Raw genomic sequence first — 144,179 nt, forward strand, 5'->3', positions numbered from 1 at the left:
GAAGGACAGCACTTGCCTGAGGAGGAAGGAGAGGCGGTTTGTAGGATGGAAAAGAGAATTTGTTCTTGTTAGGAATTGAGATTTGAAATAAGGTATTTTGTTAAAAAAATAAACAAGCCTTTTGAACCCAGTTGTGTCTGGGGTTTCAGGCCCTAATACACTCCCTACAGGCCACAGGATAGTAAAAATGTAATACTAGGTTGTTGTAAAGAAGATTATCATAAGAAAGTAGGGTCCATTTGTTTAAAATTCACTGTCATTGCTGATCAAATAAATTCTTCACTATACCCTTTGTAGAATGCTAGCCAACTACTTTGGCTGTTAGCCAGATGTTGCACTGTATGAGTTTATTCACCTTTTCTCTCAATTGCATCCAAACATCTGCAAAGCTTACTGTACATTCAAATGGGTCTCAAATGTAGATCAGGTCATGCTCTCTTTTATTAGATGGGCCTCACTGGCGTTCTGACTCTGTTAACTGCTGACTCATGAAAAATGTCACAGTATGCTTTGGGCCTGAATTCCGGCAAACATGATTTGAATAAAACAGAGAAATGTCCTTTCATTACTGTGGTGTTGTAACGCTCTGTAGCAATTCCAGTGAGTAACTCTGCTAAATGGGAGTTTCATTGATTTTGGCTCATTGCTGTAATCCGACAAACTTGCATAGCTGACTGGCAGCCTCATACAGTCAGTATATTTAAAGTTTCAATTCTGGAAGCATTTACAATTCAAAGAACTTCAGCTTTCAGTCCCATTACACCCTTAACTATGGCTTTGAAAAGTCAGTGAGAAAAGTAAAAAATCTGTAGCTCAGTTACTTTTTTTTCTTAGTAAGCAGAGGCTTCACACAGAAAGCCTCCCATCTCAACTGTTTAGTGTAAGGAAAATAAAAAAGTACCGGGTGGACAAGTGGGCTGTAGGAATGACTACATCAAAGGACTAGCTGCCTAGCTTTGAAAACAAACATTGTATTTGCCAGTGGAGGTTCAGTGGACTGGATTCTGCCTTCATGGGTAATAATATCACACACAGACCCTCCTGCTGGAGTTAATTACCCAGCTGTGATCAGCCGAGAGGTAATGGCCATTCCGCACTTCGCTCCAGAATGGGCTTCCCACAGAAGGTGGACACAGCTGTTTGTGCTTGTCTCTTTTCTTGACCTAGATGGGGCCCTTTAGGAGCAAGCTGTCTGCATTGTGGCTTCAGAGCCAAAACAGCTGATTGATTTTTGGATTGCTGTTGCTTCATAGCCCACCTAAGATGAAGCAAAGCAAAAGACCACCATTTTGAAATAAATATCTATTTATCGTGTCAAATACAAGCCAGCAGAACTTTGGCTTAAAACAAATCAATCAATTCAATAGTCAGTGCTCATCTGATACTTTTCATTATCAGTTTACAGAGCAATTGATCCTTTACCAACAATATTTTACAGAAAGGTGGCACGTTGGTTAGTACTGCTGCCATGTTGCTCCAGCAGTCTACATTCAAATCTTGGCTTGGCCACTCTCCTTGTAGTTTAAAATGAGTGTGATCTATGGGAACTGCCATCCCATCTAGTGCCAGTCATCTACTTGTGCTGGATGCTGCCAGGTCAAGATCCAATAGAACTCTGAAGTTAAATAAGCAGGTTCAAAAAATGAATGGATAGTTTTAGAAAGCAATTATTGTTAATGTTTCTTTTATACAGTGCCTTGAATAGTGAGCACTGTCTCATAGTATTTTAATCCACAGTTAAACTCGTTCTTTTGTATTAAGAATGTTTTGACATCAGTTTATTTCCCTGACCCCTTCTCACTGACCAAAATGAGAAAATTCCCACATATGATATACCACTCAACTCGTCTTGATGAAAAGTTATGCAAGACATCAAGCTTAATGGCCCTTTAGACTAGAAAAAAAAACCTCTTTTGGCAATTTCAGCCCTTATTTTGTGCAGGAAATTACACCCTTTTGATAAGCAGTAAACCAATATGTGTCTTCTACAAAGATGATCAGAATGACTTAAAGTTGTGCGTGCAACATCTGCCGAATACTGTGCTTCTCCCCCTCGTGGGATACAAGATGTCAAATTTGCTAATTTTCATAAAACTTTGAAAAAATGTGGGTTAATGGAGTGTCGTTTTATGCTATTTCAAAGTTTCTGATCATGATATTTATGATATTTGATTCTTTACTGGTGGTCCTAGCTTTATAAGAGCCACTCTCATAAGGTTACAAATGACAGATTTCAAAGATGAGCATGTGGGGTATTGTTATAGACTATTTCACAGTCCGTGATCAAGAATATTATTTTTATTTTCAATTATAATCGAAAATATTTGAACTTTAACTTTTAAGCAGTGTTTTATTACAGTATATAGTAAATAGTTTTTTAAAGGGTCGCGGGTTGCCACCTTTTCAGTTGCACTGGGTTTGTTTCTCACCACTGTATTAAATGGGAATGGTTTGTGTATGGATTGCAAAGTGCTTCGCAATGGGTGGCCACAAGCATGCTCTGCTATGACTATGGCCGGCGAATCTCCAAGGGAAACCCAACTATGACTTTTAAAGACAAATCTCCATGTGCGACCCCCTGATCTAATGGTTGTCATAGACTGGGTTGCAAGAAAAAAAAAAGTTTAAGAAACCCTGATATAGTAGATCACCTTATTGTGCATAACATGTTGACAAGGTAACACAGTTTCACACTTATGCTTCACCAACCCAGGAGCTCATGTTTGATTTCCAGAGTGGCAACTTATTGATTAGCACAGGCAAGTAGGAATTTCCCTGTACTCTGTGCATGTAACAATAATGAACTTCGAAATTTATAAACCTATTTGTTCACAGTCCGCTGATGTGGTCTGATTGGCGTGAGTGTGTATGAGTACGTTTGCCTCATGATGCACTGACGTCCGGGGTGAGTTTCTGCCTTGCTTTATGAAAACTTTTTCATAGCACAAGACTTATCCTTGTCTGCACGTGTACATCTGTCCTTTGGTGACAAGTACATATGCACACGTGTGGCAGCGGTATGGCACAGGTAATCCACAGTGATTGAATTGCCAATTGACTGATGTGAAACGTTACAAGCAGCACAAATGTGTACAGTGCAAAACAAATCACAGCTGAACTATACTATGGATGTTGTGCCATTTAGTACATGAATTGTTCTAAGTATGTAGTGTATATACTCAAAAATATACGCCATTTTCTATATGTATAATTGATTGCTTCACTATCTCTCTCTCTCTCTCTGTAACCATCCATCCATCCATTTTCCAACCCCGCTGAATCCAAACACAGGTTCATGGGAGTCTGCTGGAGCCAATCCCAGCCAACACAGGGCACAAGGCAGGAACCAATCCCGGGCAGGGTGCCAACCCACCGCAGGGCACACACAAACGCATCCACACACCAAGCACACACTAGGGCCAATTTAGCATCACCAATCCACCTAACCTGCATGTCTTTGGACTGTGGGCGGAAACCGGAGCACCCAGAGGAAACCCACGCAGACACGGGGAGAACATGCAAACTCCACACAGGGAGGACCCGGGAAGTGAACCCAGGTCTCCTAACTGTGAGGCAGCAGTACTACCCACTGCGCCACCGTGCCGCTCCTCTCTGTAACCTTCCTTTTCAATTAATCATTGGCTGAAAAATCGGGGAAAATGTAACTTCGAGTACAGTATGGTGTAGTGTTTCCAGAGCAGCACATTGCATAGGTGCATCTCACAATGCTGAGAGAGCTTATTAGGTCATATATTTATTGTTATTCATCACAACAGCAAGTAAGAATCTCATTGTACATAACAATAACTTTGAATTTCAATTGAAATTTTCAGTAGCTCCACTGGGAACCCAAAGTGGGAAAGGTCCAGATCTAGTGCATTACTGGAATGTATGGCGTCATCACGAACACAGTACTTGGTAAGTTAGCAGAATTTTGGAACAATTGATTTATTATGAAGGTGTCTGTCTTTAATGGGAGTGTTTTTTCTGCCGGGTTTCAAGTAAAAGGAGCATAGAAACAAAAGTAAGGAGTACATCAGGTAAAACTGTTTTGTCTTTTGCTTTCAATAAAATGAAGTTTCAATAAAATGAAGTTTTTTTTTTTTTATTTTAACACAGCCTTGTTAATCATGGCAGCATTGGTCAGTTGTCCATTGGTCGGACATGCATGTAAAATTGTCATTGTATTCTGTAAATGTGACAACGCTACTAATAAGGAAAAGTAGCATTTTCATGGACACAGTTGAAATTGGTCTTTAAGAAACTTCATTTATGCAATTTTTATTTTACAGTGCAATTTACAAAATGAGCAAAGTTGAATTGTTTTTTATTTAATTGCAGGCTGCATACATTCAATGTAAACAGTATTTGTTTCAATATGCCATGTCTGACCTTTCATTATTTATAGTACAAGAGTGCTGGGAATCGGACCCTCATCCTGACAGCATCAGCAGTGTGTGTGCCACTTTGGGCTCGCCCTGGTTGAACTGAGGGACTGTGCTGTGTTTCGTGCTCGAGTTGACTTAATTAAATGTGGGTGTTTCATTTGTAAATGACTACAGGGGGCCAACTTGTTTCCTGTGCATGTATCTGTACCCAGCTGCTCCGCTGTTTATGTTGTAGAGATCGAGTGTGTTCACTCCTAGTGTTTCTTCAGTCCACAGTGTCCCTGCTGATTTGCACACATCCAAATACTGGAATACCAGAACGATAAAATGATGAAAACGAAAAGTAGGTTAAAGTTCATTCTGTTCTTGAGATGGTGTACATAAGTGCAGTTCCAAATGGTTTTCAAACAGTGTTTATTTATTCATTGATTTATTTAGTTTTATTTTCAAACATTAGAGACTGATGAATTGGTTAACATTTTATTTCACTTTTTCATGGCATTTCAGTGTGCAATACGGCAGCCTCCCCGCTGCAGTTTCTTTTGTTTGACTCTTGAATAAGTGACATGTGATAAAGACAGCAGGATATTCCTATACTTTCTTCTTTCCTTTAAAACCCAGACAATCCCAGTTATGGAAAACATGTCTTTTGGCTCTGATACAAGTAATGTTTTTTAAGCAAACACAAAGGATTGGTGTACTGCACTTTTCTTAAACTCTGGCTGTGTTCATTAGAAAAGTCTCAGCTAGGAGCAGAAACTGTAAATGAGGTTTAGTAATGGCATGGTGGCACATTGATTAACTCATTAACCTCATAGTTGCAGGAGTTTGCATTTGATCCCCAGCCTGGTCACTGTTTGTGTGGGAATTTGAATGTTCTACCCGAGTCCATGTGGATTTTTGCGCTTGTACTACATTTTTCTTCCACATCCCATAAAGGCACATGTTCGGTAATTGGTTACTCTTGTATATTCCCATTTGATCAATGTTAGTGGGACATAAGTATACCTTAAACATGAGCCTATGAAGTAATCCAGGTCTGTTGGCCTCTCATTATTTTTTAGTTTACTGTTCTAGAATTATAGCACAGCATTCCTCCTGATTTGTTTACATACTAAACCTAAATTTTGCTTAGATGGAAAATAATGAAGAATTCATTAATCCATCTCAAATGTAGCTCTGTATCATTTGTTTAATCAGTTGTACACCCTGCACTATATGCCCATCTAGCTGTTCATTTATTTGTTGAACACACAATCCATTTGTAGTATCAAAGAGCAACCCATCTGGCACAAAGCAGGAATCATCTACTGTATGAAGAGTGTACCTTAATTCCCCCCAGGCCAATGCAGAGTCACAAATCAAACTAACTTGCATGCCTTCAAGATGTCCACACAGCCACTAGTAGCTGTAGCCATGCTGAGATTTGAACCCAGCTTCTGTAGTTGTGTGGCCCAGACATATAAAAGTACGACTTAATTTTTCAAGGAACGTGAGCCGGTAATATGGGTACACATGGGGTCAGTAAAACAGGCTAACACCAAATCTTACAATGTGGGGTTTTTCTTATTGTTTTGTGATTTGACTTAAGTGCCTTCTCTCTGTTTCACTTTTTCATTTTCCGTCCGTGCTTCTTTCCTCCCAGTAAGACATCACCCCATGTCCCCTGATGAGTCTTGACTTGCTGTGTGTTTATAAGCGTGGTCTTTTATGTTTTGAGTACCCCAGTACTCCATAATAAATAAATTAGAGTCTTTCACTAGGATAGATTTACCTGATTTACATAAAATAATTTCTCAAATGAAACCATCCACCTGTGCCCTTGACCCAATACCAACAAATTTTTTCAAAGAAGTATCGGGTGTGCTTATTGATAATGTTCTTGACATAGTAAATTCGTCATTAGATACGGGGGTCTTCCCAGACTGTCTTAAGACTGCGGTAGTTAAACCCCTACTTAAGAAAAATAATCTCGACCCCTCTGCTCTTGAAAATTATAGACCCATCTCTAACCTGCCTTTCTTAAGTAAAATTCTAGAGAAGGCAGTCATTATGCAGTTAAATGAGCACCTCAATAAACATGCTATTCTTGATAAATTTCAGTCAGGTTTTAGAACAAATCACAGCACAGAAACTGCACTCGTTAAAGTAGTAAATGACTTGCGGGTAAATGCAGACAGAGGCCATTTATCTGTTCTCATCCTCTTAGATTTGAGTGCCGCATTTGACACTATTGATCATAATATTCTTAAGAATCGCCTTAGTCAATGGGTGGGCCTCTCTGGCAGTGTCTTAAACTGGTTTGAATCCTACCTGGCAGGGAGAAAATTCTTTGTTAGTTGTGGTAATTATAACTCAAAGACACATGATATTCTATATGGTGTTCCACAAGGCTCTATCCTGGGTCCGCTGCTCTTCTCAATCTACATGCTTCCATTAGGTCAGATTATCTTGGGACATAACGTGAGCTACCACAGCTATGCTGATGACACACAGCTGTATTTATCAATAGCACCTGATGACCCCAAATCTCTTGATTCGCTAACACAATGTCTAACCTGTATCTCAGAATGGATGAATAGTAACTTTCTCAAATTAAATAAAGAAAAAACCGAAATCTTAGTGATTGGCAATAATGGATACAATGAGGCTATTAGAAATAAACTGGATGCATTAGGATTAAAAGTCAAATCGGAGGTAAAAAGCTTAGGGGTAACCGTTGATTGTAATCTGAATTTTAAATCGCATATTAATAAAATCACTAGGACAGCATTTTTTCACCTAAGGAACATAGCAAAAGTTAGACCTCTTATATCATCGAAAGATGCAGAGAAATTAGTTCATGCGTTTGTCTTTAGTCGGCTAGATTACTGTAATGCACTCCTCTCAGGACTACCCAAAAAAGACATCAATCGTTTGCAGTTAGTGCAGAATGCAGCTGCTAGAATCCTTACCAGGAAAAGAAAATCCGAACACATTTCTCCAGTTTTGATGTCACTACACTGGTTACCTGTGTCATTCAGAATTGACTTTAAAATTCTGCTTATGGTTTATAAAGCTTTAAATAATCTCGCCCCGTCTTATATATCGGAATGTCTGACACCTTATATTCCAAATCGCAACCTCAGATCCTCAACTGAGTGTCTCCTTAGAATTCCAAGAGCAAAACTTAAAAGAAGTGGTGAGGCGGCCTTCTGCTGTTATGCACCTAAAATCTGGAATAGCCTGCCAGTAGGAATTCGCCAGGCTAATACAGTGGAGCACTTTAAAAAACTACTGAAAACACATTACTTTAACATGGCCTTCTCATAACTTCACTGTAATTTAATCCTGACACTCTGTATATCCAATTCATTATAATAACTATTCATTCAAAATTTGTACTAACCCCTACTCTCTCTTCTGTTTCCTTTTCCGGTGTCCTATTGGTGGTGGCTTGTGCCACCACCATCTACCCAAAGCACCATGATGTTCCAACAATGATGGATGGATTAAAAGCCAGAAGTCTGTATAACCATCAGCATCAAGTGACTCCGTGAGAACCCTAACTACAAAGAGGACTATTTCATTTATGTTAGGTAGAATGCCCAAAGGGGACTGGGCGGTCTCGTGGCCTGGAACCCCTACAGATTTTATTTTTTTCTCCAGCCTTCTGGAGTTTTTTTTTGTTTTTTCTGTCCACCCTGGCCATCGGACCTTACTCCTTTTTATGTTAACTAAGGTTGTCTTATTTTAATTTCTTATTTGTCTTTTATTCTTCTTTTCTTCATTATGTAAAGCACTTTGAGCTACTTTTTGTATGAAAATGTGCTATATAAATAAATGTTGTTGTTGTTTATCATTTGTGGTATTGGCTGGTTTTGCACAGATAACTGGAAACCATTACAGATTACATTGTTTTTCATTTTTTATTTTTTTTATATTGTGTAGTGTCTTTCACACCAAACACAATTCCATTTCACTTTAGCAAGGACACATTAATATGTACCAATCAGCAATATGGAAAATCTGGTAATTTTAATAGATTGTCAGATGACTGGGAGATGAGATCTTCAGTCTCTTGATTTAATTCTATGCCTCATTAGCACTGCCATCCTGTCTTGTCAGGCACTTTTGATGTTGTAGAGTTTGAGGACGTCATGAAGGCAGAGGTCTTGTTCTTGGAGGGCCACCGTCTGCTAGTTTTCAAGCCGGTGCCTTTCTTGATTAGAAGCTAATTATTTACTACTGCATGTGCATATTTGTTTGGGGCTTAACTATAGTTTGTTTACTGTACAAGAGCCATACATCTTTGTTGCTTATTAAAGCTAATCCATTCCCTGTTTAATTGTTTCATGTTTGCTTAACCTGCTCCGAAATAACAAAGACGCCTGCAGCTCACTAGCTAAGGTGGTCTATTTGCACCTGTGCATGTTCATCAAGAAATGGCTTTTTAATTGAAGCACTTTGAAAAAAAAACAAGAACATAAGTGAAGGACCAAGAAGTGCTAATCTGCTTTGGTACATGAAACATGTTAATGTCATCATCAGAAAAATAAAACATACAATATCAGAAAAATCTGAGCAGGAATTATGAGGATACTAACAAGGCACAGAATCAAACAACTTATTTCCCTAACAGCATGAATTTCTTATGGGGAGTTTGTTTGGATCAAAAACCTCCCTCCACTTTGGTGGTGGTTAAAAGACATAACAGAGGTGAGCAACCAAATGCATCCCAGGACATTAGGACATGTTGTACTCGGACCAACTCCAAGAGTTAAGCCTGTTCAGTCTTGAGCAGAGTGTACTTTGTGGACACCTAATCCAGGTCTTCAAAACCCTCAAAGGCATTGACAAAGTAAATCCAGCAGCATTCCTTCATCTTAAGGGTGAATCACATACTTGAGGACATCAGTGGAAATTAAGGGGAAGTGCACTCAAAACTGAAGCTAGGTAGCACTTCTTAATGCAAAGAGTTGTGGGACTCTGGAACAAACTACCGAGACTTTGACAACCTTTAAGAAAAATCTGGATGAGATATTGCGACAGCTTAGCTATTAGCTAAACAAAACAGCCTTGATGGACAAAATGGTCTCGTCTCATTTGTTAAATTTCTTATGTCTTTAAGGACCGAAATTGGGGACCAACTGCCTAAAAATCCTGGCAGCTAGTCTGAAGAAAAAGCAGGTTTAATATGTAGACAGATTGATGAATGTGCATAGGATTTTGATGGTCAGAATTTAGAGACAGCTTAGTAGAATATTCACTTTATGGATTTCTGAACTAAACTAAAAAAGAAAAATCAGTTTCCAGGTATGAACTGAATGTTATGGAAGATGTCATTTAATGATTAGTGGCACAAGTGTGAACTACAACAGCTTTGAATTTACAGCCTTTGAATAAGGGTTGAGCAGTGAAGACAATCTCAGAATTACATTAAATGATTGCACATATATAATAATATAGATAAAGACATTACACTGACAGAATGGTGCTTGTGAAAAGGCATGATAAAGCAAGCAAAGGAAGAGAGTTCCAGGTCCTGGCTGCCATGAACTAGAGATGTACTAAGCACAAATTCCTGAAATATCTCTAACTGTCAAACCCTGACTAGTCAAAATAATGGTACACTTTAAATCTTTATATATCAAAAGGTGTATTTTTCAAAAGTCTATGTTTAACAAAAAATAAGCTCAGAGGACCACAAAAGCACAGAGAGAAATGCCTTCAAAATAGACCATCCCAAAAGCAAACAAAGTCCCAATACACAAGACAAAGAATGATTGAAAAACAGAGAAAAGGGTTTAAAAAGCCTGAAATCAAAAAGTACAATAAAAACAGGAGGACTCACTGACAACTTGGCACATTCACAGTGAATCGCAAGAGACTGTGGGTTTTCCCTAGCATTTATAGGACTGAGAGCAGTTCCTTGTGGTAATGGGCAGGTGGCCCTGCTTCTTGGGGGAACCACCCACAAAACACAAGGAACATAGTAGAATACACATCGGCATGGAGAAAAAAAACGGTTAACACAATTAATATAAAAATTAATAAAATAGACAAAAATGTTACATTTAAACCCCAACTGGTGGAGAACCCTGGCTGTAACACAACACTGACCACCATGAAACTGACAGCTGACAGAAAATGGTGGTGTGTAATACTGGAGCACCTCAGGGAACTGTCCTGTTTCCCTTCCTTTTTATCTTCTACACAACAGACTTCCAACCCAATACTAACACTTGCCATTTACAGAAATTCTTAGATGACTCCATCATTATAGGCTGCATTAATAATGGAGACAAGTCAGAGTACAGGAGGGTTATGAAGGACTTTGTCTTGTGGCGCAGCAACAACAACCTGCAACTCAACATCAGCAAGACAAAAGAGCTGGTGGTGGACTTCCGGCGTGCCAAGGAGCTTATGAGACCAGTCACCATTCAGAGGGAGGATGTAGAAGTGGTGTAGAGCTACAAGTATCTGGGAGTTCGCATAAAAAAAACAAACTGGACTGGTCTGACAACACAGTGGAACTGTACAAGAAAGGCCAGAGCAGACTGTGCTTGCTAAGGAGACTCAAGTCTTTTGATGTGTGCTGCAAGCAGCTGAAAATGTTTTACCAGTCCATAGTAACCAGTGTGGTGTTCTACACAGTCTTCTGAGGAAGCAACCAGAGCTCAAACAAAGCACAATGCCTTAACAAACTTATCAGGTAAGCCTGCTCCATCACAGGGCTAACCCAGGATATACTGGAAGCTGTTATGGAAAAGCGGATAGTGGCAGAATTGAATGCCATCTTGAAAAATCCCTTCCATTACCTCCTGGAGGTGCAGTCTTGGAGCACTTTTAGCCACAGGCTCATTCCAACACGGTGTGCTAAGAAGCGTTTCTGAGGGTCTTTTCTGCCCGCTTCTATCAGGCATTTCAATGCTTCCTTCCAACAAATTCTTTAGGTTCATTTCGAAATTTCTACACAATATACATTTATTTAAATATTGATTGAATGATTGATTGGATTGACTGTATTATCTGTCATTTGAGCGTGTATCCTTGTTTTTATGTTTCTACTGCTATATGCATCTGAATTTCCCCATGGGATTAAAAACCTAACCTAAACTAATCTATTCTACTGGAAGTCATTATAGCTACATGAAGGGTCACTGGAAAGCAAATTAATCTATATGGATAAATAAATGAATGTTTTAGTGAATTTCTTACCATGTTTTTTTCTTCTTCTTCTTTTGACTGCTCCTGTTAGGGGTTGCCACAGTGGATCATCTTCTTCAATATCTTTCTGTCCTCTGTATCTCGGTCTGTCACACCCATCACTTGCATGTCTTCTCTCACCACATCCATAAACCTTCTCTTAGGCCTTTCTCTTTTTCTCTTGCCTGGCAGCTCTATCCTTAGCATCCTTCTCCCAATATACTCAGCATCTCTCCTCTGCACTTGTCCAAACCAACGCAATCTCGACTCTCTGACTTTGTCTCCCAACCGTCCAACATGAGTTGACCCTCTAATGTACTCATTTCTAATCCTGTCCATCCTCGTCACACCTAGTGCAAATCTTAGCATCTTTAACTCTGCTACCTCCAACTCCAACCCATATAACATAGCTGGTCTTACTACCGTCCTGTAGACCTTCTCTTTCACTTTTGCTGATATTCGTCTGTCACACATCACTCCTGACACTCTTCTCCACCCATTCCACCCTGCCTGCACTCTCTTTTTCACCTCTCTTCCACAATCCCCATTACTCTGTACTGTTGATCCCAAGTATTTAAACTCATCCACCTTCGCCAACTCTACTCCTTGCATCCTGACCATTCCACTGACCTCCCTCTCATTTACACACATGTATTCTGTCTTGTTCCTACTGACCTTCATTCCTCTCCTCTCTAGAGCATATCTCCACCTCTCCAGGGTTTCCTCAACCTGCTCACTACTATCGCTACAGACCACAATGTCATCAGCAAACATCATAGTCCACAGGGACTCCTGTCTAATCTCGTCTGTCAACCTGTCCATCACCATTTCAAATAAGAAAGGGCTCAGAGCCGATCCCTGATGTAATCCCACTTCCACCTTGAATTCATCCGTCACTCCTACCGCAGACCTTACCACTGTCACACTTCCCTCGTTCATATCCTTTACAACTCTTACGTACTTCTTTGCCACTCCCGACTTCCTCATAAAATACCACAACTCCTCTCGAGGCACCCTGTCATATGCTTTCTCCAGGTCCACAAAGGCGCAATGCAACTCCTTCTGGCCTTCTCTATACTTCTCCATCAACACCCTCAGAGCAAACATCGCATCTGTGGTGCTCTTTCTTGGCATGAAATCATACTGCTACTCACTAATCATCACCTCACTTCTTAACCTAGCTTCCACTACTCTTTCCCATAACTTCATGCTGTGGCTCATCAATTTTATCCCCTTGTAGTTACTACCGTTCTGCACATCCCCCTTATTCTTAAATATCGGCACCAGTACACTTCTTCTTCACCGCAAGCATCCTCTCACTTTCCAAGATTCCATTAAACAATCTGGTTAAAAACTCCACTGCCATCTCTCCTAAACACCTCCATGCTTCCACAGATATGCCACCTGGACCAATGGCTTTTTCATTCTTCATCCACTTCATAGCTGTCCTTACTTCCTCCTTGCTAATCCGTTGCACTTCCAGTTTCACTATCTCCACATCTTCCAACCTCTTCTCTCTCTCGTTCTCTTCATTCATCAGCCTCTCAAAGAACTCTTTCCATCTGCTCAACACACTTCTCCTCGCTTGTGAGTACATTTCCATCTTTATCCTTTATTACCCTAACGTGCTGCACATCTTTCCTAGCTCGGTCCCTCTGTCTAGCCAATCAGTACTGGTCCTTTTCTTCCTCCTTAGTGTCCTACCTCTCATACAACTCATCATACGCCTTTTCTTTAGCCTTTGCCATCTCTCTCTTCACCTTGCTCCTTATCTCCTTGTACTCTTGTCTACTTTCTGCATATTCCACTTCTTCTTTGCCATCCTCTACCTCTGTATACTCTCCTGTATTTCCTCATTCCACCACCAGGTTTCCTTTTCCTCCTTTCTCTGTCCAGATGTCATGCCAAACACCCTTCTTGCTGTCACCCTTACTATATCTGCTGTAGTTTCCCAACTATCTGGTAACTCTTCACTACCACCCAGTGCCTATCTAACTTCCTCCCTGAACTCAACCTTGCAGTCTTCCTTTTTCAACTTCCACCATTTGATCCTTGGCTCTGCCCTCACTCTCTTCCTCTTCTTGATCTCCAACATCATCCTATGGACCACCATCCTAAGCTGCTTAACTAAATTTTCCTCTGCCTCCACTTTGCAGTCTTCAATCTCCTTCAGATTGGTTCTTCTGCATAGGATGTAATCTACCTGTGTGCATCTTCCTCCACTCTTGTACATAACCCTATATTCCTCCCTCTTCTTAAAATAAGTTTTCACCACATCCATGTCCATCCTTTTGTCAAAATCCACTATCGTCTGATCTTCTTCATTCCTTTCCTTGACACCATACCTACCCATCACCTCCTCGTCTCCTCTGTTCCCTTCACCAACATGTCCATTGAAATCTGCTCCAATCACCACTTTCTGTCCCTAGGTACACTGTTTATCACTTCATCCAACTCACTCCAGAAATCTTCTTTCTCTTCCATTGCACACCCAACTTGCGGGGCATATTTGTATTTTTATTTGTATATTTGTGAATTTACCCTTGGGATTAATAAAGTATCTATCTATCTATCTACCTACCATATGCACTTACAACATTCATCATCACACCTCCAATTTCCAGCTTCATAATCATTACTCTGTCTGACACTCTTTTCAGCTCCAAAACACTCTTGACATAATTTCCCTTCAGAATAACCCCTACTCCATTTCTCCTCCTATCAACACCATGACAGAACAATTTGAATCCACCTCCAATCCACCTGGCCTTACTCCCCTTCCATTTAGTCTCTTGCACGCACTATATATCAACTTTCCTTCTCTCCATCATATCTGCTAACTCTCTCCCCTTACCAGTCATACTGCCAACATTCAAAGTTCCTACCCTCAGTTCCTTTCTCTTTACCTTCCTCCTCTCCTCCTGCCTCTGGACACGTCTCACCCCTCTTCTTCTCCTTCTTCTTTGGCCAGCAGTAGCTCAATTTCCGCTAGGACCCTGTTGGCTAACAGTATTGGTGGCGATTGTTGTTAACCAGGGGCTCGACCAATCCTGTATGGAAATTTGTATTGTTGTCCGCATATTGATTTGGAAAAATTTTACAGTGGATGCCCTTCCTGACGTAACCCTTCCCATTTACCTGGGCTTGGGACCGGCACGAAGAAACACACTGGTTTGTGAGTCCTCTGTGGCTGGGTTTCTTACCATGTCTTTTATAAAACTAAAAAAAGAGAAAAGTTTTGCTGTACTCCGACTATCACTTTGTCTTCCAAATCGCATCTTACTTTAAACAGATGGACAACCAATAAACCCTGTAGAAACTCTCAGAGTTTTCATAGGTGCCCTCCTGGTGCTTGAGAATGCCTTTGTGGTAGGCCCCCTGTGCCTTTTTACCTCATCCAGTAATTTTCCTGTTAAATTACTTTTGGGGCACCTGTTGTCCCTTTTGCTTTCCTTGTCTCTACAATGGAAGAACCCTTAGATGGCCTTTAACTCTGGGCTGTCCTCACCAATGTTCTGTCACCAAGTTCTACAGAATTTCTGTTTTCATTTAGGAAAAAATATGCAAAGGGAAGAACAAACATTTTTTTACTCATCTCTAAAGTGTGTGTTCAATGCAATAATCTTCTGCTTTGTACATCAAACAGCATAATGTTTTGTTTAATTTTGGGCTGTCTTGTCATAGGGCTTTACCTATAGGCCAACCTTCGTTTCCCTCATACAGCATAAAAGAAGAATAATCACCTATCCATTCATTCATTTTTCTGACGCTGATTATTCCAGTACAGGGTCACCTGGTACCAGAACCTGTTTTGGCATGAATTATCTCTGGACTTGATGCGAGCTCTCACAAAGCACAACTAGTATCCCACAAGACCAATCTAGAATTGTCAGTCAATGTAACATGCACAGTTTTGAAATTTGACTAGAAAGAGGAGCCCCTGGGGAAAACCCATGAAAATTCTGGGGGCAGTGTAAGAATAATGAAGTAGTAATAGGAAACAGGAAAGTTTAGTTGAACATCAGACACCCTGCCAAAAATAATGGAGAGTCAGATGCCACCAGAAGACTCTACATTTAGGTAAATTCAGCTTATCCAGAATCACACAAAAATACTTTAGATGTCCATTCTCCAGCACCCAGCAGCAGACAAAAATCATTTCATTTTTTAGTATTGCTTTACAAAGTTAAACAAAATAGTGCCTGACAGATTAGCTTTGATCAGATAAATACGATGCACTTGTACTGGCGCCACAACTGGATTGAAGCCACAGTAGGAGGGCACAGCAGCCATGGCTCAGATGAAGCACGTCCCGTGCCTCAGTTCAGACTGAAGTAAATCCGAGAGGAGCGATAGCTAAAGTGAGAGGCAGGCCCACTCGAGCGGCCGTAGTTTAACAGCTGGACAAATTTGAAGTGTTACAAGTGAGTTCATTGTTCACTTTGGGGGGGGACTGAGGAAATCAAAATTTGGGGTGTCTGAGGTGTATGACATTTTAAAATAATCAAGAATATGCCCCTCTTTGTTAGGTAAGATAATTCATCACTGCTAATCACTGCTAGCTTTTAGTATCTTTTACTGAGTTTCATGTCTTGGAGCAGCTGAACATGAAAGTGTTGTTTCCGGCTAGAATTTTTAACTGAAACCAGGTGCGGGTGTGTGTGTGAGTGTGTGTGTTTTCTGCCTTATTCTTTTTTCACTGGCAATAGGCAAGTCCTTTTTGGCACCCAACCAGGAATCTGGAGTCAGAGGGGGGTGTGGGGGTGGGGGGATTTGGAAGAGGGGGGGTGGACTGTTGGTATACTCCAAAGAAGAAGACAAAAAAAAAAAAAAAAAAAAAAAACCTTCACATGAGAGTACATAAACCTTACTTAGACGCCTGCAGGATTTAAGTCTGGAAGGCTCCGGCTCTTAAGAGAAGGTGCTCTGTGCAGCTGAAGTGCAACACATCTCCGTAAGTAAACTTTCCATAATAAGGTGACAGGCTGCTTTGTCTTGCAGGGTGAAATGGCAAAAGCTTGTGGGGATTTTAGAAATATGACCTTTTTTTTAAATTAAAAGGTAGTCAATTTGTACTTAAGTATATGGCAAAGAATGTTTCTATATTTAAAAAAAAAATGTGTGTCAGAGATTGCAAAGCTGCTGTGGTATTACTGAGAGAGCTGTGCCGAGCTCCCCACTTGATGGCTTTGTGCATCTTCGTGCCTCTTATACTTGGAGCTGGCACGCCAGGGCCTCATTTTACTGTAAATGCAGTAAGTGGTTGTGCAAGATTACATACGTAAAATATCAGTCGACAGCGAAATGAAGGCATGCAGACATTTAGGAGGATGTGTGATCCTGACTAACTTCTTAAACTGAATGAAAGAAATTCTTTTCCACTGGCAGTAGGTAAAGTTTCCTTTTTTATTGCCTTGTAGCCTTTCATTCATTTTGACATTTTTTACAGTGGCAGTTTTTAGGGCTTGCATGTTAAACACTGGTGCTGATTGAACAGTGTGTGGCACGGGGCTGATTTTGGGATGCAGGATAAAACAGGGGTCATGGACATGTTGGCACCCAGAAAACTCTTAATTTGTAGCTTTAGTGTGATTATTTTAACACTGTTCTGATACGTTGGTCCATCTTAATATAGTAAAAGATGATCACTCTTTTGTTTGATACAGTCTTACATGTTTTAACATTTTACTATTTGTTTTAATCATGTTGCATATTGAGCCAAATAAAGAAGGAAATACACTATGGCAACAGTAGAAAAAACTTCAGTTTTTATGTTATTTTTAGTTTACTCCCCTTTTTCTTTATATTCACTAGGTATCGCTTAGCACATACGGTACTTGTATCCTCGAATCAAATATGCTGGAATATGTTTCAAGAAGCAGAATGACAGTATCTATTTTGTATTTATTTTGAATCAGTAGTTGACAAGGTAAAATGAGCGATAAGATAAGAGATTCATTTTTTTTCTTGTACTTCACAACCACTCCTATTAGAAAGATGTCTTTATTCCAGTTGCTGCAAATGACTACATTGTTTCTGGCATTTAATATCATACATTTAACATTTCTAATGTTGTCTTTCTGAAACTCTAGTGTGTGTGCAGTCAGCCTGCTTTACTTTGCTTTGTTTGAGCTCTACCTATTGCATCGCATTACAGCCTTTTAGCCCTTTATTCATCCCTCTTAGACATAATAGGTTTATTACAATCCAACTGAGTGGTTTTGTTTCTGCCTGTTAGATCATAAAAGACTCATTAAATTACTATAGCATTCATGTGCCCATACATACGTAGTCGACAAAATAGTGGAAACACCTATTAATATGTTCCTATCAAGAATAGAGTCAGGCCAGCGTTTACCTTCACAACTTCAGTCCTTCTTGGAATGCTGTCATGCAAGTCCTAAACAGCATGTAGTGTGATACTACACTTTTGTTCAAGAAGATAAGCCAGTTAGTTATTTGAGAGATGAAGGAGATGAAAATATATTCTTCAAAACTTCTCTTAAACTCCGGTCCTGGAGTGCTACTGTGACTGCAAGTTTTCATTCTAATTTCTTAATTATTGACCAGTTTTTGCTGCTAATTAACTTCTTTTGCCTTAATTGACTTTCTTTTTTAAGACTCGGACACCATCGATTGTTTCTTTTTTCCTTAATTAGCAGCCAAACATATATATAAAAAGAGATATAAAAGGAGACACCACATGATCAGCAACATGTGTCCATCATACAATATCTAAAAAATACAGAAAGGTGAAGGTCATAGTAACTGTTGTTTCTACTCAGGTCCACAAAGATATTTGATGAGGTTCTTAGACAAAAGCAGAATCAACAGTTTTGGAAATGTCTGCTATGGAAGAATGAGAGAAGCAGGCCGGAATTAAATAATGGGTTTAATTAACAAAAAACTCAGCTTCTAAATAAAGAAACTGGTTGGAGTTTGAGGCCCCGATTTAGCTGGTCCTCTGTTGGCTCATTTCACGTCTCATTTCTGTTTGGGAAAATGAAACAATTCGGAGGACCGAGTCTTAAAAACACAAGACAATTTAAATGGAGGGGAAAGAAGTTAACTAGTAATAAAGACGTCACTATTTTTGAAACCTGCAGCTGGAGTTCAAGACCCATGCCTTAAAGGTTCAATGATGTTTAGATATGGTAATATTCATGCGTTTATGAAGCCACTCTTGAATTCATTTAGCAGTATATCATGTCTATATTATGATCCTGTAAAAGAGGAACATGATGAGAGAATAGTGTTTACACTGCAGGGAGCACCTGGTCCTGTGAAATGGCTGCATATTCCTTGGCTGTTATACCTCCATGCAGAGCAATCATTGGACCAAATAAATCCCACAAGATGGTTGCCCATACTATCATGGATCCCTGTCATGTGTAATTGCTGTAAAAGATGTTGTAGATTCAAGTCATCTTTTGGCCCTCTTCAAATGTAAACCCATCCAAATACAGGAGATGAAGTGAAAGATGAGTCATCAGACCATACAAGTTTTTGTGGTCTGTGTTCCTTAAACCAAGCTACGCATCTTTTTTTGTTGACCTAAGGTACAAGTGGTATCCAAAAATAGCTCTGTAATAAATTCCATCTTTGGAAGCCCATGATATACAGTTTTCAATGAGATGGGTCACAGAGGTGCAAAATCAATTCTGGAGTAATTCTTGAGGCTTTATCTTTGTGGCATTTGGCGACTTTCCTTTAAAAATGTTCATCTATCCACCCCTCTCCCTGAGCTTCAACTTGCAACCTATGTTTCTCTTTGCCAACGCAGCATGCCCATCATCAGCAGTCATTATTTTTGGTACTGTTCACTTGAGACATGAAAAATATTTTGTGACAGATGCACCTGCATTTTGGGCACCGACTATATGCCCACTTTGGCACTGTGTTAGTATTCTTGGCACATTTCAGCTAATTTGCAATTAGCCTGATATGGCTGACCTTTGTAACTGCATTTGTAATTGTGATTTAGTCACTTCCAAGTTACACTCCTTTTTCCATTATTTCGACCACCTTCTGTACCTGCAGTGGGAGCAATGCGATTTGTAATTTTCTTTTTCATAATCCTACCACTATGCCACAATGCTGTGATAGTCCATCCATAATTCCTTTCACAACAGATTTGTAGCTCATGATTTTAGGATGTTTGGCACTGACTGACTGACTGACTGACTGACTTGTTTTAACCTGACTTGCCCTGGGTAAATGGCAGTCTACAAGTTTTCTGATGGTTCTGCTTATGTGTTGATCCTCTTTTTCCAGGTTTGGCTGAATGTTTGCCCCACTTAATGCTGGTGACTACCCACCCCCATTTTAGACTCCACTAACTACATTCTCAGATAGGTACCCTCAATTTTGAATCCAATGTTAATTGATGTAATTTCAAATTTTAAGTTGACAACATAGTCTTAAAAGTACTGGTTGCTTAAGTGCTTTACTCCCACTAGATTAAAATGAAGTTATTATGTTTGGTATCTTTTTAGTATAAGATAATGAAGGAAGTATTGGCTTTCCATCTTTCTTGTTGTTCTGTGTGGTGCTGCTTCATGCTGTCCTTAATGTCTCTTAAGCCCAGGTGTGATTTAGTTTATGGTGGAAAGTACTATGTGCTATGTGCCGATTGACTGACTGAGCCTTGCAGTGAAAACAGTGGGAGGCCTGGAAAGACTGCAGGGTTGTGTGTTTGTAGTCTTGGAGCACCTGCATGTCATTACAGGATGTCAAGATACAAGGACTCTAAAGCAAATACAGTATGTGGCATGTTGGTCGGCATGCAAGTAAGAATTTCACTCTGTACAGTTGTCAGTAGCACTAAATATCTACCACACACTGTATGAGGGCTGACATATGCAGCGCAAATACGCAAATTGTAGAAATCAATAAACAAGCACATCATCAGACACTGCAAGACCTGCAACTGTGGCAGTCACTGTCAAGTTGCAGGAAGTTTAAGGATGTGAGTGCATGTTATTGTATGACTGTGAAGATTTGCAGTGTCCTGTTGCATCCTTTTTAACAATGGTGATGCAGTGATTTGTGTGTTGCCTGAGGCAACACCAGCAGATCAGAGTGAAAAAATGATGTCAGGGTCACTGCCGCTGTTATGAAAATAGGTGAACCACTGAGCTCAAAAACCAGCATGAAGCTCCTTAAAGTGTGCACTTCATGGTGGTCAACATACTACACCACTTAATCAAACAGCACTGCCAAAGAATTGCTTTAAACAATTAGAGGTCCTAAAAAATAATTCCAGGATCCACTTCAACAATATCTGCTGGAGTTGACCATAGAGCAAATGTTGCTGAGGGAAAAATAGAATTGGTTATGTTCTGGTCAAAATTAACCATTACTGGCTTTGAATTATACTGAAGGAAATGATCACCAAGGCACTTGAATGTTCACATTAGGGTCATTAGAACATTAGAACAATGTAGACAAGAACAGCCCATTCAGCCCAACAAAGTTTGCCAGTCCTAAACACTTATTTCTTCCAGAAAACATCAAGTCAAGTTTTGAAAGTCCCTAAAGTCTTACTGTCTATCACACTACTTGGTAGCTTATTCCAAGTGTCTATCGTTCTTTGTGTAAAGAAAAACGTCCTAATGTTTGTGCGAAATTTACCCTTAACAAGTTTCCAACTGTGTCCCCGTGTTCTTGTTGAACTCATTTTAAAATAACATTCTCGATTCACTGTACTAATTCCCTTCATAATTTTAAACACTTCAATCATGTCACCTCTTAATCTTCTTTTGCTTAAACTGTAAAGGCTCAGCTCTTTTAATCTTTCCTCATAATTCAACTCCTGTAGCCCTGGAATCAGCCTAGTCACTCTTCTCTGGACCTTTTCTAGTGCTGCTATGTCCTTTTTATAGCCTGAAGACCAAAACTGTAAGCAGTACTGCAAATGAGGCCTCACCAGTATGTTATAAAGCTTCAGCATAACCTCCTCCTAATCTCAAAACATCACTGAATGCTGTGTTTAGAATGGAAGTGGAAAAACAATTTAGAAAATGTACACATTCAATTGAGATTGGGGACTTAGTTAACAGTTTTGAAAGATTAAGTATTGTTAGTTTTTGTTTATTTACTTCATCAAAGAAATATCAATTTTTTTTATACAATATTTTTTGTAACAATGAGCTATATTCAATAACGACAGTGAGAAAAGAATGTAACCACATGTATTGCATTAGTAAATAATAATAAGAATAATAATTCATTACATTTATATAGCGCAGTAAAGGACATAAAGCACTTTTTTTCCAATATTTTACAGTGTCATGTAGTTAAAAACCAACTTCAAGTAGGCTCGTGGTGACTGGAAATAGCTTCAGAATCAGCAAAGTCAACTCAGATTGCATTGTGTCATGTAAGCTGTTGGTTGTGGAAGTCTGTGCCTAATTGTAGGTCATATTTTTTAAACATAACATTTTTCTAAGAAATACCCTGTAGAGAGTTAAACTCTGGCTATGCACACATAAGCAGCTAACTTAACAGCAAGATCCTGGCCATGCATGCAAACAACACTTTTGCCATCTCAGTAAATTATATTGGGGATGAATGGCAGTCGATATGTAAAAGAAGAAAATATTCAAACTAAAATATCCTCAAGGTTAATTTGAGTAATTTAATCAGTAAGAGAGAATGCACAGAATGTTTTTCTGTTTAAAGATTCCCAATTTCATCCATCCATCCATCCATTTTCCAACCCGCTATATCCAAACACAGGGTCACGGGGGTCTGCTGGAGCCAATCCCAGCCAATACAGGGCACAAGGCAGGAACCAATACTGGGCAGGGTGCCAACCCACTTCAGGACACACACAAGCACACCCACACACCAAGCACACATTAGGGCCAATTTAGAATCACCAATCCACCTAACCCGCATGTCTTTGGACTGTGGGAGGAAACCTACGCAGACACGGGGAGAACATGTAAACTCCATGCAGGGAGGACCCGGGAAGCGAACCCAGGTCTCCTAACTGCGAGGCAGCAGCGCTACCACTGCGCCACCGTGACGCTCTTCCCAATTTCAAAATTGCTCTAATTCTTTTTTTAATGGGAGTTTTTGAAATTTCATAAAGGTATACAGCCTGCTGTCTCTCAGATATCTCAATGAAAATGGAATTTTCTTGAGAAATGCCATTGAAGAATAAGTGAACTAAATTTCAACAAAAAATGGATTCACTGGGAGCTGAACAAACATACAGGTGCTTATGATTGTTCACCTTGTGAACGGTGCCCAATTAAATATCAGTTGAATTATGGTGAGAGGCTAATGTTACATTTCTTACCACCAAGCCACCCAAAATAATTATATTAATGTCCATCCATTTTCTATTTAGGTACAAGGGCTGTGAGACATTTAGTCTAAAGCTGATTGTTTCATCTACCCATCCACATTATGAGCTGACTTTTTCATTCTGGTCACTCTGAACAAGTATCTTGAGCACTGGGTACAAAGAGAAAACACTCCATTATTTGGTGCACACACACACACACACACTGGACCAGACTAGAGATGGCAGTTAACCTGATGCACACATCTATGGAAAGAAAGTCCAAACCTGAAAATTCAGGGAACACTCAGACTTGAGAAAGACATAAAAATTCCACATGTAGCTACCAAGCAACTGTGCTACTCCTAAATGTGATTATATTTGTAACCATACATATCATGGCTGCAGAATAACTCTGCAACACCTTTTTCAACTTGTCTTATACTTTGACTCAAATTAAGACTGTTTTTTAAAAAGTGTTTTTAAAGAATTTAGTGTGAGTGCTCTGCATACTACATCATTTCTAGTGTGATACAGCTATCCCTCGAAATGTTAACTGCATAGGAGCTGATGGCCAACACTGGGCTGAATACCCTGCTACCATCAAAACTTTTTTTTATTTTATTACAGCAGTTGCTGTCGCACCTACAAACGAATGTCCAGAAGTTTATTAGGGTTATTTAGATGATCTAGTTGAGTCACAGCACTAATGTGGCATCCTTAGGAGCTTAAATGTTTCAGACTTGAACCACATCTACCCTGTAAAATGTTTGACATTTTAGCCATTATCAACTGCTCTTTTTTAATCCTATGGCAAGAACTTTAGACAAGGGCTTACAGCGTTCTTCTGCAAATATTCTGACAGTTTTGAAATGGGACTGTCGTCATTTGCTTTGCTTCCAGATGTGCATGTGTTGAATTGAACATCAGAATTCCGGTCAGGCGAAGCACTTGTATATGAATTTACAGTATATTTATGTGACTTTTGGCCTAGGTAGAATTTAAAAGGAACTGTAGCCTAGTGTCCGCCTATCAGACCACACACAGTGTGCCGATGTTTGCTTCTAGTGTCAAAAACCTAACAAGAACTGCTTCCTGTCACCAGGCAGACACAGTAAAAAGGGGATAGCTCTGTTTGTTAGAATTACTTGAAATGCATTGCCTTCAAATAACCAGTCTCTCTTTTTTATACTGTGTAGGAGTTCTGCATATATAAGGGGGAAGGATGGGGATGATCATTTTAGATATGCCCTAGCAGTGTAAGTAATGCATACCATTTTAAAGAATAGGGTCTGTTGTAATTGAACTACATCCAGTATTGTGAAGAGAGCAAGTCTTTTTTAAAAATCCTACATGCTAGTGGCATGAATGCACAGGCAGTATTTTAGATAAAAATGCCGGCGGGTTTTATACACTGGTGGCATGAAGTAGCATAAAGCTTCAGGCTAGCCTTACTCTGCTAAGACATGTGAGTGTGCATCCCTAATGAAAGTCATGTTGTATTTTCTTATTATTTTCGAATAAAAAAGTATTTAAATTTCAGGTAGCCAACAAACTCTTTCTTTCTTTCTTTCTTTCTTTCTTTCTTTCTTTCTTTCTTTCTTTCTTTCTTTCTTTCTTTCTTTCTTTCTTTCTTTCTTTCTTTCTTTCTTTCTTTTCCCATTTATTATCCATTCTACTTCATTTTACACATTCTTCTAAAGCAAATGCAATATAAAATATAAGATGCCATACTTGCTCCAGCAGTATTGAGTTAAAAGGGCCATCTTTGTGTAATGAAGGCACTTCTTCTGAGTTCAGGTTAAATATGCAAATACCTGGCAAGTAACATATTTAGTTAATACAGCAACACCATGAATGACAGAATAAGTATTCAAGTTCCACCTTGGGTACGTTTATTTTAAAGCACCTCTCAGATGAGAGTATAACAAGAACCAGCAAAGATTTTTTGGATGGATTCATTCTGCCCTGAAACCTGCTGCAAACTAACTAAAAATTTGAAAAGGATGTGTCTTCCAGGATGACAATGGCACAAAACGGTAGAAAATGAATGTTCTAGTGTGAGTCAGTCATAGCTGAGAACACATGTCAGGATTTGTTCAGTAAAGGCCATGTGCAATGGCCAATAGAACTGCCAAATAGTGTAGTGTACCAATTTACACAGCAACTAGAAGTGTTTTTCTAAATGTTTCATGACTGAAATATCTGCCAAGAGTGCCTTTACCAAATATTGACTCAGAGAGGGGTAAGTATTTATGGAACAAGTCATTTTCTGTGTGTGTGTTTTTTTTGATCTGTATGAAATTTGGAAAGACCTGCAGGTTGTTATTTTCCCGTTGACATTTGTGTTGTAAGCACAAGTTGAATTTGTATAATTTGATATTTCAACATGACAAAATTTAGAAAAGTCCAAGTGGTTTGTATATTGGCTGCTAATACGATATGTGTTTGTAGTTCAAATGTATTTATCTGTACATTTTCTGTGTATTCTGTGTTTACATGTATGTATACACAGATAAAATGTGGTTATCATTTCATAACACAGTGCGTCATTGGAATTTGGAACAACCTTCTGTCTAATATAGTTGAAGTGGAAACCATGAAAATTAAAAAAATATCTGGTTTGAAATACAATTTTGCAATTCTATAACCAACCAGCATAGCCTGAATGGTCTTCTTTCCTTTGTAAAACACTATTTTGATATTTAGATACATGCTTTGTACTTCTACGGGGCTGGAAACGCTGCTGGTAAATGTCCACAATAACTGTTTGGCATATTTGAATCTGGACATTCTTGCCATTTCCACGTGGGCTCCCTTTGGTTGCTCTGGTTTCCTCCCACAGCCCAAAGACCTCACAACCTCAGCACTTTATTTACTTAAAATTATCATCACACTGCTTATTTATTTTTATTATTTTCACAGTTTCCAAATGTTAAACACACCTAACATATTGAATATGCTAGCAGGTATTAGTTGTGGGTGGAGCACTGCATTTCCAGATCCATGGAGGTTTGTACTATTCCATGTAATGGCAGTCCACTATAGCTGCCCTGATAGATGGCTTTTATTGGTGTGGCAGTGTCACAAAAGCATCCCAGTGAAGAAAGTCTTATAAAAAATATTTAGAATGTTACTACGGTGAAGGTGGTGTCTAGCTACCAAATTTAGTAAAAGGGATGTTGGGTGGATGTGGGTGATAGTCAAACCACCTACGCCTGAACACCAGCAAAACCAAGGAGCTGGTGGTGGATTTTAGGAGGACCAGGCCCCTCATGGACCCCGTGATCATCAGAGGAGACTGTGTGCAGAGGGTGCAGACCTATAAATACCTGGGAGTGCAGCTGGATGATATATTGGACTGGACTGTCAATATTGATGCTCTGTGCAAGAGAGGACAGAGCCGACTATACTTCCTTAGAAGGCTGGCATCCTTCAACATCTGCAATAAGATGCTACAGATGTTCTATCAGACGGTTGTGGCGAGCGCCCTCTTCTATGCGGTGGTGTGCTGGGGAGGCAGCATTAAGAAGAGGGACGCCTCACGCCTGGACAAACTGGTGACGAAGGCAGGCTCTATTGTAGGCACCAAGCTGGACAGTTTGACATCTGTGGCAGAGAGACAGGCGCTGAGCAGGCTCCTGTCAATCATGGAGAATCCACTGCATCCACTGAAAAGTATCATCTCCAGACAGAGGAGCAGCTTCAGCGACAGACTGCTGTCACTGTCCTGCTCCACTGACAGACTGAGAAGATCGTTCCTCCCCCACACTATGCGACTCTTCAATTCCACCCGGGGGGGGTAAACGTTAACATTATTCAAAGTTATTGTCTGTCTGTATACCTGCATTGTTATCACTCTTTAATTTAATATTTTCTCTATCAGTATGCTGCTGCTGGAGTATGTGAATTCCCCCTTGGGATTAATAAAGTTATCTATCTATCTATCTATCTATCTATCTATCTATCTATCTATCTATCTATCTATCTATCTATCTATCTATCTATCTATCTATCTATCTATCTATCTATCTATCTATCTATCTATCTATCTATCTATCTATACCTCATTTTAGTAGAAGCAAACATATTAGGGCAATGAGTTATGAATTGAAACACGATTTTGAACATTTTGCTTAGCAATAATTCTTTATCTCGGTATGAAGAGTGCTGGTGTTAAATTCTGCTTGCTCTAAGAACCACACTTTTAATAATCCGGACTTTTCAGTAAAGTATAACATCTTTGTGTTCAGCAAACAGGAAGGTTTGATTGATAGATGACATATCCGTTTTTAGCAAAATCAATTTATATTGAAGTTGTATGCAAACATGGTTTACAACTGGAGACCCAGCATTTAGTGTTGTTCCAATAATATGACAGAATTTGCATGGCTTCTGGACCTAAACTGGATAATGGGAATGCAGTCATTGATAAAGGTGGAAAGTGAGAATGTGTACTGTACGAGGTGAGACACAAAAATAACAGGGCAGGGCTTGGAGTGGCATGAATCATAGAACTATATCCCCTCCAACACGCCCTCTCAAACCACTGACCGGCTAGGTATATCATGTAAATAGCCCAGTCAGTATTTGCACAACAATTGCTATACAATTTGCTGCGATAATGTCGGGTGGAAAAATCGAACAGCGAATCAACATCAAATTTCTTGTGAAACTGAACAAAACGGCCACAGAAACTTATGAAATGATAAAAACAGTGTAAGGTGATAACACAAGTTTTTGAGTGGCACAAACGTTTCAAGGAAGGACAAGAAAATGTGGAAGACGTTCAATGCCCAGGTCGTCCACGCTCATCTTGGACAGATGAAAACATCAGAACGGTGAATCAGATTATTCGAAATGATCATCGCCTAGGTGTTCGAGCTATCTCAGAGTTGGTTGGTATTGACAGGGAATCAGTAACGCATTTTGCACAAATGTAGTAAAGGTAACAATGTTTAGAATGCTGTAATTCATCAATATTTTTCATTAAAAAAAATATAAAATATTTTTTTTACCAATCCGGTTATTTTTGTCTCTCGCCTCGCATACTGGTTGACAGGAGTTTTGAAATGATGATAAGACAGATGTTATATACATGGCAACATTACTGAAACAAACATAACATGGTTGGAAACCATTAACCTGAATTATGTGCAGCAGTGACAAGGCTTTAAACTTGACATTAAAACACTATTAGAGGTATACTCTGCCAACGAAGGTCAGGAAAGCTGGGGCAAATTAAGGTTATTCTGGGTATGTAGTTAGAAATGTTATCTGAATGCAGTGGTCATTTGCTGTTTTTGATAAGAACTAACAGTTCTGTACTTTTAAACGTATAGGTATAGATTGAACCGAATGGTTTGTGTAAATGAAAAGTCCAGGTAGCTTAGAGTAGGAGCCTGAGACAAAAGAAGGAATTTTCTGGTAGGAAGATGGTGGCCATGGGCAGTAGAGCACATGAAGGTGTGGGTGGAGGGAAAGCAGTTTCTCTGCTTCTTCTGCCAAAAGAGATGCCCAACCCTATGTAGTAGCTAGATTTTGTTTGTTTGTCTTCATCTCCAATGACATTCTCTGACCCTTTATTTGTGTGTGTGTTCGGGCTCTAAGTAGTTTCCTGTCAGAGTTAGGATGGACTACATACAGATAGTCAGTTTTCTCAGTGACTTCATTTAATCCATCTTCTTTGTGAAATCCTTTAATTGGAGCCAGAACTAATGACAACAACCATATCTCAATCATTTAATGGGGCTTGCATTCATCTGTCCACCCATGTTCAACCCAGCTTAATCCATTTCAGGGTCTCATGCCCCCAGAGCCTATCCCAGCATCATTGAATGCAAAGAAGGAACTGACTTTGGACATCCCCGCTTACACAAGGCCACTACGAAGCCACTAACAACCCAACATGTGGGAAGACTTCTGGAGAATTCTGAGAAAACACAAAACACAGACAGAACATGTAAACAGCGTACAGATGTGGACCTGCCCTGAAAACTCAGTTTGAGAATTTTAGGTATTTTTACATGCCTAGTGAGTTTGAACCCATGAAGGCACAATGTCAGATGTTGTGCATCCATAAGTAATGCATGGTCTCACATCTGTCTATATAAAGAACACATGTGATGGACTTTCGAATGTGCTGAATGCTGTGCATTCACATCTCAGTCTCTACATCTGAAGAAACCAAAAGCATTTCATGAGGTAAATGTAAGCCTTTGTTTTGAGTGGCTAGCTGAAATCCGTGTAGGATTCTGAGATAAAATCTCACCAAGTCAGAGTGCTAGTGGAGAACTGGGGCTTGCTTGAGGCCAGGGGGCTGCTTAAAGGCAAGTCTCATTGCTCTTATTTTCTCCTTTTAAGCTTACAGACTGATGGGAATTAACAAAACCATTTTATGAGTCACCTTATGCAAATACAAAAAAAAGACCAAATTGCAAAATAAATTCAATAATTGCAATCCTTTTTCAGCGCCTGTTTACCCAATTCAGGATAGCAGCTTCATGTAACTGGGTGCCATTCCAGTATGCAGTGTATGATTATGAACTGAAAAACCAGTAAAATGGAGCCACTGTTTTGTAAAATGAGAAAAGAGAGTGTAGTATTAAACCATTTTAAAATACAATTATGCATTGAATTATTTATTTGCCAATATATTATTTCACATACTTACTTATGAAATAATGGATTCATTTAGATAAGCACATTCACTCGGCTTTATGCTCATTAAGTTCCATAAACAGGTCCAAGTTAAGCTCTCGATTTAGCCCTCCCAAAGCTGCATTTCCTCTTGCCTGCCACCCTGTAATTTGAGGGATTCACAATATACGGAAAATTATAGTTTTATTTTCAGACAATAAACATTCTAGAAAAGAAGAGGCATATGTAGTGTTCAGGGAAATGACAGGTTTCAGCATGGGGTCATAATGTACAATCTGCCACAATTTTAGCTTTGATAAGCTCACCGATTTAATTTGGAGTATCCGCACAATATTATCATTGCTAGGTGTTTGACATTTGCAACTGTGTAATGCAAGTGTAATATATTTTCTCCCAAGTTTGGCTTGCAAAAGATAAATAGGTAACGGAAGAAGCAAAAAATAATAATTTGTCCTCTCTTTAGATCAGTTTCCTCTAACCACACCACCTGCAAAAAAAAGAAAATGCACCAAGAATGTGTAACGGTTTGTTTGGCAGGGGATTTGGCGTTCTAGTAAGCTCTCTACGCCATGATGACTATTACAGCACGTCTGTTATTTTGGTGTGCTCATAAGACCTTGAATGATACCATCCCCATTTGAATTCTTCTGACAGTCTGATCTGCAAAAATAACTATAACTTTAATAATTAGCATCAACTGTTCATTTTTACAAAGGGCTAGATCTCTTCTATTCTACAATTTATTCTCATATTGTGTTCCTTGTGCTATGAACTGGTTTAATATAATGAATGATGCCACACTCTTCACATAATTACATGGCGCAGAGGTCTGAAGAAAGTATCAGTCTGTATGAAAAGATGAGCACATTCAAAACAAGCTACTAACAGAACGCACAAAGGCTGAATGACAAGAGCAAACAAAATCTGCTCATACTTGTTTGCAAGGGAAACAATCCAATGTGCTAAGACCACCTGGTGTGCCTGGACATTTTTCGACTTTGCTCTTCAGTCCAAACTTCATTACTCTGATGAGCTGCAGTCTCATTTTTGCGATTTCCGTCAGTCACTCCATTTTACTTCCCCCCCCCCCCCCCCCCCCCAAAATGCTGGAGAGCCATGCGCTCCAGCAGCATCCTGAATTAACCAAAGAAGGCATCCCAAATGTCAAGAAAACAAATTCCATTAAATTGATTTAAGCTTCAGAGTCAAAAAATAGTTTCTGATTCCCATAATGCATACTCTCGCTCACATCCAAGGCCAGCTGCAAGTCAGCCATGCCAAGTCAGCTACGCCAAGCCACCGGTGAGTGCTTTGAGTAAAAGCCCATTTTTAAATATTACATTGCTTAACCCATTTTAAATCTTGCTTTACCTGCAAGTTATTCCCAGAACTGCCAGTTTTTTTCCAGGGCTGTGTATTTTGAGGCTCAGTTTGTAATAATAGTCTCATAATGCTGATAGAAATTGCCGGGTTGCATAGCTCCCAAGTTGCGTTTTTCCAGGTTCCGGTTCAATTTCATCCCAAACTCCAAAGGCAGGGTAGGTAGATTGGTGATGCTAAATTTGCCCGTGTGTGCGTGTTTATGCTGCAAAAGACTAATGCTCTGTACAGCAATTGTTCCTGCCTTGCCATACACCCCCATGTTTCCTTGGAGTGTGTTCCACCTACCCCTCCACCCCGACCCTGCTCAGGATGTGTGGGTTTGAACAATTAATGGATGTTATTTGTGTTAGTTAGGTGTATTATTTGGTATAAACTGAACCTTGACATCTCTGCTGCTGGGTCTTCATTTTAGTTTCATATCCTCAGCCAAAAGTGAGACCCAGCAGAGGAGCATTGAGTTTGTATTGGATTTTAACTTGAGTTAACTAGTTATTTGTTGATTTTTTTCCCCCATTTTTCATAGTTTTTGGATTCTGTACTTAGATAGCATTTTAGGAACTTCTAGGCAAATCCCTTTTTGTCCTTTTGAACATTTCTCTTATTTTCTGTTTTTTGAACAATAAATCATACATTTATAAAGATTCTTTGTGTGAACTGTCTCTGCAAGCCAGAGTGTAACGGTTTCTCACCCTTGTAATTCATTCTTGAGTTATATTGTGGAGCTCTCTTTGTATTTTAAAGTTTTAAAACTAGCTCCCCTTTTTAAGCCTGTGCAGGCTGAAGTCTGCAAATAGAAGTTGGGGACTGGCTGCCTTGGGGTGTGCCTCTCCTTGGCAGTTCACTGAAGGTTCTGCCCTACTTTTGGGCTCATTTTGGAGGCCTCTGACCCATTTTGCCACGTTCATGACTCCGAGTTACAACAGTGCCCAAGTGCTTTGATTGCAATTTAACTGCTTTTCATGCTTTTTAAACTAATAATTATTGCAGCCTTATCTTTTTGGAACAGAAAGATTCTGAGTTATGTCTCTGATGTCTTTATTAGGACTGCAACTGAAGATTATTTTGATAATCAATTAATCTGTTGTTTATTTTGTCAGTTAACTGATTAGATGGATTGTAAAAAAAAAAAAACAAATTTTAATGATTTATTTTAGTTTCAATGAAACACAAAGTGCATGAAGTTGAATTTTTCACCACTAAAAACAGGCATGTAAGAAATTTTCAGAAAGTATTTTTGAAAAATGAACTATTTGTAGATATTTTAAACAAAACAGAGATTCGTATAAAACATTTATATAACAATTTGTGTGGGCAAATTCGCACTTAACCTTAGACCTACTCAACTCATTCTAACATTATTATGTTCATTGTCCCTTTGAGCTATCATAAGATAACTGAGGAAAGTATTTTACCTCCTCTTAATACTGCATGATTCAACACAAACAAATAACAACAACCCTCTATGTAGACGCTAAAGACAGAATCACCACTGGCTAGTAAAATGTTAATGTTACTCACAAACTTTTGGCCATTACAGAGCTGGGCAATAGAAGAAAAACAAAAAAGATAAACATTTTAGCTGTATTGATTGATCTGCGTATTTATTGCAATATAGAACTTCATATTCCTGTTTCAGCTTTTAAAGATTATCTATCCCAGTGTTAAAGAGTGAATAAACAAGATGTTGGTTACACTTTAAAATATGATTTATTATTAACAGATATCACACATGCAAATTGTCAACAAAATTTCCTTAAAAAAACAAAACTTTTCAATAAATTAATTAAACTCGTAATGTGGTTTATGCATTCAGAATCACATTGAACAAAAACTTCGAAATTAAATTTTTTTTTCATGATAGCGGCAGTTTACTGGCAAAGCAACATATAAATTTCTGACAACCACAGAAGAGATTTTTTTTTTTTGCACCATCATTACTTTTTAGTCTGCAGTAATGTTTGAAGTTAGTTCAGCTCAACGAACACCATTGTCATATGTTGGGGAAACATCCAGCCTATTTTTCTTTGGCAACAAAGTATGTGGTTTAATTTGTGTGAAACTCAGTTCTTCCTTTGCTGTGTAATACGCTGTGTTTATTTTAAATGAAAGTTCATATCTTTTTGAATCATCACTCCTTTTTCTATGTGTCTGGAAAAATTTTACCACCACAGAGTCCTTGTCACATTTGCTTACAGTCTACACACTGTCACAGCCTGACGCATGTCATTGCTGTCGGGATTTGAACCTGTGTGATCCTGCCACAAAATCTATTTTATCAGCTAAGCCAGGCTTGCTGCAGCAGTACTTGCACATCATTGCGTTGTTTTTATAACTGTGTAAAAGTCAGTTGAAGTCTGATAGCCAACTAGTTTGGAACTTTTGTGTTTTCACGGCCTGCCCCTACCTTGTGACTCAGAACGCGGGATAAGCTTTTCAGTCGCAGTTGAGGGACTCACTGCTGCACTGTCTGTATGGTGCTGGAGATTTTGATTTTCTTTGCATGAGGCTGAAAAAATAAGCCGTTTTCGGCTCAGACTGAGGGATTTTCACTTCTTCACATCCATTTTTTGTAAACACTCACACGTGTTGTCAAGCGTGTATTGCAGCACCATAATTTAGCAGAGTGACCATGTCAAAAAAAGGCAAATATTATAAGTGAAAATATGAGCATTTATTGTCTAGTAGCTAATGACACACATTTTTATTCGCCTACCATAAAATTCTGTCGCATTTGCGAGAGTTTTATTCACATTATAGGGGGCTGAAGTTTGACTCTGCTGTTTCCTCCCTTCAAATCGAAAGTCATATCATTGTGCCTGGCCTAGCATTGCGTTCATATATCTGTACCACATAACGCTGAATTAACATGGGCTGACAGCGAGTCTTTCTCCTCCACGGAGCGGGCAAATCACAACTTTTATTTCTGTCTTCAGAGTGAAATTCTCCCAAACACTGGACGTCTTAGGTTGTCCTGTCTTCTGTGTGACTTGTCAATGCGTCACGACTTCATTCAGCTGTCAACGCATTTGAAAAATACCATCTGGCAGTTTTCAAATGCGTTGACAGCTGAATGAAGTCATGACGCAATCGCACACCACAATAACCGACTAATCGATGAAAGCGATTCATTGTCAGTCACTTTTAATAATTGGTGATCACCAATAATAACGGTTAGTTGTTGCAGCTTTAGCTCTAGTTTTATTAAAAGGGGTGTTTATGTAGGCTACTGTTGACAACAACAGCAGCATTTATTTATATAACACATTTCCATACAAAAAATTGCGTTAGAAGATGACAATAATAAAGTTATTTGAAACAAATAAGATTAGGCAATAATGTTAAAGAGTAAATAACAAAGAAAAAGGTAAGCTCAGATGGCCGGAAAGACAGAAAAAAACAAACAAAAAAAACTTCAGTTAGGCTGAAGTAAAAAACAAAATCTGCAGGGGTCCCAAAGCCAAAAGACCGCCCAGCCCCCACTGGGCATTCTACCTAATACATATGTTCCTAAATCAGTCCTCTCGGTTTTCAGGCTTCACATGATAGGATTTGATGAAGTTGGTCTTGTAGACAGCTGGGACACCCACCTTCATTCCATCATCACAGGGAGATGCATGGCGCCATAATCAGGTGGTGGTGGTACAAATCACCACCACAGAAGAACCGGGAAAAACAGCAGAGAATAGTAGAGATTAGTACAAATTGCGGATCCCTGAAGAATATAATTATATGCCTCTATAGTCTATTAGGAATACAACTAAAATGTAGCTACAAAAAAGCTACTAAAATAATGTCTTTTGCAGTTTTTTTTAAATATTCCACAGTATTACTCTGGTGAATTTCTTGGTAAAGTATTCCAGATTTTAGGTACGTAACAGCAAAAGGCCACATTGACACTTCTTTTAAGTTTAGCGCTTAGAATTATAAGTTAATCTCAATTAGAAGATCTAAGGTTACGACTTGGAGTTAGAGGGAATAGGAAAAAGGAGATGTGCAAACTCTGAAAAAGTTACTGAACAGTGTTTAATGTGGTGGTAAAGAAAGGCTGTGGTAACTATTGGGCACAGTCCTGCAAAAATATTCTGTAGTATTAAAACTATGGCAGTAAATAGTGATTTCAACTCATAAGGTGTGATATCAGTCTACTGTATACAGTATAACTGGAATATTCAATGAACTGAAAAAGGAAGTATCATGCTGTTGTCATGTTTAATGTGCTTTATTTTGATATCTTTTGTTGTTTTTTGCTATTAGTATTCATTTTTTATGTTTTTTTTTTAAACTACGGAGCTTTGCCCCCCTGCTTGCTTTGCTCGCCCACCCCCTAACCCCCCCCCCCCCCCCCGGGGCGCGCTACACACCAGCCACTTCGTGTTTCTGCCACCCACGTTGTGAAGAGGGGGGCTGAATGCACGCTAAGGAGATGTGGTTGCTCCTCTGAAACCCCCTCTTAAATGGTGATATAATGGGAAATAAATAGTTGTTTGTTTTTTTTTTACCTCCTCTTTGCTCGATCAGCTGTTGTCTTGTTGCTGCTGCTGCCGTGCTTCGTGATATGCTTGTCGCGCAGCGCTTCAAACATTTAAAAGCATGTACAGCAGCTGCCCTTGTGTCTCACTGTCTTGTCTCACGGGATGTTAAAGTGTCTCCGAGAAAATCACGTCTTGTCTCCTTCCAAGCCTTCCAAGATTTGTTTTTTTTTATAATAGACAGATTTGTATTGACAAAATTCTTTTTGGTTCCTGTCTATATGATGAGTGTCTATGAATGCATCAGTTAACCAGTGTTGTCATGCTGATGAATTCATGGAAGTGATAATAATAAATATGAGGGCAGATACATTATGTGTGATCTCTCGATGATACACAATATGTTGAAATTCTGTCCAGTATAGTTAACTTTAATTCTAAGTAGGCTCTCGATTGCTGTTTTGTTTTTGGTTTTGACTTTTGATTCACACCTTGTCCTTTTTATTCTTGGCTGCCTGGATCTCACAATTCTGACTTCTTTCTTGTTCTGGCCACATTGCTGCTCATGTATAGCATCTCCTGGTCTATTTTTGGAACTCATAATAATCCTCCGTCCTGCGGTGGGTTGGCGCCCTGCCCGGGATTGGTTCCTGCCTTGTGCCCTGTGTTGGCTGGGATTGGCTCCAGCAGACCCCCGTGACCCTGTGTTCGGATTCAGCGGGTTGGAAAATGGATGGATGGATAATAATCCTCCTTGGACACTTATATTTTTCACAACAGCTCTGAGTCAGGTTCAGGTCTTCATATTCCTGTGGATACTATCATTCAGGAAGGTAAATGACAGGAGCAATGACAAAAGTGATGCAAGCAGATGCTTCTTTAATTAACATTTCATTTTCAGGCTGTACTGTCTACTATACATGTCTTTCCTTCATTCAAGTTGCCTGAGAAGTGAAGAACATCTAAGGTACTTCAGTTTCAGTTTTGCTGATATTGTGGAAGCAAAAAGTACATACTGAGTGTTGAATTCATTTGAGCTGGTTGGAGGTTCAATTGGATTTGAGATTAAATTATAGCGACAAGGAAATGTAGTGGTTTGTTTTTTTTTGGCTGATCTGAAAGAGTGGTCAAGAGTCTGGCAAAGGTTAAGAGGATCTAATAACCTAAATGAGAATGTAAATCAAAATTTTTACTTTAGTTGAAAACAAAGTAAACCCATTATTACTTCATGTTTTAAAGTTCTCAACCTCTAGCCGTTTATGAGGTCATTTTCTTGTTTTTATCCAAAGTCCAGACACCACGGAGCACCCTGTATTTTATAATGGCAATGTGGCAAAGTCAACGATATAACTGTGCCCATGAAAAACAAAGTTTTAAGTGGGGCTTGATGATCTTATAACAATAACAATAGCGCTCATACAAAAAAATGAATTAAAAAGGTTTATCGCAATTAGTGAGTTCTGACACAGTTAGCCATCTGGCTGTTAAGTAAGCTCAGGATTTCATTCAAAATCACTTTTGTTTAATGTGCCTGAGGACTTTGCCCAGTATGTAATTGCATGCATTACTTGTTCAAAGACTCGCATTTCTTAACCAGATTGTCTTCTGCATCCTTAGCCATATCCACGAAAAAGTGGTCTCATTTCGATGTTTTTAACTGCAGGCTTTCTTTGCTGATGGAAGCATTTAGGTCTGGACGAACAGAGCTGTTTTTCCTAAAGTAATGCTTGTACACATTGTTCATAACATGCAAAGTGGTTGATATCAGCTGTTATGCAGTAGTCGTTTTTTGTTGTGGTCCATGTTTTTTATGCATTTTTTCAACTGAATGTTCTACCAGTCTTTTTTCAGTGTAGTACCTTCAATCTATTTAAAGAAACACTCCATCAAAAAATGATATTTTTATATGTTGCACTCTCTGTGTAGTTTGTAGTGAAGACTGAGGAAAATCTAATATTTAATCTCATGTTTTTGTGGAGAACTAACATAACAAAGTTTCTGGTAGAATGGAACCCAATTGTGATCAACACTGGACAAGGTTTGGTATAAAGGTTAAGTCAAAAAGTATTCACAATATATTTAGAAAAATGAATGGAGACTTTACTGGAGCATCACTACTTGACATACCCATGCCAGATTCATGTGACAAGCATGTGCATATTGTCAACAGTAATATTCTTTGAGAAATTACCTGATTCTTCTTCATCTGTGATGGGTGACCTAATTGTATGGTCACTCTTAAAGTTTGCAGCCTACTCAGTGACACTTCTCGGAGTCTCTTTCAGCCCACAAAAAGAGGAAAACTGCATGTTGCTCTTCAATGGTGCACATGGATAATAATAATATAGCAAGCCAAGAATTAATCAAACCAGTTGGGCCTTTTTTGCAGCAACTTAGATAAGCAAAACTCGCACTCATATGTGCAGCTACTGCTGCTGCCAACAGTATAAAAAAAATAAAACCTTACTAGAGATATATTTTGACTGACCTCCATGCATTTCCATGCATCCTCCAATATCTTATTTCATGTGTTATTGTACCTCGCAAGGCCCCTAAATATATACAGCTGTACATTGTGTCAGCTATCAGAGTTTTGGCTTAGCCTTTGTTGTTCTGTAATATTGTAACTCTCCAATATTCTCTGTTGTCTGATGGTTGGTGATGTTTGTGAAAGTGTATCTGCAGCAGTTGGCACTCACTTTTGCGCTCTGCAAATATCTCATTTTTTGCTTGTTGTATCTTTACGTATGTCTGTAATTGACTTGTGTTTGATTTAGACAAGAGTAGCACGGTGGTGCAGTGGTTAGTGCTGCTGCCTAATAGCTCTAAATTCCCGGATTTGAATTCTGAAATGCTCACTCTCTCTCTCTCTCTGTCTGTGGAGTCTGCATGTTCTCTCCACGTTTGTGGATTATTTCAGTTACTTTGATTTTCCTTCCATACTCCAAAGGTATGTGTGTTAGTTTAACATTTTAAAAAAGAGCATCCAGCTCAAAAATGTTATGCAATCCCTGACTTTAGCAAAATATCATCAAGTTGAGATTTAAAGATCTTCAAAAGTATTGTTACTTTCATGTATCAATAGTTTTCTGTGTGACAAGGAACTTTCAAACATTTGTGCAGAATTTACCTTAACCAGTTTTTGATGAATAACTCATTTTAAACTAACAACTGACATCCACCAGGCTCTGTCCTTTCATAACTTTGGATATTTCTGCCTAAGTGACACGATTCTTATATCCTATTAAAGCTCCTACTCATCAGTCCTGGAATCAGTCTAGTTACTCTACTCTAGATTTTCTGTAGTGCTCTTATGTTTATGCCTGTGTTCAGTTCCAGTAAGCTCTGGGAGATTTTTCTTTCCATGGTATTGGCCCTTAGCCCTCTTGTTTGTAGTGCTGACACTAAAAGTGCCCATCAGAGTCCAAATGAGGCCTAACATTGCATTTTATAGCCTAACTATTTGTGCTACACATCTAAGAAGGGTCGAAATGTAAGTAATCAAGACCTCAATGTTAACGTTTGCAGTGCACCATGTAATGCATATGTCTCTGTTATATGGCATTTGGTATGTGATTGTAAAAGCAATGTTAATGTTTGTGATGCGTCATCTATTGGAATGGCAGAGAGATAGCAACTGGATGGACACACAGATACACAGACACGTCCCCTTTTATTAAGGTGGATGATGACATCTACTTAACCTAGCATTTAAATCTGTTCTGTACACTGGCAGAGGACAGTAAAGAGTTCCACACAGTAATTTTGCGAATCCACCATTTCACACAGTTTACTGTAATTGGCAAATTTAAGAAAAATGTAGTTTGTTCCTTTATTGACATCATTTGGAATAAGAGTAGCAGGCCTTCGAGACCCCACTTATAAAATCGCCTAGTTTGGAAAACATTCCCTTGCACCACAAGCCATTGCTTTCTACTTTGTGGCTGATTTTGCATCTATGTACTAATTTACCCATGACCTATTGTCAAGTGCTTTCTTAATCATTCTTCAGGGCGTTTTTAGTGTAGTCTCCAAAATTAAATCAATTTCTGAATGTCACATGAGACCCAACAGGAATTATGCATAAGAACATAAAAATTTCAGCTATTGAGATGAGACCCTTAAGTCCATCAGCTAAACTAAACTGTCCCAATATCTCATCCAGATTGTTCTTAATAGTTGTCAAGGTCTCTTCTCCAACTACATGGCTTGACAGTTTATTTCAGATTCCTACAACTCTTTGTGTACAGAAGTGCTTCCTGAATTCCGGGCCTCAAATGCCTTTGAAGATTTTGGGGATTAGGTCCCTATGCAGTCTCCCCATCTCTAAAGCCTAAACAGCTTTAATTCCCTGAGTCTGTCAGAATATGACATGTCCTTAAGTCCTGGTATGAACCTGATTGTTCTCTTCTATACATCTTCAAGTGCTGCTATGTCTTTTTGGTAGCGTGGTAACTAGAATTGCACACAGTATTCCAGGCGTGGTCTCACTAGTGCATTATAAAGTCTGAGCACGAGGTCCCTCCATTTATATTCAACAGTTTTTTACAACATTTTATTTACCTTTTTAGTTCTTTCAGCAAATTGCTTAGACAATGAAAATTTTGTGTCAACATAAACCCCTAAATCATTTTCAGGAATTGCTTCCTGTAGGGCAGTGCATGTTATATTTGTAATTAAAGTTCCGCTTGCCCACATGTAGCACTCCTGTTGGTTAACCAACTTGAGATCTAGTATTGCAAATTACCTCTGATGCCTACAGCTTCTAGTTTCAGAATTATTCTTCGGTAAAGGACTGCATTAAAGGCTTTTTGAAACTCTAGGTAAATTATGTTGTATGAGGATTGATTTGACAGGATCTTCGTCTTATAAATCCATGCTGGCTGTTATTTAGAATATTATTTTCATGCAGGTACTTTTCTAATTTATTTCTTAGTACACTTTCCATAATTTTTGAATGAAACAGAGTTAAGACTTATTGTTCTGCAATTACCAAGATCTATTTTTACTCCCTTCTGTTAGATCGGAGTCACATTTGCAACTTTCCAGTCCTCCAATACTTCTCCTTTCAAAAAGTGACTGCTCAAATATGCCTAATAAGGGTTTACAAAAGACATCTTTAATTTCTTTCAATACAATTTGTAAAACCCATTAGGTACAGAAATTGCATTGCTCTTCAACCTAGCGAGGGTTTGAAGCACATCTGAGTCTTCTAGTAGAAAATCTAGGAACTCAGAGTTTGTTTGCCCTGCGGTGGTCTTTCACAGCCTCCCATTCTGTAGACACATTTCTAGTAAGTCAGTGGCTAGGACAGGTTAGGGAACTCACTGCTTGATTACTTTTCTCATAGGCCATGGACTAGAGGAGCAAGTCTTTCTGAGCTGTGCATCCCTGGGGTACAGAAGACAGCTTTTAAGGCCATGTATAATGTGGTCAGTGATGATTCCACTGCAGAGAAATAAGCAAAACAGTTTTATGGGCATCAAAGGTTCTCACAAAGACTAATAAAAAAAGAAGAGTTACTAGTAGACCTGAGGCTGGAAAACAGAAAAATAGGAGACTTTTCCAAATTTAAAACCTTCATGGTAAGAGATCAGGAATGACTTAGTCAAGCTTCATAACACTGCTATTAGAAATGATATTCCCAAACTCCACACACATTTTTGCATAATGATTGAAAACAGCAGCTCTCTGTACTTCGATATGGTGCCTTTGACAGGACGTGCTGATTAGAGACTGTGGTTTCTACTCCCACGTTCGATTCCAGTAAGATTTCCCTTTTCTTTGCTGTATGCCCTCAGGCCTTTTGCTGGGTAACCAGTGGCAGCAGATGCACTTTGTCAGCCAAAATTCCAACACATTTGGTTACAGTGATCCCCTTCCTAAAGGAACGTTTGTGGTCATGTCTAAGCAGGGCCTGATCGCCACAGAAAAAAGTTTTAAGAGAGAAAAACAACATTTATGACTTTGGGAAGGTTAAAAAAAAAGAAAACAAACAAATCAAGCATCCCATCTGTTAGTGTGTGAGTGTGAAGACTAAATGATCCAGCGCCTGGATGTTGACATTGCTTATCTGGAACGGCACACTTGTGACTCATAACTCTTCAGCTTGTCTTGACTACATGCTGTCCATCACGTTCAGGAGTTGGCTGCGATTGGTGCTTTTTTTTTTTTTTTTTAACTCTGAAGATTCACTTTTCTATTAGTCATTTTCCTTCTTGGATCAGCCAGAATTACAGGGAGTACATGTTTCATACTTATCTTTAGAACTCGTGGATTTTGAACTTTTGCAGTTGTGAGCTTCTGAGTCACAACTGGGCACTAGTTTGTAAATCTGGGAGCATGTGAAATGTGCCAGTTATTAATAGCCTTACCACTAAGAGAACTGTTCAAGATAAGCAGGATTTATACACCCGCTGTTCTCTTTAAAGCATTCATGTTACTGTTAAAAGCAATGCGGCAAATGAGGACATGGTGAATACAGTAGTTATCATTCCGAATACTGTAGAGATAATCAAGAACTAATCAGAGAACACAACTTTTTTCAGCCTTGTTTCATGAACTAATGTGGATAGGTCTTTGTATCTTCTGGCTTTCGTTCTAAAGGATTCCTCAGTCTCACATTACAATTATTTACCAAATTACAGGAATATTTTTTTGTCCATTTCCTAGCTTGAAGCCTTGGCCGAGTTGTCTGTCAAGGGATACTGGCTGATAGCGTGGCTCACTCTGTGCAGTGGTGGTTGCTAAATTTAATTCCCTGAGAGAAAAATCCATACTGCATTCTAGGAAACCCTTAACGTGAGCACACAGAGACTGCTTTATAATTCAAATATGTGTGGAGCAGCCTATGCTGCAGTAGTACCATGACATAAATTCAACCAGAAACTCTTGTGGCTGAAAAATATCAAATAAAGATGGACACTGTAGCACAAGGCCATGCAATATTGATGCTGTATAGTGCCTTTCACTCATCACAAGTTCTTCTACATGAGCACTGCAACACAAAATCAATTATTTTTTTATAGCATCTTTCAAGGGGCATATCAGTAAAAAGTTAAGTAAGATGGGTGCTGCAACTGAAGGTCAGCCAATTTTTATACTCCATAGCACCTGTCATTGTAAAATGACATCTCAAATTACATTATGTAGACACTACAGAAAAGCAGCACAGTATTTAGTGCTACTGCCTAACAAATCCTTTGTTGGAATTCAGGCATAGTGATGGTCTGCCCGAGTCTCTATGGGATCTTCTTTAGGTACTCCAGTTTTACCCCCACTTCCCAAAGACGCACTTTTAAAAGGAATCTGCGTGCCATATTGGGACAGCTTAGATATTAACTGTTAAAACAGGCCTGCCAGACTGAACGGGCTCCTCTTGTGTGTCAAACTTGTTATTATGTTGTAGATTAGGATAACTGAGGACTGTAAATTAGACCTACAGGAGAGTGATTATGGATGTGTGTCAATATACCCTATGATGATCTGGCACCAATGGGAAATCCTGAGGCCTATCTAAATCCACTGTGGGATCACCCCATCCGCCATTAAAGTAACCAAACAATCATATTTTCATTTGTGCTCACAGATAGAATAATATAATATTATATAATATAATAGAATATTAATAACATAATAATACTAGTCATTTATCCCGTTACAATAACGGGCGCTAGAACAGTAGTGCATAAACATTAGTAGGAACAGTCTATATTAAATGGCAAGGGACTTTGACCTCATTCTTTTCGTTGGTTGTTTTTTTTCTTTCTTTCAGCCTTTCTTTTGTTGATGTTTACTTGCTGAGCTGACCGTTCTTCGTGGGCTGCCGCCGTGTATTGTGTGTCTTTAATTTTCTGTGACAGTAATACTGTCTTGTACGGCTCTATTCAATAAGGGTGCACACAGGCATCCTTCAATAAGGGCGCGCACAAAAAGGCAAACTTCAAAAAGGCGACCTCAATTGAGCGCGGCGAATAAAGGCGTTCGTAGATAATTTAGTTCAAATGGCTCTGGAATATGTGAAGACCAACAAAGGTGCAGATCTTTATTTACGCGCGCCTTTATTCGCTGCGCCCAATTGAGGTCGCCCTTTTGAGGCTCGCCTTTTTGTGCGCACCCTTATTGAAGGATGCCTGTGCGCGCCCTTATTGAAGGATATCGTCTTGTACGTCTGCTGACTTGTACGTCCGTAATATACCTTTAATTTTCTCTGGCGGTAATACAGGCGTGCGCGTTGGTAATATGCCTTTAATTTTCTCTGACAGTCATACTGGCTTGTATGTGGCTGTAATATGCGTCACTGTATTGTGTACCTTTAATTTCCTCTAGCAGTAATACTGGTTTGTATTTCCGTAAAATGCCTCTAACTTTCTCTGACAGTAATATCGCGCATCGCACCGCGCCCTGCGCATGCGCACTTCACCAGAAGACACCCACACACACGGACACCTGGACACACACAGGGATTTTATTAAAGAGGATAATTATAATATAATTAATATAATATATATTAATATAATTAATAATATAATAGAAGTTACAACCATTTCATACAATGATGCATTGCACATTTTAATGCTTCACTGTTTTCCTTACTCTTCCTTTGATTTCACTTTAGTCATAATCTGTTGAAGTTGAGTTGTTAAACTCCAGTCCATCATGAAAGAATGTTGGTAGTTTCTATTTTAATCCTCTTTCCACCCGTGACCAATAGACAGCATCTACTCACTGAGTGGCACACACAACAACATAATAATGTCTTATAAAAAACATGCAGCCATGCTGGCTGACAGAACAGATCTGCTCTCCATCATAGTCCGCGGCAGCTAACAATTTTACCTTGAGACTTCAACAGGTAACTTAAGTCTTTAGGTATGTCTTTTAAAAATGACATGATTAACAAATACCACGTACAATTTTTCATAGACCTTCTACAACCAACCACTAACAGTAGTACATCAATCGATGTCAGTTTTACATCACTTGTATTAGACTCGGCTGTCTATGAAAGCCATTAAGCCGCCACAAGTGTATTTGAGCCACGTTTTTCACATATAATGTTGTGAAGTGCTGTTTTAAGGGCAGGTATTTAAGGAAGTCTACTAACACATTGATTTCATTCTCTTCTCACTGTTATTTTTGAATATGACTCACTGTTAAAAAAAATGAATAACCAAAAATGTGATTACAGGAGTAACTAGAAAAATGTAAAATGCTCCAACTTTAAAGTCAGTTAACTAAGTCCACAAATACACCTGATTGTTATGCCATGCATTCATTCTCCAACTTGTTATCCTTTAGTTTAGTTTAAGATATAATTAGCACTTACCAAAAGGTGACATCCTGCCCTCATCCAATTACACAATTACATCTTCTTATAGGCCGTGGGCCACTGCCCGATGCTGCTGGGGTGGATTCTGTGTCCCCACAACCCTGAGTTGGATTAAGTGGCTTTGAGAATGGTATATTATATTTCTTTGTAAATGTCGTTCTACGGTACTTTATATGAGCACTGCAGCACAAAGTCCAGCTTCAACTTACTGTGCACCCTTATGTTGCACTGTCACTAGTGAGAAATTCAAGTCTCTCGCACTCTAAGCTGCTGGATATAATAAATCATTGTATATATACATTGCATTCCATTTGTTTATGTGTGTGTCTTTTGTTTGTATTGTACTATTGTCAACTGCTTTGAGGAAGCATGTGATTAAGAATTTCATTGTTCTATATACACATGATATAAACTTGAACTTGAAAAGCTCTTCACCCTTACAGTGCACTACTGATGAACTGCTGGTAGAATAACTGACTCATTTAGGGCCACAGAAAGGGAAACTGGTCGTATGAGATCCCCCATAACCATTAGATCTCCTGAGTTTGCCATATATATTCAGAGATGGGAAGTTCTATGGTGGTCATTCAAGATCAGTATTTTTTCTTGTTTCATTCATAATTATATTTTCTTATATTATCTACTGTAAATTTTAAAAATTATATTAGTATCACTGTGAAATTCTGTTTTGCAGAATTCCTGCACAGGTATTGTCCGCTTCCTTATTCATCCCATCCTAAACCAAGTCAGTTTGAAATTTGGCCTGGACTGGAATTCATAGTGTACTTAAACTCACGGTGACTTGCCTGGTTTATTTGTTAAGCGAATGAATCAGAATCCAGTCAGTATTACAGTTTGTACTCCTTTGGAGTCGATAATAGACAGCTGAGACCTCCACTATTCTGAGATCAACAGATGGATAGCCTGGAACAAAGAAAAAAAAATAGCAATTATTTCTGTAGGTGACTGTAATCAAAGTTACTCCAATTAGAAGGATCCAGGGAAAACACAGAAAAGAAAAACAAAGCATGAAGATAGCCAAGCACGACAAGACCTTTGAGAAGAGCTTGCCGAGGCTGAGGATGAACAGAATCTATATTTACTTGTGTACACGCACTCTAATGAGTCAGGCTCTCCAGGTGCAGACTTTCAATATCAGAGCACGAGCGATTCAATTTTTTCCCGTGACCTCTGAATGAAGAGCATCCCAAGGGTCACCAAAGAGAAAGGGATCACTTACTGCTATTGAAACAACGATGCTTGAGAGCCTGACTCACGACAAGTGCACCTCAGTTCATCATCAGCAGTGAGGCTTGGGCTGATCCCATGTGACAATGTCACATGCTCTTTTTTTATCAGGTTGTCATTTGATTAAATCAGGCAAAAATGTAGGTTTATTACGTCCATTAACAACAGCATGGGAATCGCCCTATGTTTTATTTATAAAGACGCAGGGTTTCCCCCATAGTCCTCATATGAACAAGCTGACTGCTCATCCCCATTACAGATGTGTCAATTACATCCCTTTGGTGCAGTCATTGAGGTGCTAAGCATGAGGTTATTGTCATTTTGTAGATGCACTTAAAGTTTTAAGTCATCAGCTGCTACATCTAGTCACATAATTGTGATGGAACCAGTAACATTTTTCTGCATAAAATGAAGGGCATACTGTAAGAAATCCAATTTTTAGCAAATGCAAGTATCGCTTTTTTTTTTTTTTGTAGAGCAAATGTAAATGTAACTTTAGCCCAGTTTACAATTGCTTTTCAAAACGGATGTACAACACATGCATATGACATGCACACACTAAAATGTTTATTCACCTACAGTAATTCAGATATACTACCTCAAACATCAGCACACATCACTATGTACTTGTACTGTGTACTTCAGCATTCCAGCTTCAGTGGCATCATCGGACAAGTCAGGGTCACCTCATGTGGTGGCGGTTAGCTGCAAAGTGTTTTTTTTTACCCAGATATAGGAACTTGTTTCAAAAGAAATAAAGCAAGGAATGTCGATTCTGAGACTTGGATGGGGTTTGTTTGCTTTCTTCATGTCAGTTTTCTCTTTTTCTGGATATCTCAAAATGTGCATGTCATAATAATTAGACTCTGTCCTCTTCAAAATTATTTTATTAAGCTGGTGACTGGTTAGTAACATTTGACTTGCTAGACTTGTGGTCATTGAGCATATACTGTTACTATATAATCATTTTCCAAAATCTTCTAAATTAATATGTCTCTTAAAGGATGGTGTTATTGTAAACTGTGTTCTGAGATTTTTCTGGTGAGGACAACAGAAGTTTTGAGGTACTATTGTTATACTCATAAATTGCTAAGTTGTTATACTCACTAGTCAAGGTGGTTGAGAGTGGTGATGTGCGTGTGACATGCTGCATGCTGATGCAAGTAAGAATTTCACTGTATACAGGACATTATGTCCCTATAAACCTATAAATCGGCCTTGAGAGCATTAGTGTGTCTTACGATAGATTGATGACCTGTGATCCTGAACCGCATTAACTAATTTAATTAATAGATGGTGTGAATGCTAGGGGTCGTTGTTACCCCTTAAACCCAACAGACAGACACACAGGACACAGGTTAAAAGCACCCAGAAGTTGTTTAATTCTTTTCTTCTTCTTGGACAGTGCTCTCCAAGCATCACAACCACAATATACAATGAAATAAACACAATAAAATTCATAATTCTTTTTCTTCTTTCTCCTCCACACCTCCCAGCAAGCTTTGTCCACCTCTACCCGACTCTGGCTCGCGTGCTGGGCCTTCGGCAGTCCTTTATATACTGCAGTTCTTGACCCGGTAGTGCTTCTGCTCTTCCGTTCATGTGACTTGTCCGCACTTCTGGGTCAGATGGAGAATTAAAGTTCTTTAATCAGCCCGGAAGTACTTTGGGGCTTCCGTCCTCATAACTTCCTAGTACTTCCGGGCTACAAGGGAAGTACAACTTCCCCGGTCCTTCCACGGCACCCAGCAGGGCTGAGATGGCGAACTCCAAGTCCCTGTGAGAATCCAGGGCACTGCTATACTCCAGGGGAGCTGCCATCTAGCATCTTGTGGGAGGCAGTGTCCGAAAGTAGCTGCCTTCCCCCATCCTTCCATTCTCGGGATGTCCCTTACAATGGACAAAAAACAGAGAACGAGCCTCTCCCTTCATTTATTGGTCAATTCAATAGCTCAATCCTGTTTCGATGCATTCCCCAGTTGTCCACAATTCTGTCACTTGTACAACAGGTTAATTTGAATATATTAGTGACCAGGGAATAGATAAAAAAAGAAATAAGCCAGAAATCATACAATGGAAATCAGTCCTATAGATGTCTCTTAATGGAATCACTTCCCAGAAATCAAAGTTGAAAACAAAGAAAGGGGGTCTAGTAGAAGAAAGCTCAAAGAAAGCTCACCAGTACAATGAAGGTTTTAAAATATACACAATCTCAGATGATCAGAACGTGTGATAGGCCAGCCTTTTAAAATGTGTTGATGATGTCAAATGCTTTGCACCCTTGACAAATTCTAGAAAACCTAACCATAGCAACCTTAAACAAAGAAGTTCTCTTAATGGCAGCACCCATAATAAAATGTAAAACAATTTTAGCATCTCATCAATGTTCTCCATGTCGGAAATAGGACAGATACAGAAAGATGCTCAGACAAACCAGAAACAAATAAAAACAAATGCAAATCATTACAGCTCATTAGTGTTTTCCAGAAGTAGTTTATTTAAAAATACTATAAACAAGAATATATGTGTTTGGTATAATTTGAGCATACATATGGAAATCTGAATTATGCAAGACGAGTAGTCTGAGATTTTTTTCATGCCTGTTTTCTTTGTGTTCAGTGCTGGTCCCTGTTGAATCCTATTGTATCAGGAACTTTGTTATCTCCATTCTCCATGAAAATGTGACATTAAATTTTGTTCTTAGTAATCACTACAAAAAAATAAATATACTTTTTATGTGGAATTTTCATTTAACATCCACACCTCCAAACACACCTGAGCTGTACCTCCGAAAACAACTCATATCAGATTTTATATGGAAGAACCCTCACAGATATGGGAAGAAGGTGTAATTCCGGCCCAAGCAGTTTGTTTGCTGATCTCTAGAGCTGTGAGACAGCAGCATTAAACACTGTGCGCCCCTATCTGAGAAACATAATGAGAAACATTTGCTTTGACCATACCATTCTGGCAACAGCATGGTGGTTAGGAGAACTGCCATGTTTTTAGTTCTTATTTTGGTTGATGTCAAATTGTACTGCCATAATTGCTGTAATAATAATGGTAGTATGTAATAATTACTGAAATAGTAATGGTAATAATAATAATGAATGTTCTGAGGTCTGCTGTGGTAATAATCCATTTGAATGTACGGCTCGTTCTGCTGGTCATTCTCTAATGCTTGAAGAAAACCTGGGAATGCTCGAGTCAGGCCAGGCCGTACAGGATTTCAAAGAGAACTATGGCTTCCTTTGTGAGAGGCTGCAGCTGTTGTGCCACGGGCTGCAAGCAGATTTTTTGAGTTTACACTTCATGCCATAAAAAAAAATTCTTATGTGCAGATGTGACCCACAGACCAGGGCTGTACTCCCTGAAGTATTTCTTTATGGCTCTGGGATCTTAGAATCTGTTGGCTTTACGTGACACGCAAAACTCCTCAGAAATGGTCATCTGTTAAGCCTGCCCACACAGGACACATGGGGGCACTTGCTCCTGATTGGTCCTCTGGGCGGACTGGGTTGGGGGGCACCTCAGCAGCCAGCCAAGTGCCTCCGTTTGGCCCCTCATAGCTAATTCTGAATGGCACGGTCGATTTCACTAAAACCAGCTTCCCAAAAAATTCCTGCAGTCCTGCGCTGAGAAAGCAGTTTGGGTCTCATGTTTGTTTGTCTTCAGTCTGAAAGACTTAACTGTGTAGGGTTTTATTTTTAGCTTGATTTTTTTTTAACCCTCGTGATTCTTTTCTTTTTATTTTCAAATTCAGGACACAGCTAGTTTTAGATTAAAACATTTAGAAGGAATGTTTCTTTTTGATTAGAAAACACTATTTTGGAGGCTATGCTGTAATCCAAGCAGCTCCTAGTGTGATCTGAGAGTATTTTCAGTCAGTCATTGCTCTGCCTTTACGTGTACTTACATCCAGTAGTAATGCTTCATATTAACTGAATATAGAGCTTGGCATCTCAAACATGAATTAGCTGTTATAGTCTGAGGAGGCCCTTGTGGCAAAATGTGCAAAATACACACCTTTTAGCGTGGTGGGGTGGGGGACACAAAAATAGATAATGAATCTTCATATCCAAACTTATTCCACTTTCTGGACCAGCATTAACCATTTTTAACCCCTGTTTATCAGATAAGGCGGCTTGCCCACTTGCCTACCTCAAATTACTATAAAGAACTCCATACCCACCTCCCAACTTCATGCTCATTGCATCTGTGGCCCCCATGTGGCTTTGAAACCTTTCCAAAGACAGGGATAGCCCTACCATTGCAACAGGGCTACTGGGATGGATCTCCCTCTAGCAGACCCGGATGTCCCTGAACTCCTGCGCCATCAGTATCCTTAAGAGGTTAATGGGGCAACCTACACCCATAATCGAGACTCTGTTGGCTTGGAGGTCTCCTAGCCTTTCCCCATCCTCTATGACTTTTTTTTAGAAGAAGTATCAAGCATCCTTGGTCACCTGCCCTCTAGTATCCTAGGGTAGATGCTTCCTTCTAAGTGGTCTTTCTGTCTCCCCTTTAGTGCTCCTTCACGCCGTTGGTGCCCTTCCCTCTGCACTAGCATGATGATACACCTTGACCTGCCCGGTGCATGTTTTCCTCTCTTTTCAAAGGCCTTCCTGGGCCCTGCTCTTGCCCCGTGCCACCCTAACATGCCTGTAATTTCCCTGTTTACTGAGCCACTCATCAAACCTGTATAATCACGATGTAATTATGTAATTGGAGAGAAGTACTTATAACTTAATCACCTTCATAACTACAGCATAACAGTACAGCTTTAGGGTATGTCTATAAATAAATAATAATTGTCTCCATTGCACAACCTCAAATTGTGAAATAATTAGTTGGGAATTTAACCGTTTATGTCTACTGTTCACATGCATGATTATCTACAGGGAGCTCAGTCTTCCAGCAGTGCCAGGACAGCTGACTTTTCACAACTTTTAATTGATGTCTGAAAGGTCACCAAACAAACCATACCTTTTAATTTTATAGGCCCAGTTAACTTTTCTTTCTTTCTAGTTATAGTTTTGCGGAAGTGATATGAGACTTGTGTCACTAAAGATGTTAGGTTTAGGGCAGTAACTGTGCTGCTTGTCAAGGATTGTCAAGTCCCTTATTCCCTTCTGTTGCACATCATCCTCCACAGTGGACTTACCGTACATGTTGGCAGTCCACCTCCAATCTATCCCCGGTTCCTGAGGGTTGGCAGGTGCTTGCCTATAATAGAAGTGTAAGAGTGGAGCATCAGTTGCCATCATGAACAAACAACCTAATTTGCAAATTAAGGAGAAGCTAATACTAGCAGTAGGGTTACGTGTATAGAGTATTGTGAAATTCTTACTAGCATGTCTGACCAATATGAAACACATCACCACTCTCTAGCACCATGATGCATAAGAATGTATTAAAACACACAAAATCACTACATCCAATTTTAGACCACAAATACTGGGATGCTTCATGCAAAGTAAATTTCCAAACTGTATTATCAGAGAAAGTATTCATCTTTTACATTTCTTTCCAAATGCCATTACGACGGAATCTAGACTGCTTTGCGTGTATTTGGTTTATGTGGTAATTTATATTGTGTTACCGTGAATAACTGTACAGATAGTCGTCGACTTATGACCAATTTTGGTTCCGACAGACCAGTCGTAAGTTGATCTGGATGTAAGATGGACCGGTGTATGTATTCAAACCTGACTGTATAACTAGTACTGTATAGTAAGTCCCTTAAGTCATATTGTTTGTTTTATATCCTTTTTTTATTGTCATTCTTTACACGTTATGTAGTTTTCTTATTTTTTTTTTTGTAAATGATTTTTTTAATGTATTATTTTGTTTCATTATCACTGTTTAACAGCTTCATGAATTTTTTCTTTGTCTGTGTCATGTTATTTCGTCCGTGTGAGCCTTTCCCAGTGTTCATTGTGTTAACTGAGAGAGGAGTTGTACCGGCAGAGTTTGAGCACTTGTATGTTTTCTGTTTTAATTTTCAATCTGTTAATAATAAACAACTCTTAAAGGAGTTCACTATGGTTTCATTACCCCTTTGTGGCATTTCGCACGAATCAGCACATCGTGAGTCACAATGCAGAAGCTTCAGAGGTTAACCGTGTTCAAAGCCAGAGTGCAGCAGTACAGCGCATGTGGTGAATACCAGTTACAGTGGGATAACTTCAAGTCACATGTGATCGCATTCACTTTCTTTTCTCCCTCATACTGCTTGATCACCTTCATTTATGTGTCGAGATTGATTGCAAATGAAGACAAATGTAACTGAACTTAGTCAAAAGGTAATAAGATGATATCGCGATGAATGAGCCACGGCATACAAAACTGGCCAAGCGAAAAGTTTTGTTTGCCCTTTAGATGCAGTAGTGGTCATAAGTCGAATGGTCGTAAGATGCATAGGTCATAAGTCGATGACTACCTGTCCAGTTATGAAGTAGGGTTACTTTGCCATTTTTATTCATTCATTGTCTTAATCTGCTTATCAGCTCCCACAGCTCACTTCTGCACAGGATATTTACTGTACATCACAATTACCTTCACAGCTGTGTAGTAATTACACAGCTTTAAATTCTGCTTCCTACGTGTACCGAAGTTAAGTTTGAGCACCGTGATCCAAACAACAAAAACCAGACTGCAGTTGTTGTGATTTTGTATTTTTTTTATCAGTTTTTCCTGGGCTCGAAAATCATTTTGAGTATATTTGTTGTGGTTTTGAGTTTCACTTTTGTTTCTTGATTTTGATTTAAGACTTGCTATTTTATTCTTTTATAATGCTTTTCGTTGTTTGTTAATGTACTCCTTCATTTTGAAGGTTGGTTGAGTTATTGAAAAGCACAGTCTCAGAAGTCACGCCATATTGACTTAAGCTAACATTATGCATCCTTTGCTGTCCAAGCATGTAGATATTCTGTATACTAAAACCTTTTCAAGTGCTCTATTTAGAGTTCTAAGGTACTGACATTTGCACTTCGTTGACTTTGAGTTTCATTTCTCATTTTGGCTTTGGCACATGATCATTTTGTATTAAATTTATTTTTCTTACTTGTGATTCATCATCTGGTTCTTTTTGCTCACCCCTGCCTGCCAGTTTTTGTGCTGTATTAGCACAGAAGTTCGTACTTGTACATGCATCTCACAAACTGACTAGTATGAACCCCAGAGTGTGGCAGACATCTCCTGGTATTTTTTTAAGAGCTGAAGGGAAATGATGTAGAAACTGAAGGACAGAGCCAAAGTCAGGGCGTCACAAATCAAATAACCAAGCCATCAAAACCAACATAAACCAAACAAAACTCTCAAAATAACTGTAGATCCTTAACCTTCACAAATCCTTGTGGTTTTGTTTTGAATTTGCTCTGCACTTGCATGCATGATGCTGGGTGCCATCATCTTAAATAGGCAGATTGTGATGACACAGTGTTATATGATTTAAGGCAAGCATATCAACCACAAACAACATGCCAATAGCCATGCAAAGACAAATGCAAAAATGGTACCACCTACAGCCAACAACAGTTTCAAAATGGCAGTGATGTAACGTCACTGTCATAATGATATGAATAATAAGCAAAGATTAACTACACTGATACAGAAACCTTGCCACTATTTTAAAGAATATAACAAACATCACACTTTTTAGAGTCCAGTCATAAAATGATAAAATACTGTACATGGAATGACAAAATTAAAACAGCTTCCAAGCCCTAGCATAAAGCCCTGTATCCAGCAAGGAGCACTAGCTCCCTTGTTGGAATAAGTTCTTTTTTAATTGCAGCATGTTACATAACCCGAAACTATATAGATATAGTATAAAAAGGCGATACCTCTCCCTTAGTGATACGGCGGTAAGAAATCACATAGAATAAATAACTTAGTTTTCTTTAATGACGGTTAAAGCGGCATAACAGACAAGGAAGCCATGACAAGACCATCACCAAAGTGAGGGCCCAATGTATACAGTCTGCCATTTTCGTCGCTACGTTGGAAGGATTTTCCAGCTCGGATGACGGTCTCTCCCATCCATCCGTCGGCTTCAAAGGTGTGCCAGGCAATGTTCCAAGGTTTTATACTTTTTCTTCATGTGCAGGCCCCCACTTAGGTAAATCATGCCATTCCAAACAAGGAAATGAAGATCCAATGTCATGCTGACTCTGACACGCAGAAATAGTACAATGCCCATTTCGCAGTTGTCCCTGTCTTGTCTTCTAATGCTTGCCTAGCAGTTCTAAATGATGAACCCCTGTGTGCTAAATCTGGCTTTTGTGTTAGATGTACATGTGAGTAGCAAGAAAAGTAGATTTAAAATATTTGCACAGTGACATATTAACTTACAAGCCCCTTACCCATCATCCTTCACATCTTCTATTTACTTAAACTGCAGTCTGCCTCCACTACCCAAGACCTGTCAAGGCTACAACACACTTGATCTGTGGTGCCAGCTTGTTGTGCTTCAGCTCTGACATCTCTTCCTGTGGGCTGGTGAGACAGGAGCCTACCTCTGCTATATGATGCCCTCCACATGACTTTAATATGTGCCTCAAGATTTTTGTTTTTGACCCCCCTCATGTCTCAGCATGTCTCACAGAACCAGAAATATTTAGCTCATTATTGACACACTCTTCAACCAAAGTGAGTTTGGGAATGTTGGGATGAACGGGTGTTACGCCTCAGAGATGAAGCTGACCAATGTAAGAGTATCATTAGGCTAGAAGGTAGCACAAGGCTTAGTCCCACTTCTCCGGGGACTTGGAGTCACCTCCTGGTTCAAGACCTTTGCACTTTGTCACTTGATTCTGCTCTTTTGACAGTCTTTAAGCAGACTTTGACGTTAGGAGTCCATGCCTTCAAACATAAAAATATAGGATGAGATTTGATTTTGGACAATCAAAATAAGACATCGGTTGCTTTACAAAGAGCTGTCAGGTGTTATGTGATGTTACGGTTTTGTTTATTTTAACGTTTGAGAGATTCTATCAGTGATGTCACCACTGGTTTGATTTTATGCTTCAGCTGTTATGACGCTGCACACTGTTAAGGTTCATGGACACGCGCACAGCAAGACTGTGTGTGTCATCATGGAGACTGGACTGGATCATCTCATGTCTGCCTTTTTTTTTCCCCCCAAAGACCTCCCTCTAGTCCTCACCAGAAGAAGGTTAAATTCCTAAGCAATTTCAATTGTTTTCATCTATTCTTTTTTTTTTTTTTTTTTTTTTTTTTTTGCCTTTTTAAAGATTTACAGAGCCTGCTTTTCCGTTTTGGTACTGGCTGCTTTTGAGAATTTAGTGTGTACTGACTCTGTCAGCCTGTCTGTCTGCACACTTGGATCGCCATTTGAAAGCCTCTGGCCACTTCTAAATAAGTAATTCCATGCTTTCATAATTTGTACAAGTCCAACACTGGCTTTTCAAAGTTATGTCAGCCAGGAAAAGTCATCAGAAATGTAATAATCTTATAACTTTACAGTCTAACCCTAACCCCTGCCTAACCTTTGCTACTTTTGAAAGAGCCGCATATTTATTAAAGGCAGGTCTGTGCAAAGACAGGAAGCTGTGGGATTTAATTGTTGAATTTTATTCAAGATTTATATAAGTGCATGAGTCATTGAACTAGATTAAGTGAACTGGCTGAAAGGCGGGTATATAAGCTCAGCCTCATTTGCCAGGAGCCATTCTCCTAGGTTTTCATCGGCTATAGGTGTGTGCCCTTCATTTTTTTTTTTTAAAGGTGACTGATCGGTTGCTGTCATTTTATTTCTGATACAGTCTTATCTTCCATAATCCCAACATACATTTTTTCTGTCACAGTTGAAAACTGGCAGACTACAACTTACTTTCTTAGGCTCTTCACAACCTCCTGAAGCACAAGCCATCCATGACCATTCATCAGCGACTACTGCCACCAGCCTCCCCCATTCCAAGCTCAACTCTTTGGCATTTGCATCAAGATCTCTGCGCCAAGTGTTCCTCAGTCGTCTTCTCGTACGCTTCCCTTGAGGAAGGGCCTGTCTTGTGATGTTACTGCCTGGCTTTCTCTGGGTGTGACCAAGCCACCGTCACCTTCTCCTCAAGATATCCTTCTCTGTGGGCCACTGCTGTGTTCTCTGTCACAGCTCGAATGAATCCACAAGATGCAGTGTAGTAATTGATGAAGGTCTAGGTTTGGCCTTTGCTATTCTCCATATTTCTGCTCCATATAATAGCACAGACCTGACATTTGTGTTGAATAAATGAAGCTTGATGGCTTGGCCAAACTCTTTAGAATTCCAGATGTTCCTCAGCTGGATAAATGCCACCCTCAATTTGGTGATCCATGTCTTTACATCTGCATCTGTTGTGCATTGTTTGTCCACCACAATGCCCAGGAAACTGAAGGAGTCCACTTCTTCTAGGGGATCTCCCTCAGTCTTGACCGCCTCTTCACAATCAGCATTGATCTTCAGCAGGTTGTTGTTTCCCTTGAAGATGTTAAGCCCCACCTGGGTTGAGACAGTAAATAGAACAGAGGCTTTCTGTTGTACGTGTCAATATTATCAGCAAAGTCCACAATGTCTACTGCATTCCATTTCTTTTTTCAAAAGTCACTGTCTTCATAATCCAGTCACCGGTGAGCAAAAACAAAAAGGGTGACAGAAGGCAACCTTGTCTTACTCCAGTCCCAACCTGACAAACCATCTTTTTGACTGTCTTCCATTTAATAGTCTGCAAGTTACAAGGACAAGAAGAATAAAGTCAAAATTGTGAATTATTGCATCAAAATGATTAATGCCAATATGCAAGCCAAAAATCAAAGTCTTGAAACCTAGCCAGAAAATTTGTTGAACCAAAGCAACTAACTTGGAAATCTTGAAAGTATCCACAATCTTGAACACTGATCTTTACATGATGCTGGCTTACTGTATATGCTATTGTATTTTTGCCGTAATGTTTTGTGACTTCTGGGGCCCCCGGATGGACGATTGCATCTTGATGACAGGAACACAAAATGGCAGTGCCCCCAATCATTAACAAGAAGGCATTGCAGTAGGCAGAAAAATATAATAATAAAACAAAACCACAAAATAAAAGTAAAACACAATTCGGCAAGGTTGCAAACCTAAAAATTACGGTTCAGGAAAAAATGTATCGATTCCAGTGAAAACAATCACAAAGTACTGAAAGTCATAACAATATTGTCTAAATCCTTGAAGACGCCCACACCAAAGCTGACATTTGCTAAGACAAGAGTCCAGAAAAGGAATGAGTGTGAACAAAATCAAAGGCTATAACTATGGGACATATCTTTCCCAGCTCCAATGCTAGCCACGTTTGATGAAGGTAGCATATGGACTTGTGGGAAGACATGTAGCCAGTGGGTTATGACTTTGATTTTTACTAAGCATTTTTACAAGTGGCATGTGCTGCTAGGCATTCTGCATGGTGCACGTTGGTTATGTACTTCTAGCCCTATTCCTTAATATTGCATCCAATCGATTGTTACATTTTATTCCTAAAACTCAGTCTCGTCTTTTGAAGTAGTGGCATGTATTCCCTAAATACAAAGGAGATTAATTCCCAAAGCCACCAGATTACACACATTAGGAGGAGGAGAGCAGGTCCATCCCTAAAGGACTGATATTGCATTTCTAGCATCTGACATGTCTGCTGCTGACCATGGAGATCCAAAGTGCTTTTAAACTGCCAGTGTTTTTTCTACACCACTTAGTCAGACAGCATGCCTTTTGTTGTAACTCTTCAAACAGTCAAAGGTTCATTTGGTTTCAGCCAGTAAGTTTCACTCATGTCTGTAACATTTACAAATCGCTATTCGCACACACAGAGTGGTGCTGGACAGCACAATGCTGTCACATTAGGCCAAGTCTGATTTTGACCCTGAGCACGTCACACAACTGGCTTTATGGAAATATGGGCCTGCAAAAAGGGTACCATTGTGATTTCTTATGCACTGTGAGTAATCAAATTGTTACTTAGGCCTGTGATATGGTGCTTAATTATCTGGGAGACACTTGCCATTCACAAATAAAACTATGAAGCAAGGTGGGCATTACCTTTAATTACCTTGCACAATCCCCCTTTTTCCCTAAACTGTCAGTCTTTTATCTTTTCTGTCCCCTTCTATCTTCCAGTACCACATGCACCCTCTTGCAAGTTCTTGCATCTCTGATATGAAAACATTCATTCATTCCTGTCTGTGATTAGGATTACAGGACTCTGGGAAAAGAGAGGAGAAAATATTCTTTTCAGTGGTACATCTGGATATGTATGAAATATGTACCCCTTGTGGACTATAGGAGCACACCAGAGTCTCAACCAACAGACATGACTCAGCCGAACACAATTTCAAGGATAAAATAAAATCATGTTTATTTTATAATCATACCTTAACACAGTTAAAGGCAGTCCAATATAATATAATTGAAAGAACAAGCATCTCAGTCTCCTTCTACTACAACCCATGTGAGTCTCATGCACCTCCTCCTGATTCTAACCCTGAGGTAACTGAAGCACCCTCTTTTATGCTGGACCCAGGATTACTTCCAGGTCATGAGGAAGTTCCCCATAACATGGATATCCAGTCTTCACAGTGCCTATCCTGTGGCACCCTGAGCTTCCCTTCCACATTTCAAGTCCCACGCAACCCTGCGGTTGTCCAATCCAGTCACCGCATAATTATTAAAGGCAAGTCTGTGCAAAGACAGGAAGCTGTGGGATTTAATTGTTGAATTTTATTCAGAAATTTTATATAAGTGCATGAGTCCTTGAGCTAGATTAAGTGAATTGGCTGACAGGTGAGTATATAAGCTCAGCTGCATTTGCCGGGAGCCATTCTCCTAGGTTTTCCTCAGCTATTGGTGTATACCCTTCATTGTTTTTTAAAGGCGACTGATCGGTTGCTGTCATTTTATTTTTGATATTCTTATCTTCCATGATACCAGTATACATTTTTTCTGTCACAGTTGAAAACTGGCAGGCTACAACTTACTTTCTTAGGCTCTTCACACCACCTGGTGCACAGGCCATCCACGACCATTCATCGGTGACTTCAGTTCTGTGCATGCTGCCACCTCTTGCACTGGAGGAGGAACTGCTCGTAAAATCCCTTTGTTCCTCCTCCATTCAGTTTTAGTTCCTCATGACTGCAATAGAAATTGGGGATCATCCCGGCTTGTTGTCTTTCCATTAGCATGTTGTCCTCAGTCCCAGTCGGGATACCAGTCCATTCACTCCCACATTACACCATTTTTTATAAAGATTATCAGTAGGCATCTTCTTGTTTGTTTAAAAGTAAAACATGCTGTGTGGCATATCAGTGGTGCACACTGCCACTTTTGTACTGCCTTATTTTTGTTAAGTTTGCTTACACACTGAATTCAAATGTTATGTACAGTAAAAGCCTTTTTTTTTATTTAACTATAAGTGCACTAGTTCATTTTGATTGGGTCAAGGGATCAAGATTTTATCAAGGCTATGGTGGCTTCAATGTTTGATTCTTAAAGTATATTTCAGAATATGTCTGTTTATTGCTTGAAGATTTTACTGTTAATTAAACTATTTGCTCCATGTAGGAGTACGTAAAATACTGAACTCCTCACAGCATTTTCTTTTAGTTGCAAGCAAGGCTAAATGCTCTTTTTCCTATGCTGAACTAATAATTTACAAGTTAAAAAGTAATAAACTTGTCAACTGGGGCTTATAAGATGCCCCCTCACAGTGGATTGAGTCACCGCTTGAAGACACAGAGTTTTGCACCATTAAAGTTTTAATGACTTGTTTTAGCAGCCAGTACCCTGAAATATTTTACTGCACACATCACAGTTTGGAAACAAAAGGCAAACATCAAAGTGTTTGCTAGAAAAAAAAAACTAGTCTTGCAGTTTTGGGGAGAAAAACAACAAACTAAAAAAACCGAAATCACAGAGCAGACCCCCAGTAATTCACAAAGCAGGCACAGCTGCTCCATGCCACGCCCTCATTCCCAGCCTGTAATTAGGGCCGAGCTGGCAGGAGTCCTTCCCACCTGCGCCTCACATTCCAGAGAAAGTCGTGCGGGGAGGATGGAGGGAGGGTGGTAGGCCCACACTTTTCATACTTGCCCTCCATAAGCAGCATGCCAAAATTATCATTCCACGCATTCCCAGTGCCGCTGTCTCACATACAGAAGGCCTGCCTTGTGCTTTTCTAACCCAGCGTAGTATTGAACAGTCTCTAATGTATAACTGTGAGACGGACTTTCTGAGAGCTTTTAGGTTTAAGTTGCTGCTCTTGAGGTGAGGTCATAAATGATTATGTTTTTCCTATGAATTTAGTTTGTTTCTTTTCTCAAGTTTATTCCCATTATATTTATTATCTACTGCTTGCAAGGCCCTTAAAGGTGCGCTGTAAATTTCATGTGCCGAGAAGAGAAATGCTAATAAGGTCTCCGTTTTATATATTTTTTTAGAATTCTTTCCTAATTCTCTGTAGTGACTCATTGATTGATTATTTGTTTTTTTGACAATATGATGCTATTATCCAAGTATCACGTGAAGTTTTTGCAGTCTTCAGCACTGGTGCACAGTGGCCCTTAGCGCTTATGTCATTTACACTTATGGTGACTGGCTTTGTTAAATATCCCTCTTCATCGGTGACATTTTTGGCATAAAAACTCTGGTTGCACCATTGCATAATTTCCCTTTCTATGTGGAGATTTCTCTAGCTTTAAGATTAACAACTAATAAAATCTGTCCCTCTTTTGCTAATGATGTGCAAGTTCACATACTATTTGCGTCACAAATCAAACCATAGGATGTTGGTACCCGGTTCTGCCTCAGTTGGCGTCATATAGTTGTGATACCCTCTGACATCATCATCATCTGACAAAGTGCGGCCATATAGATTTAAAAGGTGAGAGCCTTACCACCTACTGCTCAAGAAAATGTATTGGCTTTGAATTGACTAAATTGAGTTTAGATGAAAAAAACAAGCTGCAATAACATGGAAAGAACATGCAGACTACACACACACTGCACGAACACAAGACTCCAGAGCTGTCTGGTAGCAGCGCTTAGCACTGTTTGGCCAGGTGTTTGCTAAGAATTTCCACATGTCTGTTCCTGCTGCACCAGGCCTCTGTGTTTCTTTGAAACAGGGACATCATACTGGTGGCTTCTCTTCCATAAAGTGGAAGGAGCACATGGAAAATGTCCATGGTGGCCTTTTCAGATCAACATGCTGCTTAGCTCCAATATGATCGGTGTACTGTCTTGTACTTTTTGCCTTCCTGATATTGATCTGCTTTCCGTTTTTATTTTTTTCCAGTTGCCATGAATAAATGGTACTGGACTTTTCATATATCTCACTCAGCCTTGACCGGGAAAAATCTGGACTAGAAATGCAAATGCACTACAGAAAAAAAAAAATAAGAATAAGGGGCTGTAGCCATCAAGCCCCATCTCTGAAGTGAAAAGCTCAGGTTACACACACCCACACCCAGGTGTAAACTGGAAACACTGCAGGGCCAATTGTTCAGCCTCTTGGCTGGAAACAGGCTTGCAGCACCCATTACAAAGACAATTTCATATACTACAAAAAAAGCAGATAATTTATTACATTGAGCATATGATATTGACATAAAAAAAATGCTCAAGTAAATAATAGCTGAGAATTGTTATCTATATTTTTGCAATAAGTTACATTACTAAGGGAAGCTTATTTATTATTATTGGTGGGAATTTGAACATGTTTGAGAAGCTATATTATACTAGGGGGCTTACTCCCTGCTCGCTTCGCTTGCCAACCCCCCCTTGCCTGTGCTACGCGCCAGCCACTTCGCATCTCTGCCTCTTGTGTTGTGAAGATGAGGGCTGAACGCACCCCAAGGAGATGTGGTTGCTCCTCTGAAACACCCTCTTAAACGGTGATACAATAGGAAACAAATACAGTTTTTTTACCTCCTCTTTGCTTGATCAGCTGCTGCTTCTGCCACTTGATGTACATCTCGCACGATGCTTCAAACATTTAAAAGCCTGTACAGCAGCTGTCTTTGTCATCTACTCTTTTCTTTTATTTCTGGCCCTGGATGTGGTTAAATCTGTTGGCACAAAGTTTCGTTTCGCGGAATGTGAGTTCTTGATATTTTAGTTTATAATTTAAAAACGGAATAAGAATCTCCTGCGGTGGGTTGGCACCCTGCCCAGGACTGGTTCCTGCCTTGTGCCCTGTGTTGGCTGGGATTGGCTCCAGCAGACCCCCGTGACTCTGTGTTCGGATTCAGTGGGTTGGAAAATGGATGGATGGATGGAATAAGAATCTGAAAATCTAGCAACATCACATTAAAGCTCGATAAATTCTGAAAAGAATTATATAAGCATATATATGTAGGTTTTAAAATAAGCCCAATTTAAAGCGTGACAAAACATGTCACATTAAATCGTTGCACTTTTAGGCTTAGGATTATATATATATATATATATATATATATATATATATAGAGAGAGAGAGAGAGAGAGAGAGAGAGTAGATTCTTCTCCTCAAAGACAGAGGAAACTACAGTTGAACAGCAGCCTATATGTATTAATAACAGTCGTCATATACACAACCGCACAGAATACATGTGTATAAAACCCTAAGAAATTCAACAAAAATAAAAATATTGAATATGAATGTGTTGAAACAGGGAGAGTGACTGTGTCTAGCCTCAAGTCTTCTGGAAGCAGGTGCAAAATCCCACTAGTTGCCGTCTCTGGAGCACCTTACTAGCATTGGCATTTGTGCTGAAGGTTCTCCTCAGGTCAACCAGCTTGTCATGCTGAGAGTTTTAGGTGATGTCCATGATAGCCAGCAGCGTAGCCAACATCCTTCTCTCTGTCACTGCCTCCAGAGGATCCATGCTAGTCCCTGGAACAGTGTCGGCCTTCTTGATTAGTTTGTTAAGTCTGTTGGTATCTTGTGTTTTATGCACCTGCCCCAACATACCTCTTGCAATTACAGACTGATAGAACATATGGAGAAATGTTCCAAAAGACATGAGCCCACTTTATAGACTGACTATGTCTTTAGTGTTTACAGCAAAACCCAAGTTTCGCTGTTGGTGCACCACTAGTTACTTATGCTGCAGGAACACCCTCCTGACATCCAAGTGCCTCACCTTGGTTTTGCTTAACTGATCTGCCGATGATTCAACAAGCACCACTCAATGAAGTCCTGCACCGGGTTTCTGTATTCTTAGTCCTGTTTTACTCTCCATTGTTACAGAGACAGCGGAAAACATCTAGAGGTGGCATACTTTACAATTGTACTTGAAGTTTGTTGTTCTAGGAGGAATCAGAAGAAATATTAATGTAAATGTGTAATTATATCTAATCAGTTTGAAAATAATCAAAAATCACTGAATAAATTAGCCATTTTTAATTAATGTTTCTCATATTCCCCTGTAAATCAGGTGATTTTATGTGATTTCCCTGGCACAGCTTGTTGGCTTCTGTGTTTTATTTAAATCTCTAAACTCCACACTCTGGCTGTAGTGTGAATTACCATATAAGTGATGAAATTATGGCATATAACGTCAATGACCAAAATAGATAGGGGCAGACACAAGGGTTTGAATCCCATTATGGCAAACAAGAACAACCAGATTATAATTTAAAACTTACCCTGCGGCTGTGGGATGAAAAGAGCTTACTAAAATACCTTCTGAAATGGTTTATATTTAAAAAAGTCTTTGTATTTGTATGATTAAGATGTGTATGGAATGTGTGATGCCAGCCTGAAGTCCATATCCTACCACTGAAGAGATTAGAGGACTAATCTTACTTACTGTGTCATGTCGGGAGACTTCTAGTTACCTAAAGTAACTGTCAGCTGAGCACCACAAGGGGGCACTAGCCTCACGATTTCCAGGTAGCTGGTCTTCCTACAGTATGTAGTGTCACGGAAGATCCTTGGTGTTGAGGTCTGACACAGCATATTTAACATCTTTAGAGTGTTTATTTGAGGGGCATAGGCAATTTTTCAGGGTTGTTTACTAGGAGAGCTAGTGAAGATTGGAAAATCTGTTTCTCTTAGAGTATCCTATTCCAGACTAAAGTAGATGTGCTGGAGGGTCTGATCAAGTACCAGTCAAACGATGAGGCATGAAAGCACTTTGTTAGGTAGAGGCATATTGAGCACCAGAGCTTTCACACTTAAACATCAGTGGCATGAACAATACAGGAACTTTATTCAGATTTTTATTTTCCTATATGGACTATACTGCGGTGGGTTGGCACCCTGCCCAGGATTGGTTCCTGCCTTGTGCCCTGTGTTGGCTGGGATTGGCTCCAGTAGACCCCCGTGACCCTGTGTTCAGATTCAGCAGGTTGGACAATGGATGGATGGATGGATATATGGACTTTACATTTTCTTGTTTCTCCAATTGCTTCAGTTTTCCTCCTGTGTCCCAAAGACATGCATATTAGATTAATGTGTGATTCTGAACTATCTCTGTGTGCATGAGCTTGGGTTTGTGTGTGTGGGCGTGTGTGTGTGTGAGTGAGTGAGAAAGAGTGTCTAAGTGTGCCTTAAGGTGGGCTGGGGTTCTGTCCAAGGTTCGTTTCTGCTTTGCGCCTAATGCTTCAGGGATAGAGCATGGCTTCATAGGACCTTAAACTAGAAAAGGGTGTTAGAAACTGTAAACATGAATAACCTTAGCATGTATAAACCATTTCCATTCACTGTAAAAATTGAGAACTGAGCAAACATGTTTGGAGTAATGCATTTTGTGTAAATAAAAAAAATTAAGTGACCCTGAAATAAAACCAATATAATTAATTTATTGTGAATATCTATTATTTTGTCATTAGGATAAATGACGAGTGCAGAAGAAGACAGTATAGGCATTATAATTAATAAATGCTTTCATAGTATTAGTGTAAAAAAATCAATTAAAGTAAAACACATGTTGTTTATTCACAACAATGCCAGGTAAATAGTGTGATGAACTGGTAATGCCACACAAAATAATGTGCCCACAGTTTAGTGGAAACTTGTGATCTCTTAACATTTTCTCTGCCAGAGTCTGACGGCAGTAGTCTACCCCAAGATGGTTTTTGTATTTATTGCAAGGAACAGATAATGAATTTATATGGATTTTTTAACCTTAAATACAAATAGTACTTTTTGGAAAATTTTGAAAGCGGGAAAATCCTGTGTAGTGGCGTCCTTGGTAATCTCATCAATAAAGCTGGTACAAGTGGTTCCCTTTTCTTGCTAAGCTATTTTAAAAAGATGGCTGCAGTCAACTGTGAGTCAGGGATCTTGTTCAGGGTCGATGATTAAACGGACAGACGTGTGAGTTTTTGGACTCCTCTTACAAACCTTTCCTGTGATCTCATGTGCTTAGGCCTGGGTGGCTTTTGTGAATAAGGAAGCTCTGGATGACAATCAGCATGAGTTTATCTGGGGGAGGTGATGTTTCAGTTATAAAAGTATGTTGGACTTTTATGAGTAAGTGAGAAAAAGCATTTTATTCTAGTGAAGTATATAATGTTCTTGTCCATCAGAATGCATAAATGGACCAAGTTCAATGCCTGGAAGTGCAATGTGGAAATGCCATTCTGCCCACCTACAGCATAAGCCACAAGTGATACAAAATAACCACAAAAACAACACAAATTAATCAGGCCACAAATACAAATGTATTAAAGGATCATTCAGCATAGTCTGCCCGGGAGACTCCCACTAAATAACAGCAGGGTGAATATTGTTGCAGTGCCCGGGATGCTTTCTCTCCCTTAATCAGCTTGCGTCCTCTTGATCCGAAGACCATTGTCTTTGAGATGCTCTGACCATTGACTTCTCTGTGCTCAGACTGTTGTCCTCCTGGTGCTCTGATTGTTGGTTGTCAGAGCATCTGCAGGTTTTACGAGGTTAGAAAGTAATGGAGGGTCACAATTCAAAGGACTGAAGGCTGAGCAGATCACCAGTTGTACTGTCTAGGGTGCAACAGTTATGGTATTTCCAAGTGCCAGGATGTGGTATATTTAATAATATAATATTCTTTTGGTTCAGTAAGCTAGTCAGTGTTTAACTAGGAGATTAGCTCCCCTTTTCCTTTAAATTTCCAGAAATAAACTTTCTGAACATTTCCCACAGCAGAGCCAAAGAAATATTTTCTTACAGAAAAAAAAGCAAGATTGTATAATACAAAGGGAAAGAAAGAAATGTGACAATAATAATAGAAGAAGAAATAAAATATATATTGTCCATGAAATAATATTTCATAAGCAGGTTATGTTAATGAATGTACAGCTTATTAAATACACAGACCACTGTGACGTGTTGACTGATTTTCACGCTGCCTTCAATTTTATGCTGAAGTTTCCATGAAGCCATGATTTAGCATTCATGACCAAACTGTAAAACGAACCAGTGTGCATATACTGTAGATGAAGAACTGCCTTAAGGAGACAGAGAAAAGCATCATGGGAACAGGGACATTTTTCAGACCTATGAGGGTCCAAAGTGCAGTTCCACAGGGGTGAGTGATGGGGCAATTGCTTTTTTTTAATGTATATATACTGTAGACTTAAATATAACTAACTAATTAAATACATATACAAATAACACTAAAGGATCTGCAGATATCCTAGAGTCAGTGGAAATCCTTTCAGTAGACGAGACTAAAACTCAACTTGTACAACTAGGTGGTGCTTGAAATTAAATATAAATTCATATAAAGTCTTATACGTGGAAAGTAAAAATATTAAATTTGATGCCACAGTGGGAGTTTGGAACTTCTAAGTTTTCCTAGGAAGTACAAGTAGAGCCATCACTGTCCACGTAAAGATAGTGCTCATAATTTTTATAAGTAATTTCCTATGACGTTGGGTTAAATGGCAGCCATGCTGTGTTTAGTACAAGTCAAATAAAGCTATTCTTGTGCTAAATAACACTAACAAGACTGTTTGTCTGGAATGCTGTGTGCAGCTTTGTTCTTCAAATTACAAAAAGAGTATAACAATAGTGGAAAAAGAACAGAGTAGAGATACAAGGCTAGACAAAGACTACAGACAAAGAGATACAAAGAAAGAACAACTTTGGCAAACACAGATAAAGGGTGACGTGACAGCAGTGTTTGAAATCATGAAGAGTTCTAAATGTTATTTCAAAACTCCATTCTGCATAAAGAAAAAAATGGAATAAAGAAGTTAGTTAAAGGGAATAACTTTGGAAGATTTTTTTTTCTTCACACAGAGAACTATTGAAACGTGACATAAATTACTCAACTGTGTAGTGGAAGGCAGCACCTTGGAAAAGTTTGAATTTCAAATTGAAAACATCTTGGTAACATTAAAGGATTAAGAGTATGGCACATTTTCAACAGAACTTGAAAGACTTTCAGTGTTCTGCCAAGAATTTAATCAATCAATCATTCATTCATTCTTTTTTACTTTCTTGTATACAAAGTATAGGGAAAGTATTGGAATCCTTCTAAAATTCCATTTCGAGATTTTGATGAATCTCGACGTTTTAGACCTCCCTGAGTCCAAAAATACAATTTTTGGAATTATGTCTGTGTGTCTCTCGGTGTGTGTGTGTATGTAAACACAATAGCTTGAGTACGCTTTCACTTAGGTCAACCAAATTTTGCATACAAGTTTCAGCTACAAAATGTAGATTTCTATCAGCTTTTGGGCTATTTCCGTTATTTCCCTTTTATTCATGCAACTGCAGAGTCTGATTTATTCAACTTTACTTTTATAATAATTGTTCAATATATTATTAATTTGATTTGATTTGTTGTTGATGGCTCTTTAATGTACATAACATAAAAATATAATCATTGTCTTGTGGTTTACTCCTCAAATATCCATCAGAGTATACAAGGAAGTCCAGGGGAGACCAATCCTGATTTTTATTTAGAGCCATAATGAACGGACAATATCAGAGCAAGTCGTATTAATACCAAGCGCAAGGTCAAAGCAAAATCCGCCACATTGTCCACCAGATAAGCCAGGAGCATATTGTCTGCTGTAAAGATTTCAATTACTTTCCCATGTAACTTATATAACTTGTGTTTTACTTAGTTTTGAAGCAGAATATTTAAAGAAATCATTTATTTTGATATGGAATTTGTCCATTGTGATTTGCTGCCTGGTTTACAGGCAGATGCAATATTTTGCTGTGCAGTATAAACTTAATTAGCATTTATATATCGTATTTCTGCTCTGTATATGATAGTGGCAGTAGAGATGTATGAAATCATATCTTTGCTTGTTCCTGGCTGTATGTCTGTCCATTCTCTGCATCACTCATATGCACTGTATGTCTAGAATGTTTACAGGGCGCCGTGACATACCAGACATGTGTTTCGAACTTCTGTGACACACTTGTCACCGGCACCTTCTGTGTGATCTGTCAGCCTGGCCTTGACATTGCTGTTGCTCTCTCTGTCACAGGATCATGAAGCTGGTTTCGTGTCTGCTGTTTACCCTGGTGCTGCATGCAGCTATTTCACAGGAGGCCTCTGAAAGTGACACTTACATGGTAAGGAGTTAAAATAAAGGAGAGAGGGAAGACTTTCAGGGTCTTTTGCTTGGGTGGGGAAGCTGAAGTATAGGCATGAGTTGCTGTTTTGATGTCATCACTTGGAGGGTGTTAGCCATTATTGTTTCATTGGCGTAAAAATTCATAGATAACCAGTCCACCATATTGTCAACTGTGTCATCTTACAGATGCTCATGTGCCCATCTCCTAATGTCTGCAATGACAACAGTGAATGAAAAACAAAAACAGATTTTTTTTCAGCACATTAAGAGTAATACTGCAGATCAGCAAACTCTATCCAGCTTTTCCTTGTGAAATTCTCTTTTTTTCATAGTAAAATAATACAGAATAAGCCTTAGAGCTGGTGCTAAAACATGTCTTTTGATATAGCCTTAGTAAAGTGTGTATTTTGTTGATACTTAAAAAGAAGCAATACAATTACACAAGTTACTGCTTATCTCTGCTTTCCAATAGTAAAATTAAAAATAATATGTGATGCTTACCCTAAAGGATGTGTGCATCCTGCTATAGCAGTGATTGCTTCATTTTTTAAAACAAGCACATCACGTTTATATTTCAGTGAAGCCATTGTTTAAATTCTTTCCACAGGAATGCACAGAAGGATATCACTGGGACCCTCACACACAGCACTGTAAAGGTGAGTCAAAATGGGAATGAAGTCACTTTGTCTTCCCATCAGGGACTTTCATTTGAGCGTCCGCCTACAGCAGATTTCTGAACCAAAGCTCTTTGTTGTGTTCTGCTTGACCACCATGTGGAAACCCCTAAAGCTCCACTGATGAACACCTAATGGGCAGAAGATCTGCTTAACATGGAAGGCCAAATTGAAACCTGCTGTTGTCCTTTATGTGACGCGTGCGCCATTGTTTAACTCTGCCATTTTGTATTTTCTTTTTTTTGGCTGTCTGTACCCAGTGCTGGACTGGGTTGGCTCCAGTTCCACGTTGTGTCTGAGATAGGCGCTGGCATTATTTAACTAGAGAAACACAAACTAGATACATTTTTGCAGTGTTCCTTTGATTTGTATTAATAGTAGTAACACCTTACATTCATAGCCCTGTGATAGACTGGCAGTTTAAAGCCCCTATGCCATTATTTATTATTGCATTGGTTCAATTTTATTTTTCCAAGAGAAGATACATTAAAATCAGAACTGTATTTGTTAAAAAGTGGAAAATAGAATTTGACCTGACATTGCCATTTTGTATAGATTACATTTACACATATTTGCTTAGTAGACGCTTTTATCCAAGATGACTTACAAATGAGGTCAACATAATAATAATAATAACAATAATACATTTTATTGATATAGCGCCTTTCCCATGGTCAAGGCACTTACAGAACATAATAAAGAAGAGCAGCGTATACAGTATATAGCATTAAGACAGTGAATTCTGAAAAAAAAATAGACAACATAATTGATGGTCTCGCACACACATACAGGTTACATGAGCATCTTAACAGAGAAGTAAACTGAGAGAAGGGTAATAAAGTCAAGTAGAGCTAAAAGCCTTCCTGAACAGATGAGTTTTGAGTTGTTTTTTAAAAGAATTCATGGAGTCAGCTGACCTGATTAATTTTGGTAGGTCATTCCAGAGTCTGGGCGCTATACAGCTCAAGGCCCTGTCACCCATGGAGTGTAGATTAGTGACGGGCACAACAAGATTACCAGAATCAGAGGACCTTAGTGGGCGGGCAGGCACATAGTGATGGAGGAGGTCACTGATGTAGTTTGGCACAAGGTTATTTAAGGCTTTGTAAGTTATTAGTAGGATTTTATATTCAATTCTGTAAGACACAGGGAGCCAGTGAAGACAGAGCAGGATGTGCTCGCTGCTGCTGGTTCGAGAAAGGACTCTTGCAGCTGAGTTTTGAATAAGCTGGAGCTGTGATATAAGATTAGAAGGGGCACCTGCCAGTAGGGAATTACAATAATCGATGCAGGATGTGATAAAAGCATGGACAAGTTTCTCAGCATTAGAGAAGGAGAGGAAGGAGCGAACACGGGATTCGTTAAGGAGGTGAAAGTAAGAAAGTTTCTTAATGTGATTTATGTAGGTGGAATAAGAGAGGGAGGAATCAAAAATGACACCAAGGTTTTTTACAGTAGAGGTAGGTCTGATGAGATCACTGCCAAGATGGACTGGGAAGGAGCTCATTATGTTAAGTTGCATTTTAGTCCCAATTTGCAAGAGTTCAGTTTTATTGCAATTTAATTTTAAAGAGTTCTGCTCCATCCAGGTTTTAATTTCACTAAGGCAGGTTGTGAGCTGAGAAAGCTCTGATGAGGTTCCAGTAAATGTCAGACTACGGGGAATGTTTAGGAATAACTGTTACAGGAGAAGCTGATAAAACTGACCATTGCAAGTGAAGAGCTCAGAACAAAATACAAGCGAGCTACAACTCCAAGGTTACAAAACCTAATAGCTAACATCAGTTAGACAGAAATTCACCAAACAAGAGTCTTCAAACGCTTCCTAAACACATGGAGGGAGTCAGAGGTTTGAGTGGAGTTGGACATCTCGTTCCACTAGCCCAGAGCTGCACATGACGGGACTCTGGATTGAGATTTGATACCATGCAGAGGTGGCATCAACAAACCCGAGCGGGCGAGAAGGAGCATAAGACCTCAGAAGTGTCTCCATATCTATGGATGCTAACCAATTGTCTGCCCTGTTTGAACTGAATATGTACCACTGCAAGGAGACAATGTAATAATGGCATCAATAGTGCACCATGTAGATATTTAAGTTTATCCTGAAACACTTGGCATTTGTGCCATTGAAGACTGATTTAATCAAAGCAGCAGAGCTTCCCGAGGAGCATGCTGGGGCAGTGGTCATGTTGGACTTGAACCCCAGTCACTGTCCATTTGAAGCTGCCTGTTCTCCCATTTTCTGTGTGGTATTTTTCTAGCTGCTTTGATTTTCTCCCACATCTTAGCACCATGTATGTGGTATTGCATTTGTGTTGAGCTTTCACCCCATGCAGGACTGATTACTGCATTGCACTGAATGCCACTGCTATAAACACAAGCCCTTCATTGCCTTACAGTAGACAAAAGAAGTTCTGAAAATGCCAGTCATCCATTTATTTTCTTTCATGGTTTTCCAGTTCGGGGTTGCCAGGTGCTGCTGCCTATACTGGTAGTATTGGTCACTAAGTTTGGAGACAACCTTTCACAGTGCACAGTTATACTCTTGTACACACACTAAGTCAGTTTGGAGTAGTCAGTATACCCAACATGCACGTCTTGGGGGTGTTTAATTAAAACCAGACTACCTGATAATGGAGTTTCTTATTAAGGTGGCAAACAGCATTTTTGCTCTGCATTAAATGCAACTAAACAGGATGGAAACATAAAAGCATGGACTCTGAAAACAAGCAAAATATTCCTGAGTACCCATATTGAACAATGAAATAAAAACAGAAATAAGAGGAAGAAGAAATGAAAGGAATTTTAAATCATTATTCTTAATCCAGACTTCAATGAACATGATTCTGATTGTGGGTAACCGAGTAGTAATTGATGATGCCTCGTCCCTAAAGTCACCTGCCTTGTCACCACCCATCTTTTCCCCATAATCATGTGAGTATTCTCTGCGTACGTCCCATAAATGTGCATAGCAGTTTCAAAATGTGGTCTGGCATGAGTGATTCTGAATGCAGTGTGGCCTAATGGCTATACTGGATTTTAGACCACAAGGTGGTGGACGGCTCACCTCCCACTCACTATGTGCGTCTGTGCTCCTCTTGCTTCAGTATGTATTTGAACACTTGTTCTGTATCCTGATTAAGTAAGCAGTCAGCCAAATATGGTGCATTGCATAAGTATTCAGACCATTTTCTAATTTTATTGAAAAACAAATCCTGCACCAAAATTTTGCTCTGCTTTCGTTTCAAAAGCACTGTAATTTAAAATTCATTTTTTTTATGTTAGACTTTTTAATTTAAAAGTTGCAGAAGGTAAAAATGGAATACATTGTTGTGAAAATGGAGACTAAAAGCAAACAGAAGTTAGACAGAAAACAATGCAATTGCATATATTAGCTCTTGCTTGTCCAATAGGGCACTGCTGGTCCATTTATCAGGCAGTGGGGGCTATATCAGCCCAAGCTCACTTGGGCACCATCTAGAAAAGTTAGTTTCTCCAAGCTGTCTGTGGAATGAAGGAGAAGACTTGCGAGAGAAGCCATAGAGAGGTGCGTGAGCACCTTGAAGAAGCCACAGAGTTCAGTAGTTAAGATTGGAGCAGAAAGACATCACTCAACCATATGGAAGGGTGCCACGAAGAAGCCATTACTCATAAAGAACCATATGAAAGCATATCTGGAGTTTGCTAGAAGACACAAGAGTGACTCAGCTGCATGTATGAAGAGGTTTTGCGGACAGATGAGACAAAGATAGTGTATACTGACCAATGTTTAAAGACCTATTTGTGGCACAAATGTAACAAGGTAACACATACCTTAAGAAACATCAGTGAAGTAAGGTGATGGTAGCAATATGCTGAGGGGTTACTTTCCATCACCAGGGATTGACCATCTGCTTAACCCAGAAGGAAGAACATATGATGGGAAATACAAGTAGATCTATACAAGTCTTCTGGGACAAAAGTTCATCTTTCACCCAAACAGAGAACAGCAGAACAAAGATCCCAAACACAAGGCCACAGTAGCCTTGGAGTGTCTCAAGTAGAAAGGCTGAATGTCCTACAATGGTCCAGGCAAAACCCTGATCATAGTCTGATTGAGTATCTAGGACACTATTTAATGCAGCATCCCGCTCACTTTAACATCCTGGAGTAAAACTGCCTGGAAGGTTGGCCCAAGTCACTGACAAACATTGTGCACAAAAGGGTGCAAAAGGTGGCTGTACAAAATAATAAAACGTGGGGATGAAATACTTAGACAAACCGCATATTTTTCCTCTATTTATTCTTGAGACTTTTTTGTCTTAAATAATACAATGCCAAAAAATAAATGTCAGCCCTTCTAAACGAAAATATTACAGAAAAGAAAATTTGATCATGGGACTAAATACTTTTGCATTACACTTTGTATAATCTTCAGTATCAGGGGGTGTCCAACTCCAAACCTGGAGGGCCACAGTGGCTGTAGATTCTCATCTTGACCCTTTACTTAATTAGTGACCAGTTTTTGAGGCTAATGAACTTATTTTACCATAAGTGCAATTGACTTGCAGTTTAAGACTCAGGTCCGCAATTGTTTCTATTTTCCTTAATTTGCAGCCAAACAAAAACGAGATACACAATGAGCCATCACATGACCCACTAATCTGTGTCCATCATACAATATCTGAAAGTAAAGAAAGGTGACATTCTAACTAATGTTGGTCTGGTCAGATTCACAAAAGATTTTGATGGTGGACTTACAAAAAAGAAAGTCAAGACTTTTAGAAATGTCTGCTGTGGCAGAATGAGAGCACCAACAAGCAATCAAATTAAATAAACAAGTTTAATTAACACCAAGAGTCGGCTTCTAATTAAGAAACTGGTTGGAGAAGAATTTGTTGGAGTTTGAGGACCTGACTTAGCTGGTCATCTCACATGTTGTTTTTGTTTGGCTACCATTTAAGGAAAGAAAATAAATTCAGAGGACTGAGTCTTGAAAAGCAAGATAATTAATTAACAAGTCATCAATTAAGTGCTGGGAAATTAAGTCAGTTAAGAGCAAAAGTTGGCCACTGATTAGGAAAGTCACATGAAGAAAAATCTACAGATTGTGAATTTGTAGAGAGTGAAGTTTATGCAGGTTCAAGGCAAGAACCAACTCAGGGGGCACCAGTTCATTGCTCACACTCAAACCAGACCACTTTAGAGTGGCACCAATAACTGAATACATGAGTGGAGTGTGACCCTGTGATTAAGTTGTGTCACATCCCTAAGACTAAAAGGGGCTCAATAAATTTATGGATTATTAAATTTGCACATTAAACATGAACACTAAAGCTGTGAAGCGACAGCTTGGTGTAGCTGTGTACTGCACGTCACTCATCACACTGCCTAGATGTTAAATGCTAGTGCAGCCCATCTGGCCTAGTGCCGCTCTACTCCGAGGTAGACGAAAGCTGGTTTCTGTTTTGGTTTTGGCTCTGGGTCTTAAAAGGAAAATGTGGTTGAGAGGATAAAGGTCATCCCAGGACAAAACCTTTGGGGGAGTCTCTTAGAGATCTGAGGTGGAACGTTTACTTTTCCTCATTTATTTTACTAATGTAGAGTTCAGATTTAGTTATTTAGCTAGTACTTGAGACTAATGGAAAATATTTTTAAAAGCCTTACACAAGCATCAGAGCTGAGCAGTCAGCTGAAAAATGCAATTTAATGTACTTGAAAGGCCTGTACATAAAAGCATACATTCTGAAAGAGACTCAAGGCTTTTACCTGACAGGACCTTCTCATGAAGAGCAGCAGTTAAAATGGCAAATAAAATGATAGGCTACCATGTAAAATGTCTAGGCAAGAATCAAGGAACATTACATTGAGCCTTGGTTATTTTCAGCAGAAATGGGTATATTAACAGCAAACAGTTCTTCTGCGTCATTTCTAAATCTTTAACTTCTGGCTACTTGTGGAATATAAAGGTAAGTGCTTTATTATTAACATTTAGTGGATGCCTTTATTTAAAGCAGAGGCGGCCTTAGGGGTTTATGGGGCCTATGGCTGACCAACCCCATGCAGGGTAGGTTACGTCAAACGCTGTGACCGGTATGTGTAGACTGTATAAACTTGCATGCAAATTTAATAAAAATAATGTTAACACACACCGGAATTTCTCTTTACAGTATTTAGCTAAATTTGTGCAAGATAACACGTGGACTTTATCAAAATATAACAATATAATCTAAAAAGTGCAATTCATAATTCATGACAATACCATGACAGTGCAAACTGCGATGTGGTGTCACGTGGAAATTATCAGGGCCTCTTCTAGAGAAGTACCCAAATTGCAAGTATACTCTGACTCTCGATTTGCAGGATGTCATAGTCATAACTCACATTGATGTCATGTCAGCCGGTTATCATTAGCGATACATGTTTTTGTGCATTAATATTCAGACATGTTTATGGCCTACAAATAAAATGGGAGCTTCAGTGGCTCGACAGGAAGTGTGAAATTAACGTAGAGGTATCATCATCATAAAATCTCTTACTGGTTTCCAGCTTCAGAGATGAAAATCCACTTTTCTTGCTTTCTGATTGGAAAGGTCGTTGATGACATCTTTGTAGTCTAATCTGGATGCAAAGTCTTTTTCTATAGATAGGAGAAGCCAACCCAGTGACTAATGGGCTATACCTATTTTATGAAGGGATTATACTGGTGACCCTTTTCAGGCGATGAAGGTGGACTATGGAATGTTTTCAAAGACGTACTTGTGTGGAATTTGACCTTGAAGAGGGATTTTAAAAGGGTTCCTCTTAGAAGCAACTCAAATATATATATATGCTGGAGAATATAACTTGACAAATCCACTCAAATGGGACATGTGAACCTTCAAATCGGGGCCCCCTTAGGCGCAGGGCCTGGGGCGGTCACCTTACTTGCCACCCTTAAACGCCACTCTTGATTTAAGGTGACTTGCAAAAGCAAGTTATAATACATATAAAAATGATTAGAAGATGCAAGCATCAAAAGTAACAGGTAACACAATAAAGAACTGAGCGAGAGTGAGTAGTACTAATACTGTATGATTACACCGGCAGCTAGATTAAGACAAAAATCTGTATCCTAAACTTTGTCAATACAACATTAACAAGACATAAAGCAGCTCCCAAATAGTTAATGAAAAGGTGCACTTTCACAAGACGTCTGAACTTGAGTAAATTGGGTGCAGTTTGAATAGCCAACGAGAGATCATTCCAAATCTTTGGAGCAATTGTCCAGTCTTGGCACATCTCGCAGTCAGCAGACAGGCAGAGACAGAACCGAGACTTCTTAAGGGGACATATGGAGAGACCAAAGACAGGAGATATTGTGGAGAAGAACCATTCAGAGGTGAAAAGTAGTAAAAGTGAAACGAGGAAGAGAAATACTGTCATTCATGCTGGAGTCGAACCCCAATCTCAACAACACAAACTCGCCAATTAAGCCACTATGCTATTCAGACAATGTATAACTGCTGCATTAAAATGAAAACAAGGGAGCACTTAACGAGTAGTGGGCCATATCATTTAATTCTGACCCCTCAGACTCAGACAGAATGCGAGGTAAGAATGGCACCAACACAATAGGCCATGAGAGCATAGGTAAAGGGTTATTCAAAATTATGGGCTTCATGCCCACAGAGACATATGTTGCAGCTCTGAACTTATTCTTTCTTTTCCTCCTGTTTTTTGCAGATGTCAATGAGTGTGAAACCATTCCTGATGCCTGTAAAGGAGAAATGAAATGCTTCAATCACTACGGAGGCTACTTGTGTCTGCCCCGGTCGGCCTCAGTTGTCTCTAGCAATGAAGTGATGGGTGTAGACTTTCAAGGACCAAGTTCTCGAACTGAAAGCGAGACCTACAACCCCTGTCCACATGGCTACGAGCCTGGTCTTCATGACACATGTGTGGGTGAGTCACTGGAAACACAAAAGCTATTGTTGCAATTTGATGCTTGTCTTGAGATATGGCCATTGGTCTCTTTTTTCAAACAAGAACTGTCCACAGTGTATTTGAACTGGAATTTAGTTTGCTTCAGTCAACCTGATTTTGTATAATATTCATCTTTTCATTTTAAACTTTATGCAGCACACACGTATAAACCGAGATTAGGAGGTGAAATGATTGGAGTGTTTGAAAGGAAGGGAATCCATGCTGTTATTTTAAAATGGGTCTGTGACCAAGAAAACAGGGAAACAAATGGAGACTGGTTAAGAGGAAATTTTGCACAAATGTTAATGAAGTTCATTCTCACACAGAGAACCATAGACACATGGAACAAGTTACCAAGCAATGTGGTAGATGGTAGGATTTGGGGACCTTCAAAACTTGACTATTTGATTTTAGAGAAACAGGTTGAATATGATTGCCATGTTTCTTAGGTTGAAAGGACAATCCTTGTCAAAAATTGTACTGATGTTCTACGGCAAACCTCAGAAAACATCAGTTAGCTGTCCACTGGGGTTCTATAAATGGAATGGCCTGGGGATTTTGTACGTAAATAACTTGACTTTCTGCTAAGGCACATGTAATAAAATACTACTTTGAGACTTTTGCTTATGACAGTTTAAAGTGATTAGGGCTACATGTCCTGTTGACATACACTGTCCATCCATACATCTAGTTATCCATCAACTATTGATGCCACTCATCCAAGACAGGACAACAAGGGATGATGCCTACCTCGATAGCACAGGGTGCAAGGTAGAAAGACAGTGCAAATTTAGAGACCCCGATCAACCTGACCTGCACGTCTTTGGGACTTTTGAGTAAAACTGAAGCATCTGCAGAAAACCAAGTGTGAAGGCTAGGGGGTGCAACAGAGCCCCAAGCACAAACACACAGACACAGTCCAGGATTCAAATAAAGCAGGGGGGTATTATAAATACCTTGTACAAACAAACAAACAAGTGCTGTCTCTTCTTCCTTCTTTTTCTTTCTCTCTCCCTCTCGCTCCACCACATTGCTACTCCTCAAGTGGATTATTGCCCGTCTCTGCTCCCAGCTCCAACTCATCTGGACAAGGCAGTGTGGTCTCTTTTCTTGAGGACCCAGGGATACTTCTGGTGCCAGGGCTTTGCCCTTTGCAAGCATTTCCTGGTCGTACGGAAGTCTCAAATAGTAGGGAGAGTATTCTCTGCGGCATCCTCAAGCGGGTCCAAGCAGGGCTGTGCTACCGGACTATAATTCCCTTTTGGTGTCAGCATATGTATTGATATCCAGGGCTGTAGCCATCTAGCATCCTGGAGGAATAAACATCCCCTTGAGACAGTCCTTCTCATTTATCATGGCCAGTAAAGGTGTTGTGAATACATCCAGTCGGGATGCCTGTCCACCCACCTGGGGCTTCCCATCTGGGCAATGAACCTTCCTCTCACTCAATCAGGGTGTCAGTCCATCTACCTGGGGCATCCTGTTCGGGCAAGGAACCTTTCTGTCTCTCTGTCAGGTGTCTGTCCATCCCGTATGGGACATGCACTAGGCAGAGTAGAAGGAAACATCCAGAGCCACACAGACAGTGAGTAGACTGAGATTCAAACCTGTGACTACTGAGAAGTGATGCAGCAGCACTAATATCTCCATTACCAAGTCAAATCTAATGTATGCTATATTATTATTGTTGAAGAATTTGTAATGCAAATTTGATTCATGGCTGTGTCTTCACAAGCACTTACAAGTTCAGAATGTGCTACTTTCTACTTGTCATTAACCTTTATTTGCTGTTCATCTTTGTTGTGTCATTATCTCCCTAGGTAGTTATTGGAGACTGTATTTGTCATGACAGTGCATGTAAAACAGGGGGATTCTTGCAACCTGAAAGAAACCAGAAAATGGCCATTAAAACAACAGAGTGAGAGAGAGAGAGACACACCCACATATCCCACATCCCCAAAAACAGACATGTTACATTAGTTGATGATTTCAAATTGGCCTTGTGTGGGTGTGTGTGAGTGGGCTGGCACCCCTGCTGTGGTGGATTACTGCCTTGTGACCAACACCGATAGGACAGAATGTGGCACCCCATGACCCTGAATCAGATTTCTAGGCAAGCTTAGATATGTTGTGCTATTTCTGAATTCTAATCTTAATAAAAACTGCATGTTGTGACCACTTGGATCTTCCAATAACAATAAAATGATTGTTTCAGCAAGATGCAGTGTCAGTTGCAAAGATTTCTTTAAGGAGCGAACAACAAAAATAGGGTCAGCTGGGACCACGTTTTGATTCATGGGAGTGTCAAAGGCAGATGTTAGAACAAAACACTCAAAACTAAATTCAAAAACTGACTGTCTTAAAAATAAAAAAAAACAGCTGAAGAAGAATTGTTTTCTTGTGAGGAAGTCCTCACTTTATCTATCCGACTAGTGGTTTAACTGTAACTAACATAGCTGCCTTGACATCACACTACAGGCACCTTAATATGGAGTGGCATCATAGCAGCATCCGAAACACAAAGGAGAAGCAAGTGACATGCAACAACAAGTTCTAAACATGAGAAAAACAAAACAAATTGGACTTTGAATTGAAAAACACAACGGCACAGTATAATATAATAATTTTGCTCTGATCCTGACATTTTGATATCAAGTATAGCAGCTTTTGAATGAAGGACAGATCATGGACAATTATTCTGCACAGTTTTTTTTTTATTGAACCTGAGATATAGAATTTCGTAGCCGAAAATTTGAGCAAACTTGGTAGTTTTAAGTTTGCCAGAGAGGGCAACTTAAGCTTTCTTTGCGAAAGCTCGACTAACATGCATTATTTACGTGCAGTCTGTCCTTAGGCGTGACTTCCTAGAGTACACAAAGCAGCAAGTAAAATGGTTCTGTATCTTTCCATTCCTGAAGATCTGTCTTCATGTCATTCTACTTAACAAAAACCTTTTTCACTTACTCAGTTCGTGTGCAAGCGGCACAGTGGTCTGTTTCGCAAGAGTAGATCTGTGGTTTGGCTCATCAGAACTGCATTAAGCAATTAAAGATGACCCTATGGCTCTGCACAAAGTCATTGTTTTCAAATTCCATGCTTTATTTTGATATAAAAGTCACAGGGTTGAATTACAGAGCTCCTTATCATCCATTGATGCAGTGAAAGAAAGCAAGGGAACCCCTGTACAGAGTAATATGGTTACAATTTACCACACAAAACCCAACTCCCCACTCCAAATTTTTGAAAAATACATCCCCTGACTCTCATTATGTCAAAACGCTTGATTCATTGCTCCACTATCTAAATCTCCTAAAGTTTGCACAAGAAAAAGAAATTCGGGGCCTTGTCCATATGGCTCAGGAGCATCACATAGAGTGCAGGGTGTTTGCTGCCCATTTTTAAGTTTTATGTATATTGAGCAATTTTAAACTAAATGAGGAATGATACATTGTGTTGCCATTGGTGGTGAACTGTTTTATATATAGTCATCTATTAAGAAAAATGAAAGGAATAAAAAAGAAAAGAAGAATCCTGACACACTTTTCAGGCTAGACCATGTCAGAACTCGCATACCCATGTGATCATGAAAGTTAAAGCACAATTCTGTTCTTTCATACTGATCAATGATCCCTGGTATACTTTTCAAAATACAGCAAATCGCTAACTGTGGCTAATGAAGTTTGGGTTGCTCAAATCAGATTACGTATTTACATGTTTTTCTGTTCTCAGAGTGGACAGTGTAGTGTTATTTAAAGTAAGTGGCAAGAAAATACTCACTGATTTAACAGGCATCAGTAATTGAGGCAGCAGCAGTCGTACTGACTACGGTGACATTTTACTTGCATGTCCAACCAACGTGCAACGAGTGCCATGATAAAGTAGAAAACAAAACCACAGCTGCAGACCTAGAAATAACTGCACTGACTGCTGTCTGGAACATGTCAGTAATTTTTTTTTATCTTTTTCTGCTTTTATTGTTGTAAGTTATTCAATTTTATTGATATTTTCATTGTGACAGTGATGTCATTTAATCAATATTTTCTGTTTTTCTGCGTCATTGGCACCACGATTTTATATTTGTGGATGCAGCATGCTACTGAAAACGAAATGTGCATGTAACATGACGCATTATGTCATTATGGCCACTCTATAAAAAGTAGCCTAACACAGTAAGTAATTAAGTAACTTGTATAAAGATCGGTGCCACATACTTCCTGGTCTTCCGAGACTGTGGATTTTAAAACAAGCTGAACCAATTTTTAATAGATTTTCCCTACCACTGCCACCTTCTTCCAATGACCAGTCTCCCAGCACCATCCCTACTACATAAACAACTCCCACCATGTCAACTGGCTGTGGACTGTCTATAACTGAAGAGCAAGTAAGGAGACAACTGAAGAAAGTACAGTACACATAGGAAAAGCTGCAAGACCAGATGGAGTAAGTCCTCAAGTTCTTAAGGCCTGTGCTGACCATCTTTATGGTGTCCTCTGTCACCTGCTCAGTCTGTGACTAAGCCTTCAAAAGTCCAGTCCTGTTCTAAAGAAGGCAGGCACCTCTTCACCTAATGACTATAGACCACTGGCTCTTACGGCTGAAGACTTTTCAGAGACTGATCTTGGACTATATGAGACCTCTTGTGGTAGACCTCCTGGACCCACTACAGTTTGCCTATCAGACAAAGACTGAAGTGGAGGATGCAGTTATCAATCTGCTCCACAAGGCTTATTCTCATCTGGACAAAGCCTTGAGCACTGTGAGGATTATATTTTTTGATTACTCCAGCTCCTTCAATACCATCCAGCCAGCCCTGTTAAGGGGTAGCCTCAGAGATATGCAGGTGGATGAGCCTATGCTGTCCTGGATATAGGACTATCTGTCAGGCAGACTGCAGTTTGTGAGACCCAAGGACTGTGTCTCTGATATGGATGTGAGCAACACTGGACCACAATAAGGAACTGTCCTGTGTCCTTGTCTCTTTACTCTGCACACCTCAGACTATTAATATAACACAAGGTCATGTCACTTGCAGAAATTCTCAGATGATTCTGCACATATGGGTTGTATTGATAAGGGACATGAGACAGAGTAGAGGAGTCAGGTGGGGAAGTTTGTTTCTTGGTGCAAAGAGAATTGTCTGCATCTTAACATCAGCAAAACCAAGGAATTGGTTATTGACTTTCGTTGCACCACCAAGCCTCTATGTCTGGTCACAATTCAAGGAGTAGAGGTAGAGGTGGTCCACTCCTACAAGTACTTGGACTTCCACATTGGATTGGTCTCAGAACACAAAAGAACTATATAATAAAGGGCAGAGCAGGCTCTTTTTCCGTAGGAGACTGTGTTCCTTTAATGTGGGAAGTGACATTCTTCACATCTTCTATAACTTTGTGATGGCCAGTGTGATTTCCTACGCTGTGGTGTGCTGGGCTGTAACATCACTTCAGGAAAGGTCCATCGAATCAATAAGCTAATTAGAAGGACAAGCTCAGTTATAGGATGCACTCCAGACCCTCTGAAGGTTGTAGCAAAGGAAAGAATTAAAACTGAGTGCCATTATGAACAATGCTGCACATTCGCTCTCCGACCAGAGGTGGGTGGTAACGAGATATATTTACTCCGTTACATTTACTTGAGTAACTTTTTTTTAAAAAATTGTACTTCTAAGAGTAGTTTTACTGCACCATACTTTTTACTTTTACTTGAGTACATTTGTGAAGAAGAAACACTACTCTTACTCCGCTACATTGGGCAACACTCGAATCGTTACTTTTTTACAGATACACTATATTTTTGCCAGAGAGAAGGCGCCAGTGGATCTACTGTATGACTGTTTCACCAATCAGACGTAGCAACAATAATCACATGGCTCCATTTCACCAATCAGACGTAGCCATGCAGTCACATGACCACACACAAACTGTGGCGGCATAGCGGCACAAACTCCTCACAGACAGCGGACAGAGAAAGAAAGAATACAGGTGGAACCTCGGTTTTCAAGTATAATTCGTTCCGGAAATGTGCTCACAATCCAAAGCACTCGTATATCAAAGCGAATTTCCCCATAAGAAATAATGGAAACTGAGATGATTCACACTTTACTTTTGAAAAGAATCATGGCTGGTGTGAGTGAGTTTCTAAACTCTTGTGGGATTTTACCCAACAGGACGACACGCAGAAGAGCATCCCAAAGCAACCACAGGCACCCAGAGCTGTAGCAGTTTGCCGTAAAAGCGAATCCGAAAAGATCACGGTCATGCTATAAGTGCCTGCCATTGATGGGTGATACAAGGAACATTATAAATGCGCAGGGCACAGTATTACTTGGCCACTAACCTGGGCATGACCCTGCCTGACTGCTGTGTCTGTGTATATGAGAGTGGCAGATCCCGCTACAATAAATAACCACACTGTTCCTGTTTCAAGCTGAATAAAGATGGTGTTGCTAAAGTATTGAGACTCAGCTTCGTGTTTTGGGGTGCAAGACGAGGACTCACACGTCACAGCACATACATGTGGTCACAATGCTGTAGTAAACAGTATACGCTCATACGGATGTTGACTATATGAGTGAGGCACACCGACTGACGATTGCCCACAATCACGCAGCGAGAGAGAGAAGAACCATCAGCTCAGTTGTGATCACGTGACACTCGGCAGACAAAGCGTATACGGACTACTCGTATTGCAAGACCTCGCTCGTTTATCAAGTCAAAATTTATTAAAAATTTTAGCTCATCTTGCAAAACACTCGCAAACCAAGTTACTCGCAATCCAAGGTTCCACTTGTACATGAAAAATGAGAGCTAACTCCTACTGAAGCTTAACCATCACTTCACTGAGTGAAGAACAAGCAGGTTTTAACCAAACATGCACAGACACAGACAGTCAAGGTAAAATAAGACTTCTTGTACGTGCACAAGCTGCCTTATTCTATTGTTATTGTCTATCAGCTGTGCTATTTGGAGGGCAGGTGAATATACAGTATTATACTGTCAGTGTACAGTATATCTTATCACTGTAAGTAGTTTGCACTGTTCAAACACATATGTTACCTACTGCAGGTATTGGCTTCAAAAGCTTTGTTGTAAAAAACTGAGATTTGGAACTTTGTGTTATTTGTGCATCTTTACTTTGTAAAGATGTTATTTATTTTTACTCATTTTTTTATTTTATTATTTGGAAATAGCAGAATTTGTACATTATTTTATATTTTTGTCTGTCTTACTACAACATTTCTAAAAAATAAATAATTTATTATGATCAAACAGTTACTCAATACTTGAGTAGTCTTTTCACCAAACACTTATTTACTCGTACTTGAGTAATTTTTTGGATGACTACTTCTACTTGAGTAATATTACTTTGAAGTAACGCTACTCTTACTTGAATACAATTTTTGGCTACTCTACCCACCTCTGTCTCTGACACACTAACACTGAGGACTTTCAGCCAAATTAATTATTCAGTAGAATTGTGTCAAGAAACTCTACTGCGGCTCCTTTATACCAACAGCGATAGGTCTACATAATGCCTCACTGTGATTGTGACAGCCAAGTCAGAACTTTTCTTTCTTTTGAATATTCTTCCTTTATAGTCATTCCAGTGTCTATCTATCTAAAATTGTGTTCATCGGTGCATTTTTGTCTTAAAGTATTACGGTTAGACCACTTGCTAGACCACAACCAGACTCTAGCTTGGTTATTTCCATCTTCTTTATACAAATCCATCCATCCATCCATTTTCCAACCCGCTGAATCCAAACACAGGGTCACGGGGGTCTGCTGGAGCCAATCCCAGCCAACACAGGGCACAAGGCAGGAACCAATCCTGGGCAGGGTGCCAACCCACCGCAGGACACATACAAACACACCCACACACTAGGGCCAATTTAGAATCACCAATCCACCTAACCTGCATGTCTTTGGACTGTGGGAGGAAACCAGAGCGCCCGGAGAAAACCCACACAGACACGGGGAGAACATGTAAACTCCACGCATGGAGGACCTGGGAAGCGAACCCAGGTCTCCTTACTACGAGGCAGCAGCTCTACCGCTGCACCACAATGCCGCCCATTCTTTAAACAAATATTAAACAAGTCTGCCTCCTTATGATGGCATTACATTTTTCTAAGCTCTTTTTGACTCTGTTATTGGTTAACATCTTAGTTTTGACCAGCATTCTCTTTGAGTTTGTGGTTTCAAGTCTCTTTTTTTTATTATACTCACCTCCTCTTCCTTTCCTCCTTGCCCCTGGGGTGGCCACTGTTCGATCCCTGTTAGTACAACTGAGGACAATGGCTACTGTTTATTTTGCCCTTTGTCATAAATCTATGACTCTGCAAAATAGCAAAGCCCAAAGAGCAGATCTCACCCAAGGCAAGCCTGACACAGGAAAATGTGAGGCTTAAGGCCTGCCTAGGCCTCAAAATGGAGATAGCTGTAAAGTTTAAAAAAAAAATAAAAACAGCAAATAGTCTTACTCGTGTGAATGTTTCAGCAGGGGAAGAACCGTATAACACCGACTGGAGCAGAGACAAATTCCACAAGGAATCTTTAAGATTTTATTAGCAAAAGAACAAGATACAGCAAAATGCTCAAAAGAGCTAAAAAGGAGCTGCCTGTAAAAGCTGTAAAATGCTAACCAGGTCCCAATACATGAATCAAAAGCTGAATTCCTTAAACTGAGCACAAAAAATGTTAAAAGGCCATAAAATCCAAAGAGCAACAATAAGCAATAAGAGGAGAAATTCCAACACCCAAGTGCACATAATGAATGAAGATGAACTGTATTTGCCATAAGCCTTTATAGTGCTGGGAGCAGTCCCTCAACGATGATGGGCAGGGATCAACCCACAGAATACATGGAACATCAAAGAACAAATATAAGCACATAGAAAGTAAATGAATAAAACTGACATAAAATCCATAATTGGACAAATTATAAACATAAATAACAGTATTAACATAAATGATTGCAATAAATGAGTCAAGAACAAGCAAAAAAGTCAAAAAAAAAGACAAACATAAACCAGGGAAGGAACGCTGGCTAACACATAACACCTCTAAAGAAAGACCTTTTTTGCTCTTTCCCACTTGATAATAAAATCTGTTTGACAGACCATTCACTGTTGCCTATTTCGAGCATAACTGTAACCATACAAAAGTCAGCCTTGTGGACAGAGAAGTATAAAGTAGCACATATCATGGATGGGGTGGCACGGTGGCGCAGTGAGTAGTGCTGCTGCCTCGCAGTTGTTCTCCCCGTGTCTGCGTGGGTTTCCTCTGGGTGCTCTGGTTTCCTCCCACAGTCCAAAGACATGCAGGTTAGGTGGATTGGCGATTCTAAATTGTCCCTAGTGTGTGCTTGGTGTGTGGGTGTGTTTGTGTGTGTCCTGCGGTGGGTTGGCACCCTGCCCGGGATTGGTTCCTGCCTTGTGCTCTGTGTTGGCTGGGATTGGCTCCAGCAGACCCCCGTGACCCTGTGTTAGGATTCAGCGGGTTGGAAAATAGATGGATGGATATCATGGATGGGTATGAACGGAGTTTATAACATGGTTTATAATATGGTTTGAGAACCAAACTAACAAAGCAAAATAATGTAGAATATACTGTTGCACACGAAACAAGAAGAAAAAAGCAGGTCAGAAAGGAGCAGGATGTCAAAAATAAAGGCATGAAGATTTAGAAAATATAAAAGTCACTAAAAAGATGACCCCAGAAACCAAGAAGTCACAAGCTGAGCACAAAGGGCTTTTACAGAGGCAAACGTCACAATGCTTGAGCACAGACCCACCTCGTTCTGTCAAGTTACTATTTCATGATAGGTGTTGGCATGTAACAACACCATGGAGCTTTATTGCATGTTTAAATCTTTCCACAAAACTCAACCATCTTTTTTGTGTGATCTATTTTATATTCAAGTTACAGAGATAAATTTAAATAAGTGAAATTTGTGGAGTAGTCAGTTGTGGCCCAGTTTGAAACACAAAGTAAATAAGCATTAGTATCATGATCAGAAGAACAAAACCAAAATTCAGTGTCACTAAACAGGCAAAATACAAAAAAACAGATGTTGACTAGATCAAAATATCAAAGAAATACATTTATTTTCTAAAAGCTTTCCCTTTATTTTCAACAAAGATCTGACTACAATACTGATGCTCTGTGTAAGAAAGGACAGAGCCGGTTATACTTCCTTAGAAGGCTGGCATGCTTCAACATCTGCAATAAGATGCTGCAGATGTTCTATCAGACGGTTGTGGCGAGTGCCCTCTTCTACGCGGTGGTGTGCTGGGTAGGCAGCATAAAGAAGAAGGATGCCTCACGCCTGGACAAACTGGTGAGGAAGGCAGACTCTGTAGTTGGCATGGAGCTGGACAGTTTGACATCTGTGGCAGAGCGACTGGCGCTCAGCAGGCTCCTATCAATTATGGAGAATCCACTGCATCCACTAAACAGTGTCATCTCCAGACAGAAGAGCAGCTTCAGCGACAGACTGCTATCACTGTCCTGCTCCACTGACAGACTGAGAAGATCGTTCCTCCTCCAAACTATGCGACTCTTCAATTCCACCCAGGGGGGTAAACATTAACATTATACAGTTATTGTCTGTTTTTACCTGCATTATTATCAATCTTTAATTTAATATTGTTTTTTGTATCAGTATGCTGCTGCTGGAGTATGTGAATTTCCCCTTGGGATTAATAAAGTATCTATCTATCTATCTATCTATCTATCTATCTATCTATCTATCTATCTATCTATCTATCTATCTATCTATCTATCTATCTATCTATCTATCTATCTATCTATCTATCTATCTATCTATCTATCTATCTATCTATCTATCTACTCTTTTGAGCATTAGCTATGCAGGTAGAATTAGATTTTAAAGAGGTTTGCTACTAATTGTGCTGTCAGTTATCCCATACCAACTGCCTGAACATGTGATAAGCCTAGTGGGGTTGATAATGCAGGTTTTCAATGTATAAATTACAAGCAGGCTTTTATACTTTGTATCTCAAAAGAGGAGTTCTGTGATATTGCTAGCCTCTGTGGTCACTTCTTTTATCTCAATCATGTTTCCTCAGATGTGGATGAGTGTGAACAGGACCTCCATGATTGCCAGCCCAGTCAACAGTGCATCAACACAGCTGGTTCATTCACTTGTCGATGCCCAGATGGGTACCGCAAGATAGGCACAGAGTGTGTGGGTAAGTTGGAAATTCAGTGTTCTGTCTTGTCTATGCTATAAAACACAAATGGTGATATGTACAACGAGGAGAAAAATGTAAAAGCCAGATGGATTATCTCAAGGATTTGGAGCAATTTTTCAGTTTCCACTTGTTTTCCTGGCTCTGCTGATAAAGTTACACATTTTTCTTTGAATGTTAGACCTCCTCTGTGCCCAGTTTAGGAGGCAGGTTGTACCCTTTGTTCAAATCCTCCTATTCACTTGCCTACTAGTCTCCTTTAGGGTTGTCATTTAGGTCAGAATAAATCCAGTTTTTGACCCTTATTTTTTTTTTCAACTCTTTCCCTGGTCTTCTTGAGTCCAATTGCACATTATTTATAAATATTATTATACTCTGTGTAAATGAAAATGCTCCATTAAGTAAAAATTATGTGCATTGCCTAGTCACTTTTTCCTCAACAGGAAAATAAATTTCATGCAATACAATTTTGAGTTTTTGCCAGTTAAGGCTAGACAGTGAAAGCCAGAGATAATCTGCTAGACATCCAGCACGACTTCCACTGTCACAAGTTGCCACAATAATTTGACAGAAAAGAAAGCAGATCATGTGCCAGGAATGCTCTGACCACAAGACATTACGGCAGTCAGAATGTGGCTGCAGATAACGTTTTCATTTTCACCCACCGCCTGTACATGGAAAGGATTACAATCTCTGGCCGAAGAAGCTAACTTTGAAAAAGCATTTAGGTATGTGGAAAAGGAGCCAAAATTGAACCATCCTTGCCTATAAAAGCAGGTTGGGTATGATGTCCCTGTGTTAAACAACAACAATATTTATTTCTATAGCACATTTTCATAAAAATGATGTAGCTCAAAGTGGTTTACAGGATGAGAAAGAGAAAAATGACAAAATATATAAGAAGTAAAATTAGGCAATACTAATTAACAGAATAAAAGTAAAATCTGCAGGGGTTCCGAGGCCACAAGACCTCCCAGCCCCCTCTAGGGATTCTACCTAACATTAATGATCTCGATCAGTACTCATGGTATTCAGGGTTCACATGGAAGAACTTGATGATGATGGTCATGTGAACTTCTGGCCTTTAATTCATCAATGTAGGGACATCACAGTGCTTTGATCGGATGGTGGTGGTGGTGGCGCAGATCGCCACCACAGAAAACTGGAAAAAGAACAGCAGAGAAAGTAGGGGTTAGAGGGGAATTCAGAGCTGATTTAAAGAAGCACAGGCTCCTAGTATGATAAGAAAACATAATAGATAAACCTTGCTTGATTTTTTTGCCATCCTTGCACTGTTCAACAAAAACCTGGTGGCACCCCACTAGGGCTACGATTGAGCCCTGTGTCGGAATCAACCATTTTTGGAGAGTCGAACTTCTCTTCTGCTGTTTTCAAAAACATGAGTGAATTAACTGACTAGTAAACAATAAGCAGATGAGATCACAAGCTCCATCTCTGTTCATTCTCTTATTATATGTTTTCTTATGTTTAAGGCTGTAAAATATACTGCCAGCTGCCCAGACTCACATTATGATAACAAGCATTGTGATAATCTAAATAATAAAAGCAGCTTTACATTCCACACATAACAGTGTGACTGTATGACTTTACGTGACTAGCAATGCAAGCGTACCAGGCCATTTCCCCAGCACCTGAAGAATGAGCAAGCGTCCATGTCGAGTACTGCTCATCTTTATATTTTTGATTAGCCTGTATGCCCACCTTCACAAATGCTAATTCCATGTTGGCATGCTTTGGTGCTTGTGTAGTTTCTCATTATCACTTCCTCTGTGCCAACGGATAAAACAAAGCAATTATAAAACATCCTGTTAGATCACTTATGGCCATTTGTGAGCGTTCCTCCCAGTTTGTCACCCAGTCTGAATCCAGTCGTAATGAATAAGTAGACCTGTGCTCTCTTATTGGCTGATCATTACTAATATATTGCCTTAAAGAGGAAATTCTAACATGGAAAATCATAGAGGCGTTTCTGGGAAGAGTCTGAGATTACGCATCATCTGTATAATACTCTTTCACAGATGTACCCTGATGCCTCCTTGTAGCCTTCAAAGCCACTGTGGCAGATGTTAGCTAGAAAAAGGAAAGTAGTCTGAACAGTTTGTGTTTTTATATAACAAATAAAAGAAGGATGGTGGAAAAAGGGGCATGGATGAAAAGGATGCACATCAGTCATTGCACCTACTGTGTCTAAAATAATACTGAGAAAAGATTTGCACTGATTTCAAGCAAAATGCCTGAATAGGTCAACTCTTTTTCATGATGGTGCATTTAGATAAAGTGGGCAGTACTGTGACCTGATGTTTCACACATCTCATAACTTTGCATGTTCTCCTAGTGCTTGATTGTTTTTTTTTTTTTCTCTACTACTCATCTTCCTCTCATATCCTATAAATGCGTGTGTTAGATTAACTGGCCCCATGTGGTAGTGCCCTGTGATGGTCTGGCACCTTGTCCAGACTTTTAGGCTCCAGACACCTCAACTTAAAACTGAATTGAAATGGATATTTAAATTGTTTTTTTTATTACAAGCACATTTTGTGGTATAGTAAACCCCAGCAGCTTCTTCACAACCTTGGTAGCCAGCGTGGTGACAAAGCCACTGTCTCTCTTCCTAGATATCGACGAGTGTCGCTACAGATACTGCCAGCACCGTTGTGTGAACTCCCCAGGGTCATTTTCTTGCCAGTGTGAGCCTGGCTTCCAGCTGGCTGGCAACAATCGTTCCTGTGTGGGTAAGTCAACTCTAAAAGTTACCAAACACTTAATGATCAATGGGAATTTTCTTTTTACTGCTAAATCTTAAAAAATTGTTTGCCAGCTGTACAACTTTTTACAAATTTTGTGATACATTTTGCGGCTTATCTTTCCTCCAGAGTGAGTACAACAGTAGCTAAAAATGTCATATGTAAAAGGACCGTGCAATAGGCTGAGTGCTGAAGATCTCTTAGTTTAGCATAACTGAATCAAGAAAGTGGATGGTGGGGATTCCAATCCTTGAATGTTACGGGAAGCACTTCATTTCAGTTCTCAATAAAGGGATTTGCATTTCATTTAGCTAAAAATTAACATATAGGCTGATGAAATTCTATGACTAAAACCAGGACATTAAATGTTCTAACATCCCATTCAATCAACACTTCAGTTTATATGTCCATGTACATTTGTTGGCTGACTTCAAAATGCATTATATGAGTGTTGTAATTAACAAATCTTCAGTGATTATTCAAAAATTAAACATACAAAACATGGCATAAGATTCCTATACCCTGCCATTCATAGTTTCCTCAATGGGGTCTTAAACTGTTTTTCCATCTAACCCTTCTATTGATTAACACATTTTTCCCCAAAACAAATCAATAACCTTATGTCTCTTGCACATGACCTTTTGAAAAACTAATATAGTGTGGATGTAGATCACTTTGTGCTAAATATTATTATTGTAGCTCAAGATCATCTTATTAAAATGTTTACAATTTTTGTGTTCTGTCTGCTCTGCCAGTGCCAAAACCCCTACAAGGCAGTTCAGTGTTAGGCGCGCTTCTGAAGTTGATCTCATTTTAGTTTTGAGGGTTAGAAACCACTTCAGATATTATTTCTTCAAAATTGCAGGTTTACACTGAAGACCTTTAGCCCCAGTTTGTAATACTGCAGACTAATTTCTGAGATCTGTAATAAAATCCCCAGATCAAAATTGCGCCTCATGCCCTTCACTAATTTAAGGACGTCCAGTTCAGCGTTGTTTGAAATTATGTGACACAAAATCTTGTTGAATGAACAGATGCATGACAAGTACTGAGAACTGTGATGAGCAATAGCCAGCGAGGGGACGAGGGGAGAACAACCACAAGGTGAATTTGAGGAAGAGTAGACCAGGAGACCCAAGAAACGGAGGAAAAGTGAAGGGAACTCTGGCAAGAGCACTAATATCTATTTGATGTCTCATCTGAACCACAACCAGCACTTCTGGCAACCATTTTGACAGAGTTAGTAATTTCTCACATGTTTGGCCTTAAACCCCCTTTACAACAGATGAATCCAGGACTTAGTGAACCTCATCTGTGCCGGATTGTGTAGTGTGTGCCATATTATGTGGACAAAACAACACGTTAGAAGATAAAATGTTGTGCAATGTGAGTTGTACTGCAATTTAAGGATTTTGAGTGTTAGGCAGTGGATTTTTTTTTTTTGTTCTTTATTTTGCCTTATACAATTTCTTGTATTATGAATTTGTTAGTTTTCGCATACCCCTTGGGGTCAGAGCGCAGGGTCAGCCATTGTACAGCGCCCCTGGAGCAATTGAAGGTTAAGGGCCTTGCTCAAGGGCCCAGCAGAGTAGGATCTCTTTTGGCAGTGACGGGGATTCAAACCGGCAACCTTCTGGATACCAGCACAGATCCTTAGCCTCACAGCCACCACTCCACCCCTAAATTTGCCCCAAAGTTAGAGAAAGACTGTGTTAGCACATTAGTTTAATGAAATTGTAACCTTGCTTGCTGTAGTTATATTACATATTATATTGTATGCATACAATATTATATATAATATATATTATATACCGTATATACTCACATTTAAGCTCTCCCACGGATATGTCGGGGCTTGATTTAACCGTATAATTCCCAGTATTTTATAATGTCGATCGTATAAGTCGAATGCGGAAAACTGACACTATTGGTCCAAGAGATTATGATATGCTAACGCCCACATAAGAGAGTAACCACGGAGCACACTGCCTTTTTTTTCCTATGTATTGTGCCTACATGACCACACGATAATACCCAAACTATTCTGAAGCAACGTTTGCACTGATTTGTGTTTTTTGTATCTCACACCTTCATACACCTTTATCGTAAGAGCATCCCTTATCTACGATGGAGCCTTCGATCAGAAGAAAATATGAAGCTGGTTTTAAATTAAAAGTAGTTGAAGGGTGAAAGAAATTGGTAACTGCTGCAACAAAATTCAATGCGTCTGAGAAACTGGTGCGAGATTGGAGGAAGCAAGAAGTAAAATTAAAAAAAAATAAGTGTCGTAGTTTTGAACGGGCGTATAAGTCAGGGTCTGATTTTATGATCAGTTTTTCTCGATCTTATACACAAATATATATGGTATATATTATATATATGTAATATTATATATTATATTAAGGATTACTTGTGTTCTGTTCTGTGTATTGTATTATATTGATCCCCTTTTTTTGATACCCACTGCAGACCCAACCTACCCGGAAAGGGGTCTCTCTTTGAACTGCCTTTCCCAAGGTTTCTTCCATTTTTTTTTTCCCTACAAGGGTTTTTTTGGGAGGTTTTTCTTGTTTTCTTAAAAGGCAGGGCCTGTTAAAGCCCATTGTGGCACTTCCTGTGTGATTTTGGGCTATACAAAAATAAATTGTATTGTATAGTATTGTGGGCGGCACGGTGGCGTAGTGGGTAGCGCTGCTGCCACGCAGTTAGGAGACCTGACGACCTGGGTTCGCTTCCCGGGTCCTCCCTGCGTGGAGTTTGCATGTTCTCCCCGTGTCTGCGTGGGTTTCCTCCGGGCGCTCCGGTTTCCTCCCACAGTCCAAAGACATGCAGGTTAGGTGGATTGGTGATTCTAAATTGGCCCTAGTGTGTGCTTGGTGTGTGGGTGTGTTTGTGTGTGTCCTGCGGTGGGTTGGCACCCTGCCCGGGATTGGTTCCTGCCTTGTGCCCTGTGTTGGCTGGGATTGGCTCCAGCAGACCCCCGTGACCCTGTGTTCGGATTCAGCGGGTTGGAAAATGGATGGATGTATAGTATTGTACCTGGTATTTAATATCCTTGACGATGAACAGCTGAACGTAATGTGCTTTCACACACTGCCCAGTAGAGGAGGCCAGTCCATTCACTGCCCAAGAAATGTTTCGCCTGCTCTAGACTAACCCCTCAAAATGACTGGATGCCATTTCCTTCCTTACACAAGACTGGCTAAAGTTTTGTCCACAAGGAACACGTGCTGTCATTTCATTCATTTTATCCTTATTATTGATGTGCACTGTCCACCATAAATCAAATGTCTTTGTTGAGGAACTGAAGGGTGCTTCATTCAGTGTCTACTACCATCACTAAGACTAGCTGCACATTCCAGACATTTATATTCTTCCAGGATTACTCATTATAGTATAGTGGTGCTTGCTAGTTCACTCAATATGATTTCAACGGCTTCTATCCCATCACTGTGAGCATTTCACAAGAACTGCTGGTCCCAATAATCATTTCATGGGACTAGCTGTGGTTTTAGCTCCCATGCAGGTGTGGATGTCTTGTCTTTCTTGGACTTTGACTACTGGAAGTGTGCTTTCAGTCAGGTCTAGATGCCATTCTAGTACTTGCTCATGACTAGTAAAATATTAATGCAATGGCTCTGCAACAGTGGATGCTACTTCAGTCATTCTTCACGTTAGGTTTAACTTAATATTTTCTCGGACAGGATGTACTGTGGTTGAATTTTACATTTACTGGCAGCACACAGAGTGAAGACCTTTTCAAAATGCAGTGACAACAACCAGAAAGTGATAAGTTTAAATTTGGTTTTATGTTTATTTATGTAGAGAAAAGCCAAGCAAAATGACACCTTTTATTGGCTAACTAGAAAGATTACAATATGCAAGCTTTCAAGGCAACTCAGGCCCCTTCTTCAGGCAAGATGTAATGTAATGTTTATTTATGAAACACATCCTGCATGCATTATTCTGGTTTACACATTTTTTGGAGCCTGCACAGAACGTTCTTACTACTTTTCAATAAGGACATACTTCTTTCCTAAGATGTAATATGAACCAGTACCTGTGTGGAAAGGGGGTGAGGTATATGCATTGTGAACTGCTAGTGTTGAAAGTTTGCTGGCCTCTTAAAACACTGAGAGCTGCTGTCACAATATGCAGTGTTCAGCTCCCTTAGTGTCCATGGGGTGCTGGACAGGGGCACATTGGATTATTCTCTAAAGGCATATTTTGCAGTTGCAACCCAGATGTGCCCAATTCAGAATAGTGTAACCAATGGATAATAGAACTAGATGGGGCCGTGAAAGTGGGTGGGCCACAATTACTCAAGAAGTGGAGGCAAAGCCTTCATGCAAAGAAAATGCAAGACGTATGGTCATCCACTGTGTAACTGTATACATACAGTAAGGAATAAAACACCAGCTATGTCTAGTTACATCCCTGGGGATAAATCACTGCTCTTCAGCTAACATTCAACCAGTTTTTAGAGTTTTATATTGAAAATGAATATTACATTTGAAATTTCTGACATAATTATTGTTCTCTTCTTCCTTCTGTTCCCCCCAGATGTAAATGAATGTGATATGGGAGCCCCTTGCCAACAACGTTGCTATAACACATATGGCACCTTCATATGCCGCTGTGACCAGGGGTATGAGCTGGGTCAGGATGGCTTTGCCTGCAATGGTAAGAAAGATGACATGGTGTACATCTAGATGTTGTTTGACTAATTGGTTCTTCAGAAAAGTAATTAACCGTGGCTTGAAATATTTTAAAATGTAAATTAGTAATTGAAGATTAGGTCAGATGACTTTGTACAATGTGTATGTTATTTGGCATCCACGAGAAATCTGAAATCTGCAGTGTTGGACCTTAACTATTACTGTAAGTCCATGCAGTGCACTCAAAGACTTAGTGAGACACATCTTCAACACCCTGAAAAATGGCCACTATCATTTCTTTCTAAAATAATCAAGACTAAGGAATGTGAGGCACTCCATACTAATTTCAGAACAGTGTGTGAATTTATAAATTGAATATGATTAGAGTCACAATCTTACGTACCAACTATGATGGCTGTCTTAGATATTTGCAAGACAGGAAGAAACATCCCCTGTATGGTAAGCTTTGATATCACTGCCTTCTCTTCCCGTTGTCCATTTGTATCCAACCATCAGCACCATCTTTGAACAATGACACAGTGAGGGGGTGGAAGATGTTAGTCTCATATAACATCAAGTCTCCCCTGGTTTGTCATAAATCAACTTTACCAGACAAGTTGAAAATCACAACCAGTCATCATCATAGTCAGCAATATGGTGAAATTACTGAGCAGTATCAATTGTAAGCTAATTATATTGATATGTAACAATCATGCTGATACAAATGCTTGGTGCCCATACTTCAATCTATTGGATATTTTACAAGTTAAAGTTTGTTTCTTACAATCATGGAATATGTTAAGAACACAATTTCCCAAGGCAAATTAAGTAAAGCATTTTTTCTATATATTTTAATTAATATAGGACACAGATCCAAATGTGGAAACAAAAGCTTTAAAACTTACCAAATATGTCCATTTTCCAGCCAAGAATGTTCTCAAATGTTGATCCACATCTTAGAAAATACACACATATCATAAAACAAAGTATCTGTGTCATCTTTGGAAAAACAAAATTGTGAAACTCTGCCCTTTAAAAGAAATCCAGCTATGCTCTTCACTTCATTGCCTGTCTTCTTTCATGTCAACCTTTCATCCTGAGGTGTGCTTTCCTGTACTTTGTACTGTTAATGTTGCTGTTGTTTTTTTGTTTTTTTTTCGAGAGTTATCTGAGCGCTTAAGGTAAAATACACTGCTCAAAAAATGAAAGGAACACTTTGAAAACACATCGGATCTCAATGGGAAAAAAAGTCTGCTGGATATCTCTACTCTTATGGACTGGGTAATGTGTTAGGAACGAAAGGATGCCACAAAGTTTGATGGAAATGAAAATTATCAACCTTACAGAGGGCTGAATTCAAAGACACTCCGAAAATCAAAGTGAAAAAATGATGCGGCAGGCTAGTCCATTTCACTGAAATTTCATAGTAGCAACTCCAAATCATAGTCAGTAGTTTGTATGGCTCCCATGTGCATGCCTGACAATGTCGGGAGGGCATGCTCCTAATGAGATGACGGATGTCCTAAGTCGCTAATGTCCCATGCCCCATGTCCTAAGGGATCTCCTCCGTGATCTGGACCACGGCATTACTGAGCTCCTGGACAGTCTGAGGTGCAACCTGGCGGGGTCAGATGGACCGAAACATAATGTCCCAGAGGTGTTCTATTGGATTTAGGTCAGGTGAGCATGGGGGCCAGTCAATGGTATCAATTCTTTCATTCTCCAGGAACTGCCTGAATACTCTCACCACATGATGCTGGGCATTGTCGTTCACCAGGAGGAACCCAGGACCCACTGCACCGGCACAGGGTCTGACAATGGGTCCAAGGATTTCATCCCAATACCTAATGGCAGTCAAGGTGCCGTTGTCTAGCCTGTAGAGGTCTGTGTGTCCCTCCATGGATATGCCTCTCCAGACCATCACTGATCCACCACCAAACCGGTCATGCTGAACGATGTTACAGGCACCATAACATTCTCCACGGCTTCTCCAGACCCTATCATGTCTGTCACATGTGCTCAAGGTGAAACTACTCTCATCTGTGAAAAGCACAGGGCACCAGTGGTGGACCTGTCAATTCTGGTATTCTATGGCAAATGCCAATTGAGCTCCACGGTGCTGGGGGGTGAGTACAGGGCCTACTAGAGGATGTCAGGCCCTCAGGCCACCCTCATGAAGTCTGTTTCTGATTGTTTGGTCAGAGACATTAACGCCAGTGGTCTTCTGGAGGTCATTCTGTAGGGTTCTGGCAGTGCTCATCCTGTTCCTCTTTGCCCAAAGGAGCAGATACTGGTCCTGCTGATGGGTTAAGGACATTCTACGGCCCACTCCAGCTCTCCTAGAGTAACTACCTGTCTCCTGGAATCTCTTCCATGCCTTTGAGACTGTGCTGGGAGACACAGCAAACCTTCTGGCAATGGCACACATTGATGTGCCATCCTGGAGGAGTTGGACTTCCTGTACAACCACTGTAGGGTCCAGGTATCACCTCATGCTACCAGTACTGACACTGACAAATGCAAAACTACTGAAGAAACAGTCAGAAAAGATGAGGAGGGAAAATGTCATTGTCCTCCACCTGTTAAACCATTCCTGTTTTGGGGGTCATCTCATTGTTGCCCCTCTAGTGCACCTGTTGTTAATTTCATTAACACCAAAGCAGCTAAAACTGATTAACAACCCCCTCTGCTACTTAACTGACCAGATCAATATCCCAGAAGTTTCATTGACTTGATGCTATACTCTGATTAGAAAGTGTTCCTTTAATTTTTTTGAGCAGTATATTTCTCTGTATTTACATAACTAACTTTTCATTGTTTCAAACGCATGTGTGCTTGTGTGCTATTTTATCCTTAAACTGCAGGAACAGATGTGGCATCTTTTAAGATTTATATAAAATATTTCACTTAAAAAGACAACTTCCCATGGTACATTCATGTAGACAATGATCAACTTGAAAAATTCGTAACTTTAAATTACCTTCCAAAATGTTGTGGGCAAACAATACATTTTATTTCAAATCGTTTCACTAGTGTAACCAAATTTCATCAACTGTGACCCATAGAATGAGACACTGTGAATGGCCGGTGGAGCCTTTCAGCCTATCTGCTGGTGGATCACAAAAAAGAATTCCCTTTCTTTTGCTAGGTTTGCACTAATTGGTCATCAAATATCTCACATTCCTTTTCAGCTGCACTGACGTTATTCTCATATCCCTGTGGATGCATTGCAAAGATGCCATGCAGATGAAGAAATCAAAATGTCTTTTTTGATGTAATATGATGCAATTTCACATCATCATTTGCAAATGCTGCACTCAGTTCTTCAGAAATTCTCAATGGTGGATTTTTGTGTTTCTATCATTAGGATGAGTATCACTGATTTAAACCTTCCCCATTCATGCACCATGCACAATCCTCTCTACTCTTATGAGTATCGGTAACTGTTTTCCTCAGGTCGTCATCAGGGCTATCATTTACAGTACTTCAATAAATCTGTGGGGTGAAAAGTGATGGAGAGGACTAGTATTGGGGTGTTTTTAAAAATCTAAGACCCCGGAAATTGATTTTGATGTAATTTTCCTAGTGCATTTAACTCAAAGAACCCATTGATTAACCGGAAATGTTACATACAGTACTTTTGCCAACAAAGGAGACAAACGTTGGATCAGTAGGTTCGATAAACATATACAGAAGTAAAATTTTTGGCTGATATTTTAAAATCTGGTTTCCTTTGTCAATTTATTTTTAATGTTATATGCCTTTGGACATCTAAATTCTTAGTTGACCTTGCACTCATAAGCAGACACCGCATTAACCTTTGAAGATCAGACCTTATGGGAATTCATGGACTTTTTCTTACCATCATGTATAGAATAAGGATGAACATGCCTGACACTGACCAATACTTATTTTGGACTAGACCTATTTGTGGGCACCTCTCCCATTGCAGTATTTTTCATTAGGGCTCAGAGCAGGATGGTGAGCTTCTAACTGACACTTGGTAAATGTTTTTCGCTTCAGACCATAAAACATTTTAATGCACCAAATAGAATCCAATGACTATGTACACCCCATAAATAGAAACTCCTCAGGACAATAAAAAGATATTTAATATTTAAGTTAGTATACTGTATTTTCAGACAATCTAAATTGGGGAAAAGCAGTCCCATACCTGCATCCCAAAATCAAGGTTCTAACAAGTCTTCTGTGTTAAGGTCCAAGCACTGCTTAGTTTATTTGCTGTTACTAGAATGTTCTTTTAACAATTTAATAAAGTTAAGAAAGTTAAGGTTGAAACAAGGTATAGTAAGTCAGAATCCCCATTATCCTATAATTGTAGGTCTTCAGATGGTAAAAGTGTATTTGTATTCTTGTAAACTTCCAGTTATAACCTGAGCTTCCTCTCTTATCAGATATTGATGAGTGCAGCTATTCCAGCTACCTTTGTCAACATCAGTGTGTCAATGAGCCTGGGCGCTTCATATGCACTTGCCCTGAAGGGTACCAGCTACTGGGCACACGACAATGCCAAGGTATGTGTTCATTTACAAAACCTTTCACCAGTGGAGAAAAATCAGTTTCAAGCATGAAGCGACACAGTGGTTAGTGATACTACCTCATAGTTCCAGGATACAGATTTAAACTTTCGGCTCAGTTTCTGTGTTTGTGAGCTTTGTACATTTATCATGTGTTTGATTGTTGGTTTTGCCCTCAGATACCAATGCCCTTTGGGTTTTATTGCCAACTTTAAGTTGGCCCAATGTCTAAGTGTGGGTGTGAGCATGAGACTGGTGCCTCATCCAAGTTTTGTTCGTACCTGGTGCCCAATGCTGGCAAGTTACCCTCTATCAACTTCTGACTCAAATGTTGTTCAATCTGTAATGTGAAAATTATACATAAACAAAATCCATGGGATTTGTCTGCTGCATAAACGATTAATGTGTTTTAAAAATCCCTAAACATATAAAAAAAAAATAAATGGTTAAGACTTTGGATTCCTCCCTCCCCTCGCCCACACTTTATTTTCTTTTCCCTTCTAGATATCAATGAATGTGAGACCAATGCCCACCAGTGCCCTGAATCTCAGACCTGTGTTAACATCCATGGGGGTTACCAGTGTGTTGACACAAACCGCTGCCAAGAGCCCTATGTCCAGGTGTCAGACAAGTAGGTATTTATTTTTGACATTCATAAACATCAAGACTCACAAGAAAATGAGCAGAATTTCATTGTTGTTAACTGCTTCTCTGCATGTTGGCATTCCTTCAGTGACCCCTAGTGGGCAATATGCCATTGTACAGCTTGCTGCTGCTCAAAGTCAGTGCATGAGACCAGGGATTGCACTATAAGCCATGCTGAAGGTTTTTCTTTAAACTTTGAGCATAATTGCTTATGTAAATCTTTACCATAACTGGGCAGTACTGCCATGTTGATGGCTTCACTCACATTTTAAATTTTCTGGCTGGCATCTGTTTAAGGTGTAAAGTTGCCAGCTCCCTGTTGATGCCCTTTTGCTGTTCGTACATTGAGGATCAATTAACATCCATAAGGACAACTAATTATGGCCTAATGGAAATTACTATAATTTGAAATCCTAGTTTTTTTTATTTTTTGCAGCTTTAAAATAACAGAGTAACAACACTGTGTGGCTGCTGGAAATCAAGGACTATTATAATTACTGAAGGTCACAATATCCTCCATATGAGATCACCATGAGTCTTGTTGTTTGTGCTGTGCCCACCAAGGTTTTTACCTTTTTGACTCAGACTAGTATATTGATCATTGTGTTATTCCAAGCTTTTGTATTCTTTGGTAAGGAATAGGAATAGCACAGTGGCACAAAGTTCCAGAGACCAGACCCCAGTTCTCAGTGATTCAGTGGAGTGTCTGTGATGTAGCTGTTCATATTCAATTTGTCCTGCATCCCAAAAATCCAGTTACAAAGGTAAACTGTTTAATATACTGTATTGTTGTGAGAAGTGCTTGACTGGTAAAATTAACCAGGGCAGCAGAGGGCTTAGCCAAGTACTGCATATAGAAATAGAGACACATCTGTACCAGAAGACGTCCAGCATATATCAACATGGGAACACAGTGGGTGGTAAGCCTTTCGTGGTTACTTGCTATCCCAGGCAGGTGCAGTAAAAAGAAGCCCAGGAAGGAGGCATGTACTGTATTGTGCTACCAAAACACTAAGGTAGGTGACCCAGCTATGGACAAGGAGGCCTGACCCTCTTCTTATAGAAGAAGAGAGTCTTAAAAAGGGAACCCCAGAGGTGGCAGCATCACCTGCCTGCAAGAGGGCACACAGCTCCAGAAGGTAACCTATGTGACTGTGGGTCAGCTGTGGAGCTGCCTTGGAGACATCACCCATTAAGGCTAAGGCTGAAGGAAGCAGGGACACCAAGAGCTAATAGAGGGAGTTCTAGGTTGGTATCCCAAGAGAAAATATAAGGCTGACCCAGAAGTAACCCTGGGGTGGGGTGTCAAACCGGGGCTGCAGAAGAGGTCCTTAAGAGCATTCAGTCACAAAGACAGTTTAACAAACACACAGCTGGTGGGAGGTGATGAGGAACGTGTGTCAAAGGGGAAAGTAACAGGAGTGCTCAGTTATGGTACTGTGAGAGGCAGGTCACAGTGTCAACCTTAACCATTATGCCACATCGTTGGCACATGCTACCTGCAACCCCATACTGGGATAAGTGAGTCCTGAACTTGTAAGAATGAATAAATGAACGTCTATCTCCCCAAATGAAGAAACATGCAAAATTCTATAAAAAGGTCAAATGTAAACACAAAGTACCATTTTGGACCCACACACTAATTGCCTGCCAGGCAAGAGGATGGCTTGAAAGAAATAAAGAGGAAAAAAAAAAAATCTCAATTTAGGTCAGTTTCTTCTTTTGCTGTCACAGTACGACCTCTGGGACAGCACTAAGAGTTATTTAAAGAAACCACTTGTCCGTGAATGTAATTATTTTCAAATTGGACTCATTTACATTCTGTCAGTATACACGCAATTTTCAGAATAATCCCTAGTGCTTGACACAGTAACAAGAGGGACACACAGTGCATACAAAATGAGGAACATGGGACATCTGAGGCACACGATTAAATACAGTGTGTTGTTTTGATCTGTTGTAATAATTAAAGTACATAACAAACCACTGAAATAAATTATATATAGTACAAAAAAGTGTATTAATTGTAGTTATCAGTATAGGGTCATGAGAAACGGGATGAAGCACTGGGCCATTGCAGAACACGGCCTCTAACACAGGGTCAATTTAGATTCATCAGAGAAGGAGGCAGGCAGTACCACCAGTGCACAGGCCAGGAGTCAGATGTAGGCCTCTGGCTAACCACTGTGCCACCCACTGGGTTTATTTAGAAAGTGCAAACATTCCAGAATATTTCAGAGATGCTTGTTAGAAAATAGATCTAATGAAATGGCAGGCCCTTAAAGGATACATTCAGTATTTTTAAATTGAGGTTATTTTTTTCCATTAATATGGGTATACATTAATTTTCCCTGAAGTGAAGCATTATGTATCAATTAAATAAAAAACAAGTCTCCCCAGCCAGTATCTTAGTATGATGGTCTATAGGACATCAGAGGAAACGTGAAGCAAAGTCTTTGAAACGTACCGAATACGTCCACATTGAACAGGTAATTTATATTTATTACTGATTTTTGGCACTGTCTTTCTGGAACAAAGCATAGGTATTCATTTCTCTGTGGTGCGGTATCTTCATGTAAGCAAAGGCAGTGTGATGGGAGCCATGCAGCAAATCAATGGTGCTAATACAGAATATCATGAAGTTGATCCTGTGTCTGTAGTTGCTTAGCACATAAATGCCATTCAGTTAAAACGGTTTGTAAAAGTGCCTACCGGGGATGTGAAACAACAACAACATTTATTTATATAGCACATTTTCATACAAAAAGTAGCTCACAGTGCTTTACATAATGAAAGTAAGTTGAAAGAATGGAGTGGCCACGTTGTAACATGCACACACAATATTTGGAGTGCAGAGAAGGACTCCACACACGAACACTGGAGACCATGCAGACTCCACACTGTCACTTTCAGCGTTGACACACCAATCTATGTAATGTGCTGCCCAAACAAAAGCTGTCCGTTTTTTCTGCCAGCTTTGATAGCTTCATCCTTGGACACATCTTTATTTTCCAGCAAGTCCAAAGCTCTGCAGCGGAAGCATTTCTTGTCAGCTGCTATTGTTTTATACGTGTGCCCTGAGCCTTGCAGATTCTTCTTGTTTCTCTCCAGTTCTCTTTCTTTTTTTCTCATCTGTTTATCGTTGTATTCTGACTAATGCAGTTAGAGGGGCTAAACATCTTCATAGTTGGATGTATCAGTGGTATGAATTAGGAGCTTATTTGATCTCAATGCTTCAATAAATAAAATTTCACTAGCAAAAATAAAACCTGACTGCTCAAATGAAACAACGTATGAAACCCTCAAAAGCATTCATGTAATGAGCTCTAGTGCAGTCAGTGAGGGAGAAAAGTTGCTGCGTATGGAAAGATAGAATGAAGGGAAACGAACAGCTAGACCTGTTTAGAAATGGAGTCTTACAAAAGTTACTTATTTTTTCGCACAGTCTATATGCATGCAATGTTAAGACATGAATCAACATTTACGACTAGATCAGCATTGTGAACATGGGGTTCATTTTTAAATTTATGAATAATGCTTCCCGTAAGAATACAAGTTTCCGAGGCAACTGAATGTTTCCCACAAAAAAATGACTTCAAAATTATTGGTGTAGGCGAGGATGTGAACATTTTCCGGGTGATTATATAGGCTGGTATGGCAGTGTTGTTGTGCTAAATTGAGTTTCAGTGGCCATGGACAACTGGTTGATGCCTCATTGTATTAATGGCATGCATTGAATCCTAATCTGTAACCGAGGTGCAAAGAAGATTTCTTATCAAGTTCAGCATGCCTTTGCAAAGATTCCTTCTCGCAATGTTATTTCAAAGTTTACTGGTGGTGTGAAGGGCATGATTGTTGGATCACCAAGAAGTGTTAGACCATCAGAAAATATTGAAAGGATGAGATAAGCTGTTGAGTGGAGGCCTCGGTGTTTGATGTCAGTAGTAACACTAAACATTTCAGACTGCTAAATAAGACAAAGTAAATAAATCACATTGATTAGTTAATTTTTGACCACTTCATTTCCTTCCCTAATTTTTACTATCCTTTCAAAAATTGTCACCAAGCAATTTGATACCCATGCATGCCCATGGACTATGGCATTGTAACCTTCTGTGCCACATGTGCTGAATACCTTTGACTTTAATCAGAGGGCAGCAGCAGACTTGCCTTGCCAGCAAACCAAAGACACGCCTGAAATGCAATCCTTATCACAACAGAATTTCATACACCTTCCATGTTTGACACCCACTGCTTGTACCATTCAGTTGTCTTTGGTTGGCACCAAACACCCGTTTATTACAGAAACTGTGTGTTGAATGATTCCTTCAGCTTCATTTAATTTCTTTACTGTTCTGTGGTTCACTGCTGTCCTCTTTGCAAGCACATGTCATTTCCACCATTGTTGTCCTGTTCAGAGGTGAGAATGTAATCAGGTGGTCCATTTTTCATTTATTACATATGGTTGACACCGGGTGGTGTAGTGGTTAGCCCTTCTGGCTCACAGCATTACAGACTGTTGGTTCAGTCCCTACCCTGGTCAAACGTGACGAGTTTACATTTATCTCACTTTTTTTGGGAAATCTGGTTTCCTCCCATGTTGTAATGTTGAGTGTGCTGGGGTAATTGGTGACTCTAATTTTGCCCAGTGTACATGTTTTTGATAATGAAGTGGCATTCAGTCTTTGCCCCAACTGAACTGACCCTGGGTCTTTTCTGGCTTGTTATGAATTGTGCAGTTGGAGAATTCTTTTTACTCTCCTGAAATATTTTTTAGAATAATATATTACATGGGAAATTGGGCTGCTTTTTCTCTAGCACCTTCTGAGTGGGTTCCTCACAATTAAATGCTTCCTGAATGTAATGATTTAACTATTCATGGTACCAGTAGGGTGTTGTACTGTGTTAGCCATTATGGATGCAATAGAAAAGGCAAGCAAAAAGAAACCTTTTATTGGCTAACTAAAAAGCTTACAATATGCAAGCTTTCGAGGCACCTCAAGCCCTTCTTCAGCCAAGATTACATTAAACAACATTACATCTTTGCCTGAAGAAGGGGCCTGAATTGCCTTGAAAGCTTGCATATTGTAATCTTTTTAGTTAGCCAATAAAAGGTGTCATTTTACTGGACTTCTCTATTGTGTTCATGGTGCCACAACACTGTTTTACAAGTGTGCACCGCCAGGTTATTATTCCTGTTACTTGCATGCAGCTTCTGGTTGCCATGGAAGTTGCATTGCACGACCTTTTAAATCCGGAGCAAAGATTCATTCAGTATCAGTGATGGGGTTAAAAAACGCTATCAAATGAAATGCGTATTCTTTCTCTACTTTCTGCTTTTTGATTCTACCATTTCTCTCTCTCATTTTGATTCCTAGTTTACGATTAGACTTTGGTGGATAGGATTTGGTCTTTATGGTTTGCACTCATTTCTAGTTTGACAAGCGTTTCATCTCCTGGTCCTCTTCTTGCCCTTGGCCAGAATACAGGCCAAGCCCTTAAATTATATCAGGAGTCAAGTGCAACTGGGACACTAATTGATACCTGCTTCTAGTGGCACCAATTGTCCCTGCTTCCCTGAGGATTCATTTTCCTTAACAAGACAATTTCCCCAGGGTAAACACAACTCAGGACAACATGCTGCCATTTTTGAGCCTAGTTGTCTTTTTCTTCTGACCTTCCCTCCTTAGTTTCCCTTTTCTTTCAGAGAGTCAGACCACTGCAGAGTCATCTGCCCTCTAGCATTCTGAGGGGACTCCACAAATTGCCACCAAATCCACAACCCTTTTCATTTACCTGACGCCCTGTCTCAAGCCCTTCTGGTACAACCAAACTGCCTGGTGGCCCCTGGTGACGCATTCTTACATGTACTGGCATGACAACTTGAACCTCTTCTACTCGGTGTCCCCTTTTCCTGCATGCAGTGTTCTTGTCCTTTGGGCCACACATTACAATGTACGTATGGCACAGTGGTTATTATGATTCTAGATTTATCTGTGGTGACTTGCAAGTTCAGGTTACTTTTTGGCTTTTTTTAAATAGTTGGAGCACAGACAGGATTACTAACTTACACAGTGAATTTTTGGTAGGAGCTGGGCTGGCCTTGTGGGGTGAAGTCCAGTCCCCTAACCAGTATACTACTGTTTAGCATTGCAGCTTCACTTCTTCAGAGTTCTGCAATCCCACTTGTCCAGTTAGATTACTCCTGTTTGCCTTCTACATTCCAAAGACCTGCATGTCATGTTGATTGCAGACTATAAACTGGCCTGATGTCTGTCACTGTGCTCACAATGAATAAGTGCCCTGTCAGAATTTATCCCTCTGTGCCTTCTGCCCTGTCTTTCTGGGCCAGCCTGCATGTCCCACTGTTCCAGTGTGGTGCTAAAGTGTCACCCGCTGCACTTGGGTACAAGTCCAGGTGGTTCGTGGTGCGGCAACGAGCTGTAATCAGCGTTTGCTCTCAGCCTTAGTACAGTATGCACCTTGCATGTATTTACTAGTATACCAATATTCTTTAGTGGTAATTACAAGGAATGACCACATAGGGGTGCTGTTTATTTCAGACTGTATCAAAACAATTTCTGAAGGCATTCAATTCAAAATGGTTAAATATCCTGACTGGATAATTAAAAGTCATGAAATAATGTTTCTTTTTTTATCTGATGTTTATATTTGTGGCATGTTTACTCACTAAAATATGAAAAGGTCAGCTTAGTGAAGCTAAATGGAGAATGTGACCCCATGTAGACTCCTCCACAGAACCGTGGGATTCTCATCAGTAGGCAAGAACGTGTGCAGAAAAAAAAAAAAACATGTGGCATTAAAGCTTTACAGCAGGCTGCTTTGTAGCTCAGGCGGTGCTCAACAAATGCTTTTTTCTTCCAATACCATTACTTCAGCAGGTTTTCTTCAAGTCTCTCATAAAAATTTTCAATGGAAACAATAAATGCAAAAGTTATGTATTCCAAATAATCATATAAAACCCTGTGAGCAGCAGGTGTTTGCTATGCTAACTTCATCCAATGGATGTTCCTTCAGTGCCTCTGAAAACTTAACCTGCCATTTCATTCTTTTCTTTATTATCAGCCTATTATTTCATTCGTCTTTTAACACACTTGTTGACAATAATATTTTAAGTGAAGGTCTGACAGTAAGAGAATGGTCTTATTGATGGACTGAAAATTGGACTATGAAAGCCCCATTGATTTTTTTTTTCTTTACATATTCCACCAATGCCACTATGTTAAGTACACTAAATATAAAGAAACATTCTGATCTGAAGGCACTGTTCTTTATGTTTCTGCAGCCGATGTGTGTGCCCTGTGGTGAAGCCAGAGTGCCGGGAGCTGCCATTCTCAATTGTGCACCGCTACATGAGCATCACATCTGACCGCCCTGTGCCATCAGACATCTTTCAGATCCAAGCCACCAGTGTGTATCCTGGAGCCTACAACACATTTCGGATCCGCTCAGGAGATGAACACGGGGAATTCTACATCAGGGTAAGTAAAAACAACTCCTCTAGCAAACTGTCTATTATGACCCTGTGTAATGGCAAAGGGAATACACACCTCTGAATGTGGCCACAGTGAGGTTTACCCTAAATGTGGCTCACAAAACTGACCCTAAACCTGGAGGGGCAATGTTGGTCATTTTCATAAAAATTCTACCCTCACTCTGAAGACATACCTTATCATTAAACAGTTCATAACTTTACACTTCACTGAGGCTTGCAGGAATTACCAAACAAACCCTACTCCAACATCTCCAGTTTCTTCAGGGATTTAGAGAAAAATCCAGTTTATCTGTGCTTGCACTTCACTGAATCATTACATACTAGTTCTCTTCAGCCACACTGCCAGTCTTGTTGTGCCCCCAAAATTACCTATTTTCAGGGGGAGATAAGGCCTTCAGTTCTATTGCACCCAAACTTTGAAATCTTTAGATATGCTAACTTGTTTCACTCTGCTAAAGGAAAACTTTAGGCCAGTCTGCCATAAAAAACATTTAACTTAATCGATATGGTTGGCAAAGTAGATAGTGCTGCTGCCTCATGGACTTGTGTGTTGGGTAAGTATCCCATGCCCAGTCGTTGTCGGTATCTGCATGAGTTCTTCTCTTGGTAGTCCATCTTTCCTCCCACATCTTCAAATTGGCCCATGTGTGGGTTATTGAGTCCTATGATAGTTGCTTGCTGTCCTGCACCCAAGTGCTTCTGGGATAACCCCTTGTGTCCCTGAAGTGCATGCAGTGGCTATCTTAACATCATTACCAATATGACTCTTTTTGTCAGGGTCTACATTAATAATAATAATAATAATATTTACATTTACATTGCGCTTTTCTCACTACTCAAAGTGCTCTCCATGCAGGGAGGACCTGGGAAGTGAACCCATAATCTCCTTACTGCAAAGCAGTAGAACTACCACTGTGCCACCTGCATGTGTTACTCTACACCTATCATTTTTCTGTAGCTTTTCTTATTTTAATTGCTTTTTATGTTATTTGAGCTTCTATCCTTGCATTCAATACTTCTATAGTGTTAGAGGGAGAATGGATAGATTTTCTTTGTCCATCTATCCATCTTCTGAATGATTTTCCAGTTCCTGTCTCTGACTGCAGCACTAACTGCAAAGTGGGAAGACCACCCTGTACTGACCTCCTGGGAAAACTCACACACACCCCCACATTGACTCAAACAGGGCCTCATTTTGAGTCCCCAATTGTCCCAAATGATCACATTTTTTGGAATCCTAGAATAAAACAATAGCACATTGGCAATAAAAATACATGCAGACAATAGAGGGAATGTACAGACCCAACTGAGAGAGTAACCAGACAGGCTCAGTGTTCCATTGTGTCATGCTGTTGATCCATCCTTCTTTCTTCACCTAGTATGTAAAATTGAGATTTCTACAGAGTGATCATTGTTGACATTTAAATTAATCACATGCCATGATACGACATTAAAATGTTTAAATGTTTTCTTGATAATAGTCAAAGTCCAAAATTAAATGGTTCTGGTAATCCTTTGGAATACGCCTGCATATCTTTGTTTGATAAATAACTATTTTCATTTTGCAGCAAATCAATAACATCAGTGCTATGCTGGTGCTTGCCCGACCAGTGACTGGTCCAAAAGAGTACGTCCTGGACCTGGAGATGGTGTCAGTGAACCCCCTCATGAGCTACCAGACCAGCTCGGCCCTGCGCCTCACAGTCTACGTCGGGCCTCACGCCTTCTGAGAAGTCTCGCAGCACTGCTCGCAATGGTGCACTCTTTCTTTCTAAATTGTGGAGGGGGGTAGTAGGGAGGGGGGGCTCTTTGGGGGGGTGAAATACCCACAACCTGTAGTGTAAGAAATAGAGCACAAATCTAAGTGGGGGGCTTCCAAGATTTAACCTTATAGTATGAAGGTCACGCGACTGCCTAAAGTACATTTGTCAGCCCTGATCGCACAGCAGCTGCTCTTGTATCAAGGATGCAGAAGGCCATTCAGTTACAGTCAGAGGTTTAACTTCAAAAGGAAAACCCAGCCAGAGTTATATTAACTCAGCAGGTTTGTGTTTGCAGCTCCTCTAATAAACCTACGTGACTTTGGTCCTTGATGTAAAGTCACAGCTGCGACCGGTTCAATTGCCTCAGACACGAGGGGTGCAGCCTATCTGGACTTGGTGGCAGTTTTATTTTGGTCTGTAGATTAAATTTCTTTCTTTTCTGTCTTATTTTGTTGCTGTTCTATTATAAATTTCAAGTTGTCAGACAGGTAACAAAAAACCACATGAGGACCAATACTAAAAGGTTTACACATTTCAGCTTCTAAATTCCTTGACAGACCTTCCATTGCTTGTGTTCAGAATGGAGTGATCAGCGAGTGGTAATGCGTTACAGGGGAGTTTGGCTCAACTTCTTGTATGAGGCCAGCTTCATCTTAACCCCAAAACACAGTGGAAAAAAATGAGCTGAATTCACGTTCACACAGGGCACCCAGCATTATTCAGATTGGACACTTGTGTCAGGCGGTCCAGCATGCAATCATTTTTTTAACTGGGGCTCTAAAAGATGCACAAAATGCTGAAATTCGGCTAAATTTCAGGCTCAAGTACATGAATTGCAATACGAAAAATGTGCAACTGTTCAAATCACCTCCGTCAAATCCGAGACCTTCACTGGTTTTATTTATGGGGTCCTAACAGCCTGTGAAAAGGAATGAAATAATGACAATTCTGTTTTTTGTGTTTTTGTGTTTGAGCCAATTTGAAGAGAGTCGTGTTCAGCTTAGTTACAAGGCTCACTTGTCTTTGTACCTTGTTTGAGGAAGAAAATAAACATTACATTTTTTGTGTAATTGTATTGTCCATTAATGCATCACTTTTATAAAGCCACGCATATGATGAATACCTGTACAAAGAAAACAAAAAGATGAATAGTAAAAAAATATCTTTCCAAAAACAGTTGTGAATTAATAAAAAAAATTCTAAAACAAAACAAGTCTTCTGTTCTGCCTTTTGGTGTGTGTCCTAGAGGATAAAATCATCATTTTTCGAAAGCATAGATTGCTTCATTTATATATATTTTTTGGCTTAATTTTGCTCAAATGGACTATGGTGGACTATGAAGAACCTAACTAATTTACTAAGAAATTACCTAACTAATGTTCAAAGGCATCTTATCTAAATACACCTGTATCCTTTCTTTCTCATAAACTATTAATACATTTGTACATTTTTTCTGTCTTGTACCAATGTTTCTAGTTTTAATGCATGTGTCTTGTTATCTAAATAATTTGTTAGTTTTACTTTAAAATTGTCTTACAGTTTACAACTTAATAGTAAAAGAACAAGAAACAACAAGATATTGCACAGGTAAGTTTGACCATCAAAGCTTTAGGCAGAGCCATCCATCGCCAGGCCAGTTAGCTTATCATATGTGTGTAATGTCACACGGTCCAGAACCAAACTTGTATTTTTGACATAAATAAAGACTCATCCAAAAGACCACAGAGTGACAACAGGGGGAAGCAACGCTAAACACTGAGACACATGAGAAAGAGAATGAGACCATTTTACCTGCAACTCGGAGGGCACAAGTCATGCATCTCTCTGCTTGCTGAATCAAAATGCCACACAGGACAACATCCACCTTTGGTAATGCAGAGTTTCAGTATGCTTTGCTATTTATATTTTCTTTTATACTTTTTTCTAATGGTGTTATTACACTTTTATAAATACGACGTTAGGAGTGTGATATGTAGCATCTACGATACTATCTTAATTGTTGTTTTAATGATGTGCGAGCTGAAATTATCGAGTACGTCACTCACTTTGCAAAAAACAATCAAAAACAGGTCTTGAGAGTCTTTGGGCTCACAATCTCCTGTAATCTAACACGACAGACTACTGCACTTGCGTTCTTGTCAGCACACCACAAGTGAAGCTCACATAGCTGCCTAAAACTCAGTGAGCAAACAGTGCCAGGGTATAAAACAGCCTTGCAATTTACATCGTTAGATTTAATTGCAAGATGTGGATCATCCTCACTCGTGAGGAGGTGGTCTGGCTTGCTTTAAAAATGTCAATCTGCAAACTATGTCGGAAATTGTTTGCTGTTAAAGACAGCTGAACAGCTAAATTGTTTCACCATCTGTGAAGTGAAATCTAGTACCAACACACCCTTGGCATCAGGCAAAAAAAAAATCAGTTTGAACGAGTTTTTAATCCATTCAAACAAATGATATAATTTGTTTGAAAAGATTATTTTTATTTCCGTGAGAAGCACATGCCTATCGTGTGTGTTTTATTTTGCAAGCCATCTTGGTTGGGGGTCCTTGATTCTAAAGCACAGTTTTTTTTTCTTTCATTATTAAAACAATTCCACAGATCCCCGCCTCCTCGCCCCGCTCCATCCCACCCCTATGACTGCATAATTTGAAGCAGGTGATAACTCAAGGAAGGGAGCAAAAAAGAAAACAAAAGTCTTTAAGCACCTATTAAAAAAATCACAGGAATTCAGAGAAGGCAAGTCTCTGCACTCTGCCATTGAAAAAGAGATCATGAGGTACTTGATGATACCGGAGGTGGACAGTGATGTAAATCCACCTGAGTGCTGGAAAACACAAGAGGTATATTTCCCCAAATTGGGGAAACTTGCAAAAAAGTACCCATGTATCCCTGCCTCAAGCAGTCATTCTGGTGGGCTTTCAGCACCAGAGGAAATGTTGTAACATGTAACCGTGCTGCTCTGAAGCCAGATGTTGTGGGAAGACTAGTGTTTCTGTCAAACAACTTGAAGTTTCCTCAGTAGAATTTTAAAATTGTTTTTTGTTTTCTGCTATCTTTGTACAATATTGGACAGAACTTGAAGTTAGTAATTTGTTTAAAAATGTTATAGGTTTGAGTTTTTTGTATCTTTGTGCAATATATGACAGAACATGTTTACAAATGCTAGTTTTTTTTTTTATCCTGTGCAGTATTTGACAGACCTTTGGATTTTTACACAATAGTACAGTATGTTAGATTTTTGGTCTTGTTTCTATGCTGCACAATTCACCTTACATCAGAGCAGTTTATGTTTATCCAGACTGTAATGTTCATGTCCTGTAGTTCAATTCTGATTAGCATTCAATTCCCTTTGTATTCACACTTCATTTACATTAAGGGTAAGTGTGTCTGTTTAAAATGCTCTCATTATAATCATTTTGTTGGTCTTAGTGCCAATTTTTAGAGTAAATCCTGTAGGCCACTCAGACATGGTTTACTCATACTTGTGCTCTTTGATCTCAGTGTGTGTGTGTTTGTGTGTTAAGCTTAAGGTGCGAGAGTTGGCCAATCCAGTATTGTTTACTTACATTTAATGTACTTTTATTCGTCACATTTTCAGAGTAGCACAACTTCTGGCAGTGTGAGCAAACACCTGGGATTGGTGCCACATTCCAGAGACACTGGTGTATCTAAACCAACTCGTTGTGAGTGAATTTGGGGTTGGCTGCTGTCTTACACTCATTGTTGCCATGATAGGCCCTGGTTTCCTACAACCCATGATGGACTGAACACAGACCAAGGGTATGGCCCGCTAATGCCATGACACTAACAGACAAATCAGCAATGGCAGGTCAAGTTGTCTTCTTCAGACAGGGACTTAGCTGGTGTTATGCAGTTGTGAGGGGTACTCGGGATAAAAATACTCTGAGGGTATCAGAGTGAGACAAAGTTTATGGCATCCTAGGAAAAGGAAGTAGAGGTTACCCTAGGATGCTGAAGGAGAGTAGTTAAGTGAGATCCATTTAAAATGAGAATTGAAGACATGAAACTAGGCATATGTTAATGGAGAGATCCTTCTGTCAGTCCAAAATATGCTTTGTAAAGGTGTGAGGAACTATGTCAAATCAAATGTGATTGGCTGACGCATGCGCCACCTCGGGCCTTGGCTAACAAATCAAAAAGGGCTTGTGAGGACTAAGGGGGAGAAATGCGTCAAAACAAAGTCGCCCACAATTGACCACTAACCTGGGGATCCTTCCATTTTGTCTACTGCTGGCAACACAGTCTTGAGAACTACAGAATATGGGCTGTAGGTTTAATAAACTATAGCGGACAACATCTGTCCTTGTGGTTTGAGATGCACTGGTGTTGCTTGACGCTTTGAGGTGTGAGATGGCGTTATCTATGGTAAAAATAGTCATATGGCAAGAGATTGAGGGGAGAAGCTGGAGGACTAAATGCGTGAGAAAGTGTGGACTGCGCAACATGGAGGCTCTAATCCACTTAGGAGCGTGCAAATGAAAAGCTTATGGAGAGAAGACTTCTTGAGTTTGAAAAAACAAATGACACAGTCTGGATAATAAAGCCACTTTAACAGGGCTACTCTACTCCCTTGTAATGTACTACATGCAGTGGACTCGGACATCATTCAGACCCCTTCACTTTCTGCATACTTTATTTCATTTTAAATGGATACATTCATTACACATGCATGGATACATTCCATAATGAAAAAGTGAAGACTTGTTTTCAGAAAAAAATGAATTAAAAATCAAAAACTGAAATCTCTCATTAAGCATTCAGACCCTTTGCTGTGGCACTGCACATTGTGGTCATGTGTGCCCTGTTTGCTTTAATTCTCCTTGAGACATGTCTAGAACGTAGTTGGAGACCACCTGTGATAAACTGGAGTGATTGGACATCATTTAGAAAGGTACACACCTGTGTACATGGGGCCCCACAATTCAAAGCGCATAACAGGGAAAAAACCAGACCATGAAGTCCAAAGAACTCTCTGTAGACCACCATGAGAAAATTGTGGGGAGGCACAGATCAGGGCAAGTGGATAAAACCATCTAAGAGTTCCCAGGAGCACAGTGGCCTCAATGATGATGAAATGGAACCACCAGGACTCTTTGTAGAGTCGGCCATCCTGCCAAACTGAGTAACAAGGCAAGAGGGCCTTGGGTCACGGAGTTCACCAAGGTGCCAGTGGTCTCTCTAACAGACCTTCAGAAGTCTTCTGCTGATGTGGAAGAACCTGTCAGAAGGATGACTGTCTCATCAGCACTCCATCAATCAGGCATTTATGGGAGAGTGGCTAGATGGAATCCACTCTGGAACAGCCCACTTGGAAAAAAGCAAAATGTTAAGCAATACCAATTTATTTTTTTTTTTTATTTATTTTCAGTATGTTCATTTGTGTCATTTTGCTCATTTCACACTGTGTGTACATCATCCTTTATATTCCTTTGAATAAAGCCTGAGATTATGAGAGGAAAAATTCTTTCCTCTGATTAAACAAAAATTGAACTCCAAGCACTACATCTGGTGAAGACCAGGCACTGCACATCCCCACATAATACCACCGCTATGGTGACGCATGGTGGTGGCAGCATCACACTATGGGGGTGTTTCTCAGTGGCAGGGGCAGGATGAATGCAGTCAAATTCAGACAATGTAGTGTTCTGACGCATACAGCCAAGACAACGCTGACTGTCCTTGAGTGGCCCAGCCAAAGCTCAAACTTAAACCCCAAACAACATCGCTGGGGAGACTTGAAAATGGCTGTTTGCAGACTTTTCTCATCAAGTCTAACAGAACTTGAGCGGATCTGCCAGGATGAATGGGACAAACCGCCCAAATCCAGGTGCAAAAAGCTTGTAGGAAGTTATCAAAGAAGACCCAAGGGGCTTCTGCAAAGAACTGAATTAAGGGTCTGAATACTTGATATGAATGAGAGATTTAAATTTTTGATTTTTGTAACATTTTTGGCAAATTTTTAGGGAAAAGCCAAGCAAAATGACACCTTTTATTGGCTAACTAAAAAGATTACAATATGCAAGCTTTTGAGGCAACTCAGGCCCCTTCTTCAGGCAAGATCTTTTTAGTTAGCCAATAAAAGGTGTCATTTTGCTTGGCTTTTCTCTACATTCATAATGGCTAACACGGTACAACACCCTAGTACTGGCAAATTTTTGAAATTTGCCATCCTTTCTGTTGTCATTTTGAGTTATTTAGTGTAGATTGGAGGGCAAAAATGGGAAATGTATCTATTTAAAATTAAATCACAATAAAATTAGAACACAATAAAGTGTGCAGAAGGTGATGGGGTCGAAATTCTTTGTGACTCCACATTATGCTCAGAATGGCTGTGGGCGGATGGATTATTTCAAGAGGTGCTGTTGTGTGAGGTGACTTCAATTACCAAAACTAAACTTTACAGAACCCAAAGAAAGTTGAAGGCACACATGGACATTTTGAGATTCAGTTAATGACCGTTTTGTATTTGGTATGTTAGTGTCAAAGCAACGTAAAATGTTGAAATAATGAAGAAGGAAATCAGAAAACAGATTATTTATTGAGTGGTTAGCTGAAGTGTTGGACAGACAGGAGGTCCCAGAGAACGAATGCTGTGGTGAGCACTAGAAAATGTTTTCAGTTTTTGTTTTGGGAGTCGGCGTCAGTGTAGTCTCGAAGTTTTAGCAGCAATGATGCAGTGAAAGCATTATGGTTGTTCCACGATCACATCACTAGAACTAAAGCAGAATGAAAACCACAAAATGTAATTCTTTTCCCTTTTCCCTAATTATTCTCATTTTAATCAGCGTTTGGAAGTTTTGCTGTGTGCACCGCCTTCTTCTAAAGTGCCGCTGTCACAAGCTGTACAGGTGCTGCCATGTTGCTTGGAAAGGAGCCATGCCTGTGGCAACCAAGTGGCAGTGCCCAATGAAAACACTGAGAATGATAAAAAATCAAAACAGCATATTAATGCCACATCGAACCAAAAGCCACACGATACATTCATCAACCCCATTTCCTGTAGTTAGCAGACGCTGTTCACAACATAATAAGCCGTGTGTTGTTTTGGCTACCATTTAAACTACAAACTTTAACTTCAAAAAACCAAATCAATAAAATGGCATAAATGTTTATATGTAGAGATGGTTGAGGTACATCAGAATGTGATAAGCCAACTTCACAGGCCGTAAATAATGCAAATAAAGAGGCAGCCTGTCGGCTTATCATGGACATTTGGAAAAAAAAATGTAATAAAGTTTTCATTTACCTGTTTTAGCACCCTTATGCAGATTAACACGGCAGCGATACAAAGTTTTAGTGACAGTTTGAGCGCTGGGATGTTCAAAGGGCTACCTGGAGGCCTACAGGTGCTTCGAGAGCAAGCCATGGGGCTCAAACTCGCAGACACCGAGGCACGTGTCTGAGGAGGTTTACCGAGTGCGCTCGCGGCTTCTGATGGCCAAGTGCGGAGGCACACTTTTGTAACCACTGGAGGAGAGAGGGCGATAGTGGTATATTTAAAACCAGAGGAACAGGTCTGAAGGACAGAAAGCTCTGTTTTAAAGTAGCAGGCAAAAAAAGGGAATTCACACATGTGACAAAGTATAGGAGTGAACACAGGAGAAAGTAAAATAGTACTTACTTAATAGAGGCTGAACAGGAAGCCCACAAGTCAACAAGACAGGCAGGCACGAGAGAGAGAACAGAGAGAGGGTGGACTGTACCTGAGCAGGTGTTGTTGAATGGTGCACGTCCAGACGTGTCTCATTATTGAAAGTCCGCGGGAAATGTAAAGGCGGATTGGATGGTCAAAAGGGCTCGCGATATAAAACCAGGGTCCGAATACCAGAGGTCGTCTTTTTTATATACACCCGGAATCCGAACGCCCCAGAACTCCAGCAACTTGGAATCCAAACGAAAAATCCGAGCCAATTTTCCCCCTTGAATCTGAACGCTCAGCACGTTGTTTGTGTGTGTTTGTGCATACATTTCCCCAGCGCTCAGGCCACCCATACGCCTTGTCGTTCAGTTCGTTGTCGTAAGCTGTAGTGAAAGCATTTTGTGTGATTTTCACTACTAATTTTATGGTTTTGTGCCTGTTTTGTGTTATTTTCACCATGGGTCCTAAAAAGTGTCAAGTCAAGTCAAGTTGGGGAGCATCCACTGGTACAGTGTGTTGCCGTACCCACTACACGACGAAACAACTCAGGATCCCGGTTGGCAACCCCTCAGGCAGACACACGGTCCAGTCCCACCCTCCGGAAATGACCCGTCAGGGATCGGTCAAAGATAACCCCAAGGTTACGTGGACTCGACTTAATAGCAAGAGAGACAGAAGATAATTTCAAGCTAATCTCAGAATGGAAATCAGGAGAAGCAACATTTAATACTTCAGTCCTTCCTGAATTCAACTGCAGCTAATTACTACTGAGCCAGTCATTAACATGAAACAGACAATGAACCAAAGTGACCAAAGTATTAATTTGATTGGGTTTAAAAGAGAAATAAAGCTATCAATCATCTACATAGAGATGATACAAAATATCCTTAAAAGAATTCAGTCTGTGATAAGGGAAGAATATACAGTGAAAAAAACTGACCATCCCATCCAAGCCTTCTTTTGAACTCCCTGGCCAGAAGAGGAGTCGTCTGGAGGAGTTGATGCAAAGAAGACGTCACGGATTATCAGGTTGGTCGAGCCAGGGATGGAAGTAGACAACCTCAAACACTCTCGACTCCCTTCATGTACCTTCAAAATGAGTCGCCATGAAGCACACACCATGTCTGCTGCCATGTTCAATAGAAGTAGTGTGACCATCTAACTCAAATCTTTTTTGTGACCATCTTAGAATGAATTAATTTTATTTGTTGATTTTTTTAGATGTGGCTTGTAGATAATTTATTTTAACATTTTGATAGTTTTGCCATTATGGCACCATTTGGAATAGATTCCTTGCCACTTTGCTGCCATTTTGTGATGTGTGTGCATTGTGGCAGCCATTTTCAGGTATGTGTGCTTTTCCTCTGTTTGTAGACGATAATTATTTGCATTTATATAGAGCTTTTCTCACTACTCAAAGCGCTTAGCAATTGCAGGTTAAGGGTCTTGCTCAAGGGTCTAACAGAGCAGAGTCCCTTTTGGCATTTTACAGGATTTGAACCGGCAACCTTCTGATTGCCAGTGCAGATCCCTAGCCTTAGAGCCACCACTCTGCCTAATGGCACAGCAGAGCTTCTGGTATCCTAGTGTTGGATTTTTTCTGAATAAAATCTTTCTTTGTGTTACCATTAGTTGAGGTAACAACCCAAGGCAGTGTTAGGAATTCCTGCTCTTCTTCCTTTATTTGACTACAATTCCTGATTTGTAACCTGCCTTTCTTTACTTTTCTGACATTGGACACATGCTTGTGCATCCCTTCCACCTCCTGGACCTTTTTAACTATCAGGTTTGAACATCTCATCCTTCCAGGTGTTCACATCAGCCAGCCCACGCAGCAAGCAATGGGTAGACAATGACATGGCGGTGCCCATGAAAATGACACACCGAATGCCTGTGCCTCTTGAGAAAACACTAAACAAAATGGCCCCACAATGATGTTACAGAAATAACGATAACATTTTAAGGAAAGAAACATAGCAACAGTAATCGTTCCAAAAATATACAAAGCACATTGCAACATTCTCAAATGAGATTCTGGCCAATACCAATAAATAATTATAGTATCATTATTGTTACAATTATTCCAGCGCATATGTACAGAATAACACATCAGCAGGAGAACAAATATATGCTTCTGAAGGAGGCACATAACTTACTGTTATCTTTCATATTTTTGTTTTTTTGTGATGTTTGTATTTATATACTGTTCCTTTAAATGTTCTGCTGTTCCTTGTACCCCAGGAGGCAGGACCACCCTGACATCACCTCCCCTCACCCCCCTCTCCCCCCCATGTGCTATTTAACCAGAGCAAAGAAGGCTCAGGAGTAGGAGATCACTGCTTTCACTGTGAAGAAGTTTACTATTTTTGTTTATTTTTCTGGTTTTCTAACTTGCTTTGCTTCTGTCCTTGGATTTTGTGTACGGATTATTGATTTGGACTTGTTTGCACCTGGAGTAAGGAGACCAGGGTTCATGTCCTGGGTTCTTCCTGCGTGGAGTTTGTATGTTCTCCCCATGTCTGTGTGGGCTTCCTCCCACTGTCCAAAGACATTAAGGTTAGGTGGACTGGTGATGCTAAATTGGCCCGCGTGTGTGTTGAGTTTATTCCTGCTCCTGCCTTGCTCCTTGTGCTAGATCAGATAGACTCCGACCCCCCATGGTCCTGGTCTGGATTAAGTGGGTTAGAAAATGACATAATGTTAATCTGTGATTATATTTGCCTAGTTTGGCTTTTTTGAGCTTTCTCTTGTATTTGTGAAAATCAATCCTTTTTTTAATAAAGATACTTTGCTCACCTTTTTGAGCATAACCCGGCACCCCCAATCCCCCTCTCGTGGGACTTTTTCTGTATTTTGGACATTTTGTGTTATTTTACCAGCTCCCCTTTTGGGGCCTGCTAGATGAGAAGCCTGCTGCTAGCAGTTGTGAGACCACCTGAATATGGGGTGAGTTTCCTTGGGCAAGCTGATTATGTTATTGCCCTGCTTTTATGCTTCTTTTAGGGGGCCTCACGTCCATTTTGCTATGTTTGGGACTTCTATTACACAACAAAGCATGGCTGCCTTAGTTTAGGCAACATATCGAAACCAATGCTGTCCAACTTGTTGGTTAGTCTTTTAAGAATGAACAAGTACAGACTGTCTACTGAGAAGACTACGTAAACTTTATAGATAGATTTTAGTAATCTTAAAACTAGAAAATAAAGTCATAGTACACTTCTCACCATCCTGACCCCCAGGCCCTAACATGCAGCCAGGCATGCCAAGCACGCTGATATATTTATTTATTCCATACACACTGGCAGGCATAGAATATAAAAAAAATGTTCACAAGGAAATAGCAAATACATTACATTTCTTATTTTTTGTGTGAGAAAAGCTTTGAAACGATGAGCAAAATGAATGGCATTGAAAGGGACTTTACATTAAAAAACAAATTCAGGCACAGCAATACTCTTCTTCTTAAGCATTTCCCACTTTGATGTGGGGTCGCTATGTTGGACCAGCCTCCTCCACTCCCACCTTATACCCGTTCTTCCTTTGACTCTCCTTTCACACGGCCCATCCACTTTCTCTTGGGTTGTCCTCAGCTCCTTCATCCCCACACCTCCATATCCATGATTCTTCTCCCCACATTGCTTGCCTCTCTTCTCCTGACAAACCCCATACCACTTTAACCTTCTTTCCTATATTTTCTTTGAGATTTTCCCAACTTTAACTGAACCTCTGATTCTCTCAATCTTGATCTTATCACACTTTGTTCCTCCACACACCTATCTCAATGTCTTCATTTCTGTAGCATGCGTTTTCCTTTCATGCACCTTTTTAAATGCATAGCTTTCTGATCCATGCAACGATGCTGGTCAGATGGTCACTGTTTTATACACTGTAACAGATAGCTCAGCCACAGACAGACACGACACCAATGACCAAAACACACAAGTTTATTTACTATGATATTTACAATTTGGTTCCACCCACACACACACTATTCCTCAGTTCTTTCTCTCTTCGGCTGCCTCCACTCCTCTCTCGCAAGCTCCGTCTTCCTCCTCCTGACTCCGGCTCTCCCAAGGGATTGAGACGGCCCCTTTTATCACGCCCCGGATGTGCTCCAGGTGCTTGGTGATGGTCTTCCGGCAGCACTTCCTGGTTTAGCGGAAGTGATGCCCTTGCGCCTGGAAGCACTCCGGGTGTACACAGTTCTTGGAGCGGCAGCACTTCCTGGTGTGGCGGAAGTGCTGTCCTCCAGGGTTCAGGAACCATCCAGGCAGCCCCTTTGTAGGGCCACAGACCTCCCACAGGGTTGCGCTTCCAAGCTCTGTATCCGTGGACCTTGATGGAACTCAGGAGGGCTGCCCTCTTGCATCCAGGGAAGATATTGCCCCTTTCCCGGTCCTTCCCTGATCCAGGCATCCCGGTGGGGCAAAGTCCCTGGTCGTCTGCCACAACACTTTACCCTTCTCTCTCACACTAGTTCTTCAGTCCAATAACACACCTGATACCTTTTTATCTGATTTTCTCAACCCTGATTAGATTCTATTATTTATTTCTAGAGCTAACTCTCTACCCTCTGTTATTGTTGATCCAAGATATTTGAACTTTTCCACCCTTTTATTTTTTTTCCTTTTTTTATTAATTTTATTGTAATCATTCCATACATATAGATCAATTTTTACAAAAAATAGGAGTGAAAGCAAATCAAACTCCACCCCTGAGAAGGAGAGCATGGCCAAAGGAGTAATACTTAAGGCTTGTAAACATACCTAAATTATTGAGTTTAATAGGGCAAAAAAAGATAAATGAAGAAGGAAAAGAAAATTCTTCTTATTCTAAAATATTATTGATTAAATCCTGCCAGGTTTTGAAAAAATTCTGTACAGATCCCCTAACTGAGAATTTGATTTTTTCCAATTTCAAATAATATAAAACATCGGTTTCCCACTGACTTATTAGAGGAGAGTTAGGATTCATCCAATTTAACAAAATCAGTCTGCGTGCCAAAAGTGTAGCGAATGAAATCAGTTTGCTTGTCCTTATCTATTTCAAATCCATCTGGAAGAACACCAAACACAGCTGTTAGTGGGTTAGGAGGGATTGTGATACTAAGGCTGTCTGAAAGGCACTTAAAATTTTTTGTCCAAAATGAAGTTAATTTGGTGCAGGCCTAAAACATGGGACCCAGTGAGGCAGGAGCTTGGTTGCAGTGCTCGCAGGTTGGATCTTGCCCTGGAAACATTTTGGACAGTTTTAAGCGAGACAGATGAGCTCGATATATAATTTTGAGCTGAATAATTCTATGCTTTGCACATATGGAACTCGAGTGAATTCTCTGCATGGCTACCTTCCACTCCTTTTCTGATATATTAATTAAGAGATCTTTTTCCCATTGTCCTCTTGGATCTTTAAAAGGAAGGGACTCTAATAAAATTTTATATATTGCAGAAATGGTGTCTAAGTCCTTGAGGTTGAGCAGTATTTTTTCTAGCATGGTGGAGGGTACGAGATGAGGAAAATCGGGCAGATTCTGTTTGACAAAGTTTCTAATTTGAAGATAGTGAAAGAAATGTGTAGCTGGAAGGTTAAATTTGGAATGTAATTGTTCAAAAGATGCAAAGATGTTGTCTATATAAAGATCTCTGAGGAATTTAATCCCAAATCTTTTCCAGATATTAAAAGTTGGATATGTTTGCGAGGGTTGAAAGAGGTGGTTCTCTTGCAGGGGTGCCACAGATAGAAGATTTTCCATCTTAAATTGTTTTCTAATTTGGTTCCATTTTCTGAGTGAGTGAAGCACAATAGGGTTATTAGTATATTTGCGATAACTTGCATTTATTGGAGCGCAGAGCAGGGAATATAAAGAAGTACTGCAGGATTTTACTTCTATTGCGGACCAGGCCTGTGTATGTTCATTTATTTGTGTCCAGTTTTTTATGGCTTGTATGTTTGCTGCCCAGTAATAAAACTGAAAATTAGGTAGAGCCATGCCACCTTCTGCCTGAGGTCTTTGTAGAGTTGCTCTTCGGATACGTGAATGTTTTGAGTTCCAAATAAATGAAGTTATAGTTGAATCTAGTTGCTTAAAAAATGATTTATTGATATATATTGGGATGTTTTGAAATAAAAAAAGAAGCTTAGGAAGGATATTCATCTTAACAACGTTAATTCTTCCAGCTAGAGTGAGATGAAGGGTTGACCATCTATGCAAGTCTTGCTTAATTTTTTCCATACAGACGGCGAAATTTTGTTGATAAAGAGCTTTATGTTTACTTGTGATATTTACCCCTAGGTATTTAAACTGATCTGTTATGGTAAAAGGTAGGGTATCCAATCTGATATTATATGCTTATGAATTCACTGGAAAGAGTATACTTTTATTCAAGTTAATTCTGAGACCAGAAATCTTTTGAAAATCTGAAAGTGCTGTTAAAACTGCAGGCACAGTGTTTTCTGGGTCTGATACATATAAAACCTTATCATCTGCATATAGAGAAATTTTCTGTTCCAGTCCTTCTCGGATAATCCCCTTTATCTGATAAGAATTTCGACAGTGGACCTCCAGTGGTTCAATGGCGATTGCAAACAGCAGTGGTGACAAAGGGCATCCTTGTCTGGTGCCACGTTCTAGCTTAAAGTAGTCTGAGCAAATGTTATTAATACAAACTGAGGCTTCTGGACTGGTATACAGTAGTTTGATCCATGCACAAATATTCGGGCCAAACCCAAATTTCTCTAATGCAGTGAAAAGGTAGTTCCATTGAATCATATCAAATGCTTTTTCTGCATTCAATGATAATAATATCTCTGGGGTGTTTGACTTTGCTGATGAATATATTACATTAAACAGGCGTCGAAGATTGGAAGATAAGTGTCGGCCTTTAATAAGTCCAGTTTGATCCTGTGATATTACCGAAGGCAGCACTTTCTCCATCCTTCTAGCTATGCTTTTTGAGAGTATCTTAACATCATTATTCAGAAGTGAAATTGGTCTGTATGATGCACATTGTAACAAGTCCTTATTTTGTTTAGGAAAGACAATGCTTGACAAAAAGTTTGAGGTAGAATTTGATTGTCTCTAGCTTCTGTAAATGTTGACAATAAGAGGGGAGCTAGCTGAGCGGAGAATTTCTTATAAAATTCTATAGGGTAGCCATCAGGGCCTGCTGATTTCCCGCCTTGAAGTGACTTTATAGCATCTAGTAATTCTGATAGAGTCAGAGGTTTATCCAGTTCCTCACCACTAAAAGTATCTATTTGTGGTATCTGTAATATATCCAGAAATGCATTAGATTGTGTGTTGTCTTCTTTAAACTCAGTAGAATATAAGGTTTTATAGTAGTCTCTAAATGTGTGCATTATATTTTTATGGTCAATGATTTCATCTCCATTAGTGTTGGTGAATACTGGGATTGCATTGCGAACTCCTTGCTTGTGGATTTGTTGAGCTAAAAGCTTATTAGCTTTCTCTCCGTGTTCGTAGTAATGATGTCTTGATTTATAAATAAGTAGTTCAGTTTCTTTAGTTGTCAAGATGTTGAGTTCTGTATGCAGAGCCTGCCTTTTCCTATGAAGAGCCTCACTTGGATGCCTGGCTTGTTCTTCATATATTCTAGTAATTTCGTTTCTTAGCTCTGACACTTTCTTGGTTTCTAATTTATTTCTGTGGGAAAGATATATAATAATTTGTCCTCTTAAGAAGGCCTTTAGAGTTTCCCAAAGTGTTCCTGTAGAGACCACTGAGGGTGTGTTTGTCGCTAGGAAGAAGCTAATTTGTTTGGATATAAATTCTGTACAGTTCTCGTCTGTTAATAGAAGTGGGTTAAGGCGCCATCTGCGAGGTGAGTGTGAGGGGCATAATGATTTTAGCTCCAAAACTAGAGATGCATGATCGGAGATAACAATTGTGTCATATTTACAAGATTTAATCGTAGGCAAGAAATTATTATCTATAAAGAAATAATCGATTCTTGAGTAGCTATGATGCAGTGGTGAGTAGAATGAATATGTTCTTGAGTTTGGGTTTAGAAACCTCCAGGGATCTGATAAGTTGTGGTCGGTTACAAACTGTGTAATTGTCTTTGCAGTGTTAGATGTCGTCCCCCCTGTGGCAGGAGTCCTATCTAAGAGTGGATTTAAAACACGATTAATGTCCCCAGCCATTATAATTTTATGAGTGTTCACATTAGGAATGAATGCAAATAGATTTTGCATGAATTCCTTATCATCAACATTGGGCGCATAAACATTTATCAAAATCATTTTACTGTTAAATAAGTTGCCCATGACAATCACATATCTCCCTTCAGGGTCCGATACTACATCTGATGCTACAAATGGGACTGTTCTATGTATGAGAATTCCCACACCTCTAGTTTTCTTTGTAAAGCTAGAATGGAACATTTGGCCAGTCCAGTCTTTTTGTAGCCGGAATTGATCCTTGCTTAGTAAGTGGGTCTCCTGTAAAAATACTATTTTAGTGTTTAAGCCTCTTAGGTGAGAGCATACTTTCTTTCTCTTTAATTCATGATTCAGGCCTTTAACATTCCAGCTCACAAAATTAACTGTCCCATCATGGAGACATTGATTCTGAATTTTTAATGTCATTTCATAGTCTTAAGTGGTAGTGAGGCAGTTTTAATCATAATTTCCAATTTCCCCACAAGTTATTGCCATACAGCCTATTGTTGTGTTGATAGTTATAATTATAAGGATTAAAAGGATAGATTAGATACAGCTTGCTCTCTTTCTCCCCCCCCTTATCCCCCCACCCCCCCATTTTGCCTCCCCACATGAGACTAGATCCCACTTCACAATGTCCCAGTCCTCTGACATACCGAGAGACAGAGCACGTCCAAAACAAAACAAGCCCCCCCTCCAGCAGCGGCGTTTGAGAATTAAAAAGTAGAGATATCTATTGCAGCTAAAGTTTAAATACTATCTGCCAAAAATATAATCATTAATAGTCTTTAAGCTTAAAATATAATCTTCAGCAATTTTAAAATAATAAGATAATAAAATAATGAACCCTGGGAATGGTGTTGAAAAGTGGTCTAAGATAAGCAAAGTAAATCCTAAAGTAATAATGGAAATAATAATAAACCAAGGGTATGGTGTTAAACAGTCTCCTTTAGGGAAGTAAAAAAAAAAAAAAAAACAAGCCCTACTTTAATTACTTCCACACACTCACGTCTATAACTTCCAAACACTTACGTCTATAACTGTAATTAAAACATAAACATATAGCGTCCAAGTAAAGAAAAGGATGTATGATTATAATACCCATATCTTTACGAGTGGATCAGACAGCAGGTGATAGCTCCTTGCCATGCCATGACAGGATACGGCTCATTATTGTCTTTCAAAAGAGTGTCGGGAATAGCTTCTTTAATTCCTTTTCAGTTTTCTACTTGCTTGAAAATACATAATATTGGCCACGAACTTCCACTTTCAGTTTGGCAGGATACAAGAGGCTGTATTTGATATCAGCTTTCTGTAACAGCTGTTTAATGTTGAAGAAGGCTGCCCGTTTTGCAGCTGTTAAAGGTGAGAAGTCAGGGAAAATATGGATCAGATTATTTTCAAATACAATCTCTTGCTTGTGTCTGAGAAGTGCCATCACATCAAGCTTACATCATAGTCGGCTCAAAGCGAACAGTAAAAGACCTAGGTTTAAAGGTATTTGAACTGCATATACAATAAGCTGCTGCTATCTCGGTATCTGGTTTAAAGTCATCTCCAATTATTTTAGAGAGTAATTCTACTGCAAATTTCACTGGGTTTGTACTTTCTCGTTTCTCAGGTAGACCTTCGATTCTAATATTATTCCTTCTGCACCCATTCTCCAGGGCTGCAAGTCTGTCTTCGAGTTTTTTGCATTCGGAATTCGCAGCTGTAGCTTTTTCATCGGCGTTAGATGCCAATTGTTCTGCTGTTTCAATTCGAGCCGTGAATGCCTACTTAACGTCATTCAGCTGATTGGTAATGTCATCCAGCTGACCGGCAAGTTTTTTCAGGTTGGATCTATTTTCTTCAATGTGTTCCTCTATTTTCCCCACTATACATTTAAAGGTCGAATCAAAACGATTAAATAGACACATTTCCTGGCCTTTGTTATCCTTCTTAAGCCCCTTAAGCTCCTTCTTAAGCTCATTTACGGCTGTGTAGGTGGCAGTCCCCAGTGTTATGATCATCTCTTTCAGTTCGGACAGGTCGCTTCGGCTTTCATGCTCCGCGGGTGGAATTGCCGCTCCTACTACAGCCGATGCTTCGGGCTCGCGAGAAGTACATGAGAGCACATACTGCAGGGCCTTTTCTAGTTTCGATTGATCTTCTTCTGAAATCGGCAATCCATCGTGACCTGCATCACTTGCATCTTCGCTCCCATTTTCGCTCTCGACTGGAGATGATGCAGTGGAGCGAGGTCCTAGGAAGTCTGCGCATTCGTCTGCCAGTTCCAGGTCAGTTTCCAAGAGGCCGTACCTTTCACTTGGGCTTGATGTCTGTCTAGACTTTGATGTAGTTTTAAGTTTCTTTTCCGGTTCTTTCTGACCTCTCTTCTTGTTACTCATGTTTATATACTGTAGTGGAAGCTCCTCGGGTTGGGTAAATACAGGATATCTCTAAATAATAAGAAATACGTGAGAAAATAAAGACGCTGCTAACGGAGCTCCGCTTCAGACGTCCATCTCCTGTAATGGACGAGACCAACTTTTCCACCCTTTAAAACCTTTCTCCCTGGAAGTTAACTTCTCCATCTTGTTCTTGTCCCTTAAATCATAGATATCCTGTCTTTTTCCTACTAATCTAAAGGCCTGTGCCCTCCATAGCTCCTCTCCCCTGTTCCAGTTTCCTTTCCACAACTTCATGTGATGTGCATATTCTGTACAATGTCTCCTTAGGCGGACAACACAAACTCAATCCTCCAGTTTACTGTACTGCCCCCTAGTGGACTTGTCTTGTGACAGCCCTCCCTATACTCACCTGTAAAGCAGCATTGTGATCCTAGCATACCTGACTACTGACTACCATGTGCTGCCCACTACTGGCTAGGAGTCCTCAGGATGCTTGCCATATCACAGTGGCCTTCTTTCACAATCTCATATCTTTAGGTAAAGCACATAAAGGGCACAGGGTACATCAGGAAGACTTTATGCTCTATGGTGGTGTCCTCCTCATTCTGGTATGTCGTTTCCATTCCCAATTCCAGCACTAGTTTTCTGCTCTCTCATTGGCCTATGCCACTCTTCTACTTCTTTACTCCCTGGCAACCTCTTCCAAACCAGGCAACATGGCACTTTATAGGGTAAGTTCAGCATTGCAAGTCACTGGAGCATTTCCCAGCAGGCATGGCTACATGACTCTTGATGGAGCGCCAGTCCGTCAGATAAATAATTCTTGCACTCCATTGTTCCCCAAGTGTACCCACATAACATAGACAGAATGAGCAAACTCCACATTATGGGACAATTGGCGACAATCAAACGGGGATCTGTTAGCTGCAAGATGGCAAGGCTACACACGCTTAACATCACTGTGCATTTCATCGGGGGTTAACTGGTTCGAAGCTCTTTCGTGTTCTTTTTATTTCTGTACTTTTCCTAGAATGGCTCTTCAGTGAATGCCTAATAATATGCCCCATTTCCTTACTGAGGATAATTACATCATTTATCTAGCATTACACTCAGAACCAATGCTCTATACCAGGTTCCCTTCAAGCCTTTGATCCTAAATTAAACCTCTGTGAAAAAAAATTAATTCCCACTCATTCACTCAGTAACCACAACGCCAGCTCAATGTCTAATTGCTGCCGATGAGTCATTCCATTAAATCTCCATCCCTTAGCTCTAGTGCAGGGTCCAGTCAAGAAGTGCTGAAAATAAAAAGGGAGATGATTACTTTGACAGCTGATTCGATTTACTAGTTGTGCCGGCGCAGTTTATTAATAAAGATGAAAGTGCATCGCTTCACCTTTGATCTCAGGATGATGATGGGGAAGACAATGTTGGATGGGCACCTTCTAGGTGTTACCCTCTTAGGGTGGAGGTCCTCTTAGTGTGTATCAGCTGAAGGTCAGGCTAAAAAAAATCAATTGTTTGATGTGCCCAGGAGTTAATGTGCAAACCTTATGCGTGGTATATTGACAATGCTCCCGAAATAGAACCAGCCTCAAATGGATTTTTATAGCAATGGAGGTATTCTTTGCTTTACATTGTGAGTCACAAGGTAAGCCCACTATGGCGTAGCCCGGGGCGGAGAGGTAGGATACTGATTGCTAGTATTTGTTGCATTTAATCCTCTAAAACAGGGGTTTCCAACATCAGTCCTGGTGGGCCACAGTGGCTGCAGGTTTTCATTCTAAACATCTTCTTATTTAGTGAGCCGTTTTTGCTGCTGATTAATTTGTTTTGATTTAGTTTTAATTGACGTGACTCAGTGCCCTTAGTTGTTTCTTGTTCCATAATGAGCAGCCAAACAATAATGAGACAAAAAACAAGCTGCCACAAAAAAGATGGAGGTCTTGGTCATGTTGGTCTGCTCAGGTCACCAAAACATCTTGACAGTGGTCTTAGAAAATCAGCAGTCTGCTGTAGCAGAATGAAAGCAGCAACAAGTCATAATATTCAGTAACGGCTTTAATTATCAGCAAGAATTGGCTTCTCATTAAGAAACTGGTTGGAGTTTGATGTTCCGATTTAGCTGGTCATCTGTTGGCTCGTTTCACATCTCATTTCTGTTTGGCTGCCATTTAATGAAAAAACGAATCAATTCAGAGGACTGAATCGTTAAAAACAGGGTCATGAAAATGAAGGGAAAAGCAGTTAATTAGCAGTGAAAACTGCACACTGATTTAGGAAAAGACTTTGAATGAAAACCTGCAGCCACTGCGGCCCACCAGGACTGGAGTTGGCCTGCTCATTGAATTACGTAGATTACTGTGCATACGTACCAAAAGACGAATACTTAACCCATTCAAAATGAGGTTCATATTTAAAAGCACCTTGATATGTTAGGTAAAACAAAACAACAAGCAATTCATTATTAATGTTGCTTTCTCAATTGTGCCCATTCCTCCACATCCAGTTTGCAGTTGCTTAATAATCTCGATTTGTCAGCTCAGCTGGATTGCCTGACTCCTTTCTTTCCCTCAGCTTATGCTTTATTACGGCTACTTGTCTTGCACTTTTGACCCTAGTGTTTTTGCACAAATTTTATTAACCCATTTGCCTTTGGTTGTCTGGTTCTGTCTTTTCACTCAATTCAGGCATTTGACTTTTCTTATTGTCTTTCCAGCCTTCACTGTAATAAGACTTTGGCATTTCATAAAGTATTCAGACCCCTTCACGTTTTACACATATTGTAGCCTTGTGCTCAAATCATTTAAATTCTTTTTTTCCTCATAAACAACATGCAATACTCTAGAATGACAAAGCAAACAAAACAAGGATTTTAGAAATTCTTGGAAATGTATTAAAAATAAAGCACCTTTGGTGATGACTACAGCCAGGAGTCTTCTTGGTTATGACTCAGGGTTCATATGGATCCCTAAATGTTGCTCCCCTTGGGGTCCGGAGCACACCCCCTTAACTTTCACAAACAGCACCCCTCAGATGACAGTGTCCAAGGGGGCCGCCTATGTCACCTAATGGATTGACCAGCCCTATTATGACGTCACCAGCTTCGCATACCCAGGCTTTGGAGATTTTCTGCCATTCTTCTCTGCATATCATCTCAAGCTCTATCAAGTTAGATAGAGACCATCAGTGGACAGCTAATGTCAGGTCTCTCCAGAGATGTTAGATCGTGTTCAAGCCCAGGTTCTGGCTGGGTAACTCAAAGACATTCCCAGAGTTGCCCCTAAGTCACTCCTGGGTTGTCATTGCTTTGTGCTTCTTGTCATTATCCCATTGAAAAGTAAACCTTCAATCTAGACTTATGGAGCAGGTTTCATTAAACATATCTCTGTATTTTGCTCCATTCAGCTTTCATTCAACCCTGTCTAGCCTCTCAGTACCTACCACTGAAAATCAACCCTCATGCGTCACAGTTGAATGGCATTGCACTGGGTGATGAGTGGTGGCTGGTTTTCTCCAGTCATGATAAAAATCTTGGTTTCATCAGACCAGAGAATCAATAATTCCATAATTGCACAGTTTGGCCAAGTCCCAACTGTAGGAAGAGTCGTAATTATTCAAAAGCTCTTCATTTAAGAATTATAAAGGCAGCTGTGTTCCTCACAGTCCTTCAGGTACCTTTTTGCAAACTCCAAGCGGGCTTCCATATGTCTTTTACTGAGGAGAGGCTTTTTTTCTGACCACTCTGTCATAAAACCCATATCGGTGAAGTGCTGCAGTTATGGTTGTCCTTCTGAAAGTTTCTCCCATCTCCACACAGGTCCTCTGAAGCTCTGCCAGAGTGATCTTCAGGTACTTGGTCATCCATCTTACAACAGCTCTTCTTCCATAATTGCTCAGTTTGGCCAAGTGGCCAACTCTAGAAAGTGTGGTAGTTGTTCCAAAACTCTTCCATTTAAGAATCTTGAAGACAACTGTGTTCTTGGTTCTTTCAATGCTGCAGACATTTTTGTAGTGTTCCCCATTTCAGTTCCTTGACATAATCCTGTCTGCTAGTTCTGTGGACAATTCTGTTGATCTCCTGACTTGGTTTTTGTTCTGATGCACGTTTGTTAGCTGTGGGACCTTCTATAGACATGTGTTGCCATGGAAATGACAGCCTTGTCCATCCAGTTCAGAAAAGTGGATTGAAAGTGAAGGGAATTGAGGTTTAGAATGAAACATCTTTAAGTTGGCTGAAATTATGTGGCTAAGCAGTAATGTTCATAAGCAAATGAAGATTTGCAACTCCATTGCTGATTCAAGCAGTCCATTCAAGAGAGTAGGGGAGCCTCACAAAGGGAAAGTCCATAACACTGGAAAATGGTAAAAGAAAACAGAATTTACGTTTGGAAAGGAAGCAGTCTACAGAAGGCAATTCTGAAATGGTCCAAAGTGGGGCCTGAAGAGCAGGATTGTCAGACCTTACCTTTAAAGAATTTGGACATTTGAGAACCGGCCCTGATTCTGTGTAAGCCAAGGCCTCCACTTGATTCTCTAGATATGAACCCTTATATTGGTGAACTGCCATGGAGCAAAATGATTTAGACAGAGCCCTTGGCATCAACACAAGGCCATTTTTTAAATTCAAATTCCACAGGGACCTTTGGGATCTGGAAATACATACGAGTCAAAAGTCTGCTGAAAGTTGTACCGTGTCACGAGCCCTTCAAATGCAGAATTCATTCAGCTGTGCATTGACTGCTCAGATATCAGCAGTGCAGTAGCATATGACTGCCTTAGAGGTTTATGGATGACTCCTAATTCTGAAAGAGTAAGAAGCACACGATGGAGCTTTCCATATAAAACTGGAAGCAGAAAAGCATGGAGTCGGTAACAGCAGAAAAAAAAACTTACTGATAAATGATAAATGTTGTGGAAAGCAAGCTACCTAATATGTTAACTTACAGTAGAAAATAAGACACTTTTATTTACTTTTATTTACTACTAATGGGTAGTCAGAGGGTCCCATTAGTGCTCCACTGTTGAGTGAACATTGAAATCCTTCTTTGTTTTTATGGCATAAACAACAAAGTAGCAATGGAGAATGCTATTAGTTAGGATATGTATATCTTAAGTAGACAAAAACGGCTATGAACCCTCCAAGCAAAAGCCATGCCATGTTCCTGCACGTGAACGACTGCTGCAGCTCTGCACTGACCCTTTCCCTTGGTCTCCAATCAAGGCCTCTTTCGGCTCCTGTGCACTCCTATGGGATGGGAACTGAAGTCCTCTCTGCAGCACTGCCACAACTTCATGATACTAAACAACAATAAAGAGTAACAACACATTCTAAGAACCTAATGGGACCAATTACTTCATTTTCCAATTCCCAAGAAAACCTCTAAAGCAAAAAAATACAAACTGGGTGCAGAACATGGCCAGGCTTATGAAGTTCCCAATCTGAACACTGTCAGCATCCCAGTATCAGCAATTACACATCATTCATAATCTCTGAGAATGTGCTACATGCAGGTGAGAACTGTGTGGGACTTTGATTTATGAATTTTTTATAAAATTCTCTGCTATCTTTGTCAAATCCTCTCCCCTCCATTGCCGGGGGCTGCTGTCATTCAAGTATCCATTTCAATCTAGCCTGTGAAGAGCTGTCTGCCAGCTACTGCAATTTTTCTCACAAACTCAGTAATGGACATTGGGTGCTTTATAACACCATAACAGGTCAGGTCAGGTCAGTTTGGGCAGCATGTACTGGTACAGCATATTGCCGCACCCACCACATGAAGAAACAGCTCGGGATCCTGGTTGGTAACCCCCAGGCAGACTTGCGGTCTAGTCCCACCCTCCGGAAATGACCCTCTATCTGCCACAGCCAGGTGTTACATGGGCGTCCTCTTGGCCTGGTCCAGCCACTCAGGTCCTCAACAGTCCCTCCCTGGGAATCGCAGCACATGGCCGTAGTGCCGCAACTGACATTCCCTCACAATGCAGGTAATGTGCCTCATTCGAGACTCCATGAGCAAGCGTTCATTCGACACAAGGTCAAACCAGCAGTACCCAAGGATTCTCCGAAGAGACACAGTACCTTCCCCTTAAGGGAATCAAGCCTCAGATGTGACTTTGTATTATTTGGCAGATACTATATCACATATTTATGATTTGCTTCTCGCAACTGAGAGGACGTGGCAGGTGTTTGCTGACTAGCTGACCAACCACAAGTGTTACCTGGTAGTTGACCATCCAAGTAATCAGATTGTGATTCAGACCTATGAATACAATACTCTGATCTTCACCCTATCAAGTAAGCAAACCAGCCGCCGTGGCGCAATGTCGGAAGTTTTGCCTCAGGTGCTGACTCTCAAGGTTTGATCCCCATAAGGAGAAGTAAAGGTGCATACACTTGACGAGCCCCAATAAGAGTGAAACACGTTTTGTGTACTCTTTGTATTATTTGGCATGTACTCTATCTATCTATCTATCTATCTATCTATCTATCTATCTATCTATCTATCTATCTATCTATCTATCTATCTATCTATCTATCTATCTATCTATCTATCTATCTATCCATCCATCCATCCATTGTCCAACCCGCTGAATCCGAACACAGGGTCACGGGGCTATCTATCTATCTATCTATCTATCTATCTATCTATCTATCTATCTATCTATCTATCTATCTATCTATCTATCTATCTATCTATCTATCTATCTATCTATACATTCTTATATAATATGCTACTGTGGCTCTCTGTTTGTCTGTCCAGGATTTTAAAATCACCTGTAGCTCACAAACTATTTGACCTATTGCCCTGAAATTTGGTACACATATACTACATGAACTCTACTGTCCAATTTCGGGGCGATGATTTTTATTCCTCTTTTTATTTTTATTTTATTTTATTGTAGAATCAACTCTCGGCAGCGGCCAGCAGGCGTACAGGCGCTGCTCTCAACCCTACCACCTTCACTGTCACTTCCCGTGCCCCTTCATATCTTAAATCATTCTTGAAGCAGATTGAACACTTAAGTGCCAGCTTAAGTGAAAAATTAAGGAAAACGTACTAAGTAATTGCAATATAACAAAAGATGCCAACAGAAGAAGAGAAGAAGCTGGCCGCTAGGGTGGAGAAAAGAAGAGCTGCTCAGGAAGCAGCAAGCATATCAACCTCTGAGCAAACGAATGCTAAACGTACAGAGAAAGAGGATGAAAGCTAGGAAGGCTCAAGTCAAGTGTATTCACTGCACCTTATCATGCAGTATGCTGTTACTGGTATATATATATATACAGTATATATATATGTATATATATATTGTGGCAGACGGCTGGGGACCCTACCCAGAAAGGACCCCTGGAAGGTCCACGGTAGGGACAGTGCCATCCTTGGGCCACAAGAGGGCAGCCACCCTGGTCTGCATGGGGGCCACAGGAACAGAGTCAGGGGGCTTCCGGACAATTTTGGAACCCTGGATAGCAGCACTTCTGCCACATTTGGAGGTGTTGCCGGAAGGAATTCCAGGGACACCCGGAGTGCTTCCAGGTGCTCATGCGGCACTTCTGCCACACCAGGAAGTGCAGCCGGAAGATCGTCACAGAGCACCTGGAGCACATCCGGGTTGTTATAAAAGAGGCTGCCTCTCTCCAGTAGACAAACCGGAATTGGGAGGAAGAAGACGGAGCTCAGGAGGAGAGGAGTAAAGGTGGCAGAAGCACATAGAGATTAAAGTAACGAAGGGACTGAGTTGGTTGATTAAGGCATTGTGGTGCTGTTGATTATAATAAACGTGTGTTTTGGACATTTGGTGTCTGTCTGTCTGTGTCTGGGGGGGCTGTCTCCTTCCATTGGCTCGGTCCCGGAAGTGACGTCAAGAGACCCAGATGGAATCTCCCGGGAATGGTCTACAGGTAAGGGAAAAAAAGAGTCATATATATATATATATACATTTTTTTTTTGTTAGAGAAATTAAACTCTGTTTCAGATAGGTACATTACAGAAAAAAATGAAACAATATGACAGCTAGAAATTATGAGAAAACTTTGATCTTCTTTTACAGTAATCCCTCCTCCATCGCGGGGGTTGCGTTCCAGAACCCCCCCGCGAAAGGTGAAAATCCGCGAAGTAGAAACCATATGTTTATATGGTTATTTTTATATTGTCATGCTTGGGTCACAGATTTGCACAGAAACACAGGAGGTTGTAGAGAGACAGGAACGTTATTCAAACACTACAAACAAACATTTGTCTCTTTTTCAAAAGTTTAAACTGTGCTCCATGATAAGACAGAGATGACAGTTCCGTCTCACAATTAAAAGAATGCAAACATATCTTCCTCTTCAAAGGAGTGCGTGTCAGGAGCACAGAATGTCAGAAAGAGAGAGAAAAGCAAACAAATCAATAGGGCTGTTTGGCTTTTAAGTATGCGAAGCACCGCCATATAAAGCAGTTGCAATGAAGGCAGCAGCTCACACCCCCTCCGTCAGGAGCAGAGAGAGAGAGAGACAGAGAAAAACAAACAATCAAAAATCAATACGTGCCCTTCGAGCTTTTAAGTATGCGAAGCACCGTGCAGCATGTCGCTTCACGAAGCAGCTGCACAGAAGAGAGCAACATGAAGATAATCTTTCAGCATTTTTAGACGAGCGTCCGTATCGTCTAGGTGTGCGAACAGCCCCCCTGCTCAATCCCCCTACGTCAGTAAGTTAGGTAGCTTCTCAGCCATCTGCCAATAGCGTCCCTTGTATGAAATCAACTGGGCAAACCAACTGAGGAAGCATGTACCAGAAATTAAAAGACCCATTGTCCGCAGAAATCCGCGAACCAGCAAAAAATCCGCAATATATATTTAAATATGCTTACATATAAAATCTGCGATAGAGTGAAGCCGCGAAAGGTGAAGCGCGATATAGCGAGGGATTACTGTATACCATATATGTATTACGGATACATATTTCTGTATAGATTTTTTTAGTTAAAGTATATAATTGAAGGTAATTTTATTTATTTTAGTATTTTTATGGTCACTGAACAATAACCCTACAGAATTTCATTTTGTTAATAAAAATAAACCATTAAGACCCGTGGTCTCTAGGTTAATTATAAAAATACACTTTAATATAGGACATAAGGCTTCAGTGTGTCTAGTTACATAGGAGCTTAGTGTGAAGAGTTTTTAAAGGGATAAAGGAAAAAAAATTGGTATTTGGACCGGCTGATCAAATAATGTAAACTCAGTAATCAGTGTTGGCCTTAAAAGTCCTGATCAGAGCATCCCTAGATAGCGGCCAGCCACTTCATCCTCTGCATATATGAAGACCTTGGTGTTCGGTTTGCAAAGAGATCTTTCTGTGCAATTTCTTGGTCGGTGGATAAGCAAAAGTAAGAGCTGACCAGTTGTCTTAGTGTTTTTTATTATTAATAAGAGGAAGAATGGCTCAACACAGGATGTACTTTGTGGCTCCACAACCACAGGCAGGTAGTGATGTACACAGTCTGTAATAATGCAGCAGTGAATGGCTAAACAGCTGATTTCTTAGGTCAATATAGTGCATTACATTTATAAAACATATAATTTAATGTCTGACTTACACACTGCCTTGTCTTTATTTAATCATTTTAATTACACAGAAATATCTGACAGTAGAATTAATATAAACACGCTAAAGCAGGGCTTTCTAAGTTCTCTCTTCAGGTTCCCCTAAGGCTGCAGGTTTTTGTCCCAATCTGTTTCACAATCACTCTGCCATTTTACCTCAAATTGTTCTCATTGTTTAATTAGCCGTTCTTTTTTCTTCTTATTCTGCATTTAAAAGGAGAAGTAATATGAAACTTACACTCATACAAAATTTAGAAAGAAAAGGTTTTAATTCTCTTTCCACATTTTCCAGTTACTTCAAGAGGTGTAGCTGTTATTAGACCAAATTTTCGATTTCACAAGATGTGTGATCCCAGTGACTTTGCTTGTGGTGTGATTGCTGGCACTATCCCAAAAACAGTTGCACCCCCCCCCAAAGAAGATTTTCTGACACTTCAGGGTTTACAGGGAAACATGCAGTAAATGTAAAAGACCCTGAAACACTTTGTTAATGAGAGAGACCAGCGGAGAGTGGACTTAATCAAGCTTTACAGAAAGCAGCTCTTTGCTTTGCTCTGGATGACCTACAGCAACAGAAGGCCATGTTTAGCTCGTCTCCTAGTGGATAAGGTCAGGAACATCAGGCTATAGTGGGCACCAGAAATTAAGACTAGTAAAATGTCACCTGGTCTCGATTTTTGCTGCTACACCCAGATAGTAGGGTCATAATTTGGAGTAAATACTCTATGAAGTGATTTCCTTGAGTCAATGGTGCAGCAGGATGTTGGTAATTTAATGTTGTTGGTAATGTTTTCTTAGCACACATTAGTCGTGTTAATTCCATATTAGCATCATTTAAATGCTGCAGAGTTCCTAAAGATTGCTGCTGGTGGTGTTCATCTCTTTATGGTCAGTCTGCTCGTTCTCATATGCCTACTTCAAGCAGGGTAGTGTGCCATGTCACAGCACAAGCACCACCTCAAGCTTGTTCCACTAACAATATGATGACTTTGGTTTACTCCAAAGATCAGCACAGTTCCCAGATCTCAGTCCAATACAGCACCTTTGGTGTGAGATGGAATAAGGGGTTCACGGCATGAATGTGTGGCCAGAAATGTATTATACAATGATGATACAACATTATAAGAATCTACAGAACTATTCTACAGACAGAAAGGGGGTTCCTACCCTGGCCCAAGAAAAAGGTGCCTAATAAAGTGGCCACTGAGTGCATATAAATAATTATAAGAAAACTGTTTAATTTTTTTTTCTTTCAAAACTGAAGGACAAGTTTTTTTTTTTTTTTGAAGGACAAGGTGGAATGGCAATTCATTCAGTGAGTCACGAGTCCAGTATATTAGCCGCTAGGTCATCTAGCCGCTGACAACCTATATAATAAATGTAATACCTTCTGTCTGTCAGTCACTGGAATTTTTCAACTTCATTTAATGTGGTGTATCTGGTTTACCTTCTGGAGGACCTCATTTTAATCCTCAGATCACATCTTGTCTGTTTATTTCTTTGTTTCATGGGGGTCCAACACAAAACTGAGCATCACTAGTTTGTTCTTGGGAAGGTCATAGGACCATGGGGTGCATTTCATTCCAAAAAATCTCCCCTAAGGCAACTTTATTGACCACACCTGCACTTTATTTCACCTGGGGCAATACCAGGTACCCCTGCTAGTATACAATAACACCATCAACAACATCATCATTTACACTCCTCTTGTCATGATAACAACATGCTGAGCTAATCTGACTAGGTCACCCAATTCCCAGAAATTCCTTCCAGTATCGCCTGGGGAGTTTCCAGGTGCCAGAAGATAGATATAATCCTTTATCATGTCCTGGCTTGGCCCTGGGGCTTCTCCCAATAGGTCATGCCTTGAATTTGTTTGGCTAGATATGCCAAGTGACATGCCAAAACAACCTCAAATTAATATTTATACATAAAGGCTTTATTAGAAAAAATAGAAAAATACAAACAAAATGGTCAAAGAAACAAAAATAGGTAAAATAGTCCTAAAAAACAACACCAAATCCATAATCCAGTAGAGAAAACCGAAGCAAAATAAATCAAGAAAACTGGACAATCCAACAAAAATAGCAATACTCAGAAAGACAAGTGCAATGATCTCCTGATCTGAGTTTACTCAGCTAGGGGTTTAAATAGCTAGTGAGGGCTCAGAGGGAGTGGTGTCAGGGTGGCCCCGCCTCCCTGGGCTACACCCACAAAGTGCACAGAATGGAAGTGCAGTTAAAGTTCATCATCATATCTTATCACACCACTGCCATATCCACGTAAGAGTGGCGTCATTAGCATCCTTAAGATCTTCATTGGTGCATGTAGGGCCTTGGGAACATTCATGGAGAATGTGGTCCATTGTTTGGGTGGGCTCACCACAGGGACATTCAGCACTTGTTGTGAGGCCCCAACTAAATAGGTTTTCCCTTGTTTTGCCCATCTTTGACATAGCTCAGTTAAGCGCAACCCAACCTTTCCTAGAAAGGGATGTTCCATTGGGTAGGTGCTCTTGACGTGTAGGAAGAGCTTCACTGGGAGAGCTACAGTCAGTCTCTCGCTATCTCTCGAGCCTATGTGATGTGGACTGCTTTGGAGTGAGGGGTTCCACTGTGTTGAAGCTCCGACGAGAAGGTAGTCAGCAATTTACTTCCTGGTGGTGGTGGAGTGGGTGCCTAGAATCCATCAGTTGCTTTAACTTTTCTACTCTTGAACTGGTTTCTCATCGTATATGAGGAGGCACGATCCCGGCCAGCATGTATAAAGCAGGAAGGCACGTTGTTCGCAATGTGCCAGTGATGATTCGGCATGCACTACTTAACTCAGGGTCAACCTTGTTGGCATGGGTTGACCTAGCCCACACTGGTGTGTAATACTCTGTAGTTGAATAACAGAGTGCCATGGCCATTGATTGCAGGGTCTTAGGATCTGATCTCTAAAGTTGTGTTTGCTTGTTTGTTGTTAAGATGGAAGGTACAGACCTACAGTTAGGTCCATAAATATTTGCACAGAGACAACTTTTTTCTAATTTTGGTTCTGTACATTACCACAATGAATTTTAAATGAAACAACTCAGATGCAGTTGAAGTGCAGACTTTCAGCTTTAATTCAGTGGGGTGAACAAAACGATTGTATAAAAATGTGAGGCAACTAAAGCATTTTTTGAACACAATTCCTTCATTTCAGGGGCTCAGAAGTAATTGGACAATTGACTCAAAGGCTATTTCATGGGCAGGTGTGGGCAAGTCCGTCGTTATGTCATCAATTAAGCAGATAAAAGGCCTGGAGTTGATCTGAGGTGTGGTGCTTGCATGTGGAAGATTTTGCTGTGAACAGACAACATGCGGTCAAAGGAGCTCTCCATGCAGGTGAAAGAAGCCATCCTTAAGCTGCAAAAACAGAAAAAAACCATTCGAGAAATTGCTACAATATTACGAGTGGCAAAATCTACAGTTTGGTACATCCTGAGAAAGAAAGCAAGCATTGGTGAACTCAGCAACACAAAAAGACCTGGACGTCCATGGAAGACAACAGTGGTGGATGATCGCAGAATCATTTCCATGGTGAAGAGAAACCCCTTCACAACAGCCAACCAAGTGAACAACACTCTCTAGGGGGTAGGCGTATCGATATCCAAGTCTACCATAAAGAGAAGACTGCATGAAAGTAAATACAGAGGGAGCACTGTAAGGTGCAAGCCACTCAAAGCCTCAAGAATAGAAAGACTAGATTGGACTTTGCTAAGGAACATCTAAAAAAGCCAGCACAGTTCTGGAAAAACATTCTTTGGACAGATGAAACCAAGATCAACCTCTACCAGAATGATGGCAAGAAAAAAGTATGGAGAAGGCGTGGAACAGCTCATTATCCAAAGCATACCACATCATCTATAAAACACAGTGGAAGCAGTGTGATGGCTTGGGCGTGCTTGGCTGCCAGTGGCACTGGGACACTAGTGTTTATTGATGATGTGACACAGGACAGAAGCAGCCGAATGAATTCTGAGGTGTTCAGAGACATAGTGTCTGCTCAAATCCAGCTAAATGCAGTCAAATTGATTGGGCGGCATTTCATTATACAGATGGACAATGACCCAAAACATACAGCCAAAGCAACCCAGGAGTTTATTAAAGCAAAGAAGTGGAAAATTCTTGAATGGCCAAGTCAGTCACCTGATCTTAACCCAATTGAGCATGCATTTCACTTGTTGAAGACTAAACTTTGCACAGAAAGGCCCACAAACAAACAGCAACTGAAAGCCGCTGCAGTAAAGGCCTGGCAGAGCATTAAAAAGGAGGAAACCCAGCATCTGGTGATGTCCATGAGTTCAAGACTTCAGGCTGTCATTGCCAGCAAAGGGTTTTTAACCAAGTATTAGAAATGAAAATTTTATTTCCAGTTATTTAATTTGTCCAATTACTTTTGAGCCCCTGAAATGAAGGGATTGTGTTAAAAATGCTTTAGTTGCCTCACATTTTTATGCAATCGTTTTGTTCACCCCACTGAATTAAAGCTGAAAGTCTGCACTTCAACTGCATCTGAGTTGTTTCATTTAAAATTCATTGTAGTAATGTACAGAAGCAAAATTAGAAAAAAGTTGTCTCTGTACAAATATTTATGGACCTAACTGTGTCTTCTCTGCGTTGGCAGTTAAATAATAATAACTAAATGATAAATGAAACTAATAGAAACAACAAAAACAAAATGAATACAACATAAAATAACATATAAACTCAGGCTGTTACATAATAGCTGCAGGTTTTGCTTAATTAGAAACCAGGTTTTGCTAATTACAGATCTTATTTCATTTTATGGCTTCTTAGCATTTTCATTTTGCCATGTCGGGTCATTTTTATTTTTGCGGATATTTTTTTTTCTTTACTAAGGATTTGTAGCCTGAAGCGTATGAGCAATTCTCAGTCCTTCACTTTTTCACTTCAGTTTTCTTTCAAATATTTTATTAAACCAGATAGTTCCTGATGAATATACTCCGGTGTATATGGAAACAAGTTAGATCGAGAACTGTTGGTTTCTTTGTCATTGACATTTTATTGCTTATGAGAAGCATTAAAAACAGGAAATGCAACTGTTTAAGATTCAAATAAGCAATTAGGGTGCATAATTGTAACAAACTAAACTAAAATGAAGCAAGACAATGTTGCTTGAGGAATAAGTGATTTAACAGGAATAGAAGACTTCTCATAAAGAAATTGGTTTGCAGCAAAAAACCTGTAGTCACTATGGCCCTCCAGGACCAGCTCTGCAGACCCCTGCTATAATGGAACCTAATTTTGGCTTCTTGTACTTGTGATCTCATTCATTTAGTCACTACACACAGGTAAGGATGGGGATGTAGACTGACAGGTAAGTCGAAAGCTTCAACTGAGGACCACCACAGTTCAGTACAGCATCCACAAAACTGCTGATGCAGCATCAATTAATTGGTCGATGACAAAATCACCTCTCCTCTCCCAGAAGTACTTGAACTCCTCCAATTGGGGCGGCTGCTCACAGTTTATCTGAAGAGGTTAACAAATTCTTTTCAGGGTGATCTGCTGGTTAGAGGTGCTAATTCTCATCCCAACTACATCACACTCAACTGTGGACTGTTCAGCGTGCACCACTGTCAAGTCTGAAGAGCCCAAGGGCCAACATTTCCAAAGAGCAGAGTTGCATTCCGCAGATTCCCAAACTGGATGAAAAACAGGAACAGAAGAGGAGACAAGATATATGCTTGGTAGAGACCAATTCAAACCATTGAGCCATCAACTTCATACCAAGTATGCAGATCACAACTGTTGCTCCATAAATGCAGGGATGCCAGTATTTTTCTACAGCAGCCCAAGAATGCCATACTCTTTAAGATCCTCCTACAGTATACCATGGGGTACACAATCATAAGCCTTTTCTAAATCTACAAAGCCCAGGATTGGCAGATATCTGCGGCAAGGACAAAGAGATGGTGATTTTCTCCAAGGCAGGGCAAAATCTCATTCCTACTGAATCTGAGGTTCAGCTATTGGATGGTGTCTCCAATCCAGTTCCCTGCCATAGACTTTCTGAAGGAGCCTGAGAAGTGTGATCCTTCAATAAATAAAACATAATTTCAAGACCCCTTTTTAAAAATGAGGACCTCCACTCC

The 144,179-nt window shown here is 39.9% G+C and overlaps 1 protein-coding gene across 4 annotated transcripts; it reads left to right on the top strand.

The window, feature by feature from the left end:
* Positions 1 to 15,877: 15,877 nt before the first annotated feature.
* efemp2a (EGF containing fibulin extracellular matrix protein 2a) lies at positions 15,878 to 111,422 on the top strand. Of its 4 annotated transcripts, none has more exons than XM_028802935.2 (11): positions 15,878 to 16,000; positions 68,399 to 68,486; positions 69,096 to 69,144; positions 76,870 to 77,088; positions 88,202 to 88,324; positions 90,961 to 91,077; positions 95,653 to 95,772; positions 100,163 to 100,282; positions 100,790 to 100,916; positions 108,237 to 108,432; positions 110,015 to 111,422. In XM_028802935.2, exons 2-11 carry the CDS (start codon positions 68,403 to 68,405, stop codon positions 110,174 to 110,176), a joined length of 1,317 nt encoding a protein of 438 aa, XP_028658768.1. In that variant the 5' UTR covers positions 15,878 to 16,000; positions 68,399 to 68,402; the 3' UTR covers positions 110,177 to 111,422. The 4 variants fall into 4 exon arrangements, with proteins under 4 accessions (XP_028658768.1, XP_028658760.1, XP_028658776.1 ...); XM_028802927.2 differs by lacking the exon at positions 15,878 to 16,000 and adding an exon at positions 16,378 to 16,530; XM_028802943.2 differs by lacking the exon at positions 15,878 to 16,000 and adding an exon at positions 16,828 to 16,967.
* Positions 111,423 to 144,179: the final 32,757 nt, after the last annotated feature.

The sequence above is a fragment of the Erpetoichthys calabaricus genome, chromosome 1, assembly GCF_900747795.2.
Source record: "Erpetoichthys calabaricus chromosome 1, fErpCal1.3, whole genome shotgun sequence".
NCBI classification, from domain to species: Eukaryota; Metazoa; Chordata; class Cladistia; order Polypteriformes; family Polypteridae; genus Erpetoichthys; species Erpetoichthys calabaricus.

Bases quoted from the DNA above. Each gene is read 5' to 3' on its own strand.
- efemp2a (XM_051932618.1), top strand. From the start codon at position 16,938: ATGAAAGAAATTCTTTTCCACTGGCA. The intron at 77,089-88,201 runs GTGAGTCACTGG...ATGTTTCCTCAG, and splicing joins TCTTCATGACACATGTGTGG to ATGTGGATGAGTGTGAACAG. The intron at 88,325-90,960 runs GTAAGTTGGAAA...CTCTCTTCCTAG, and splicing joins GATAGGCACAGAGTGTGTGG to ATATCGACGAGTGTCGCTAC.